Source organism: Medicago truncatula, chromosome 4 (assembly GCF_003473485.1).
Source record: "Medicago truncatula cultivar Jemalong A17 chromosome 4, MtrunA17r5.0-ANR, whole genome shotgun sequence".
Lineage (NCBI taxonomy): Eukaryota > Viridiplantae > Streptophyta > Magnoliopsida > Fabales > Fabaceae > Medicago > Medicago truncatula.
This window is the reverse complement of record NC_053045.1, coordinates 5,290,642-5,409,957: the sequence shown is the minus strand read 5'-3', so window position 1 is coordinate 5,409,957 and position 119,316 is coordinate 5,290,642. Positions and strand designations below refer to the sequence as shown.

Genomic DNA, 119,316 nt, shown 5'->3' with positions numbered 1-119,316 from the left:
TTTTGGTCTCTACAAAAAATTTTACCGCCATTTATTGTCCATGGTTATAAAACAAATCATGTGTATACTTCACGTTTCTGAATGAAATTTTATTAAAATATTTATAATATTATACAAATCTCTTCTAAAAAAAAAAAATTTTGACTTTTTTAACATGTTAAGAATTAAATATGAATATTAAAGCGCTAAAAACTTCAAAATATGAATTTTTAAGCGCTTAAAACTTAAAAATTCATATTTAATTCATCACGTATTAAAAAAAACTTTTGTAAAAGAGATTTCTACAAAGTACTAAATACGACTACAAAAAAATAATACAAAATTTCGAAGGATACGCATGATTGCACTTAAATGCAAGAACCATAAGTTGTGACGGAAATTTTTTCAGGGACCAAAAGTTGATGAAATTTTTTATAAGAATTAAAACTTGAAAATTCTATAAGGATCAAAAACATATTTAACTCTTAAAACAAAATACAAAGCAATAAAAATAAAGGTGTCTAGTCTAAAAAGATAAGTTGCAATATCAATGATGCTAAACTTTGAACATTTTATTATTAGTTTTATGATTTTAGAATATAAAGTTAGTTGTTAAAAGCTTTTTTTTATCGACCTTAATATTTCCAAGCTTTTTATCTTGTACTTATTCATAGTTTAGAATAAGGTTTAAAACTATTTGTTAATGACACTGTGAATCAAAAATAGGCAAAAAAATATTACATATGCATTAGACATTTGATTAAATCACGGCTTTTTCCAGCACTCTAGGTCTGTTTGTATCCCTAATATTTTTCATGGGTGTTGTTTGTGGCTTAACAACAATCAGCTTCCCCCTTCTCTTAACTCCACAAATATTGCTTTGATTCCTAAAGGTGACGATCATAAAACAATAAATGTTCAAAAACCTATAACGTTGTGCAATGGCGTGTATAATAAATTACTTGTCAAAGTTCTCGCTAATAGGCTCAAGAATATCCTCTATAAGTGTATTATTTCTAATAATCAGTCGACTTTTGCTTTTGGGCTTTCTTAATGATAATGCAATGATTCCTATCGAAGTGGTTCACCGAATGAAAGTCAACAAGCGAAGTAGAGACAAAATTGTTGTGCTTAAGTTAGACATCAGCAAGGCCTATAACCGTATTGATTGGTTATACCCTTAAGTAAGATATGTTAAAAAATTGGTTTTGTTAATCAAAGGGTAAGGTGTATATTGATGTGGGTAGAAATTGTAGACTATTCTATTATTGTGAACAATCACTACAAGAAAATCTCTTATTACCCTGGGACAAAATCCGTCTGTAGGAGCAAAAAGCTATGTGTAATCTAAATTACCCACGGCTTACTGAGGGTCCTGCGGTAACGTGACCCTTTATCACCTTATTTATTTGTTATGTGTCTCTCAACATTTATCTGAAAAGTTGAATGGCGAGGGGACCTCCATGGTATAACCATATATATGTATAGATTGTCATGTTCTTTCTCACATTTTGTTTGCAGAGTATTGTTTCATATTTTTCATGAAAGAAGAACGAGAAGCTCGAAGCATATTCTTGAAACTTATAAGACAACTCTTGGTCCAGCCATTAGTCTCCCTAAAATGCTATTTGGTGGGCATTTTTATCCTTTGCGTGAGAGTTTGTCCTGAGCAAATTCCATACATTCTTGTAGTGACAATTCCTCTAATTCTCATCTTATTTGTCTTCAAATGCAAAAAAAAAAAAAAAAAAAAAAACTAAAACTATAGCAAAAAATGTCATATGATTGTGCATATAGAATTTGTGTAAATAAAATTGTAGATAATTCACACTTGCATTTACCGGGTCGATGGAGTTTAATATCGAAACTAAAAGCCCATCCTATAAGATTGAAAACTTTGTTTGGCATGTGTGCTAGAGTTGTTTCCCAACCCGGGAACACCTTAGTAGTCGAGGAATGAATTGTCCAATAGATTATGTTCTTTGTAGAAATAACTTTTAAGATAGCATTCATGTTTTATTCGAGTGTCCAAGCGCTACCTTGCTTGGTGTGATGTGAATCTCGAGACAAAATTGATAAGGCCCTTCGTTAGAATTATAACATGGGCGCCATGATTTTTACTCTCTTGCACCAGCTCTCTCTAGTCCAAAGTGAGGTTTTTATCACGGTTTTATGGAGCTTATGGAAATGTAGGAACCTAAAACTTTGGCAGCAACAGAATGAAACTAGAACATAGGTTGTTGAACGTGCAACACATCTAGTTAATGAGTGGAGAGCGGCCCAAAGCACGGTCTCGAAGTGCAACAAGTTTGAACACCGACCGACATGGTTCCAGTAGTCAAGACTTGACAAAGTGGACGCAACCGGCAATTGGAAGATACAAGTGCAACATAGATGCCTAGCTAGTTCTCCTCGTCACTCAATGTGGTAGGTATTAGAATGTGTTTAAGAGATGATGCAAATGGTTTCGTTCTTGCATAAACGGCTTATTTTTCTCCTCTCTGATAGTTTACACACGACGTTGGAATGAATAACAGATCTGAAATTTGATAATGTCGACTTTGACCTACTCAAAAGAATGTTGTTGATCAGTTTAGGTCAGGTATAGAGGTTAAACATTTGTTTCAAAATAATTTTCAGAACTCTAATGTCGAGTTCAATCGGAGGCAAGCTAATGGAACTGCTCATGAATCAGCACATGTAGCCCCATATAATGCTAGATCCCACATTTACAATGATAGGCCATTATGTATTTGACACATTTTAACTAATGAAATACAATGATTTGCTTCCTTAAAAAAATGTTTTAGATAATTGTCGATTCTAACATAAGAAAAGGAATGTAATTCAATCATCTTTCAAAGAATGAGGGTGTAATTTTCTATGATATGTTAGTGTAAATTATATTATAATATAAGAGAAAATGATAATGTAAGTTAAGTATAATTTACTCTATTTTTTATATAAAAAAAAAAATATTCAAAGAGTACAACAGTCCAACTCTTTATTTTGACGGATATTCAAAATTATGAACGATCGAATTGGTGTTTTTTTTTTCTTCCCGAAGGTATCAAATATGTTGAGTACAGAGAAAGGTATTAAAATATTTACTCGTAAGATTATTTTGCAAGTGTTCGGTGATGGTTTGAATTCAGAGTCTGTTAGTTATCGGTTAAAAAAAATGGTGTTGACATTTTATAGTAGAGATAAATTTTTTTAGATATTTTATAAAGTATTTGTTAATAAAAAAATGTAAAAGAAACCATTTTTTAAAAGAACAGTAGATTTGATAATCAATTTTGTCCTATTAAACACATACAATCATTTATATGTGAATTGTTGTAAAATAAAAATCTACATATTTGTTTTATGTGTCATACCTGAAAGTTGTTTTCTTCCAAAAAAAAGAAAAAATACTTGAAAGTCCTTTTCATCACTAAAGCCTAACCTAACCTCCTTGAGCCTTACACTTATCATATAATCTGCATGAAGATCATATTATTGAATGCACGTGCGCCAAAAAATGTCCCCACATGCATGTGCTACACCGTCACAGAGTCATGTATGGTCAATTCTTCTTCATTGCACTCTGCCTTTTCTTTTATATCAAAAACCTAGGTGAGTTGATGCTGAATGCCAGCATATTTTTGGTAGACACTAACATATACTTATATATAGATTATCTCATAACTTTTTCACAACTTTCTTTCTCATATTCATATTATCTTCTTATTCTCCCTCTTCTTTTTTCTCTCCATTATATTTGACCAATTAAAAGAGAGAAAAAATAAGTTGTCACAAAAGTTGTCTCATATGGTTGTTCAAATAACACTACTTTATAGATTATAAAACAACAAAATTATTCTGCCAACAACGAGAAGTTAATTCAAATCCTTATACTCCCTCCATCCCTCAATAGATGACTTAGTTGACTCTGACACACGTACCAATGCATATGTTTTATCTTTGATATCTTCAATTATCTACTAAAAAAAATTATAAAAATTTAATATTTTAAAAATATTCATCAAGACGGATCCAACAACATCTTACATCTTATTATTTATCTTTGTGAATTAGTAAAAAAGTATGGTCAAAGTATGTCAAGTCAATAATGTATATTGTCAACTAGGTCATCTATTAAGGGACGGAGGAAGAAGTATATGGGTCAAACTCTTTGTCCATTGCACTTTGTCTCTTACAATATTCAATGTGATCGCATTACGCATTATATGCTTAATTAGTCCATATATGCCCTCACTTTGCTTTTCTAATAGTAACCAAACATTCTACTTTTTATAAATAACATTTATCAAGAAGTGAACTCAAATACTATCTTCAACTTGAAATCAAACACATAAAGAATTGCGTGTTTAAAGAGAAATCCAACAAATGACTTCCAATGTAGGGAAATCCAACAAATGACCTCCCAATTAACAATGTGTAACAGGAAATAGAGGTAATTCATAAAAATTGTGGTAGTGTTACAATTTATTTGGACTTATCTAAAGATGACGTAATTACTTCATAAATTTATCCAAGAGTTTAAAAACAATAGCTTATTATATGTCATTAAGTAGTTGTTTTTTCTTGTGGAAATCATTAAGTTGTTTTAAACTCTAGGATATCTTAATGCAACAACCTAATATTCCCCTTATTCTTTTTTAATAGTTGGTTTTTAGAAAGAAAAAAAATATATGTTCATATTTATCGTTCATTTTCAAATTTTAATGTTACATTAACATTTTTTTGTTGTTTATACCTCTATCATATGAATTATAATTTATATTAGGGGTGTTTGCGGTGCGGTTTGGTTCGGTTTTGAGGGTAAAAGTCATATAAACCACAAGATAAAAAAGCATGCGGTTTGATTTGGTTCGGTTGACTTTAAAAATAAAATCCGAACCAAACCAAACCAATGTGGTCTGGGTTGGATCGATTTGTGTGGCTTTTTTTCGAGACAATACAATTTTTTGTTTCTAACATTAAAATCAAGTTAAAAAGTTGAAACACAACCTATTTTCTTCAACATTAATTTCATCAAACATTACAATTTCATTTTCATTCTACGATGTTTCCAACAATATAAACCAAATTAAAAACGTGGACAAAAAGTAATTCTATTTTGTAAAAGATGCAAAAGACTAAGGTTTTATCATTATATAAAAGTTCAAGTAGCACATAAATACGTTTTTTAAATAAAAAGCAAAGAAAGAACTTAACAAGAGAAAAAATATGTCATTTTATAAAATTTTACATCGAGTTTATGAGTATTGATCTAGGTGACTTATGTTTATTAACATTTTTTATGTTGCGGTTTGGTTTGGTTTGGTTTAGTTGGTAAAATGAAAACCGCAAACCAAACCATGCAGTTGAGTAAGAAAATGATCCGATTACATCCGAAACAAATGCGATTTTTTGCGGTTTCGGTTTGGTTTGGTTCGGTTTGCGGTTTTTCTATTGGGTTGGTTCGGTTTTGAACACCCCTAACTTATATTACACTTACATCGATTAAGAGAGATTAAATGGATGACTAGGACAATGGAAAATAAGAGTATGTTTTAATTTTTAAATTTTTTTAGTTATCAAAGTTATTTTTGGGTTTGTACAATAACATAAAAAAAAATATGTACATAGAAACAAGCGAGTAACTCTTATTTAATCGCATTTCCTCTTTAACTATAAAAACTGCCTATCCATAAGTGTATAATTATGTTCTCTACCAAAGCACAAAGACAACCTTAATGGAAAATTTCATAATGGTTATGATTACTATTATCAGTTAATAGATTAAACTTCAAATTTTCACTTCATTTTTCTCCTGAGGAAGCTTGACCACTATCTTCATTCATCAAGCATTTGTTCGATTTCACATGGTCATTAGAATTGTAATTTATTTAGCCCTATAAGTTGTAACTTTATAAATGGCAATTGAATCGTAATTTTGAGCAATTGTTAATTCACATTGTGCTCTTACATTTTGTCACTTCTCTGATGTATATAACTCAATTGTTAATTCAATATTAATATATGAGTTCTCTTTGATGCAGTAATATCCATATCCAGTTAATTGCTCTATATTTTGTAACTTTTTATTTTAAAGTTGTTAAACTTCACATCACCTTATATAATGTTTAACATTATAGCTCGTGTAATTTTTTAGACTCGAACCCAACTCTAAACCCGATCAAAGCCGACGAAATTCAGGTCCATTAAAGAAGGGACAATACCAAGATAAGAGAAATTCTTGTGTAGGAACAAACCTAACATATCATTCTTACAAACAACAAATTAAAACATGACACATCATGAATATAAAAATCTGTTTTTAATATTGGGCAATCATCAACATTATCCCCTGTTTTTAATATTCCCTTGGACTTCTGTGCTGACTTTAATGTCAATAAAAAGGTGAAAAATGCTCAACCGAGTCGAGCCAAGGCAGAAGCAAAGACAAAGTCGCGGCTCACATGCAGTCAACTATGGTATGCAACCCAATTCAGCCTGGTTCCTTTACAACTTCATCTCATGGGCTTCATAGTTGGCCTACAAAGATGCCACAAAAAAGAGCCAGAATTGAGAGTGTGGAAGAACAACAAGTGTAGGATATGCAAGTAGTACAAGTTAGAAAAAATGATGATGTAATTGTTCTTAAAAATGATCTTGTTTTGTAAGGTAAGGATGAATAGGTGGGTCCAAGTAACCAGGCCTGTTGGGAAAAATGAGTCTCGTTAGTTGAAATTGTCGGGGCCTGAAAAACCCGAGCGTAGTTCCAAAACTCAAATTCCTTGTTCAATATTATAATCCAAATGTACTTTTTCTAAGTAAGAATTTAGTCCACAATAATAATAAAATCAGGAATTCCTTTATATATTAGGTTTTGAATATTGTTTTGCTTCGAAGAGGATAAGAATAGGCGGTGGTATCACCTTGTTTTAGCGAAAAACGACTAATTGCAGCATTGTCAACTATTCTTCCAATCATATTAATGACAAATTGAATACGTAATCTTGGTCCTTGGATTCTCACATGGTTTTATGGCTATCCAGAAGGTGGGAGAAGAAGGGATTCATGGAACTTTATTGACAGTCTTTCAAGGAATTTCAATCTACCATGGTGCATTTTCGGTGATTTCAACGATATTTTGCATGCTCAAGAGAAAAAAGGTCATGCAACTAGCCCAAATTGGCTAATTCGTGGCTTTAGACAAGCCATTCAGGAAGCCAGTCTTATTGATATTCATATGGAGGGTTACCCGTACACCTAATTCAAAAGTTTGGGTACCCCTTGAGTTGTGGAGGAAAAGTTAGATAGAGCTTTATCTAATGAAGCTTGAATGCAATTATTTCCACATGTTATATTGGAAAATCTTGATTCCCCTTCATCTGATCATTTTCCAATTTTACTCGACAAAACACTAGTGGTGCGCCCTACTCGAGTTAAAAGAACTTTCAAATTTGAGAAGGCTTGGCGAATAGAGGAAGGAGTTAACTTGGTTGTTAAAGATAGTTGGCAGAGTAATAGTGGATCAGATGTCATTCATAATTTCTACATGGTGAGCTTACATAAAAGATTTTAGAATTTCTAGAAATAAAAATTTCTTTGGTATCAAGATCATATAGAACAAAACCTTTGTATCCTGACTTGTACCCTAAGAAAACAGATTTTCTAGCTCTAGATTGCAATTATGTTTATGAGCCTGAAGAGTAGAAGCATAAGACAAACATCCAAAAACTTTAAAAGAATTGACATCAAGTAATGAATCATACAAAACACGATAAGGAGATTTGTTGCGAAGGATAGGAGTAGGGACTCTATTGATAAGAAAAACTGCATGTAAAACTGCATATGACCAAATCAATGATTAAATTTGTATTGATTGATGTCGATCTTTCAATAGGAACTAAACGAACACCGCGATAAGACACAAAATCAAACGCCGCAAAAGACAACGAACAACACAATACCGCACTTAGACGACGAAATCACACAAAACACAAAAGGAAAAACTTGATATATGTGAAAACCACTTATTTAGATTGAAAGAAGAGGGGGAAAAAGATGTAGAGGGGTGATTCTAGGTAAAAAAAATGACATAAAACCACCCCTCCTTGATGAATGAAGGAGAAATAAAGTTTAGAAAGAAGTTGAAATTTATCTCACTAGAAAACTAGGGCCGACACAAGATTTGACCATATTTTTTAATTAATATATAAATACAAATGTTAACATGGGTTGGCCTGGTGGTATTGGGCTTGTGACCTGGAAGTGTGCTGCTCCTTGAGATCTTAGGTTCAATTCTCTCCGATGTCAATTTAGGTGGGATAGTTTAGCTTCTTAAAAAAAAAAAAAAAGATGTTATTCAATTTGTCTAGATAAATATTTCAAAATATTAAATTTTATAATTTTTTACTTTAGATAATTAAGAATATTGTCGGTCAAAATTATGCATTGACATGTGTGAAATAATTTATAGTATTTTGAAAGGGAGAGAGCAACTCAATTTGAGAAGCAACAAGATATTATTATCATAGCTTGTCTTTTTTTCATGTTCACACCAAACAAACCACTAATGTGCTAGAATTGAACGAACGGTAAATGTCAATTATGCTAGAATTTTAAAATGTTAAATGTAAATAATTTTGATCTGATACGCAATCAATTATTAGAATTGATTCTCTATTTTTTTTACCTTTAAAACTCATTTTTTCATAAGTCATTTTTCTTTCTCTCTCATTTGCAATGAAATGATTGAGATTTCAACGGATCCTCATGTACCTGAAAAGATCCATTTCCCTTAATTTGTGTAATTAATGATAATTACTTTGGAGATATGACTTATTTATATATAAGTGACCATTTCGATATCAATAAGTCAGTGCAACTTTTCTTTCTCTTTCTCAACGTTCTAACTTTTGGCTCACTATCAGCTCTATTTATCTGATTCACTTCCTCACAAACACAACCTTGATTTTTTTTTCTTTATTTCACTCTTTTTTCATCTTTCTCTTGCGTTTGTTACAGTTTCAACATCAAAGGAAGAGAGCTAAAAAATGTAGAGAGCCAAATTCATCACAACATCTATTCTCATCATTTTTTTTTCTTCATCCCCATCCCAACGAAACCTTCTTATATATCAAAAACATGGTGGAGCAACAGCCTTCTAGGTCAAGCTACCACTTGGAGGCAAGGTGTGCAATGACCGACGAGGCTCGGCCACAACGTCTGTGGAGCAGTCTTGGGCATGGGTGGAATTGGAAAAACAGTGTGGTAAGTTTCTCCAATTTGTTCTTTATTTGATCTTGTTTTCTCTTTTGTAAATTTCAGTTTTCACGTCTTTGTTTTAACTTTTTATAATTACTTTAAAAATAAATAAATAATATATATAGGTGATTTAAGGGGAGTGTATTGGATTGAGATTTTAAAAGACTATTTTGATAAAAAAAAGTCTTGAAGATTTTAAAAGATTGTGAAGGAATGTATTAACTTTTAAGGGATTTTAAAATACTTTTAAGATTTTGAGGGATTTTACCTCATAAACTTTTAAAGATTTGAAAGTATTTTATGAGAATTCATAGATTTGAAATGACTATCAAAGTTTAGCAATAATTCAAAATTGCAGAGATACATAAAAAATCAAAGAGCAAAAAATAAACATGTAAGAGCTTATTGATAACTTATTAATAGTAAAAAGTTTTTTCTAAATTACCTTTGAAGAATGGTGGGTAATTTACCCACCAACCAATGAAAATGAGCAATTTATTTGTGGGGTCAAGATAGTTCATGAATATGTGCTTATGTGGCTAATGTGTATTGGTTGGGGTAAATTACCCATCATTCTTTAATGGATAGTCTAGTTGTCACCGTGAAGAAAAGAAAAGAAAAACGAGAGGATCACAAACCTGAAAGAAAAGAAAAACAAACATGAAATAATGATACTCATAGAGAAAGAAAAAAATACTGAAAGAGGTATCAATAACACCAAACACACGTTGATGACTGAAATGGGAGAATGAGTAAAAAAGTCTCAAGAAATCTTAAGTCTTTGTATGAGATTGTTAGTTTTAAAATTTTTAACTAAAAAGTCTCACAAAATCCATTCTACTAAGGAATCCATTGAAATCTATACATTTTTTTAATACTAAGAGACAATTTTTAAGTTGCGAAAAATCTTGATGGAATACCACCGGATTTCATTGAACTCTTTAAAAAGTCCTGAAAATCTTAATTGAATACCACTTGAATTATTTCTAATCTCTTAAAATCTTGATTGAATACCTTAAGATTTTTTTATAATTAAAAGGTCTTTTAAAATCTTTCCAAATCTCATTTCAATGTTTTGTCACACACATGCATATTGTGCATAGGAGTGTCAAATCAATTGCACACAAGAGGGAGATGACATGATAAAACAATATAAAAGATTTGGTCAAAACAAAACAATGAATTTTAATTGAGTGTCCTAATTTTTTTGTACATATTCATAAAATCCAAAATTTGTTGTTCAATAATGTTCATAGGTGAATATTTTGACTCATACAAGTGAGGTAAAATTAAATTATGTACGCTCTTTGGGACATATTCAAGAGAGAATACTGAAAAATTATAAGCATATCTAAGTAAACACTCCAAGTAATTTAAGAACAGTTTTTTTTTTTTTATCAAATTAAACAGGTATTATCACATTTAGGCTCTACTTGCATAGTAAACATAATTCTGTGCTGATCATATAAGTTATTTTTATAACAAAATATAAAGTAAAGTCGATATGTTTTCCTAGGCTATCTTTGACAACTGATTGAAATAAGTCGAAAATATATTAATGCTTATGCCAGTAAATATATTTCAATAGATAAAATCAAATAAGTCAATCCAATTAATCTTTAATTAGCATTTTCGTCCGTCGTTGCTTTTTGTATGTATGAGGCTCACTAACGTCTATGATGGTTAGGTTGTTCATCCAACTCACAACAAATGTTATTATTTAACTTTGGAGCAGCCAAAGCTTGGTGAAACAATATGTATACTTGTATGCCCTCACCAAGTTAGAAATCTGAAGATGAATCTCTTATCTTGTACTCCTCTAAACTTAAATATTGTAATTAAAAAAATACATGTATCTAGTGATTATTTGATTGTATCTATTTTTAATAACTCTAAATACTATATTGTAAAATCTTGCAGTCATGCACAAAAGTTGCTGCAGACTTTTGTGTCACAAGAAAATATGATTATGTAGCCGATGCGTTTTGTCTTCTTTTTAAGAATCATAAATAAGAGAAGACAAATTTGAGATGATTTAAATATACCGTAATTCTTTTTGTCTTCTTTTCTTTTGTTTTGAGTTTTAATTTTTAAGGTTTAAAATTAATTTATTTTATCATATTTCGATGTTTTAAAGAAAACTTTATTTTGTTTGTATAGATGCTTCTACTTGAAGCTGCAATTTTTAGTTGTTCACTTCTACAAATTGATTTTAGTCTTGAACATATTCCTAAATCCACTTTTACATAAATCTAAACGTAAATTATTTTACCATCAACTAATTTTTATCCAAAACCAATTTTAGAAAATCAATGCATTCAAAATCAATTTATGTCACCCCCAATCAAAAACATTAAGTTTGAAAAAGATAACATAATTGTGAACTACTTTGACTTGTTTCGGTTTTTATTTATTTATGGTTAATTGATATCTTTTTTATGGAACAGTTAAATAAGATGATAGTCTACGATTTTGATCAAGCTGTCCAAGAATCAAAAGTTTTCATCATTTGCTATGCCATTTGATTAACTTCAGTGATGCTTCAATCGAGTTGATTCATTGTGCCAGCTATAGTTTTTTATTCTTAGAAATTGCAATTAGGTTGTTGAATTACAACATTTTTAATCAAATATTTAATCTTTTGGTCTTCTGTTGATTGAAAAAATGTGATTCGAAGGGGAGATCTCTCTAAAAGACTTATTAGGTTTTCCAGTGGAGATTAGTCGCCCATAAACTTGATGGAAACTTTGCATTTAGATATTTAATCTTTTAGTCTTATGTGGATTGAAAAAATGTGATTCGAAGGGTAGATCTCTCTAAAAGACTTGTTAGGTTTTCCAATGGAGATTAGTCGCCGAGAAACTTGATGGAAACTTTTCACATAGATGATGGAACAAATTACACATGTGTAGCATTTTTAAGTTTATCGAACATTGTTAATATTGTTGGCACTCAATTACATATCAAATGTTTTTTGAATTTTGTACAATTTTGAATAGATGATCTATACGAAATAAATTTTCAATCCAACAATAAATTTTTTAAAATTTGTATTCGTTAAATTGTTAATTATGGATATGGTTGCCTTGTATTCGTTAATATGTCACTTATTTAGTTTTTTTTTTTGAAGAAATGTCACTTATTTAGTTGTTATGTGTGTTGTTAAATTGTTAATAAGGAATTCTCAATCTGGTTGGAACAATCTTGTTGTACATATACATAGTGGTTTCCTTGTATATTACTTATTTTTTTTAATATTTAGTTATGTTATGAGTATTGTTAAATTGTGTATTATGATCATGTATTAGTTTATCGAAGAATTTTTCTTTTTAATGAATGAAATTTGTTAACTTTGTTAAGGTTTCTACATTTTTCTCAATCATCGTAGTAGACTAATTGACCAAGAATGGGTCTTTTAGCCACATCAAAAATGAAAATAAATAAATAAACAAAGGAACTAGAGTATAAAAAATTGATTTTACCTTTCCACCATTGATGTTGTTGTTGTTGGAATATTATTGTAGTAAAACAGTGTGTTAGAGCTGTTATAGTTAACTCATTTCTGTTAAGAGTTCAGCAAACTTTTAACTATTCTAGTTTGACTGCGAGGAGACCTATGTTAAGAGTGATTTATCCCCTATAATATAGGTCATTTCCCGTTTCTCCTATGTAAATTATTCTTTTTTGAATTTCATGCTTGTAATTTGAAGATTTTTTAGTTTTGAACCTTCGTGGAAAATTTTACCCCCTGTAATTTGAGCAAATTTCGGTTTACCCCTTTATAATTTGAGCAAATTTCGGTTTACCCCCTGTTAATTTGAGCAAATTTTGGTTTACCCCCTACCATATCTTTGGTCAAAATTCATGAATGTTCAAAACCAAAAATCTTCAAATTACAAGGATGAAATCCAAAAAAAATATTTTACAGGTGGTAAAACTGAAAATGACCTATAATATATTATAGGGGGTAAAACACTATTAGCCCATATTTTAATCTGAGAGGGACAAATATTGATGCATCAAGATAAAGTGAGAGAATTTTGGATCAAGAGTGGAAAGTAAAAAAATATTGAGAGGGTGCAAAAATAGATACAAAGTATGATAACATGTATAGTTAGTTCAAGTTTATGCTCAGATAAATAAGTGTGAAACATGAATAAGTTAATCATCAACTACCAACGAACCAAATTGATAGAGTGAAAAGAATACAAGGTTATAAGTTAATCGCATGTTCAATAATTCTTTGTTTCAGAACTTGTGCTTCTTTTTCATTCAAAAAATTTCACATGTTCTTATAAGCATTCCAAAGAGTTGTCCATTGGATGACAAACTTCTTCAAAAGTAGCCTAGACACAAACAAGACTCTTCTAGCTCGTCGTCATCCTCATCGTCATCAACAGCAGTGTTAAGAGCTTGCAACATTCAATCAACTTAGCTTTCCGCTCCTCATAGGTAAGCTTCTTCAGATTATACATCTTGTGTTGTTTAGGAGGATGCTTCTGTGATTTCTTTATAGAAGGATCTACACGAATGGCATCATTAACCTTCTTATACAGCTTCTCAAATTCATCAGCCTCGATTCCTTTCTTTATGCGTTTGCTAAATTGTCTCTGGTACTTGGCTGGTTCATCATCTGCAATCAAAGTCTGCACAAAATATGTTATAAACCAATGGAAAACTATGCATTGCACGAAAAGGAAGAAAGATAATATTTATTCATGCCTTCGTATAGGCAGGAACTTGTCCGCCAAGATAAATTTGCGGTAAAACTCTGCATCAAGCTCTTTAATTCTTTAATTCAAAACCAGAAATCCTCTTGTCATTCAGGAATAATCAAACCCCTACCAGTGCTCCCTGAAAATCATCACAATTATTCAAATCAACCATTAAAAAAACCAACAATATGTATTGCGATATAATTTTGAGTACCTTGAAGGCACCAAAGACACAGTTTCCAGTTGTTCTAATAACGAGACCAACATTGACTAGAGGATGGAATGGCCTCCTGGAGTCAGAAGGCTCCACTGAATAATCCTCTCCAGGCTCCAGCAGCCTGTTAAAAAGGATTAAACTGATTAGTTTACAGAGAACAATATCAAGATTAGAAGAGCGAGAGTAAATGTATCTGGTACCACAAATACCTCAACATTCCCCTCATACTTTAAGAACCCGACGGGCCAACAAGAGTTCCGAGCAATATGTCGATCATATTTTAACATATATTCTGATGAAAATTGACTTGAAATTGTGGATTTGTGAAGGAGCAAAATCCTGACACGATTTCAAAGGTACGGAGCATGGTTTTTCCTAGAGTAGAATCGTGACACAATTTGTGGCCATTGTGACACGATTTGTAGATAAAGTTGTCATACCTTGTGTCTTGGGTCGTAGGTAACAATCGTGACTCGACTCTGTCAGTTCATGCATACTATATATAAGCTACACAATTCAGTTTTTTTAGGAGAGCTTGAAGAGAGAGAAACTTGAGATTACAAAGGAGGTAATTTTAGGTTTGAGTGTCTTTGTTGTGAGGTTCTCTTGGGTTGGGAAACATTGTAAACACCTTGGGTAGTGAGATTTCACCATTGGAAGGATCAAAAAGCTTCCTTTTATGTTTTCTCTTAGGATTCATTGTGAGTGTGAGTGACTTAAAAAATAGGTACAAATTAGGTCTCGTTTTTTATGAGTTTTTAAGCTAATTTCTTGTAACCCATTTGTAACACTTTCATATTAGTGGATTGGAGAGCTGCTCTCACCCCCAAAGTAGATCATATTGGACCGAACTGGGTTACCATCTTGGTGTGTTTGTTTTCTTTCGTACTTTCTTATATTGTTGCTTTGATGCCTGTGGTGTTGCTTTACACAAAGTTTTAAAACTGTTTTGTTGTTGTTGTTGCTTGAGACTTGTTTACTCATTGATTACCACTCCCTTTGCTCCACACATTTTTGTTTTCATTGGTGTGATTTTATCCGAATTCACAACATATTCATCCACAATACATACAATGTGTGATGCAATTTCGAATGAGAGAGAACGAGGGATGTATTTCTCATAAACAATATACCTGCAGCATAATTTGTAAAGCCTATATATACTTCAAGACTAAAGTTTGGCAACTCATGTGCATATGCAGCAGCTAGAACAATAATTAACCACAATGTTCATTGATAAAGCAGATACTATATTGTAAAGCAGATACTATTTGTTCATTGATATTTTTGTTGGTCTAATAATGAGTTAAGGTTTACAATAATAGAAAACACCAACAACTAAAGTAACTATCAATTGTTCTCATCTATGAAGCACCGATACTGCTCGGATTAGCCACATGTCACGTGTTCGACACCGACACAACACCTAAATATGTAATTTTCTTAAATTATTAGCGGTGCCTTGTCAGTGTCCATGTCGTATCCGGTGTCCGTGCCCGTATCCGTGCTTCATAGGTTCTCATGCTATCTATGAGAATCATAACTCTAAGCTAAACAGCAGGTATAAATCGAACAACAAAACAGTACTCTAGCTGGGTTGTTTTGCATGTAGTGATATGATTAATCAACCAAATTCGAGTCTGGTAATCAGTCTTTCCCTCTGCAGATTTATCATCAAATAAAAACCCATCCGCATTTAAAAAACAATTAAGGTTTCATAAGAAAAACACAAAATTGTAAATATATACCTCTTCTTCTTTTGAAGGAGACTTGAAATCTCTTGAAGTAAGCGTTGGATTTCTGAGCCTTAACATAAACCTAAGTTAAAATCATATACAACACAAACAAACTGTTGAAATTAAGGTGAAACATTGTAAGAGAACATGCATGGAAGAACGAAATGGCGAGGGTATAAAGAACTCATTTTGTTGCTTGCTGAAAGTCGAGCTAGGGTTAGGCGGAGGTTTTGTTTGCAAGGAATGATTTGGGTAGTTGGGTCGGGTAAACATGAAATGGGTTTTGGGTTTGAGTTATTAAAACTCTAAAACAGCTTTAGCCGTTTTAATACAAAAAATATAGTTGTTCCGTGCATCTCACGTTTCAATACTTTATAATAAGACATTAGGGTTTTAGTGTCAACAAAGCACAAAACAAACAAAACTGGTGAAAGAGTAGCTTCCTTCAAGATGGGTACATACATACACACCTTTCATATCTTTGACTAGTCTCAATTAACAATTTCAGTAATGGTATTCATTTCATTTTTTCCTAATGTGATAATTCAGGTATTTCCAGGGTTTCAAAGAACAAGACATGCAGGAAGAAAAGAAAGTCAGTCCTTAATTTTACTCTTTTTTCATATATATAATTTGTTGGCACTTTTGTGTTAACAATTATTTTTGTTGTGTTCCCTCATTTTGTACCTCACATTAGAACTGATGTTTTTGTTGAGATTTTTGGGTCATTTTGATTTTCACTAAATGTTTTCATTGTCGTAGAATTGGTTGTTATTTATGAAACTGGACTCAATCACGAATTAATCACGACATGCTCTTGTATTCTATGAATCACGGACATGACATGGACACGTCAAAACCGATGATTATTTGAAAAAATAACTTAATTGAATGTAATTACGTGTGTTGACGTCGATATTAGACACTGACACATATGGGACACCAGACACACCTCCGATCAGAGGTTATCGTTCTACATAGCTTGTATCTGTGGTTAATTATGATGTGCATATTGGAAATCTTGTTTCATGTTTGCTAGAGAGTATGCAAAGATCCAATTACAACCAACTTTTAGTTTTTAGATTTTGTTGTGCCAATAGAAAACCAAAGACTACAAATTTGCATTAATTTTCATATTCAAGATCCGGTTTTTTCTTTAATATTTTTTTATAAGAGTTTTTGTACCCTATCCTCAATTGAAATTGGCTACATTGATTTTGGGCATTTTTGGTCAATTAGCAGTTCATATTTTGGGCATTTTACAGCAATAGTTTTGGAACATATAAACTGAAATTAAACATAGTGTGTCCATCTATGAAGCATTGAAACAGGACAATGTATACGACAATGACACTGGTAATTATTTGAAAAAATGACATAATTAAATGCAATCGCATTTGTCAGTGTCGTGTTGATAGGTGTCGGACACTGAACATATCGTCAATCAGCAGAAGTGTCAGTACCGCATACCTTAGGTGTCAATGCAAATGTTGACCAAGCATTTTAATTCCAATATATTTTTGCTATCACTTTTTCTCACAAACACCATGGTTGCTTTCATTGTTTCCATTTCTATTTTCATGTTAAATTATCCTAAACTTTGTAAATCAATATTTTGAACATTGGTCCTGATTTTAATTCTTATATTTTGTCGGTTTTCTGTTTGCTACCCCTTTCTATTATTCTTTTTGAATTAAGACATTTTGATGGTTTCATTTAGGTATGAACTCGGTCGCCAGCCGGCTAACACCAAGCTATCAAGCAACAAAACACTTAGGACGATTCGTGTTAGAGGTGGCAATGTGAAATGCAGAGCTTTGAGATTGGATACTGGAAACTGTTCATGGGGGAGTGAAGCTGTCACTCGAAAAACCCGTTTGCTAAATGTGGTTTACAATGCTTCCAACAATGAGCTTGTGCGAACTCAGACTCTTGTAAAGAGTGCTATTGTGCAGGTTGATGCCGCTCCATTCAAGCAGTGGTACCTTCAACACTATGGTGTTGAAATCGGTAGCGCAAAGAAAACTTCTGGCAAGAAAGACTCTGCAGAGGTGATATGTTATTGAAATGCTTATTTTTTCTTTTTTATGCACTGTTTCTTTGTTATGATATAATTATGGACCAGTTTTGTGTACTTGTTTTGGTTGTTTAAATAATATGTTGAAACCTGGCCGAAGCTTTAGGTGTAAGATGGTGCCTTCAAATTGCCGTGAACCTGAACTTGCTACTGTTGTTCAATGTCTTTATTCCTCTTTTAGTGTCTATCATGTTAGGAGACACTTAAATGTTGCAGCTAATAAACTTTCTAGAATGGCAAAAGTTGTAAGATCCAAAATATGGGTGGGGCATATCCCACACCCACTTCTGTCAAGGGTGGGACATTCTGTTTCTTGTTAATGAAGCTATCTTTCAGTTGAAAAAATAGAATAAAATGTTGAAACAGAATGCAAATTACTCTGATGCGTGCTAGTTTCTGTTTGGTGCAGCAGATATAGTTTCGCAACAATATGTTCAGGAAAGTAATAATTTGTTAATAATATTGTAAAAGGTATTTATGCTGTCATCTTTTAATGTGATTTTGATGCCTGGAGAATGTCTCATATGTAATGCCAATACCTGCTATTATACTTTATTTCATATGATTGTAATATATATGGATATATTGCTTGACATATATTAAGATTTCCCATTAGATAAGAATGGAGCGAATATTCCCAAACATGAATGGTCCCTTAGTTTATGATATTCAAAAAGTGGAGTATCTCTCAGGAGATATTCTTAGGTCGTCCGAGCTCCCTGTCTTAGCTCCCTGTCTTATCGTTCGTTCATGCGCTCACCCGAGCTCACTTCACTCGCTGGTTTTGGCGTGCTTATCGGTCAGTCACTCGGAGCTCCTTCCGCGATTTCCCTTTCTGTTGTGAAGTTTGTTATATTTAGAGTTTATGTTATAGTTGGGCCTAAGGTGCGGCACCTCACCCGAGGTCCCTCCCTCGGCCACCTGTTTGTCCCCTATGAAGTAGGGACCTGTAGCTCTTCTCTTTCGGTGTAGCTACAGTCCCTCGTATAGAGGTTCAGAAGTACTCCTGACCCCACCCTTATCCTATTCCCTCGAAGGGAATAGCATGCTTGTAACTGAGAACTCAATTCTTATCCCGCTGTATAGAATCTGATTTTTATTCCTTTTTGTTCTGATGTATATAATTGGCAGGAAAGTGAGGCTGTTACAGAAGAAGTAAAAAAGAGCAACAATGTACAGAGAAAATTGGAGCAACGCCAGAAAGATCGTCGGCTGGATCCCCTTATTGAAGTGCAGTTTGGTGGTGGACGATTGCTTGCCTGCATTTCTTCTCGACCTGGTCAATGTGGCAGAGCTGACGGGTAATGCTTGTATTGTCATTTTCTTGCTGATTTTTCTTTTATTGAACTATAAAAAACTTATTTTTTTCTTTTTTGTGGATTATGTAGCTACATCCTGGAAGGTAAGGAGCTGGAATTTTACATGAAGAAACTGCAGAAGAAGAAGAACGGAAACGGTGCTGCTTGATTGTCGTGTTTCTAAATTTTTAAATTGATTTAAATAATACCAGTACTTGACAAAGAGATGTTTTGTGCCATCGTTTATTTATTTATTATCCGGTTTAACCGCATTTGAACTGGTTGAACCATGACCCCACGTCTCACTGGTTCAACCTCTGGTCTGATCTTTCAAACATTGATTTTTAGTTGGTTGGAAATAAGCTTAATTTCATTTTATTTTCTTGTTTAGTATTCAGGACAATAGATGAGAAACAAATATGTTTAAATACTAAAACTTTTCTTAGAACAGGAAGGAAACCATGCTTCTCAAAACAAGTATCTAAAGTGTGTTACTCAAAAAAAAATACTAAGAATCGTTTAACCAAGATTAACTAATTTTCATCAAATGCATTCAGATGAAGTAGACTAAATAAATAATAAATGGTATTATGCTGCTTAATATCTGGCTGTATTGAAAACTATAATAGTGAAAGTTACTGAGTAATGATGTATAAATCATAACAAACAAAAATAAAAATTCTGAAGCCAATAAATCAATAGTAATTCATATCTAAAGAGAAGCAAAGCTGGGTAGCTTCATTACAAAAAAAAAATGATTCAGTTTGAACGCATAAAAATAAGGAATGTGATTTCAACTTTAGTTTAGATAGGAACATACAAAACAAAACATTGCAGAAAGTAAAAGAAAGAACTGAAAGCTGGATAAATAAATATGTCTAACTCAATATATAAATAAGTTTGCTTTGCGGTAGCAACTAAAATGAGAATAAAATATTAATTTTTCATAAAACTCCAACTATATCATATCACTAAGGAGTATCATCTTAATAATCATGATACAGATGTCGTGGAAGACACTCAATGACTTTGACCTATCGCATATGTCGGGGATCCCAACCAATCGCATGAACTGGCAGATGTCGTGGATCCCAACCAAGTGGCGGCGGACCAATCACTAGCGGATGTTGTGGAACCTCGATGACTTTGACATCTTGAAGGTCACAGTTCTTGCAAAGATGGTTAATAGATTGGTTACCCAGGAAATTACGTGATAACGCAATCTTGCGGAGTTTGGGAAGTGCCAATAATTGATCATCATCATGATAATAACGAGGAGGATAACCCTTTCTCGAAAGCATGAGTTCTTCGAGTAAAGGGAAACAATCAGCAATGAAGAAGAGATCACTCTTGTCTACACCCGAAGCAATTCGGTAACAAGTGATAGATGTCAAATTTTTCATCTTTAGGGAGAAAGCTCGCAACCCAATTTTAGGAAACTTAATGGGGTGGTAGAGAGCGAGCAATTTGATATTTAAAGGGAAAGCAGAGATTTGGTACAGAAGCTCGTTGAGGTCTCCGGAGGAGAGAGTGATGTTGAGTGAGTGATGTGACGTAAGGGAACCTTTTGAAGAGGCGATGAATGAAAGGGATGGTTTGATTAGTGATTGTGACCGAGAATCGAGGACGGTTGGTGATGGACAAAAACTGTTTTGAGACGGCAGAGAGAGACTTGAAACTGTTACGGATATCGTATATGTTCTTAAAGTCGTTGGTGAGGAATTTGAAGATGCCCTCCCATAACTCATCCGGTAAATATGAACCTGTTGCATCGGCTGCCATTCTTTTTCTTTGGGATATTGCGGCAACCATTGTTAATCGTTCGCTCACTCGTATGAAAACATGCTCCACGACAAAAACAAAAACCCTAAACTCAACAACTCTTTATAAATCAAGGCAAAAAATATCTTCTTTTTTTTTTTTTTTTTTATCAAGGCAAAAAATATGTTCTAAATTTATTTTTGAAGTGATATATTATAAATTTATGAAACTTTCTCTTAAAAAAAAACTGCAACTTATATTTAAAAATCTAAAATTATTAACCTTTTAATAAAATATAGTAAATAAACTAGAATAAAAAATATTATGTATATCTATACTATATATAAAGGCGAAGGGGATAGCGATTTTGGGTTAACTTTTTTATTATTTCAATTATACCCTTAAATAAATTTTCTCATATTTATATTATATTTTCGGTGTTAATACTATAAGCAAATTTATGCTATTTTGTTGGTGTCATCAAAAAGGATAAGAATTTATATTATATTTTTAATATTTTTTTGAAAGATATTATTATATTTGTTATATTGTTGGTATCATTGAAAAAGATAAATATGGTTTGTTACAATATGAAATATCCAATTATCTATTATCTCTACCTTTAATTTCAATCAAAATCAAATCACATTTAACCAAAATTTCATAAAAAACTATTGTTCATAATTTATACTCATTAGCGCAATAAGAACAACTTGTCAAAAAACAACTATTCATATATAAAATATATGGTTTTGGTATGGCTTTTTCACTTCCAAATATACATTTAAACAAATTTCCTTGTTGAGTCATTCAAAAAGATAGCATGGCAAGAAAGACTCTGCAGAATTGATGTGTTATTAGAAAATTTTATGTACTTATTTTTTCTTTTGGAACAATTAGGTAGTGCTACTGTCTAATTACTCCGTCATGCATGTATCATGTGTAATACACATTCTGTTTCTTGTTAATGAAGCTATCTTTCAGTTCAAAAAACAAAATAACATATTGAAACCGAAAGTAAATTACTCCGTTTTTTTATAAGCGGAAGCAAATTACTCTAATGCGTGCTAGTTTCAGTTTGATGCATTAGATATAGTTTCTCGGAAATATGTTGAGGAAAGTAATAATTTGTTGATAATCTTCTACATATATTTAAGATGTCTTCTTATTGTGTTTATTCTTAGGGGGTGTATTGGATTAGGATTTTAAAAGACAATTTTGTATAAAAAAAGTCTTGTGGATTTTAAAAGACTTTGAAAGATTTTAATGACTTTTAAGATTTTAAAAGACTATTAAGATTTGTAATTGAGATTTTAAAGGATTTACATCATAAGATTTCATAGGATTTGAGATGACTTTATGGATTTATAAAGATTTCAAAGTACTCTTTAAACTTCAAATTTTTTTTTAAAAAAAAAAACCATTTAAAACACACTCTCTAGCACAATATTTTCAAACACTCTTAAAATTTTGTGGATTTTATATTAATTTTGATGCCTGGAGAAGGTCTCTAGAAAAAGTACTAATGTCTCATATAGAATGCCAATATGCGAAACATGAATGGTTCCATAATTAATGATATTCCTTTTTACACTGATGTATAATTGGCAGAAGAGTGAGGATGTTACAGACGAAGTAAAAAATAGTAACAATGTGCAGAGAAAATTGGAGCAACGCCAGAAAGATAATCGGCTGGATATTCCCGTAATTGAAGAGCAGTTGGGTGGTGGACGATTGCTTGCTTGCATTTCTTCTCGACCTGGTCAATGTGGCACAGCTGACGGGTAATGCTTGTATTGTAATTTTGTTTCTGATTTTCTTTTATTGAATTATAAATAACTGTTTTTTTTTTGGTGGATTATGTAGCTACATTTTGAAAGGTAAGGAGCTGGAATTTTACATGAAGAAACTCCAAAAGAAGATGAGCAACGATGCAGCTTGATTGTCTTGTTTCTAAATTTTTGAATTGCTTTAAATAATACCTGTACTCGAGAATCCGGTTTAACCATATTTGAATTGGTTAAACCATGACCTGCTCGTCTCACTGGTTCAACTTCTGATCCGATTTTTAAAACATTAATTTTTAGTTGGTTGGAAATAAGCTTAGTTACATTTATTTTCTTGTTTAGTATTGGGGACATTAGATTAGAAACAAATTTGTTCAAATACTAAACTTTTCTTAGGTTTATTAGGATGAGATGTCTGGACTGATGGTATCAATAGTGCCTGTTCCTGGAAGTTTTGTTGACACAAATAATAAGGCATGGACATTAAGATTTGACAAAAATAGCAATAATATAGAACCAATCCTCAATGGAATGTAAGGGTTGTTGTAACAATTGTTAATAACAGGCACAGATTGTAAAAGGTGAAAAAGTCAAAGAACTCTACATGCCTTTGAGCCATTATTTCAACATAAATAGAATCATATATGGAACTTGTGGATCAAATATATGAATATTACCTCCCTAATTTAACATGGTAAAGAAAACTCAAAGAATTCTACATGCAGAAAGGAATCTAGGAGACTGCATGATCACCACTAAGACTCAAATGGACAATCCAATCCGATCCATGAAGTAGTGAGGCATGTTCGGCATTCTCGATTCCCTGCAACTGGTACCTCTTTGTCAAAATGATTGCTAGTTTTCTACTCTCCATTTTCTCATCAATAACTTCTTCACCAATTGCGTTATTCACACTTCACAGCTAAAGTATTTTCCTTTTGGTTCAGATACAGGAAGATAACCGTGCTTCCCTAAAACAAGTTTCTATAGTGTGAAACTCAAACAAAATGCAAAGAGTCGTTTAAACCAAACCAATCCTCATCAAATGTATTCAGATGAAGTCCAATTAAAATATACTTCCAACTTAAATTCCGCTTTACATTCAATTTGCATCTAAGGAGCATTATTTAAAGATTCTGTATCATTTTTACTTTTTATGCTCTTCAAGCCTAAAGAAATAATAAATGGTATTATGCTGCTTAATGTCTGGCTGTATTAAAAAATGTAATTGTGAAAGTTACTGGATATTGATGAAGAAACCTAACAAACAAAAGAAGGAATGTGTTATAGGAACATACAAAACAAAACATTGCAGCAAGTAAAATAAAAACTGAAATTTGGATAAATAGTTATGTCTAACTCAATATATAAGTTTGCCTTGCGGTAACAGCTAAATTGAGAATAAAATTCTAATTCAACTATTAGTTATTCATAAAACTCGAATTATATCACTAAGGAGTATCATCATAATAATCATGATGACAATGAAGTAGCACATAGTACCGGAAGATATTGTGGAAAATGACCAATCACTTGAGGTTAGGATGTCCATAACCAATCACCGATGGATGTCGTGGAAGACACTCAACGACTTTGACCTCTTGAAGAGGACCACAGTACTGGACGATCCCATGGAAGACGACCAATAGCATTCCCTGGCAGATAGCCAATTGCTCCAGGATAACCAATCGCTGACGGCTGTATATAACCAATTGGCATGGCTATCAGTGACGGCTGTATATTACCAATCGCTCTCCGTGGCGGCTGTTGTGGAAGACGTCGTGGCTGATGTGTAAGACGACACTCAATGACTTTGACATCTTGAAGAAGGTCACAGTTCCTGCAAAGATGGTTAATAGATTGGGTACCTATGAAATTACGAGATAAAACAATCTTGCGGAGTTTGGGAAGTGCCAACAATCGATTATTATTATAGTAAGTAGGGGGATAACCGAGGTCCGTAAGCATGAGTTCGTCGAGAAAAGGAAACCAATCAGCAAAGAAGAAGAGGTGACTCTGGTATACCTCCGAAGCAATTCGGTAACAAGTGATAGATGTCAAATTTTTCATCTTTTGGGAGAATGCTCGCAACCCTTTTGTAGGAAGCTTAATGGGGTGGTAGAGAGCGAGCGATTTGATGTTTAAAGTCAAAGTAGAGATTAGGATAAGAAGCGTGTTGAGGACGTTGAGGACTCGGGAAGAGAGGGTGATGTTGAGTGATGTGACGTTAGGGAACCTTTCGAAAAGGAGAGGAATGAAAGGGATGGTTCGATCAGTGATTGTGACCGAGAATCGAAGACTATTAGTGATAGACAAAAACTGTTTCGAGACGCCAGAGAGAGACTTGAAACTATCTCGAAGAGAGAGGAAGGAGAGGTTATAAGCTAGCATCCCATCTGCACGGATATCGTAGATGTTCTTAACTTCGTCGTTGAGGAATTTGAAGATGCGCTCCCATAACTCATCCGGTAAATATGAACCTGTTGCAGCGGCTGCCATTGTTAATCCTTCGCTCATTCCTATGAAAATATATGCTACAAAACAAAACAAACAACCCTAGACTCAACGAAGCTTTATTATAAATGGATTCTAAAACCATGCTCAAGCCTAGCTGGCCCAAACCCTAAATTTATTTTTAAAGGGATATATCCTAAATTTATGAAACATATATTTAAAAATAGAAAAATATTAACTTTTTAAATAATATTATCGTCTATATTTTTATTTTGTGACAAATTTTGTCATCTGCTAGCATTTACATGCACCCGTCTTTCCTCTCTTCTTATAAAATTTTGGTTTTGATTAAAAGTATAAATATAAATGCTTTTTACTTTTAAATTATAAAAAAAAAAAAAAAAAAAAAAACTAATTATCTTTATCTATTTGAATGACACCGAAAATATAAAAAAATTATATCATAAATTCTTATCTTTTTAATCACACCAACAACAATTATTATTATTATAGAAAAAGTTGCTTAAGGGTATAATATGGATGATGAAAAAGTCAGCCCAAAAGATTGTAGTTGTTGTGAATTCGATGAGAAAACACACCAATAACAAACTTGATGTGTGGATCAAGGGATAGTCAAGCAACCAAAACAAAGTGTATGGAACAATTATAAACACAAGCCAAAGGGAGAAAACACCGAGAGAGAACACAAAAGAATTTGTTGACCCAGTTCGGTCCAAATTGACCTAGTCTGGGGAGATAGCAGCCCTCCGTTTTACTATATGATGAGTAAATTTACAAAAGACATATCAATGGGTTACAAGAATAAGTCTCCTGCCTAAGTCTACCCTCAAACCCTAGTGTTTGTTCCAAAGTGACAAACTCTATACAAACCCTAGTTTTGTTGTTGTCATTCTAAACCTTTGTTTCAGTCCCCTCTATCTCAAGGTTTACCCTGATTCAAGGTCTATATTTATAGTAAAAGTATAACTCATAAATTTGGAACGAATACCAGATTGAAGATACGTTTTTTTTCTCCTTCAGTGAAAGAATATTTGCATCAAAAATATAATATTCCCTTTCAAAATATATTTGCATCAAATCGTTCTTCATACGGTACAAAAATATATTTGTTGTCCATAAATATATTTTCAGCACAAAATATATTTAAAACAAATCTTTTATATTTTTAGCAACAATATTCTCCATCCATCAAATTTTGAGTCATACTACAACATTCTCCACCTTGACTCTAAATTAGCGATGATGCCAATTTAACATCAACCACCATGCTGCTCTTTCCCTTGCTTCCCACTACACCAAGTAGCTTCACAAGTTTACACCCTAACCTCTTCAACCATCGGAATGCCTTCCGCCCTTTTGAAGATCTTTGTGTCCAAACTACTCAAGGCATTTAGGTAGTTCCACAAGTGCACACCTAAACCTCTTCAGCCATCGGAATGTCTTCCGCCTTTTCGATATGCTTGTAGTCCAACTACGCTAGGAATTTCAGGTAGTTCTACAAGACTATCCTCTTCAATACGAGACATCTCCCGCTTCCTTGAAGATCTACTTGTGCCTAATCACCCTTGGCTTTTAGAGTAATCAACAAGTATACACCTTAATCCCTTCAGCCCTCGGAATATCTTGTGTCTTCTCGAAGGTCCTTGCAATCTAATTATGCTAGGTATTTTAGGTAGTTCAACAAGCATTCACCATAACATCTTCAACGCAGGACATCTCCCGCTTCCTTGAAGATCTCCTTGCATCCAATCACTCTTGGCTATTTTTTAGGGTAATCCCGCAAGCTGTGTTATACATTCTTCAACCTCCGGAATGTCTTCTGTCTTCATGAAGAAATCCCTTGCTCACCATAGAGCATAGCACCCAAGGTCCTCCATAGTCGTACTATTACCGGTGTTTAACTCCACCTCACGCTGAGCGTACTCTACCTCAACTAGAAAATGCGTACATCCCACTATGTCTTCAACCTTGAAACTCCACCTCAACAGGTAGATCATGAGTATTTTTGCCTCCACCTCTCCAGACTGATCATGAGTATTCTTACCACCGCCTCTCCAGGCTAATGTTGAGTGTTTAATGTCTCTCCAGACGACCACCGCTCCACTAGGCATCACTCCCAAGGTGAGACACATCACCTTCTTCATCCTCCAAACAACACCACACCATCAGAGCACCCGCATCCTCATAGCCCTCAGAGACAATTTGTGCGGAGTTACCATTAATCTCCGGACAATCCTTCATGAAGTGACCCATCTTATGACAGTTAAAGCTTTCAAACGTTGACTTTTTACCACTCTTTCTCCGGTTACCTGTACCTCCATCATTCCCTCTTGAGACACTTAGACCTTCACCGTGTTCGACAATAGGAGATTTTGGGCTGGCTTTTTCTTCATCCAGATATCCTTAAACAACTTTTTCTATAATAATAATTGTTGTTGGTGTGATTAATTGAGTACCTTTCACTCTTTATTCTGGGTAGAAAATAGAAATATTCATACATAAATAAAGAATAATGAGATGAATAAAATGGCGAAGAGTGTAGGGAAAAAAGATGGGGAAATAAAGGAATAATAACTTTTATGGAAGAAATAGTAAAATATATTACAACATGAATAAAACACATAAAAATGCAAGAAAATGATATAATTGGTTAGTTTCCATGGAAAAAGAAAAAGCTTATAAGTGGTAAAATATTGTAATAACAATCACTTCTTTGAAAAAACAATTTATTTTGTTTGGATACAACAATATAAAATGAATGTTTTGTTACTAACATTAACTCCATCTTTCGCTACTCTTAATATGTTTTTATTTGAAACTATTTTTAAATTTTTTTTGTAGATCCAGGTTTTTTATAAATTAAAAAAAAAACTACAACAATTAAAAACAATGCTCTTTATAGTGATTTTTTGAAGTTATAAAAACCACCCCATAGAGTTTGTTTGTTACGCATTAGAATAAAAATGATTTTACCGTTCAATAATTTAGTTATTTTTTAACACATTTTATAAAATAAATAAAAAATCAAAACCTATTTTGTGGTTGTTTATCATAATAAAATCATTTGAAAAATAAAATTAGTTTGTTTAATACAATTGTATAAAGAGTTTTTCTATTTACACCCCATGTTTTTCTGGTTACACCCAAATTTTCTTAAAAAAATTTTAAAATACCAAAATTGCACTTTTATATAAATTTTCTTAAAACCCTAATTTTATTCATTGTCAGTGAGTTTCACCAACTGTAATTCAACAACTGTAATTTCCTTGATTAATCGGTAGAGGTTACATGGGAGCAATTGTCGTCTCCCGTTAGTACCTTCGCCCTTCTCCTCTCTTTTCCACTCGTCCTATCCGCGGGAAAACACCTGAACAACAAATAGAAGACGCACATGGGACTGTGACATGCTTTTGATAGAACTGGTAAACATGGAGGAGGGTTTGGAACACAATGATGACAATGAAGGAATAGATGTCCCCCTATTTGATCTTGACAGCATACAAGCGGCTATCGACCATTTCTCAAACGCTTATAATCTTGGAAAATGTGGTTTTTGGTCAGTTTACAAGGTGATTAATTATTTTCTTTATCTTATTTTCTCAAATGACCCCCAACCATTGAATAATTATTCTTGATTTGATTCACTATCACAATGTAAAGCATTTGAATTATTGTTTCAGGGGGTGTTTCAAGATGGTAATGAGATATAGCTGTCAAGAGGCTCTCAAGCGTACGTCTCACAAGACGTCTGAAAAATCACAACTAAAGTCGATGTGTATAGCTACATTGTGGTGTTGATAGAGCTTCTAACTGGATTAGCGGCATTTAAGATTAAAGTTAGGTTTATTCTCAAGCTTCGGCATCGGAACCAGAAGCTTAACTTAACGTGGCATAATTTTTCATGTTAGAGTCGCTATCAAATTGTGCTTACATTTTCCCTCTTGAAAATGAAAGTTATTTTACCTTTTGTCTGAATGAAATGAAAATTGTTGGCAAAGGGAATGTTTCATTCATCTTAACTGCTTTAGTTCAATAATGTAATATTTTTGCAATTAATAGTCAAACACTTCAAAAGAAAAAAATTACAGAAAATATCCATGTTTTTGAGATTGAAGTTCACATCATCGCACAGAGATTGTAATGAGAAAGAATCAAATCATACGTGTTTGATACATTTTTGCTACAATAAAAAAGAAAAATACTATCAATGAGAGAAAAAATAAGTTAGTGAGAAAAGAAAAAAATAAGGAATTCACCAAAACAAAATAAGAAAGAAGAATACAGGCAAACAAAAAGAGAAATCTAATGGAACAAAAGAAACTGCCCATGTTGGTAAGCGAGTCAGCCGGTGTTGCTGCTGCTGGACAAGTTCTGTCTCAGAAACTTCCACTTCCACAAATTTGGTCTTTTTCAGTTGTGGTCGGAATAGTGATAGTGAAGTATTGAGATATTCTTTTAAAAATTTCTCTTTCTATAAGGATCAGTAAATTTGATATGCTTCATGTTGTTTTCCTTCTTGAACATGTGGATTCCAACTAATGTGCTGAGTGATGGAAGGGAAGTTGAAAAGAATAGAGCTATGGAAGGGAAGTCGTTCCGATACCAGAAAGAAATTGTCGGTTGTTTGCTTTGATGTTCAAACCACTTTGGGATCATCTCAGTTTTTGATGATGGAAAACAAAACTTGGTTTCTTTCTCCGGCCTCATGCAATTGCTGTTAGTTTTTACCATAACATAAATTACACTCTAAATTATGAAATATTGAATCAAATACTTTTGTTAAGAAAAACAACAATACCTGATTCACTAGCATGCTTCTGCTTAAGGAATTTCATGATTCGCAGCTTAATGCAGCATGATTTCTAGAATTGGAGGAATCCCTCTAATTTATTGAAGAGACTTGCACTCATTCAATCGAAGGCTCCATACAAAGCAACATTCTTTGAAGTTGAAGCATTCCGGAAGAATTTTGAAATTGTTACCAGATAAGTATAGATAAGTCACATCAGCGAACACTTTGAGAATGATCGGAAGACATTCATCTGAGAGGTTTTCTTATGAGATCAAGATAGTTTACACTTGAAGACACCAGAAAACTTTGTTTATCATTTTTTCTTGGAAATAAATGACTATAGCCGTTGACAGAAATACTCGACAACTTTAGCATCTTGAGAATGAAACTTGGTAACCTAAAGATTCCATGTACCCCTATAGATGTTTTCCATAAATTGTAAGGTATTTTAAATTTTCAATCTTGCCCAATATTTTTGGAAAATTCTGCAGACTCTTGCAACGTGAAATTTTCAGTTTCGCAAAAGAAATCAGCTCCAAAGGTGGAAAATACCAAAGCTTAAAGCATCCTTCAGCACTCAAAAATTTAAGTTTATTTAAGAACCTTATCGAACTGTGAATTGTAACTAAATTCTTACATGATTCAAAAAGGAGAGTTAAAAAATTGGAATTGAATTGAACACTGAATTAAGGACAATTCGCCCTTCTAAACTCACATATTTATTTCGCCAAGAACAGCTGTCTCGCAAGTTTAACAAATATTATTTTATCTCTTGTTTTCTTCATCAAATCATCAACAAAAAAACATTCACTTACACTTCAGATCAGCCTGCGAAATCAAAACACTGCCCCTTCAATTAAACAAACACAGATGCCATGAAGTCAAGAATGCACTTGACTTTTATTTTTTAACATGCAAGGTTGGGACAATCATCGAAAACAATTCACTCTTACCTATGATGCCTTGACACAGACGCATACATGACACTGAACAGGACATTGACACGTCGACACCGCTAATAATTTGAAAAAATGAAATATTTATATGTAATTACTAATGTGTCCGTATTGGATACGGAAGGAACCTTTGATGTGAAGTGTATTGGATACGGAAGGAACCTTTGATGTCAAGTCGCAGTCTCGGTGCTAAATAGATTCTTACTAGATGTTTGTGTGCTAGACCTAAGCTCCCATAGACAACAAACTTGATAAAGGTACATGAATGGAAAGAGAAACAAACCCGAAATTGTCTAGATTAATCTTCTATATCCAACGTGTATTTTTCAAAAGCATACTATCTATAGCAGTTGGATGCAAGTTCAAAGCGTGCTTTATTTCGGCATATCTACTATCCCAAGCATCTTAACGGAGGACACGATTCTTTGCTCCCTATTTAACCCTTCATCATTTCATGGCACCCACCCACCCCTCTGCCCCTATCAGATATGAACATGGTAAGTAAACTAGAATATGTAGTAGTAAGTATCATCTGATAAGAATGAAACCAATTCAATGTTGTGAAAATATGAACAGTTGCACCAAAATCTGTACTTGACTACCTCTATTTGTTCTTCAAGAAAATACATGAGTTTTACCTTCAATCTACTTCACAACACCAGTTCCTTTGACACTATCTTGATAGACCTGCTTCCGTGCAAATAAGCATCTAACTTGTGCAAATTTGTTTTCTGCAGCAGGTCCATCAAAATCCTGCATTCTCCACTAGTGAGGCATGTTCGGCTCTTCCATCTTCATCATTCTCTTCAACTGGTACCTCTTTGTCAAAGTGATTGCTAGTTTGCTACTCTCCATTTTCCCATCACAGTCTTCTTCACCAAAGACATTATTCACACTTTACAAGTTAATGAAGCTATCTTTCATTTAAATTAATAATAAAACAAAATGTTGAAATTAAAAGCAAATGCGTGCTTGTTTGATGTATTAGTATAATTTTGTGGATTTTATTTTAATTTTGATGCCTGGAGAAGATCTCTAGAAAAAGTACTATTTTGATGCCAATACCTATTATATACTTTATTTGATTTGATTGGAATGTATATGTATATACTGCTTGATATTATTCTTTCCCATTAGGTAAAGGATGGAGTGCATTTGCCAAACATGAATTGGTCCCATAATTTATGAGACTCAAAAAGTGGAGTATAGTAACGGATGTTTATTCCTTTTTCGTCTGATGTATAATTGGCAGGAGAGTGATGCTCTTACAGAAGATCAAGTAAAAAAGAGTAACAAAGTGCAGAGGAAATTGGAACAACGCCAGAAAGATCGTCGGCTTGATACCCTCATTGAAGCGCAGTTTGCTGGCGGACGATTACTTGCATGCATTTCTTCTCAACCAGGTCTATGTGGCAGAGCTATGGGCAATTGTATTGTCATTTTGTTGCTAATTTGCTTTTATTGAACTGTTTTTTTGTGGATTATGTAGCTACATTCTGGAAGGTAAGCAGCTTGATTGTCATGTATTTAAATTTTTATATTGCTTTAGGTTCTTTAAATAAGACCTAATCAGATGTTTTGTGCTATAGTTTATTTATTTATTATCTGGTTTAACTGCAGTTGAACTGGTTGAACCATGACCCGCATGTCTTACTGGTTCAATATTAAAACAAATAATAAGAAGGCACAAATAATAAGTCATGGATATTATTCACACTGCTGAAGTATTTTCCATTTGGATTAGATACAGGAGGGAAACCACGCTTCTTAAAATTACAAGTTTCCATAGTGCGAAACACAAACAAAATGCTAACAATCGTTTAACCAAAATAAATTAATCTTCATCAAATGCATTCAGATGAAGTCCAATTAAAATGTACATCCAACTTGAATTCCATTTTACATTAAATTTGAATCTAAAGAGCACGATTAAAAGATTCTGCATCATTTTTACTTTTTATACTCTTCAAGCCTAAATAATAATAAATGGAATTATGCTGCTAAATATCTGGCTGTATTGAAAACTATAACTGTTAAAAGTTATTGAATATTGATGAAGAAACCATAACAACCAAAACTCAAAATGTTGAAGCCAATATTGTACATCTGTGTTGTTCCCCTCAATACAACCGACAAAGATTGTCAAGTATTTTCATATCCCTTTCAACAAAAAACAGTATTTCCATATTATTTTATTAATATAAGTTATTCTTTCTTAGATAGGACTTTAAATCTAAACAAAGATTAGTAACAAATGTGAGCAAAATATAATGTAAAGATCGGACTTTAAATCTTCTACAAAAAGATTAGTAACAAACGTGAGGAAAAAATAATGTTAAAGATTGGACTTTAAATCCTCTGAAAAAAAGATTAGTAACAAACATGAGCAAAATATAATGTTAAAATTGGACATTAAATCCTCTAAAAAAAAAAGATTAGTAACAAACATGAGCAAAAAGTAATGTTAAAGATTGGACTTTAAATCCTCTAAAAAAATATTAGTAACAAACGTAAGCAGAAAAATAATGTTGAAGATTGGACTTTAAATACTCTAAAAAAATATTACCAAAAAACATGAGCAAAAAATGACGTTAAAGATTGGACTTTAAATACTCTAAAAAAAATATTAGTAACAAACGTGAGGAAAAAATAATGTTAAAGATTGGACTTTAAATCCTCTGAAAAAAAGATTAGTAACAAACATGAGCAAAATATAATGTTAAAATTGGACTTTAAATCCTCTTAAAAAAAAGATTAGTAACAAACATGGGCAAAAAATAAAGTTAAAGATTGAACTTTAAATCCTCTAAAAAAATATTGGGACTCAAAATATTTTAGAAAAAGATTTGTTAGCACTATATTAAATATTACTAAGTAGGGTTCTCACAGTTCATAGTTTGTTCTCACATTGTTTAGTTTTTCTCAACCTCTCTTAGCCCTCTGAATCAGAATTCAGAATTAATCTGTAAGTTTTTTTTTTTTTCCTTTCATGTTCCATGCTTTGACAATAAAAGATCATAGCAATGTTTCTTTTACATAACATGTCATTATTACATTTATGTTATGACGTTACTAATTACTATTAGAATAAACAATAAAAGATCATTATTTTATCTTTATTTTATATGCTAGCAAACTAAAATATGTTGAGTTCATAAATAATTGGGTTAAATATGTTTTTGATCCCTATAAAATATACCAACTTTTTATTTTAGTCCCTCTAAAATTTTCCTTCAACTTTTAATCCCTATAAAATTTTCAATCTTTACTTTTGGTCCCTCGTTTAAAGTAAACTCATATGTAGAATTCATATTTTTAAATAAAATTTTGCAGAAAAATGTATAATATTACAAGGATCTCTCCCAAAAAAGTTTAGAATTTTTTACCAAAACATGAATTAAATATGAATTTTTATATTTTTTGCGGTAAAAAATTCATATTTAATTAATGTTTTGTTAAAAAATTCTTTTTTTTTTTTGTGATTTTTACAATATTTCATACATTTCTGCACAATTTTATTAAAAAATACAAAAATTTACTTAAAAATAAGGACCAAAAGTAGCGATTGAAAATTTTATAGAGACTAAAAGTTGAAGAAAAATTTTAGAGGGACTAAAACGAAAAGTTGGTATATTTATAGGGACCGAAAATATATTTAACCCTAAATAATTTTGTTATATCCATTAACAATATTTTATTTATAAAGAAATATATCAATAATTTTCATTAATATTTTAAAATTTTAATCAAAATTATCGTGCCTGTCTTTCCACTAGTAATAATAAAAGTTGTTTAAAGGATAATATAACATAGTAATAACAAATGTTGTTATAAGAATAATATTGAGATTTTAAATTAATCTAAAAATAATTTTGACAATGCAATAAAATTTGCTCCCTACCCCATCCCCTTTAAAAATTGAACCAAACACTTCAAATTAAAAATCTTATTTTTCTCTTCCCTCCAAAACTCTCAAACGAACACAAAGACTAAATATGGGTTTGAAGTTGTGTCAGCCAACAGTGCCACTTATCAGACAACAGTGCCGCAATATTGGTAATTTATGATTTTTTAATATGTGCCTTCAAACCTTAAAAGACTAAATATGTGTTTGTGGTTGTGTCTGCCACCATCCTACTCTTTCTTTTCCTTCATTGCGTGGAAAGTTCCTCGATCATGAGTCATGACATTCAAAAGCGAAGTGAAATCTAGATCTCCATTATTATATTTATTTATTGGATCGTGTTAATGAGTGTTTTAAGAGTACTCTTTAAGAATTCCATTATTCTTTAAAAAAGTCAAAAACTTCAATTTTCAATGCATTGATTCATAAAATTTAACAAAAATTTATTATTTAAAGTTACTAAACAATGCCCTAAAGCACTTGTTAACTTTTCTCTTATTTATTTAAGGGAAATACTAACCGGTACTCCCGGGGCACTGGTTAAGAATATGAAAAATAAAATTATATAATAATTAATATATTAAAATTGTGTAATTAATTTATAATAAAGTCATAAACAGTTTCCTTTTATAGTAATAATTCCCTTTTATGTATGCTTAACCAGTGTCCGGGAGCACCGGTTAGCAGGACCCATTTAATACTATCGGACACTCCATTAAGTAAAAAAAAAAAAGTTAAAGATTACAGCAGAGAAAAGGAATAAAGTTGAAAAAGTGAAAGTTTTAAATTAAAATAAAATTGAAAAGTTAAAAAATTTCTTCCATGAGCCGGCTTATGATGCTGATTGCCGACTTTCTAAATTCTTTTTTCTTTCCAACAGTACGATAGGAAATGGGAAGGAAACTTCATAATGCCCATTACTTAGAGTCAAACAACACTGGTTATATAGTTATAGCCAGATGATGAAAGGTTGTAGGGACGTTTGATAAGTTAGGGCATGAGTTTGATGGCTATGCGGTCATCTTCCTCTTCTTTCTCCTACGGATTTACCTACGACGTCTTTCTTAGTTTTAGAGGCACCGACACTCGTTACGGTTTTACTGGAAATCTCTATGAAGCTCTACGTGTCAAGGGAATTCACACCTTCATTGATGACAGAGAGCTTCAGCGAGGAGACCAAATAACACCGTCACTTCTCAAGGCCATTCAAGAATCTAAGATTGTCATTATCGTTTTCTCTAACCACTATGCTTCTTCTTCGTTTTGTTTAGATGAACTTGTCCATATTATTCACTGCTCCAAGGAAAATGGTTGCCTGGTTTTGCCTATTTTCTATGGTGTGGAACCTTCTCATGTGCGATATCAGACTGGAAGTTATGGTGAAGCACTTGCTGAGCATGAAGAAGCTAGGAAGAAAGAAAAATACAAAGATAATATGGAGAAGTTGCAGAAATGGGAGATGGCTCTTAAGCAAGCAGCTAATTTGTCTGGCTACCATTTCAATGCTAGGTAGCCACTTTACTTCACTCTTGTTTTGTTTTCTATTATTCAGTTTCTTTAATTTTCTGTTGTCTATACTCAATGCTTAAATTGAAGAGATATATTATCCTTTAATTTTTGAACATGTGATAGTTACTTGTATGTCAAGACAATTCGAATTTTAATTGTAATAATTTAATTATGAATTAATACATGGAAAAGGTTGTGATGCATTTATTCAAATTTATCTGATTTGATAGGACTGGATATGAATACGAGTTTATTCAGATGATAGTCACATATGTCTCCAACAAGATCAATCACACTCCTTTACATGTTGCTGATTACCCGGTTGGATTAGAGCCTCGTGTTCTGAAATTATATTCACTACTGGATATTGGTTCTAATGATAAAGTCCAAATGCTAGGGATCTATGGGACTGGAGGAATGGGTAAAACCACACTTGGAAAAGCAATTTACAATTTCATTGCTCATCAATTTGAATGTCTTTGTTTTCTTCCCAATGTGAGAGAAAATTCAACTAAAGTGGATGGTTTAGAGTATCTTCAGAGTAAGGTCCTTTTTAAAACAATTGGATTGGAAATTAGGTTTGGAGATATCAGTGAGGGAATTCCAATCATAAAGAAAAGGCTACAAAGAAAGAAAGTTCTTTTGATTCTCGATGATATTGACAAACTGAAACAACTACAGGTTTTGGCCGGAGAACCTGATTGGTTTGGTCTTGGCAGCAGAGTCATCATTACCACTCGAGACAAACACTTGCTAAAATGTCATGGGATTGATATAACATACGAAGTAGATGGTTTAAATGAGAACGAAGCTCTTCAATTATTAAGGTGGAAGGCTTTTAAAAATAGTACTGTTAATCCAAGTTATGAAGGAATTTTAAACCGTGTGGTAACTTATGCTTCTGGCCTTCCATTGGCTTTAGAAGTTGTGGGTTCCAATTTGTTTGGAAAGGATATAGAAAAATGGAAATCTTTACTAGATGAGTATGAAAGGATTCCTAATAAAGAAATCCAAAAGATACTTATAGTGAGCTTTAATAATTTAGGTGAATATGAGCAGAGTGTTTTCCTCGACATTGCTTGTTGTTTCAAAGGATATAGCTTGGATGAGGTCGAATATATACTTTGTGCTCATTATGGTTATTGCATGAAATATCATATAGGAAAGTTGGTTGATAAATCTCTCATAAAGATTCAGTTGAGTCGTGTGACATTACATGACCTGATAGAAATCATGGGTAAAGAAATTGTTCGAAAAGAATCGGTCATTGAGCCTGGGAAGCGTACCAGACTATGGTTCTGTGAAGATATAGTTCGTGTTTTAAAAGAAAATACGGTAAATGAATTGTTTGTTTATTTTGTGTGTACGAAAGTCTTTTAAATGTTGTTTTATTTACCTTTTTTTTGTGTTAAAAGGGGACAGGTAATACTGAAATCATACATCTTGACTTCTCCTCGATTAAAGAAGTTGTAGATTGGAATGGAAAGGCCTTCAAGAAAATGAAAATTCTCAAAACACTTGTCATTAAAAGTGGTCATTTTTCCAAAGCTCCTGTATATTTTCCAAGTACTTTGAGAGTATTAGAATGGCAAAGATATCCTTCACAATGTTTGCCATCAAGCATTTTCAACAAGGCAAGTAAAATAAGTTTATTTTCTGATTATGTATGTTTATAAATTTACTTTGTGATTATTTATTTGATTTTTTTTTCTTTTGGTTTATGCAGAAGTTCGAGAATCTGAAAATTTTGAAATTTGACTATTGTGAATATTTAATTGATACTCCAGACGTCTCATGTCTCCCAAATTTAGAAAAAATTTCATTTCAATCATGTAAGAATTTAGTTACAATTCACAATTCAACCGGGTTCTTAAATAAACTTAAATTCTTGAGTGTTGAAGGATGCTGCAAGCTTAGGTATTTTCCACCTTTGGAGCTGATTTCTCTTGAAAATCTGCAAATTTCACGTTGCAAGAGTCTGCAGAGTTTTCCAAAAATATTGGGCAAGATTGAAAATTTAAAATACCTTTCAATTTATGGAACTTCCATAAAAGGCTTTCCAGTTTCATTTCAAAATCTCACTGGACTTTGTAATATATCTATAGAGGGACATGGAATGTTTAGGTTACCAAGTTTCATTCTCAAGATGCCAAAGTTGTCGAGTATTTCTGTCAATGGCTATAGTCATTTATTGCCAAAAAAAAATGATAAACTAAGTTTTCTGGTGTCTTCAACTGTGAAATATCTTGATCTCATAAGAAACAACCTCTCAGATGAATGTCTTCCGATTCTTCTGAGATTGTTTGCTAATGTGACTTATCTATACTTATCGGGTAACAATTTCAAAATTCTTCCAGAATGCCTCAAAGAATGTCGCTTTCTATGGAGCCTTCAATTGAATGAATGCAAGTCTCTTCAAGAAATTAGAGGGATTCCTCCAACTCTAAAGAACATGTCTGCATTACGCTGCGGGTCATTAAATTCCTCAAGCAGAAGCATGCTAGTGAATCAGGTATTAGTATTTTTCTTAACAAAAGTATTTGATTCAATATTTCATAATTTAGAGTGTAATTAATGTTATGGTAAAAACTAACAGCAATTGCACGAAGGCGGAGAAACCAAGTTTTGTTTTCCATCATCAAGAACAGAGACGATCCCGAAGTGGTTTGAACATCAAAGCAAACAACCGACAATTTCTTTCTGGTATCGGAACAACTTCCCTTCCATAGCTCTATTCTTTTCTACTAAATGGATGCATAACAAAGACTCCAATAGTATAGATACTAAATTCAGAGGCAATCTTTTTATAAATGGCCATACATGTACTTTTGTGGGGAATGGGAATCCTTTTGATCCTTCTATAAAAAAAAAGAGAATCACTTTAATCCAGGGATAGTACCAGATCATACATATCTATATGACCTGAATTTGGCAATGAGGGTTAGCAAAAGCTGCAGGAGGAAACTTAAATCGAAACTGGTCAAAGATATTTTAAAAACAGAATGGATCCATGCTGAGATTAGGTTTGAGTTTAAGAGTAATGAGAATGAGGTGATGAAATCACTCAGCACATTAGTTGGAATCCACATGTTCAAGAAGGACAATAACATGGAGGATATCAAATTTACTGATCCTTATAGAAAGAGAAAATTCAATGAATATCTCAGTACTTCACTATCACTTATTCCGACCACAACCGAAAAAGAGCAAAATTGTGGAAGTGGAAGTTTCTGAGACAGAACTTGTCCAGCAGCAGCAACACCGTTTGACTCGCTTACCGACATGAGCAGTTTCTTTTGTTCCATTAAATTTCTCTTTTTGTTTGCTTGTTTTCTCCTTTCTTATTTTACATTGGAAAATTCCTTATTTTATTTCTTTTCTCTAATATTTTATTCTCTCATTCATAGTATTTTTCTTTTTTATTGTAGCAAAAATGTATCAAGCATGTATGTATGATTTGATTCTTTTTCATTACAATCTCTGTTCAATGATGTGAACTCCAATCTCAAAAACATGGATATTTTCTGAATATGGTTAACTTTGCAAATATTTTGTGAATTCAGCCATGTCATTTATAAAATAATAATCATCAACTTTAAAAACAAAATACAATACATACAAACATAATTAAAAGTTGTTTACACACTTGTCACTTTTGAGTATAGAAATACAATTCTAAAAATAAAATAAAAATTGCATAATCGAATGGAACATGTCGCTTAGCAAATGTCTATCGACCCTCTAATATGCTATTATCTGTTTGTCCAGTTGAAGAAGAAGCTATGTTAGTTACATTCAAACAATTTCCATACCAGATCTAGATTAATCATCCTGATCATATTCTGTGCATAGAAATTTGATACATGTCAAATCAAACGCCTGTCGATCACTATCCCATGTACTCTTACAACGATATTCTTTCCCCTTCTTCAACGCAGTAGCCTCATAACCTGATGAGTTCTGATGCTGAAAGTATGAGAATAAACCTAAGTTTAATCTTAAATGCGGCTAATCTAATCAGAAGCTCCATCAAAACCACAGTATAGCTGCACACATCGACTTTAGTCGTGATTTTTCAGACGTCTTGTTGGACGTTTCAGAGCCTCTTAACATCAATTTCATTACAATCTTAAAAAAAAAAATGAAAACAATAATTCAAAGGTTGTACATTGTGATAGTGAATCAAATCAAGGATAATTATTTAATGGTTGGGGGTCATTTAAGAAAACAAGATGAAGAAAATAATTTATCACCTTGTAAACTGACCGAAAACTACATTTTCCGATATTATAAGCATTTGAGAAATGGTCAATAGCCGCTTGTATGCTGTCAATATCAAACAGGAGGACATCTGTTCCTTCATCGTCATCATTGAATTACAGAAGAGGTAAAAAAGAGTAACAGTGTGCAGAGAAAATTGGAGCAACGCAAGAAAGATCTTCAGCTTGATACCCTCATTGAAGAGCAGTTTGGTGGTGGACGATTGCTTGCATGAATTTCTTCTCGACCAGGTCGATGTGGCAGAGCTGATGGATAATTGTATTGTCATTTTGTTGCTGATTTGCTTTTATTGAACTGTTTTTTGTGGATTATGTAGCTACATTCTGGAAGGTAAGGAGCTAGAATTGTACGTGAAGAAACTCCAGAAGAAGAAGGGAAACGGTGCAGCAGCTTTATTGTCATGTTAATTTCATTTGTAAACGATGGATATACTAGACCCTTGAAACAATTGTGTGCATTTTTTAAAAATTAACAATGAAAATACCAAAACAATTGTTTTTAGAAATGCATCATCCATCATATATCTAACATTTCATTTTATCCGCAAGAGTCTAACATAAACACATATTTTTAGAAAATAAAAACATGTTTTTTGATAAAGTAAACGAGTATCCACCATATTTGCAGGAGTCTAACATTTCATTTGCCATACGTTTATGTTGCTTTATCTTCCCTCCAGCTACAACTGCACGCTCAAAACCTCTTCCTTCAAGAGGCTGGGGAAGGGTCGACTTCGGCTCCCATATTAAATAAAAAAGATCGAGACGGGAACAGAACTGAAAGCAAGTAGACAGATAGGTTGTTTTCGACGAATCCCCTGCTTGAGAATCCGCTGTTCGCGTTTCTCTCGCGCTATAGCCTGGAGAAAAGAAAAAACAACTTAACTTAATATTAGTGGTTCTAGACCTACTTTAAGTTAGAGCTCGTGGTTGCTTCGAGCAACGGAAAAAGGCTTTTTTAAGGGATAAAAAAAACCTTATCTGCCCCCCTCGAACTAGAAAGAGAGAATAATAGAGATCTAAGCGTAGAAAGATTAGCTAACGAATGCTCCTATCCTAAGGGAATGAGTGCTTTTAGAAACTAGGATTCCGCTTGGCCGCTCTGAACTCTTGGTTTCAGCTCTTAACAAGAATTGCCATAGTTGAATGTGAACAACTCGATTGGTTAAGTCATTTACCCGGTTATAAGGAAGACTAGCTATAAATCCTTCTCACTTCATTTCTCGATATGAAGAATAGCCGCTTAGTTTCGGTTTCGGTGGGAGTTGCTATCCATATAGTTCAATGGCAGTTCTACTTGCAGCCATTGAGAGTTCTCTTGTATCCGCTTTCCATCCAGCAGAGTCAGGGGCAAAAGGATCTGACGGAAGTTGGAGCTAAGGATCGACAGAAAGCTAGGGTTTTTCGTGCTTCTCCCTTCTTATTTGGGCATCAAGAGTGCTCCAGTAGCATTGGTGGAACAATCGAAAGACCATTTTGAGGATTGGGAAAAACCTACATATGGAAGATGATATGCCACAAGAATCCCCCAAGATGACAACAGATTAAGACCTAGGATCAATGCCCCCAAAACAGTCCCTGAACTACCGCCTTCCAATTTCCATTCCCGGATCACAGAAGGCAGACTAATCAACCAGGTCTGGTCTTACCTAGGAAGGACACCTCTCCTATTTAAGTCATACCTCGTCCCAGAATTTATAGAAAACCTTTTTTCTCATTTGTTTTTTCTACACAGATGTTATAAAAGTCGATACTTAAGTACTAAACACACTCACACAATGATACACTATCACAAAACCAATTTAAATGGTTTTCAAATAAATCCTCCGGGCTATGTCATGCTTGGTTTGTGCAATGGATTGTGCAACTATGCTCCTTTTACAAACTCTATTATTTTTTAATTTCACAAATTTGTTTATATTAATTAATTCTAAATATAGCCCGTGCGATAGTCATAAGCAAGTTTGTCTATAAATTAAACTGACATTTTCAGTTGTTAATTCTAAATCAAAACTGGAGTTTCATTATCTTGCAGAATTTTCATTTAGTTTTAACGATAAATAATTAGTGTTAGCACCCAACTTAAAAATGGATAAAACTTGACAATACAAAAAAATATAGTATACTATTAAAGGTTAACTAATAAATGACTCTTGTTCCCAAAAGATATACAAATTTGTTCAGATCTTTATTTTGGCATATCTATTACCCCAAGGCATCTTAATGAGGGACACGGTTTGTTGCTCCCTATTTTACCCTGTCATCATTTCATGGCACACACCCACCACTCTGCCCCTATCAGATATTCACATGGCAGCAGTATTACCACAACTAGGCATGTCACAAATTTTGGCATCTTGTCCCTACCCTCTATATTTCTGGATCACATGCACCCTTACAGTAGCCAAATTTCAATTTACACAATCAGATGGTGTAAATAATCAAACTTCTATTGATATCAAAGCTAAAGATTAATTGAAAATTGTTGTATAATCATTTAACACAATCAACAATCATTGAACAACAAAAGTTTGCAATATCAACTTCCAGATATTTGCTTTTTCTTTCCACTTCAGTATATATTTACAAGAGCGTAGACATTCAAATACACTATCCAAGGATGACATCCTGAATTTACAAGTATTTCTACAATGGTATTGATTTTACAAGTTATAAGCATGGTTGTAAAAAAAATATAAAAAATTACTGGAGCATGGTTGTAAACTTATGCAAACAAAATTTGAAGACTACATAAACATCTTGGATAGAATCTTACATCAGTTTGCATCATATCAGCCCAAGGGCAGCTCAATAAGTCGGATTCTAGAGAACAAAGGTCATGACTCTTGCAAAAGGATCTCATAAATGTCAGTTCTTAGATTTAGTTCTTTATCACGCATTACTTCTTGTAGATCAGAAAGCTCTTTTCCAGTAAGGATGGAGTTTAGTTTGAGAAATCCATCCAACCATAGCCGTTTTGACCTGGTACGCACATTTACATAAATAAATCAAATAATAATAATAATAATAATAAAATAATAATAACAACATCAACAACTTGCAATAGCAACAAAAAAACACATTTGTTCCTCCCTTATAGCTTTGAAGCTTTGGGGACAGATAACTTATTTTAAATACAAGTCCTCACCAGGGGCAAGCATGGATAGCACGAAAGAATATACGTCGAGCTGCAGAAGGATCATGTGCAATGTTCAACTCATACCCAATGTAGCAACGCCACAGTACAACTGAGCTGCAAAGCATATCATTACTCACTGCCCTTTCAAACAATCCACGGATTCTGTGGATTGAGCCACCTCTAGACATCTCGTATGACAATGCAAAAAGCCAGACAACTACAGATGGTTTTCTGTCAATGTACAGTAAAAGAAGAAATGAATGCTTAGTTTATAGTTAAGAGAAAAGTTGCAAAAATTACCAACAGGACAGAATGATTTGTCATACACACCGAAAACCAAAAACCTAACTTGCTACAATTGTAAAAGGGAAACATGCGTTCAAAATGAGAAAAGAATTATGAGATTCATTTCATCAGATAAAAAAGATTTACAAGCCAGAAGAATAAGAAAATAATAATGTGTTAGACAAATATTAATGCATGCGAGAAGGGGGAAAATGATTTGTGAGACTTAAAACAATTGGACAAAAAAAGATAAGGAATAGAAGATAAAAGTATATTAGTTTTTCAGAAAAGGACTTTCAATCTATTAAGTTAAAGAATTTCATTTCTCTTTTTGATTTACAAAACTAAAACTTTGAGTTTCGAAACATGATATAAGATGAAGTTTCAATTTTATTTTTTATAAGCAATTTTCGATCTAATTTCACCTGCTGAAAAAAAAGCTACACACTTACATTAATGGTCTTCATACTGCCTATTTTCATAATACCTAAGAAATGACAAGTTATTCATATTTGAAAATATATTATTTTAGGATAATGATCAATTTCTTTTTGAAAGGATCTTTCCCAGAGACTATGATTAAAAGCATTTATACTTTCAAAGCATAAGGATCTTACTTGTAACAGCGTTCATCTAGGATCCGCCGCAATTTATTAGACGTTGTGTGGAAGTGGCCAACTTCCACTACACCTTTTAAAAGTTCTGGACTGTAGGGATATAGCTGGAGGCCCTGAGAAACGGATTCCCAAACTTTCATCAGACCTGATTGCTTCTGATGCCTCTGAAGCATCCTTATGTAATAGTTAAACAAAAATTCAAGTTGATAGCTATGGCTTCTCCTTTCTGCAGGAAAAAGTGATTCAAATTGATGTGATAAGTAACACAGTATACAGTTATGCTGCAACAGAGAAGATCGATATTGAGTACTCGACAAAATGATTCTACATAACAAGCCAAAGCTAAGCATTTAGCTCACTGTAAACCTTGTGTGTGCTAATAAATAACTAGTGGAATTTTTATCAATTATGTGTCATGTTTCAATTGCAAACACATTAAATTTCATTCCTAAAATTTAAAAATGCATGTACTTCTTAAATTACCCTTATGTTTCTAGGTCAGACTGAAAGAATATGACACTTGGTACATTAAGAGACAATAGATGTCACTCCCAAGCTGACCAAACAAATTCCAATTTGAATCATAATAGATCAATACGAGTTTATGTAAGGATACACTTACTGATAGTAAAGGCACTAAACTTCATCAACTAAGTAGATACCCACCCCCACCCCCCCCCCCCCCACAATTGTCGAGTGAACTTTTTTTGGGTGCTTATAGAGAAGGGTGCCTAGAAGGATCCTCTTGCTTCCTTTTGTGGGCTCTACTTATTTAATTTTATTAAAAAATTTAAAATAAATGACTGATTGAAATGTAATGACATAGAATCATTATAGGAACCCATTTAGTAAAACAATTTGAGGTGTTGGATTGAAGAAATTGGGTGTTTTTTAGGTGTTGACATAAATAAAAACAATTAAAAAAAAAATATGTGTGCATGTACGACCTACTTAGGAACCCAAATAGGGGAGCTCCATCCGTCATATATGCTCTAAACGTCTTCATAAGCCGTTAATACTCTAGGTTTAGCCCCTATCTATTTCACCCAAGTATTTCAATCAACCTCGCCCTACCAAAAAAAAAATAATAAAAGCGGAGAACATTGCTAAATTTTACAATAACTAATGAAGACTTCAATATCTCAACTTTATAAGCTTACAGTGGCTAAAAATTAAACTGTCTACTGGTGTTATGTTTTCTAAAATGAAGAATAACAAATGACGATGCATAACCTGGAAGCACCATAGTAAAAGCTTGATCCAAAACTTCAATGCCCGCATCACATCCAGAAGTTAGCTCCTCAAACAATGAAGCAGAACATACCAGAGCGACAGATTGGTCATTTATTATACCACGAAACCAAGATGATAATACAGTTCTCAATTTTTCTTTAAACCCTTGACGTGCTCTAAGCAGTTGCAAACTTGATGCTTGACTTTTAAATGGGGTGTATTTTGTACCATTTCCTAAGCAAGACAATATATGTATCGCACGATATGAAGATTCACGACCACCGTTGGTGTTATTTGCAAGCTCCACTTCAGCATACCATAAATGTAGAAGAGGTGCATTGGACTGAATCTCCTACTCCATTAAGTCAATGAATGCAATTAAGAAAAAAATACATAAAAGGAGGTTGTGTATACACAAGGAATGCCATAAATTTTAATACGCACTGTGTCTGTATATACAAGTGTTGGTGCTACATGAAAGAAAACTTTGAAAAAGTATGAAGGGGTGATACAACCAAGTTGCAACAGAGAATACAGTACATACCTCGGGAGGAAGCCCTTCCACGGATAACAATGCCATGTCAAACACCTTTCTTGCAAGATCAATGTTGCCATAATCAGCCTCTCTTCGTGCATATACACCACACAACAAAACATCCTACAATGAACAAAATACAAACCAAAAAGTCAAAAAAAATTAGAATCTGATAAAGCTTACCATTTACAACAAATGAGGCAGAATAACAATTGCCTCATATGCAGTTGTCCAATGAAATTTTATTTTTGATCATTTCCTCAAGCAACAACATGGCATCCCTCTTTGATCAACTTTTCATTTCAACATTTTAACCATAAGAACTGGGAGAAAAATATAACATGTTGTTAAGCTTTAAGCGTAAATATGTTTTCATTTATCTGAAATTTCAATCAAACAAGCAGGAAAAATTACGTCTGCTTACAGAAAGATTGAAGTATAATCATTATTCTCTTTTCTGAATTTTATCTGATTTATTAAGGATACACACAGCGTATGGTGCAGTGCACATAGTATAGCTCTTTATCAATGTAACCAACTGTAACTAACACAAGTTAGTTACAGCTGTATGATACTTAGCGTAGGCTACCCATAGCTTAGCATAGCACCTGTAACTAACTCATAAAGTTAGTTCAGGCCATTAAGTCTGTCTATATGTAGTCTTCAAGGATCAATGCAACAGATCAACAAATCATAATTGAAGAAATGTCTCAAGAAGCATTTCATATTGATATTCTCTCTATAGTTGTAGAATGAATCGTGGTAACCCTAACTGTAATTTTAACATGACTCCAGTATGATGTTAAATTTATAAAGTTCAAATATCAGTTTAGTTGTATTACAATATTTCCAATGCAATGGTTGTAGATGCTTATTTCTTGTTAAAACAATATAATTTATTTATGCTACCGAAAGGAGCAAGAAAGTAGTGAGAGTGGAATGAGTACCTGTCTATCACTTTTTAAGAGAGACTTTGCCAAAGCTCGACATGGCGTAACCCCACGGTTAGAAGAGTTCATTTTAGTAACAAAAAGCTCTTCACAAATAAGAACTGCTTCTTCCAAAACGTGATTACGTGGAAAAACAGTTAAGCAAAGTAAGACTGCATTCCGTACGAATTTCATCATATCAGCATTCCTCATGGAACTTCCTAATAGAAAATCTAAAGTGAAACTAGTAGGAATGCTCTGTGCTTTTGTCAAAACGTTATGGATGCATTTCAACTTCTCTAACATAGAATCTGGCAGATCCTCCAAGCTAAGTGTGTTCTCTGTCCAAGTTGGACTGTTTGTTGAAAACCTACAGAAGAAAAATGAAGCAGAACCAAAGACATCAACACATTATAAGTTTATAACACAAACATAAATGATCTTTTGACAAGTTTGACAACAAAAGTCGACAAGAACTTGGTGGTTATCACTGTTTAAATGAGGTTAATTACGTTCAGTGGATGGTTAATAAATATAACAAGGTATCACAACTCATTAACCATTCACTGATCATAATTATCCATAATTTTCAGGTGTTCAAATATAGATGATGTCCATTATAACTATCCAAATTATGTTGAAAATACATGATTTTCAGGTTTTAAAATATACATGTTATCTATTCACAAAATCTGCGTTCACATATACACCTGAAAATCATGGTTCATGGTGTTATGTGGATGGTTATTGGCTAGTGAGTTGCGACACTTCGTTATATTCACTAATCATCTACTAAATGTAATTAACCATATATTTGAACTGCATTAACCATCCAAATTGTTGTCAAAAAATTGTCACGTTGTGTCAAAATAATACAGCTCAAACACAGATACGTATAAGCCAGAAGCCAACAAGGAAGGACAGAGCCACTAATAATGGAGTTCTCTAGCAATTAATATGCATATTTGTCAAATATGGAAGGTAAAAAAAAACCTAATACTTTGAACCAGCGGTAGCACATCAGACTCTTAACATGGAACAAGTCTAATCCTAAGTTGTGATATTTACACCTAAAAACTTACAATTGAGATGTCTTCCCACCATAGAAGTCAATGAATTGGGACACCAAATATAGTCGAGCCTCTTTTGTGTTCAGGGTAAAAAGGTATTCGCTTACATCTTCATACAATATGATTCTCGAGAGTTGCTCATCCTCTTCTGTTTCGAGTGCTTCACTAGTAGAAGTGGTTGTATCTGTTCATGGTTAATCAACAAATTCAAATAAGCATGATGTTTGTAATGAAACTGGATCACATTCAAAAGAAAATACGCAAAGAAAAGCGTATAACATACACACGCACGCACAAATACATTTCAAGAGAAGTAAAGTCATGAATTCAGAGAGAAAATCCTACCTAACTTCCTTCGAATAGGCATCCACTGATCACAATCTCTAGAAGACTCTTCTTCTGACCATTTGATCCAGGTCAAAGTGTCATTAACTTCTCCCCCATCCCCAGCATTAATATCAATTCCCAGCAGCTTTAGCAAGTTCTCAGTATCATCTTCGGGCTCAACATCTTTATATTCATCCTCATCTTGGTTATCCTCCATAACCAAATCATTGTCAGTTTCATTTTCAAAATTGGCGGTACCCTCCTTATCTTTAGACAAAGGTTCTGACCAACCAGACCAACCTCCGCCTTCATTTTCATGTGAGAGCTCCTCTTTGACGACTCGTTGCCTAGTTTCCTCCTCTTTCTCCAACCATGTCGACCAACCGAGAGCCCCTTCTTCTCCGACTCTAGCACCATGACTATTCCAAAAATGCTCAAACAGTCGTTGCTTACTCTGCTCTGTTAGTAGCAAAGGAGGACAAAATAAACTAAACTCAATTTCAGCCTGAAATAAAGCAGTGGCAACTTCTCTATAACCAGCCTGCCACTCAAATCTGCAAAGACTGAGAAATATATCTACAAGACGAAGTTCTTGCTGAACAATTGCAGGATCCAGTGAAGAATCATCAGCTTGAAGAGCCTGCTAAAAATAAAGTTTTTCCATTTAAAACCTATTTGAGGATCTTCTGAAATATTTACATCAAAAAAGAAATTACTAAGTGACACAATCATGGAAATTATGTGATAGTTTATTCATCTCCAAAATGTAAGCAAAAATAGGTTAGTTCAACTTTGTTCTTCCCATCAATGGATAAAAATGACAGTATACAATATTTCATTATCAAACAAATACTCATTTTCTAACCACTTTTAAGGGAAAGAAAAAGAAGTTAAATAAGATTTTCCCTATAATATTGTCATTCATCCAAGTTAGTGATCTAAGCATCCAAGTCTGTTCAAACAAGATAATAAATTGAAAAAAGATGGACAATACTCGCTTTCACGCAAAAATAAGAAGAGGGTAAGCATAAAAAAGCCGAGAACCTGCCTAGAGTGCTTGCTGCCTGAAGCAGACAAAGCTTCAATAGCATAGGCATACATCTTCCTAACCATGGAAACCTTGAACTTGGAGAAATTCCTCTGAACAACATGCAAGAATTCACTCCATAACTTGTAACTTCCAGAATGTTGCAAGAGTATTTTCTCCCATCTCCCAATTAGCACATCTGAGCTATCTCTTGTTTGATAAGCTTTTAATAGGCAAAGTAATAGGTTTTCATTCTCTGGGTTAAGCTCAACTGCCTTCTCCAGAATGCTAATTTTCTTTTCAAGTATTTGCAAGCGAGCACCTTTCTGTCGTTGCATTCCTGCAACCTTATCTTGGAACTCGGCAAAATGTAACCAAACTATTTCATCATGCGGGTTCTCCCTTGTCAGTTTGTTGAACTCCCTGGTTTTATTTAACATTTCATCTTCCCAAGATTCTTCAAGTGATGATGAAATTTTAGAGTCAGATTCACTGTCAACAGCTCCTTGAGATGTACCAACATCTGATAAAGGTATAAACTCATCTTGTGTTGTATGAGGTGACAATTTTGGAGCAACAAGACGTAGGCGCTTGAAGCTTTTATGTCGTTCTAAAGCCATATACTTTCCGGACCAGTATCGCCCAGCAGACTTCATTTTATCATCCAAAGCATCAATATCGCCATCTCTTTCCCCAAGTGAACCACTTTGATTCCACCAATACAAACCTTTAACATGTCGCCCAGACATGTTCAAGGGATTATATGGTTTGTGCCGGGCAATATCCATTCTGCATGGAATTTATAAAAAAAAAAAAAAAAAAAGTTATCATCACACACCACTAACAACAAAAATAAAATACTCAGAAAAACAAATAAGAAGTCAAAGGTTCAATGGAAACTAAATCACGTTTTGCGCCATATGACTTTATCACTTTAATTGCTAACTTAAAAAATCTATGAGTACAAACAACAACGACATTTTGATCAACTTCTCGACTCCCAAAACAAGTAACTTTGTTTCAATTTTCTGGGAACAACGAACCCTCCCTAAATCCGCAATCCCCATTGAACTTCTGCCTAGGTGACTAACAGTAATGAGAAGAACTAAGAAGTCGCAGGCTTCTAACACTAACTGATTCGGGAGCAACACTAATAAAACATTATAAAACAAGCCTAACAAAACTAAATACTCATTATTATACAGTTCATAATTCTAAACCTTAACCTGCAAAACTCTAAAGAAGCCTAGCTCTATCGTGTCATTATATTAGCCAATAAAGTCAAATACTTATTAGATCATGGTTCCTAGTCCAGTGCATTATAAACACAAAAATGCACATTAATAAGGCTTTGTTTGGATATATAAAACTTAATTAAACGCTTCTAAGCGTTTATCTTATAAGTGCCAAGGTAGAAGTTATTTCTACGTCAAAATATAAAGTAAAGACAAATTATTTGTAAAAGCTATTTTTATAAGATATCTAGCAAAACTTATGAAAATAAGATACAAATAAACTATATACAAATTTGTGTGAATAAGCTCTCTTAAACAGTCTCTCAAGGGCTTACTCGAATAAGTTGATCAAAACAAACCTAAATACTTTTTTTGGGAAACTCGATATACAGCCCAACCCCTAATTTAAGTCAGAGCAAACCCCTCTATGGACTGCTCAAACAAAGGGAATGTTGGCATATGGAGAATTAGAACCTCAAACCTAAAGAGGAGCAAACACCTAGGTCTCAAGCTTACACCACCAGGTCAACCCAACCCATGCGGGTTACAAACCCTAAATACTTAATTTTGATTCATAATCCCATTAAATGCATCATTAGCCCTGACAGTACAAAATTCACACCGCCATTCAATACACTCACCAACAGAGACCTATGAAGCACTAACATACACCAGATATAACAATACACTGACACCTCGACACAAACAATCCTTTGAAAGAATGGCATAATTGAATGTAATCACATGTGTCAAATACACGCTTCTATCAGAAGTGTCGATGCTACATAGATAGAAACACAAATAATTCAAATTTAAACAAAACCACTTGCAATTTAAAATGAACAAATCAATTTTTTCATCCAATTTACCTATAGATACACCCAAACGCAAGATTATCACGATCACCATGAGAATCAATGAAATAATCTTTAACTGTATTAGCCTCAGAATCAGCCCAGGCCCGAACACGCGATTTCCTCGAACCAAATCCACTTTTCTCATCAGACCTATCACGCTTCCGCTTCTTCTTCTTCCTCTTCTTCTCTCTCTCCATTCCATCTCCATCAGATTCCGAAGATTCCAGAATCGCATAGGACTTCTCCTTAGGTCGATTTTCATCGCTGTTTTCATCGTCATCTTGCGGCGGCGATTGAACGGTTTCGCGGTTGAGTAAAGAAGCGACGTCGTTGTTGATGACGGAGATGTCGGTGGTGAAGCTAGAGTTACTGAGCCATTGAGGAAGTGAAGAAGTGGTGATTTGAAGAGAAGAGTTTGTTACGGGGAAGACAGGGAAGAGTGAAGGTTTTGCTTCGTCGGAGGACGGTGGCGCCGTCGTTTCCAACGCCGGATACGGTGGTTTTTGGTCCATTTTTAAAATCTGAAAAATGGATTGCGAGTGTAAAAAGCAAATTACATAGGAGTATGTAACATAGCGTTCGTTTTTTTTTTTTTCTTTTTTGACAAGTAATATAAGGTTCGTGGTTATAGCTAAGGGATTTAGACCATTTTAAATATATGGTTAAAGTTAAAGGTTTGATCCAACACTTATGTATATGAAAAAAAAAAATCAGGTTGAGGGAAGATAACTCATCTTATGCCTCATAGGTTCGACCGTCGATGGAGGTTAGTTGCTCCTATGCAAAATTGTTTCATATTGGATTTGATTTTTGTAATAGATGGATTATTTGATTTTAGTCCTGCAAAATAAGGATTAAAATTATCTATACTATATATAAATAAAATAGCATGTTTTGGGTTACCTTTTCTCTTTCCAAAATTATCCTCAACTTTCAACTATTAAAATAAAAGTGTAACAAACACGATATGGGTATATATATGTCCAAAAAAAATTCCTTTATCCTTTAAAAAGTGTAAAAACTTTCTCTTGTTTGTCTGATTTTTGGATGTAACCACCAGCAAAATAATACATTATGTCCAATATGTTTACAGTGAGTGCAAAAGTCAGGCAACCCATCGTATTCAATTTCCACCGAAAATGCATAACCTTCCTGTTCCACCATAACTTCATAAAAAATGTTTCTACAAACGTCTAAGTCTAACAAAACCTTGGCATAATGACCAAACAACATGTTCTTAGTAAGATTATCAATTAACAACGGAGTCCCGATAGCCCCCGCTATTTCATACAAGGTTCTCTCCATCCAATATTCCTATGGGAATTCCCACAGTCGTATCCAAACTTGAATATGTGTTTGTGGTTGAGTATGTGCGTTTAAATCTTTTGTTCATTCAAATAGACGTGTCACACCCGACTTCAAATTGATCGTGCCTAATGCCCATATTGCTCGCAAGTCTTCATAGGTGGCAAACGAGAACTCATAATAGTCACACCCCAACGAAAGCATACGTCATTGTCCCACTCTCTTCCACAGTTTCTGCAGCATTGCAACAATATCTTTAGAAGAGTATGGCTTATCCCCCTTGTTCAATACTAGTCTGCTCCGAAGGTTAACCTTATAAGCTTTTAACCCTTGCACATATGTCTCCCATGTAATCTTAATCGAAAGATTGTCTCCACGAATTGAAGGTGTTGGAAGTGGTATAGTAAATTGTAACTGAGATACTTTAACGGCCTACGCAAAAGAGAGAGGTTTTGGAGGAGCAACCACGGTAGAGGGATGAGGGAGACACATGCGTAGTTGAGGAAGGCAACACCGAAATGCCAAGTTTAGTTTGTCAGTCAAAAGCCATGGTTGGGCTCTCAATAATGGACAAATTGTTGGATTTGTACGCCAATTGATAGAATTATGCTTGCACCAAATTGGATCTCTGAACCTGAACATGTGTAAATTAATGTAGCGGATATGCTCTAAAATGAATATGGTGAATTGGAAAATTGGAAAGGTAGCACCGAAGATCCCAATTGAGGTGAAACGGTGGAAAATCAAACCAAAATCACTACACCAAATAAGCCAAAACCGTTAACTGGTGATAATGTGGGTGGTGTAAAGGATAACAAGTTAATTATTTCAATGATTTATCAAAATTTGGAAAACTCTTGCAGAGCCATTCTGGCGGCTCTTGTCAACCACCAAACCATGACCTATTTAAATATCTTAAACAAAAAAATATGTCACTTTGAATCCTTGGCAATCTTATTGAAAAAGATGTCATTGAAACCCTCATAAAAATTCAAAAACTAAAGTGTTTTAAATTAAATTTGTCCTTATGGATCAAATATTTCGTCTAACATCATCTTAGTTTATTTCTCACCAATCATATCGTTTTTCAATTTGTTAATTCTTAAGTCCAATGTGTTGTGTTATTTTCATAAAAAAATTGATATCATACCCTTGGATTCTATTTTGTTCAAGAATCCTATTTGTGGAATCATGTATTCATTAAAATAATGTATGGAGTGTATCTACCTCTTAGCTAATTGATAGTGGGTATGATTATGAAATAACGATGTTTTGTGATCTTTAGGTCACTTAGGTCACACAAGCAAAGGATTGTTTGGAACTATTGTGGGGACAGTGGATGGAATAAGTTAATGTTATCATGTACATATAATCATGTGATGTGTAGTTTTATGATCTAAGGTGTACAATAAGATTATATTGTTCATGAAACATTAATTGTTTTCTATAATAATACAACTTAATTTGTTGTGTTTCAACTCACTTAACTCTGGATAAGAAAACATTTGATTTTCTACTTTAATAACTATAATCATGTGAGTGACTTATACAAAAATGGTAAGAAGGTAGAATTTTATGATCCGTTGTACCTTTTTTAATTTCAATACTAATTTCATGATAATTTTAATATATAAAACAAATTATTTATAAGGTCTCTACTCCTTTTCTTAAGCTCAAAACCAAATCTTTAGGGTATCTCTTCTTTTCTTTTCTTATACAATGCTTTGAGCTCATGTTTAGGTTTCAAAAAGGCTATACTCATACTTTTCTTAACTTAGTTTTGGGGTTTAGTAATTGCGATTTTCTTTCCTTTAAGATGTTTCATTTCCTATGCTTTAGCAGTTGTGTTGAGTTTTATTGTGGAGTTTTCGAATTTATTGATGTTCTTGTAAGGGTGGTTGTTGAATAAAATGTGTTAGATGTTTGTTATGCAGTTAGTTTTGTTATATATATATATATATATATATATATATATATATATATATATATATATATATATATATTTTATAGATGTTGATGTTATTTTCTTCCATCTTCTCTTTCTTTTTATAGATTAGTCTCACGTTTTAGAGAACTTGCAAATGATTTAAAAATTGGTTTCAACAATGAATTTCAAATTTATTTGTCAATGTTTCTATAATACTTATGACTAACTCATTCAATTTTTCTTTATTTTCATCATCAATAAATTATTTATTTATAATAACTTATCTACCTGAATAGTTTATGGTATATAGGGTTGGGGTTTGTGCTTCTTTTTTGTTGTGTTTTGTTTAAAATTGTGTCTTATTCGTCAATGTTTTTCTGGATTTTCTTATGAATAATTAAAAAAAATTGTTTGTGTGGCTAAAATTCATGGTTGAATTAAGAAAAACAATTTTCTCTAATGCATAATTTTGTAAACTTCTCTGTTTTTATATGTTGTTCTTTAAACATTATGACTATTATTAGATATCATTCATTGTAGCCTTCTCTAATTTTGTGTGTTTTGTCAATTGTTTGTGTTTAAACATTTACAAGTCATTAGGGTATATTGTATAATTTTTATATTTTTCCTCTACGTTCCTACTTCAACATAGCGGTTTAAACTTTAAGTAATTTACAATACATTTAGAATATATAGGTAAATCAAGAACATATTTTAAAATTTATAGGAATAACAACATTAAAAAAAAACATAAATTAAAAATCAAAATAAAAAAATAACAATCGTTAAATTGTCATATGATGAATGTGGCCCTTTTCACTCTCACATGTGATAAGCATCTAAGACAATATTATTCATCTTCTTTTCTGAAACCAATCCACCAATTTGTTTATCTCCATTTTCTTTATATATTCGTTGTTACACTTTAATCTCACACGTTTTAGTGTTTCATTTGCAATATGTTTCTCTCTCTAATTAATTGTTACTTTAAAATGTGATAAAAAAATATCACTTAAAAAAATTAATATTAATAAAACATTAATTGTTTTCCATAGTAATACAACCTTGTTTGTTGCGTTTCAACTCACTTAACTATTGATAAAAAAAAACATTTCATTTTATATTTTAATGACTATAATCATTTGAGTGACTTATACAAAAATAAGAAGAAGGTAGAATTTTATGATCTGTTATACTTTTTTTTAATTTCAATACTAATTTCATGATAATTTTAATATATAAAAAAAATTAGTTATAAGGTCTCTACTCTTTTTTTAAGCTCAAAACTTCTTCATTGCCTAAACAATCTTTGTGGTTGTCTGTCAGCAATGATTTGAGTAATGAATGTTGGATTTTTTTACTTCCATCAAGCGTTAATAAGAAGACATATTTCTTCTCAATTTCTCTCTGACGCATTCAAAAGTCCAAATTTTTATGTATCTCCTTACATTAAAACAACATTCGAGTTATTGTGCTTCCTGAGACAATTGAAGATCTTAGGAAACATGTCACCATGTTTTTTGATGGTCTCCCACCACCAACAATTATTTGTACAAGTGTTATTGGACATGAATACATAAGTTGGTTAAAGAAATTTGGTCATCCCATTAATGTTGAGGCATGGATGCTCATATCCCAACAAAATATTAGAACAAAACCTATTATAGAACTACTTCCACTAAATCCTATTTCATGATATATGTCTGCTAAATACAAGAAAAGTACTAAACAATGGGTGTGCCCATGGGCTAATAGAGTTGTGGTTAAAATTGCTCCAATATTCAAAAGCATTTCACAACAATATTACTACATGTTGCAGGAAACTTTATCCTCAAATCTAGAAAGGGTGTTTGTGATGAGTCAGGCTGCAAGCTTTGATAAACGTCTTGTAACATTTTTGAGTGACATTGAAAATTCATGATTTGGTTCATTGAAATACTTACCTATTTAAGATGCAGTAGATCCAATAACACTTGTGTTGGGTTATAAAGTACAAATGATCCCTTGGAAAAGATTGTCTGTAGTAAAGAATAAGAAGGTTTATCGGATGCCTTCTGTTAGTAGTATATTTATTCTTCTTGATAAATGCGACAACAAGAAACAAGTAAAAGCAATTTAGCACCCTTTCCATTGATAGATCTTATTTGTGGTTATTTTGTATTGAATCTCGATGGTACTCTTAATAGATATGAAAGAACATTTAAAAACTATTTTGAAGAGAAAAGACTTAGGAAAGACGAATTCTAAATCCATTGTCGAGGAATTGGTTGCAGCATTGGGAAGCTGTGACATTTTTTATTATTTTGGACATGGATCTTGAAAGAAGTATATTCCCGACGATAATATAAAGAACTTAGAGAAATGTTCTACTACATTTTTATGGGATGCGTCGGTGGCTGTCTAACATTGCAAGGTTGTTAAGCCCCTGTTGGTACTGCTCTGTAATATCTAAGAGCTGGTTCTCCGTTCATTGTTGCAAATTTATGGATAATGTTAGAATCAGAGTTCTGTTTATTTGCTGAGATATTGTTTAAGGAAATATTGAAAGACTCAGAACTTTCAAGTGAGAGTGACGGAAGGAGAATTTGGGCAATTCTGGTCAAGGCGCGCGACAGTTTCATTCATCCATCCATGTTACGAGGATCTTTGGTATGCTATGTTCTACATGTTGGAATTCATAATTCAATAGATGAGGGAATTTAATATTTGAAATTTCACTTTTGGCAATTGTTAAGGTTGTCAGAAGATTTTTTTTTTTTTTTACATTTATGCCTCTGTAATTGGTTAAACAAGTATAAAATTGATAGAGAAATACTGTGATGGTCACAACACTAAATACATTTATTTAGGCATACATAAAAAGTAAAATCATTTAATTATTTTAAAAAATTATTCCTTCTACCTTTTTGCTTTTGTGCGTGTCTTTAAATAAAATGTATATTATGATTATCCAATGCTTTCTCTGTGAATGATAATTTGTACATTTTTCAAAAGTTGAAATGTTAACGTAGTTGTTTTATGAAGGAAAGAGTTTTTACTAAAAAAATAATACTCATACTTTTCTTAGCTTAGTTTTCAGGTTTATTAGTTGTGATTTTCTTTACTTTAAGTTGTTCCATTGTCTTTGCTTTAGCATCTGTGTTGGGTTTTGTTGTTGGAGTTTTGAAATTTATTGTTGATATAGTAAGGGTGGTTGTTAAATAAAATGTGTTAGATGTTTGCTAGTTAGTTTTGTTGTCATTTTTCTTTAGTTTTTATAGATGTTGATTTTATTTTCTTTCATCTTCTCTTTCTTTTTACAGATTAGTCTCACGTTATAGAGAATTTGCAAATGATTTAAAAACTAGTCTCAATGAATTCCATATATATTTGTCATTGTTTCTATGATACATGTGACTAACTCATTCAATTTTCCTCTATATTCATCATCAACAAATTATTTATTTATAATACCTGATTTACGTAAATAGTTTGTGGTATATAGGGTTGTGGTTTGTGTTTCTTTTTTGTTGTGTTTTGTTTAAGGTTGTGTCTTCTTCGTCCGATATGTGTTGTTGTGTTATGCTGGATTTTCTTATGAATAACTAAAAAAATTGTATATGTGGCTAAAATTCATGTGTGAATTAACAAAAATAATTTTCTCTATATGTATAATTTTGTAGACTTCTATGTTTTTGTATGTTGTTCTTTAAACATTATGACTATTATTAGATATAAACCATTGTAGCCTTCTCTGATTTTGTGTGTTGATCAATTGTTTGTGTTTAAACATTTGCAATTCATTAGGATGCACTGTATAACTTTTATATTTTTTCTCTATTTTCTTACCTTAACATAGTGGTTTAAACATTAAGTAATTTGCAATTCATTTACAATATATTTGTAAATCAAGACCATATTTTAAAAGTTAGAGGAACAACAACATTAACAAAAACATAAATTAAAAATCAAAATATACAAAAATAACAATCGTTAAATTGACATATGATGAATGTGGCCCTTTTCACTCTCACATGTGATAAACATCTAAGACCATATTATTCATATTATTTTCCGAAAACAATCCACCGACTTGTATTTCTCCATTTTCTTTAATATATTCGTTATTATACTTTAATCTCACACATTTAAGTGTTTCATTTGCAATATGTTTCTTTATCTAATTAATTGTTACTTTAAAGTGTTTCATTAATTGTTTTCCATAATAATAACAACTTTATTTGTTGTGTTTCAACTCACTTAACTATTGATAAGAAAACATTTGATTTTCTACTTTAATAATTATAATCATGTGAGTGGCTTATACAAAAATAGTAAGAAAGTAGAATTTTATGATCCGTTATACTTTTATTTTATTTTTTAATTTCAATACTAATTTCATGATAATTTTAATATATAAAACAAATTATTTATAAGGTCTCTTCTCCTTTTCTTAAACTCAAAACCAAATCTTTAAGATCTCTCTTCTTTTCTTTTCTTACACAATTCATAGAGCTATTTTTTAGGTTTCAAGAAGGTATATATTCATACTTTTCTTAGCTTAGTTTTGGGATTTAGTAGTTGTGATTTTCTTTGATTTAAGTTGTTCCATTGTCTTTGCTTTAGCAACTGTGTTGGGTTTTGTTGTTGAAATTTTGAAATTTATTGTTGTACTTGTAAGAGTGGCTGTTGAATAAAATGTGTTAGATGTTTGTTATCATTTTTCATTGGTTTTTATAGATGTTGATTTTATTTTCTTCCATCTTCTCTTTCTTTTTACAGATTAGTCTCACGTTTTAGAGAACCTGCAAAGGATTTAAAAACTAGTTTCGACAATGAATTTCAAATCTATTTGTCAATGTTTCTATGATACATATGACTAATCCATACCCTGTCAGGATCAGGGAGATATAACATTAAAAATAAAAGTGATCAAAATTTATTTCTAAAGATTTTGAGTTAAAAGAGTTTGTTAGAGCAAAACTTGATACTACAACTTTATATATCGCAGGTAAATAAATAAATCATAACATCATCATGTCTAAACCACTATAACGAGTTTAGGTTACAGTGAGCTGAACCATGGAAATGGAAATCAAGATAAACATAAATCAAAACATAGAAAACTAAATTGATAGATTAAATAGAGTTAGCTCATGATTACAATCCTTGAAGGAGAGTGGTGAGCCAAAGCATCACCAAGTAATCTAACTCTAAAAACCTTTAGAATCTAGCCACCATGTTCATCTATGGAGAAGATGAGATGGAGTGAGATCGCTAAAGCTGTTAACCGTAGTCGTAACCTGGCCTCTCCAATTCTAGGAAGAATTTTCGAATCCATGACACTAACACATGGGTGTTCTTTTATAGTACAAGGCCACCCACTACAAGTTGTACCCTTTGGTCATTTTACATAGGTTGTCCTTATCCAATCCTACCTACCCACTAACGTATGCTTTTATTCTTCCTAGGATCCCAATCATTGGGGACAACTCATATTATTCCTAATTAAGCAATGGACATACTGGATACACGTGCTACAATTTTCCAAATCTTTAGCGAGACATCTTCAATCCAAGTTGCAACTTCCTACATCTTTAAAGTCATTCCTTAACCTACATCATCAAACATCACAAACAAGCATTACTAGTTCCAAAGTACAAAAAACACTTAAAACTATAAAATCCTAAAATATGCACTAATTAAATTTTTAAGGCATTACAATCACCTGTCCATTATGGGGGTTAAGTGCAACGTGATAACTAACTTATTTTTCAGTTATCATTTGCCTATGTATTGGAGTTCACCCTAACCTATTTGATCAAAGAGAAACTTATTTATAACTTAATTTTTATTAAAATAAAATTCATTATTGAAATTGGGGCTTAACTCATCATGACAAAATCAACTTGTAAGGTGAGGATTGCATTCTCTTTATATACTCTTCTCAAGAGTCTTATTTATCTGATGTGGGACTTGAATTTTTCCCAATACACCCCCTCACGCCCAACACTCTTTTGGGCTTGGTGTGCGAATAGGTTTAGGCGGTCCTTGAATTGAACAAGCTCTGATACCATGTTGAAAATGGGGTCTAACTCATCATCACAAAACCGACTTATAAGGTGAGGATTGCATCCTCTTTATATATTTTTTTCAAGAGTCTTATCTATCCGATGTGAGACTTGAGTTTTTTCCAATATTCATAATTTTGCTTATAATCTCCTCAATAATGTTCTAAATATAATATGTTACACATTACCCCCTCTTGACCAACAAAGAGTTGGAAGCGTTGCGCAATGACCTTGCAAATATGATTGTTCAAACAATTTCAACTGATCGTGGTATATTATGATTTTATTACGATTGTCAATCAATTTCATTATTTCATATTTATTATTTTTATATATTTTGATTTCTACTTTTTTTTAATGTTTGTCATAGATTAATTAGATTTGAGTGAGGATGTAGGTAATGCACAAGACAATATCATTCCAATTGTCAACCAATTTATTTTTGATTTTTTCCATTGAATACTAGAACGTAATTTATATAATGCCATAACATCGATGGATAAAAGATGAAGCTTATCCACCTCATCCTTCTCTAAACCTTTAACATCCCCTTTAACATCCAACAAGGACATGCGGTCTATGACAACCATTTCTCCTTAATAAACTCCTTATAACATGGTAAATCATCTCAACATCTCAACAACCATTGTGGCTTAGAACTCCAATTCTCTTCATCAATCGTTAAAAGAATCGAACAATGATCATATAACCTTCTAGGAAGAGCAACTTGGACAATTTATCCAAAAAAAATTAAAAAAAAGAGCAACTTGGATAAAATTTAGCCAAAAAGAAACCCAAGCATCAGATAAAAAAACTTATAGTTCAAAAGAGAATTCATTCCTTCATGCTAATTCAACACAACAACATCATCAAAACCCCATATCCAAAACTTATAGTTCAAAACAGAAAATTCATTCATGCTAATTCAACACAACAACATCATCAATTCACTTGAATTCACCAACATCAAGCTTCTCCATTCTTGATCCATTTTCTAAAAAACTATCAAACACAACAACTTAATCACAACAACACATATATCATCTTCAAATTCATGAATTCACATCAACAACATATACTCAACAACAATTATCACACATTCGTGAGTGATTTGCTAAGTGAATTCACATCAACAACATATACCCAACAACAATTATCTTTTTCAAAGGAAAATTAAATGCAAAGTGCATTCAATTTACTCTCTTTTTCATTTTCTCTATAATCAACTACTAATGAAAATTGTTTTTACATCTTCCTTTAAAACTTATTTCAAAGATAACACAAAAAATTATGTTACAAATTACTATGTTTTAGTTTTCTTAATAAGTGTGATTTTTTTTGCTTATAATATGGGACGGAGGGAGTACTTACTACTTATGGTCCGCAAAGAATGTCCTAGGGCACTCGTTAACATTTCCCATATATATATATATATATATATATGGATGGATATTTTGACTCCAAGCGTAAGTCTTTAAACTTCCTCCAAATCTTGTCCCTTAATTTTAATATCAATTAATAACAGGATTATTAGGATGAAGTTTAATTATTTTCTCCACTGAAAATTTTAAGTGGAGAAAAGAATTAAACTTTCAGTGAAAAACGGCAAATCGCTTTGCAAAACCTTATCATGACGCAAAAAGCATTAAATTGGTGATCATCATCATAGATATAGAAACCTCCATAAAAAAAAAAAAAAAAAAAAATCATAGATGCAAACCTTCTCCATTTCATGATTTAAAATCAATTTTCAAATCAGAGTCATCTTTAGTGTCTCGATTTTTTATTTTATATAAGTGGTTTTTCAAACTTCTATAATTCTCAAAATGTACTTCTTTCGTCAATTTTAATTAGATTCCAATAGTTTCATTTTATTTTTCTCTTTGGATGAACGCATAATTCTTAGGCTATATCTATAAGTAGTACCAATTGAAGAGGTGAGATACTCGGGGATGATTATTGTAGCTAATGAAATTAATAATTTGTCTGAGTCATGCCTATCCGGTGTGATAAAAAGATCTGAAAATTGTTTTGTGATAAAAAGTTGAAACAATTCAAAAATTGAAATACTATGTGATATTTTTTTTTTTTTGTCGCTTACAAAGAGGATATGTAAGTTTGTTCAGAGTGTGTTTATGAGAAGTATTTAAGTCCTAGTGAAGTTGTCATTTCTATCACGTTATTTTTCGGAGATAAAAGTTATTTGATTAACTTTTGATTCATTTTTTATTTTACGACTGAACTTTTAATTTTTTCAAAAGAAAGTGAAAAAATGGTTCAAATACCACATTTTTAAATATTAAGGGTTCGGGGGTTGATTATATTTAAGGAATGTATTAGCACCCTAAATATTCGCAGTACTCTACGAGAATCTCTTGATTTTATTTAACTTTTTGTGCTTAAACTTGCTTGCTTTTAAAGAGATGAAAAAGAATTGAATGATGAGTTAAAAAGAAAAAGAAAATTGATTTTAGTTGATTTGGAAGAACAAGGTCATTTGCCTACGTACCCGTGATGGATCAAAACCTCGTAGTTCGAGGTTAAAAGACATGTGTTAGTGGTATCTTGGGTCAAAAATTGGGGTATGACAGAAAAGAAGCGGAAAAGTGGTTCATGTTAAATATATATTTGTTTATTGGCTAAAATATGGTTTTAGTCCCTGTAAAATAAAAAATTTGTTTTTGGTCCCTGCAAAATTTTTTGTTTTTAAAAATAGTCCCTGAGACCATTTTCAAAAACAAAAAATTTTGCAGGGACCTTTTTTAAAAATAAATTATTTTGTAGGGACCAAAAACTACAAAATTGATTCAGTTATAACGTGCCACATATGCAAATCATCACAAAAGTGGGGTCAAGGACTATTTTCAAAATCAAAATTTTGCAGGGACCAAAAACAATTTTTTTTACAGGGACTTAAACCAAAACAAGGTATATTTGCAGGGACTAAAACATATTTTAATCTTGTTTATTTTAGCGATCCACCTAAACATATTTTCTGACTCTGTCGCTGGATTGATTCCTGTTAAAAAAAAATTGACAAAAACCACCCTTTATGAAGAAAAATGAAAGAAAAAACTTGAAAGAGAAAAGATTAGAGAGAAGAAACAGGAGCTGATAAATAAATACAATTATAATAACTATGAATGGTTGAAAGACCATTTTAAAATAAGTATGAATTGGTAGCATTAACACCTTTTCTAAATTTTTTCCTTCCCATCTTATGTGAAGCTTGTATGGTCACAACTATTTGATCATACATTATTTATTTTAGCACACATATTTAACAAAAAGTAAAAAGAGAAAAATATTAAATAAAATATATATTTCAAATATAATTAACTAATGTGTATTTTGCATGTATGTATGTTTAAATGGCTGTAACCTCCCAAATATTTTTCCTTTTATAAAACTTTTGGGTATTTTGCAAGTATATATGTTGAAAAAATTTTGTTTGCCCGGGAGAGTTTTCTCCAAAACTTTTGAGTCTATTTTTATAAAAAAAAATGTTAGAAAAAATATGGATAAGGATCTGTGACCTCTTTTTTTCTATGAAAAACTAATATATATACATAAAAAAAGTAACGGACGGTCCTAAACTATATTTGTTCGACAACTTTGACCTATTTTTCACGTGTCTAAACTTTTGATTTTGCCCCTTCAAAGAGGATTTAAATTCCTCTTGGTCGAATTCAAGAATCATGTCGAACTTGTCCAGTCGAAATCTTTGCTTTCCTTCTAATACTTATTAAAGAATTTCATGGTCTTGATAACCAATTTGTCTGTCAAAATACACATTTAAAAATATAGGTATTTGGAATTGAACAAGGGAAGGATGAATTAGGATTTTAGAGATTTAGAGTGCTAATTTTGATTTTGTTTTCGCCACTTTTGTCCCTATAGCCACGTAATACAAAAAATATTGTCGCCTCAACTTTTAACGGTCAAATTTAACATCGAGGACTAAAGTGGATAACCATTTTTTTTTTTTGGAGTCTGATACCATTTTGTATTTTTATGAGTTAGGGACTATTATGACATCGACGTGCACATCCGGAGATCAAAACGGTTATTTCACAACTTTATTTCTATCACTTTAGTTCCTATATCCATGTCATACATCTCCGTCAACTAAAAAAAATGTCAGTTAAGCTTTTAACGGCCAAACTTAATGTCGAGGACTGAAGTGGTTAACTGATTTTAAGTGAGAGACTATTTTGTGACATCGAAGTGCACATCTAACTACCAAAATGGTTGTTTTCCGAATTTGTTTATGTCACTTTAGTTCCTATATCCATGTCATACATCCTTGTCTGAATTTTTTTTTTGGCAACTCCACTTTTAATGGTTAGATTTAACATCAAAGATTAAAATGACTAATGCATTTTATAGTCAAAGATTGTTTTATAATTTTACATGAGTCTCCAACACTATTATAGCAACGTTGTGTGGGGTGTTCAAAACCGAAATAATCAAATAGAAAAACCACAAATCAAATTAACCCAAGCTGAAACCGCAAAAAAAACTTATTGTCTCGAAAAACTGCATCAACCGATCCAATCCAAGTCACATTGATTTAGTTCGGATTGTATTTTAAAAATCAACCGAATCAAACATAACCATATGCTTTGTATAATGCGGTTCGGAAGACTTTTAATCTCAAAATCGAACCAAACCGCACACCGTTAACACCGTGCAGCATGCACATCCAAAGACCAAAAATGTTGTTTTTCCTTCATTCTCTTACGGTATTTTCGAGAACCCATTCACTACACATATCTCGTGCAGTGTGAGTGTGGTCAGAACTCAGAAGCACTTGGTTCATCCCACCCCACCCACCCTCTTTTTGATCAATCCACCTACTGAATTTATTATTTTCAATGTTTATGTTAATTCTCAATTTATTTTACCCATTGTTTTTCCCCACACACTGGCCACTTCCTTAATTTCATCTGACCAAGTTCACTTATTACCTTCAATTTTCATTTTTATTCTCATTTTATTTTTCCTATTTAAACCAGCCTATCCTTTGTTTGGTTTCCACGTTCAAACTCTTGTTGTAAATTCATCACAATCTCTATTCCCACCATCTTTTGCAAATCACTAAAAATCAAAACACAAACTTTTCTATTTCACCCCAACATCACCATCTCTACAAAACTTTCATATACAAAAGCAGCCACTGCCTAGTTAAGGTTTCTTTCTCGATTTATTTGTTTTTTCTTTCTTCACCAAGTCTACGCACATTTCCATTTTTCATCTTCTTAAACATGCTTTTTATTTTAGAGTAATGATAAGTTGACATCTAAAAAATTGTTCAACATCATATATTTATGCGGAATATATATGTACTATTTATTTATTATTATTATTATTATTGTTGTTGTTTCGTTCTCTTTTAGTCATATCATTAGTTATAGATATCATTAGTTATATCCAGAAGTCCTAACTCAACTGATAAAATGTCGAAATTGTTAGTCCGGATATCATGATCGGCGTTCGAACCCCGATACCTTCACTTATGTGTGAGTTTATAATAACTTTGTCATTTCATCTATCTATAAAAAAAAAAAAAAAGATATCATTAGTTATGAATGATGCATTTTTATGCGGTTGTTAAGTTGTTGATTTTTGAATATTCAAATGACATTGCTTTAATTTCTCTTGACAGTGCCATTCAAGAATGTAGGAGCCGAGCCTCTGACGAGGTGGTGGAGAACACAACATTGTTCAAGTTGCACTAGGAGGAGAGGTGTGAAAAATGATCACCGAAGTATGGAGATACGACAGAGTGAAGCAACCTTGGGCATGGGTGGAATTGGAAAATAGGTACCTTGCATTTTTTTTTATGTGTGTATTTGTTTTGGCATTTTGTAGGAAAAAATTATTAAGTTTTTATAAAAATATTAATCCAATGCTATTCGTTATTGTAGCGGAAATGAACCTGTGTTTTCGATAATAAGGTCTGAATTTCAATGTCTTGCTCCTGGAGGTTATGTTGGAAGACAAGTAAGAAGTAGTATATTTTTAGGGTTTTTGTTTACTTGCAAATAAAAATACATTTGTGCAGTATAGTCCAAAGTAATACTCTAATATATTCTATAAAACATATAGATAATAAAGATGATGGCTATGAGGATTACATGAGCTCAAAAGCGTGCATTGAGCCAGAGCCTGTGGTGTTTACCACCCTCATTTGAGGTAAAATCTGCAATCATATGTGCAATTGGGTTTTAGGAATTTTTTTTTTATCTGCCCTAGTTTATGTCAAAAAATACAAAAATGCTCCACTTTTTCGAAAAATTGCAAAAATGTCCTACTTTTTTCAGAAGTCACTGATACCACTCCACTTGAAGTTGCGGGGTACCCTAAAAAGTAGCAAAAGTTTTGTCCTTATTGTACACCTCTACTTGGAGTTGCGGGGTACTTTCATATTTTTTATTTTATTTTTTTTACTACCCCGCAAGCTTGACTTGCGTCCTATATTTGGCTTTTTTTTTTTAAAATTTTTTTTAAATACCCCTCTACTTAGAGTAGAGTGGTATAATAAGGACAAAAAAAAATATTAACGTGTAACATATAATAATAATAACTTAAACTTAATTTAAAAAAACTAATTAAAATTATATAACAAATAAAATATCATAATATCTACAATTATTATCAAACATGTATTATTTCATCTACTATAAATACTTCGTTTAATTTTTCAATTTATCATACCATTTCAACTTTTATTAATAATATAAATTTAGGCGTTAGACAAAAAAGTAATTATAATAATAATCATAATATTTACAAAATTAAAAACATACGAAATACAATAAATACGAAATAAAGACTTGAGTTCTACTGATGTCTAATATTAATGCAATCTTTGCGGGAATGACCAGGCATCCTACAAACGCCGCATCTTTTCTCAGTTTCCACATCGTCCATCTCGGTTCTAATGCAAGTAATTGGTGGACGACCTTTCTTTGCCATACGCATAGACTTGTCGGGAACCACCTTCAGTCCTTCATAATTAGGCCAATATGTCTGGTGGTGAACCACGTCGAAGTGGATGTTGTATACGGTGTATACACACTCATTCGTGAATTTGTTATCGACAAAAGTCTTGTAGTCATGACAAAAGCTAGAACATGGTAGGTGTAACGCTCTGAATCGTCCCCATTTATTTTGCAGGTCCACCTTGTATTCTCCTTTTAGCAATCCTTCTTTATGGTCGATGGTTTCACGGACGGAAAAGGTATACCGATCCCGGTCAAACTGAGTGACATGATGACTGTTGGATTTAATCACCTCATTTCTGAGATATTTCATGCTGTTTTCTGAGTATGGCTCACCAGAATTTACCCTTGCCGCTGCCTCATGTCCTCTTTTAGCAAACAAGGCCGCCAACCTGTAATATGATGCTTTCACAATAGCTGTGATCGGGAGTCCTCGAATACCCTTATACACGTTGTTTTGTGACTCTACCAAGTTACTTGTCATATGGCCATATCGTCGACCATCGTCATGTGATTGAGTCCACTTTTGTTTGGGAATATTGTCGACCCATGCTAAAGCCTTTCGGTCTGCAACAACAATTTCAGAACGGTAATATTCGAATGTAGGGATGTTCATGGCGTAACCTGCATTGTTTTGAAAAAAGTTAGATGTGTCTTTTTAAACAAATAATATGTCGAATTTACGTGGAAAGAGATATGATTTTTACCCATGCCTTCAACTTTCTTCTTAAGTTCTCCATCCTTGAATGATCTCATAAAGTTTTGTGCAATGTGTCGGACACAAAACACATGGCTTGTCGGAGCATCGTGCCATCCATTCTGTGGATCATCATACGCGCTCTTTATCGACACATGTCTATCAGAAATGAGGCATATGTTCTCCTGTGGGGTGACATGCTGCCTTAGATTTTTCAAAAAGAAACTCCATGCCTCCTTGGTCTCGCCTTCCACGATTGCAAAAGCAATGGGAAATATCTTGTTGTTCCCATCTTGCGCAACAGCTAACAACAATGTTCCTTTGTATTTACCATACAACCAAGTTGCGTCAATTTGGACAATTGGTTTGCAGAATTCAAAACCTAAGATGCACGGACGAAAGGCCGAAAAGAGACGCTTGAAGATGATCTCATTTACCACTTCTGTTGATGGGACCGTTTGAAAATCAATTATTGTTCCTGGCAAATCTTTTTCCATGACCATCAACCACTGTGGTAGTTCTTCATAAGACTCCTCTCAATTACCATAAATTGATTCAATCGCCTTATTCCTTGCTCTCCATGCCTTTCTGTATGAAACTGTGTAATTAAACTTCTCTCGGATGTGTACAATTATAACCTTCACTGTAATTGAAGTATCCATATATAGAAGTGACTTAACACTTTCACATATCACATTGTAACTAAGTTTGTGATGATCTTGCGTCATTTCTGTTGAGACACATGTATGATCATTCATTTTCCCGATCTCCCATTTATTAGTTTTTTTCCTCCACGAGGCCCGCAATTTGAAACCATATTTTGTATCTTTACATTTGATGACATACCGTTGAGGATCTGATTTTTTCACAATATAATCCGTTGATTTCTTCATGTGATAAAATTTAATTGCGAGAATGCAATCATTTTTGTTAGGAAATTGCATCCCCGGGGCAATACCTTGATCGACCGGAAGAGCCATTGAATGATAAAGTTCAGTTGAGTGGTCATCATTGACGTTGCGCATGGACCTTGGTGGATTGTAAGAAGCTTTGATTGGTAAAATTGGTAGTTGTGGCAGATCGTCGTCTTCATATTCTTCGTTCTCATCACCGTTTTGTGCGGCAAGGAGTTCTTCATCATCTTGAACTTCATCATTTCGTTGGTCATGGAATTGGGAGGTAAATATATCGATTTCATCGTTTAAAATTTCGGGTTGTGTTGAACGGGATGGTGTTTGAGAGGGATGAGGTTGAGTTATTCTTTGTGATGGTTCGTACACATTTTGTGACCACTGTGACTGAAAAGGTTGGGATAAGGATGCATCATAAATGGATGACGGGTTGTAGTATGGTTCAGACGATGACGGGTTGTAGTGTTGTGTGCTATATTGTTGTTGTAGTAGACTTTGGTGTTGACTAGAACTTGATGGGTAATTTAACTCAAAATTAGATGTTGGATTCTTCATGTCAAATGTAACATAAAACTCTATATAGGACAAAGAACTGTGACTTTTATGTACGTTAAACATAAACTCGAAATCGTCGTTATCAGTTATTCTTAACGCCTGGTAGTGAATTGTGGTAGTTCCAACAAACATGGGATTCCGGCATATAATTTCAGACACAACCATATTATCTCCGAGACATAATTTTTCCACTATTCTTTTTTTGAGATGCAAGTAAGTACTAGCCATGCTCACTTTCAAACCTTTGGTATACTGACTTTGGAAAAAATGTCGGATTCATTTTGTTTAACTTCTCCATTGTAGTACATAAAAACGTTTATATTTGGTGCCATTGAATGGTTTGGTCTTAAGAAATGAGTAAGAGTATGAAGTAGAGTGGTGTGATACAATCATAATATGTAGACCACTTTTATAATAACACGTAACTGCAGACCACTTCTCCATTCGATAAGCGGGAAAATTGAAAAAAAACTAGAACGCAATCTTGACTTGCGGGGTAGCTGCCACACGCGCCAGCTGTAGGGGGTACCACGCAACTCCGACTTGCGGGGTACATAACGCACGCGCCAGCTGCAGGGTAGGCCGCTATCTGGAGTGGCGGGGTAGTAAGGACACGCGCCTCACTATTGGCTCTTCAGAGGCAGCATGTCGGTCCTTTGGGAGCTAGCACCATGCACGTGATTTAGCATGTTTTGGTCATTTCAGTCAAAAATTTCTTGCAGAAATTAATGCATTTTTTACATGCAATGGTCATTTCTATATTTATTTGAACACTGTTGGCTTGCATGCGTTGCAGTAGTAACACATGAATTCTTCACTTCACTGATTAAAATACCACACTACTATTTCCACCATTTACACATAGTTTAACATTATAAATACCACACCTATATTCTTACTCTTTACACATATTCTACTTATATCAATCCTTTTCTTCCTTACTCACTCACATAACAAATTATTTCAAACAACTTGTGGTTGGAAAATGATCATAGATCCATGGAAGAACACATCAGAAGATGGGTATATATGAATATTAATTTGTTAATTTTACTTTCATTTTTTAAATTACTTATTATATCTTCTCTTTTTATTTTTTGTTAGGATGCAGAGAGTGCACCTCTAACCACTCGTACACGACAACACATAATACCAAGTCCTTTTATTGAAGATTATCTACGTCAACCTGGATTCTTTGAGGTTTCTCAAATAGGGCGTTACAAAATTGATAGGCACATTGTAACCGCTCTTGTAGAAAGATGGCGGTCCGAAACACATACTTTTCATTTTCGAACGGGTGAATGTACTATCACTTTGGAAGACGTCTATATTTTACTCGGCTTACCTTTTGGAGGACAAATTGTTACGGCTCCTCCAAATCTTCCGTGGAATAATTGTGCTCAATTGTTGGGAATAACTCCTTCAGCACACAAAACTGATGGTTTTACTCTCTCGTTGTCGTGGTTAAAGGATAATCTGGTCGATAATAACTTCAATGAACAATCTCCTCCGGAGGTAAAAATACAACACACTAGAGGTGCCTACTATACCTCTTTGGAGGGTTCTCGTTTCCTAATACAACTGAATTATTTGTGCACAACTCTTGGTTGTATTTGTTAATGGATTTTAATGAAACAAGAAAATATAGTTGGGGATCGGCAGTTTTGGCTTACCTTTATCGTGGCTTGTGTGAGGCCTCACATCCAAATATAAAAGCACTAGTTGGATGTCATTTCTTGTTACAAGTTTGGGGATATTGTCGGTTGAGTTATATCGCTCGGAGAAATGATAACCCACTCCAGTGGCCGCTAGGATTAAAGTAAGCGTGGCCAATTCATTTTTTTTATTAATTCCCTAACATATTCTCGCTTCTTATTAATATTATTATTTGATAAATTAGCTACTAATTTGTTTATATCATTTGTTAGATGGACAAGTGTAGGTTCAAGATACTACGAGAATCCAAGCTAGGACACTATATCTTACAGAAAAAAGTTTGATGACATACTAGAACATGATGTAATATTATAATTGATTTTTGAATTATGAGTTTATATATATATATATATATATATATCAAAATTGTTAACCTTACACTACAACTTCTCTCTTGTGCCAGTTTAAATGGAGATCATACAAGAAGGTTCCATACAATTTGCCTGAAGACTATTGGGATTGGACAGCAACAACTTACCTTATATGTTTTGACAAAGTTGAATGACATCCAACTGATAGGGTCAAGCTTCAATTTGGTTTGCCACAAGAAATACACGGGGCCCCACGAGACATGCGACAATTCCATATGTTGGACAAACGGTTCAAGACGTGGTACCAATCACGTGGTTTTCGCTTTCCACAAGAGAACGAACATTGGGACAACCGACGGCGTTATACTTTACCTCGCATGCGGCCAAGATCACTCACCCCAACTCATGTGTATATTGAGTGGTTGACAACCACATGCAACCCACGACTAATGATTTCAATTGACACAAAACCATCAGATTCAGATCCAGACGAAGAAGAAGAGCCGGAACATGAACCTGAAATTCACAACAACCAAACACCAATTCATGATGATTTTTGGGATCAAGACATTTTTTCTCAACTACAAGATCATCAATCCCAACCACATACAGCACAAAACATTCATGGTTCTGTAATGTATGAATTTCTCGACACCCCCCAACAAAATATCATCCAACCACCACCATATACCTCCCCGAGAAATGCATATGAACCCCATTATCAGTCAACTTACCAACAAAATTCAATGCCAAATTATGGTTACAATGATCCAAACCAAGCTACCACATCCAACAACAACTACTTCTCCTATAATGACCCAAACCAAGCTGGACCGTCCAACACCAATTACCCCCCTACAACAACCCACAATACCCAATGTACACCAACCAAAACTACAACCACCCACCAACACCAACAAACCTATTATCTCACTTCTCTCCGGCTTCGTTGAACTCCAATGAACAATTTCTGGATATGGGATGGAAAACAAGGGAACTCCAATGAACATAATTCCTTGTTTTCCCTTGTTTAGTTGTAAATTATATTCGGTTCCTATAATTTACAACTATTAACTAATGTCAATGAAACATAATATAAATAATCCTTATAACTATTGATGTAGCCGGAGTTCTTTCCGAGATGGTTCTATCAATTTATGAGTCAGAGGTATCATTTTGTGTCTTTCCTGATTTTGATTGCTGGGAGATAGTTGAACCAAGAGTTGTTTTCAATTGCGGCCACATGTATAAATTATAAAACCTATAACCATACACATGTAACCCGAGCCATAATTGTTAAAACTAAACACTATCTATATTTAACTTGATTTCCAAAATTTGTGTCATAGTGAAAATGTTGGCTTTTGGGCATCCGAATGGATCAATATGCAAAACTCGTTCAATAACCAAATTGTGGGAGTGGTATGTAACTGATTGACTAATATAATTAATGTTATATTTTTCTTAATCCAATTGATCATATACTTATTTCAATATAATTGCCATGGAAACAAATAGATGGATGAAAAACATGTGCGAATTAAAATAGCATTACGTTTGTTGCTTGGTTCTCATAATGACTACAAGGAGATGCTTGAACAAGATGCAAAGAAACATTGTGAAAAATCTGAATCTTTGAGGGCGAACGAGTTGAAGAATTGATGGGGCTGTGAAATTTATTTTGGGCTAGTTGTTTTTAAAATCAACTGATGAAGTTCTCTAGTCCCCTCCTTTGATGAATTGGATCAAAGTCAATAATGATGGTGCATTGACCAATAACCCTGTTCAAGCTTCTTCTGGGGCATACTTATAGACTCAAATGGTATATGCAAAGGTAGATTTAGGCAGAATGTTCAAACTGATTCTCCTTTCACTACTAAGATTTTTGGTGCGCTATAATGATAACTACTTCAAAAGGCTAGCATAGCTTATGGCTAGAAGTGACTCTCAACTAGTTTTGTTAGCTTTTCAATCAAAATCTTTGGTTCTTTGGAGCTTAAGAAGTAGGTGATTGAATAAGCACCAACATTTTTTTAGGACCCACGCATTTTTAATATTAAAACTGGTAAATGTTGTTGAAGTGTAATGGGTTTCACTTGCGGTGACATTTATACGGATACGATACGGCATCAATATGAGAAAATTTTAAAATTCAAGATACGACGCGGCTAAGATATTATTAAATTAAAGGCTACAATATGGTTTTAGTCCCTGCAAATATGCCTCGTTTTGGTTTTAGTCCTTGTAAAAAAAAAATTGTTTTTAGTCCCTGCAAAATTTTTTGTTTTTGAAAATAGTTAAGTGTTATTTGAGTTAACACTAGTATTCATTTCTTTCCTCTTTTCCTTATTAAGAAAAACAGGAAAAATAATAGAGAAATCATGTATTTCGTGCGTATCGGCTTTCCACCGCTATATCCCTCAGATATATTCCAAGTATTTGAAAAGTATCAGACAATCGTGTTTTTAAAAAAATAAAGTTTAATTGTCGGATACTCTCTCGATACATACCGAGTAGGTATCAGTACAGGATACGTATCAGATACAATACGTCATCAATTTTGCAGTATTTGTGCTTCACATATAGCATTAGGGCATTTTAAATGAGAGAGAATGATAAATAAATGATTAAAATAAATTATTTTGATGAGAGAGAATGATTGATTTTGAGAGATATATAAACAATGTCATTAATGTCACCAAAAACTAATGTCATCAATTGTCATCCAAAGATAATGATATATGTGTGAGCAATTTTATACCATTTTTTTTTAGAAAAAAAAAATGATGGTATTGAATATAAGAAAATGTCAACAATTCAATCTTATGCAATCATATTATTCCTAAATTTCCCTTCAATGAATGTGTTTTTGTTTTTCAATGAAGTTTTTTCTTCTCATGGAGGGGTAATTTAGAAATTACAGTTGTATTCTTTATAACTTTGAGAAAAATAAATGACACCAACTAGTTTTTTTTTAAAAGATTTGAATTTTTATTTGCTTATATATACTACTATTAAAAATTATAAATAAATGATATATATCCTCTGGTCTCGTTTGTAAATAAAAATTTGTTTCTAGATTTATTTAATAATTGGTATTTTTTAGGCATTATTCAATAACTAATGTTTATATTGGCATTGCAAATCAAATTATTAAATGAATTTTAAAAGTAAAATTTTGTTTATGATCAAAATCAAATAGAATACGTAAGACCTTTTTAACGATCGAAAAGTGGATATCTTTATCGTATATGTTTTTAATTCACAACACTACTCATAGTTTCTTTCTTAGAGAAACAACTATTTTGGTCACTGGATGTGCACCTCGCTGTTATAATGGTTTCTGACTCAAGAAAAAATACAAAAAAGTCCATAACTCCCATATCCGTTAGCCACTTCAATCCTCGACGTTATAATTGGCCGCCAAAAGTAGGGCAAACAAATTTTTTGTCCAATAAGGATGTATGGCGTGCTTATAAAGACTAAAGTGACAAAAACAAAATTCGAAATTATCACTTTTTAGTGACATTTTTCACTTGCAGGTGTTAATAACGTCGAGGACTAAAGTTGCTAATAGATTTTGGAGTCAGGGACTGTTTTATGACATCGATATGCACATCCATATACTAAAATGGTTGTTTTTCGACTTTGTTTTTGTCGCCTTAGTTCCTATATCCACGTCTTACATCATTGCTTGTTAAAAAAATTGTCAACTTAACTTTTAACTGCCAAATTTAACGTCGAGGATTAAAGCGACTAACAGATTCTACAATTAGTGGCTGTTTCATATATTTATTTGACTCAAAGACCGGGACGAACCTGAATTGGTCTAGGTGTGGTAAGTGCCACACCAGCTCGAACCCAAATTTTAAAATAAAAAATTGTTCAATCCACAAGCCCAGCCCAACGAAACACAAGAACCCACTTCCCCTCATTTCTCTGCAAACACGCTTTTCATTCTTCTTTCTCAGCAAACGCACACAACACAACTATAGAATAGAAGCATGCATCACCGACCACCAACCGAAGCACCACGCCACCCACCACCCACTATTGCAGAACAGAAGCACCATCACTGACCACTACCGACACACTTTCCTCTCATCTCTGTAAGTCACCAATATTTTGAGTTTAGATCCGCCCCTGATCAGATACCATTGTAAGAATGATGTGCACATTCAAAAATTAAAATCAAAAGAGTAGTGTTAACTTGTGCCCTTATGGCACAAGTTAAGAATCTAAAAATAGAATTAAATCATAAATTATGCCTCAAGAAGATAAGATTTTAAATTTCTAAAATATTAAATGCACAATTTTCAATAAAATGTTTTTATCTTTGGTTTCTTAATTTAGAATTTTCAAGTCTTATGTCAATAGTCAATTTATTTTCAGAAGTGCTATATAGCACGAGAAAAAAGCCAACAACCATGCACAACGGAAATCATGTGGCGGAGAGTAAAACGTGGGGGAGAGAGAATTCAGTTGGTTAAGGGAAAAAAAACATCCAAGGGTAGCAATTAATTCGTCTTTTGTCGTGCATGCTTTTTCTCGTATCATGAAGCATTTTCCATTTATTTTACCCATTGTTTTTCCCCACCCACTTCATTTATTTCATCTGATCATGCAAGTTCCCTTATTACCTTCAATTTTCATTTTCATTTTTATTCTCATTTTACTTTACTATTTAAACAAACCCATCCTTTGTTTGGTTTCCACGTTCAAAATCATGTGAATTCATCACAATCTCTCTATTCTCATCATCTTTTGCAAATCACTAAAATTCAATAACAAAATTTTGTATTTCACCCAACATCACCATCTAAACAAAACCTTTATATACCAAAACAGTGTGACTAAAATCCAAAAAAACAAAAGCAGCAGCAAAAGCAGTGTGACTAAAAATCATCCACTGCCTCGTTGAGGTTTCTCTCTCACTTCTACAAACAAAACATATTTGTTTGTCCTTTTTTCATCAAGTATAAGCTATACTTTTATTTTAGAGAATTGAATAATTTGACATCTAAAAAATTGTTCAACATCATATATTTTATACAAAATATGCATTATTTATTTTATTTTTTATTTTTTTCGTTCTGTTTTAGTCATATTATTAGTTATAAATAATGTATTTTTATGCCGTTGTTAAAAAATTGTTGATTTTTGGATATTCAAATAATATTGTAGTATTATTTCTCTTATCAGTGAAGTAGGAAAACACAACACTGTTCAAGATTCAAGTTGCACTTGGAGGAGAGGTGTGAAATATGACCACCGAAGTATGGAGATACAACAGAGTGAAGCCACCTTGGACATGGGTGGAATTGGAAAATAGGTAGCTCTACATTTCTTTTTTGTGTGTATTTGTTTTGGGTTTTTTTAGAAAAAAATTAGTTAGGATTTTTGGGTGGAATTGGAAAATAGGTAGCTCTGCATTTCTGTTCTTTATATTTACTCTTTTATATCCTAAATTATACCTTTAAATAATTTTTTCTATGATAAAGATTGTTGTCGGTATCATTAAAAAATTTAGATTTTTTTTGTTATATTGTTGATGTCATTGAAATAGATAATAATTGTTAGTTTGTTTTGTTATAACTTGAAAGCAACAAACATTTATATTATTAGTTTTAATCAAAATCAAAATTTCATAAAAAAAAATATCGTTCAAAATTTTCAAACATTAGTGCAATAAAAAAGAGCAAAAATGTTCGTCTTCTCGCTAGTATCAATAATGAATTTTACAAAGATTTTATATTATTCTATTATTAAAAAAAATAGATTAAAACCTCTTAGCCTAAGTTTAAAGACCAAACCGGATGATCACATGATAACACTTGGATGACATAGAGTTGGGTGACATTGATGACATTGGTCAATCATAATGTCACAACAACTCTCGACATTACCAAAATCGTGACACGCTTGCCAAATCGTATCACGATTTCTCTACTTCCCATCTTTACAATTTAAAGACATACACAACAATGTGTTTGTATTCCATATTGTAGACAGTTACAAGTTCAGCCTTAGTTATCTACATTTTTTTTGCCGTTATTGCTCCATCATCTTCACAACATTTCTTCATTGCTATCCACCTTCAAGTACTTTTTTTTGACAAAACCTTCAAGTACTTTTGTTATACTGCAATAAATATAGTTCTTAATTTGACCCGGCGATAGCACGGGTCCGCGAACTACTCATTTCATTTTTAAATATAAGTAAATTTTAATTTTTAAGTTTATTTAATTAATGATGTGTGTGGTCCATATTATAAACTACATATATCATTAATTAAATGAATCTAAAAAATAAAATTTGTTTATATTTAAAAACCTAGGGAGTAGTCTATTATATTCCAAATCATTTATGGTTTTTGGTATGACAGTCTTTATTATATTATTAACCGTACTTTATAACTTGAAACCACCTATGATATGGTATTATGCTTTGACCATGATTTCAGTTCTAAACTTATTATCTGTTTCAAAACGGTGCACACACAACTCTGATTTAAATTGAGAAATCTCCGACAGAAAGGAAAAAAATGGTGGTTTTCCCGCAAAAGAAAATCTTTATTTTATTTATATTTTTTTTTTTGAAAAATTCTATAATGAAGTTATGAGAATGATTTTTCTGGTGAAGTCAACTCTATAACATCAAAAGTGTAGTGAGTAGGACCACACTGTTTGTACGATGATATCAAAAGTTCAGTTCCCATAGTATCATCAATTCATGAGATTAACAAGACTGCATTTAATCTAATTTTATCCTACCTTGTTTTAAGTGTAATACCCGCAAAATGTAACACTTAAGACTATCACATGATATCATAAACTATGTTTGCATGTTAAAGATGCCAACAATAAAATAGTACATGTAAGTCCAAGATGTTGCAAGTTTTACTAGATAAATTATTATTGATCAGTAATCAACAATAAACAATTTAAAAATGAATCGAACATTAAAATCAAAATTAATTTTTTCAAAAAAGTCTGTTTCCTGACTGCACCGTAAAAGCTCCCAAAATATTTACCTTTTAATATACAATCACGCGGATAAAAATCAAGGTGTTGTATATTTAATTGACTTTTACTGATAAATTAGGCAAAAGAGTTTGGAAGAGATCCATACATCGATGAGTTTCATAGAGAAAACCATATCATACATTGTACAAATGTCTATGTACCTTTTCTTGGAGAATGGTCCTCATATGGTGAAGTTGTGTTGCTTCCATTACGCAACTTCCCTGACATAACAAATATCACAAGTATTTGCATGCTCGCAAGCAAGTGGAGCAGGAGTTGAGGAATGGGTTAGATCGGGACGTTGAGGTGTTAAGAGCATTTTAAGAAAGCATTAATCAAGAATTTGTTGTTATGAACACAACCACACCATTGCAACCGTTGCAATCGACTGCTTTTGTTTTATGAGAAATGTTAACAAGTGTTCTTAGGGTATTGTTTAGTAACTTTAAATAGTAAGTTTTTTTTAAAGTTTATGAAATCAATGCATTGGAAATTGAAATTTTTGACTTTTGTAATGAATAATTTCTTTATTAGAAATCCTTAATGAGTGCCCTTAGGGCACTCGTTAACAAAACCCTTATTTTTTTAATGATAATAGTATGTAATTTGTATTTTTGAGTACAATCTTTTATATTTTTCAAGTTTCAAATTTAGATGCTGATTAGTAATGAATAAACTAGTGTATAATATACTATATCCGCTCATTTTTATATGATCTTTAAATAAAAATTACAAATTTATAAATTTTTTGTTGAAGTAATAAATTTATCTCAAATATGTGTGACTATTACAAAAGTACCATGTACTATATATATATATATATATATATATATATATATATATATATATATATATATATATATATATAAGGTTTGCTAGAACACACCCATTAGTTTTTATGTGGGAGTGTTTTAGCAAAGTTACACCTTAAGGTGTATTTAACCATTTTTTAGTTATTCACTTGCTAAAATACTCCTTCTAAAAAATAAGTGGGTGTATTCTAGCAAATGTCTATAGGATTTGCTAGAACACACCCACTTGTTTTTTTAGAAGGTGTGTTATAGCAACATACACTTTAAGGTGTATTTATTAACTTTTTAGTTATAACTTGCTAAAACACTCCCACATAAAAACTAGTGGGTGTGTTCTAGCAAATCTATATATATATATATATATATATATATATATATATATATATATATATATATATATAGGATCCGTTGACACCAGGTATCAACAGATTCGTTGACACCAAATCTAATCCATCTATTTAATTAATCTAATGGCACACGTTTATTCCTTAAATTGCTAACATGAGGTGACTCACAAACTATTTCCCATAATTCATGCCCATGGGATATAAGAACAGTGGTTAAATCCAAAGACCAATACGAAACAAGGGATATATGAAATTGGGATTAAATATTGGATCAACTTGTTTATCTTTTATGTGGATCAAACAGTTCATAAAATGATTGCAGTCGCTGAGTGAAATTGCAAATTTCCAAAAAGTTACTTTGCTGTAAAAAAAAAAAAAAAAAAGAAAAGAGGAGTATTTTAATTTTGCAACAAGATATGATAAGATCATGTTTCCAATTTGAGTTTTATAATCATTAAATACAATAATAGTGTGTGATCACAAGAAAGGATACACAATAAAGAGAAATATGGCACTAAAATTAGCCTTTGATTAAATAAAATAAACGGTTGAGATTTGGTGTCAACGAATCCGTTGACACCTGACACCAGGTATCAACGGATCCTGTCTCATATATATATATATATATATATATATATAGGGTGGGGATATTTTGACTCCAAGAGTAAGTGTAATATCTTACTCCAAATCTTGACCTTTAATTCCAATTTTGGTTAATGACTTAGATTAATTGATATGGTAGGCTTTAATTCCATTTTCTATTATAGTCAACACTTATCACCACAAAATAACAAAACAATAAATGACATTTAATTAATTGATTGATTTTTTTTCTTCCATTGTTTTTTTTTTTCTTTCATGCTAAAAGAATTTTTATTTTGGATTTTATGCTCTTTTTATGTTATATGTTATGTTATGTTGGATTCACATGTTTTTTTTTATGTTATGTTGAATTTTTGAGCTCTTTCTCAAATAACATCATCTATGTATGTCTATGACAATAAAAACTAATTACGATGGAGATGATTATTTTAATTTGTCGTATAAATAAATACACAAATTTATTTATTTTTTATGCAATTATTGTAAATGGATTAGATATAAGAAAAGATTAGGGTTATTTCCTCTATCGTCTTTTTTTTTCGTGACAGATTAATACAAAAATGTGCGTTTATAAAAAATATAAGAAAAGATCAGGATTATAATGAAGAAACTAAACAAAATATGTCGTATAAAAAATAGTAACGGAAGAAGAATAAATATGCAATTCTTTGAATTTTAAAATTGTTTTCTTTTAAAAAAAAAATATGCAATTATTTTAGCGTAAAAAAAGTAAAGGGAGAAGAAAAAAAATCAATGGGAGAAGAAAAAAATTCTTTTTGCGTAAAAAAATATATGCCAATTTTTTCTTATGCAATTTTTTAGAATGAATAGAATGAGTGATTCTTGAAATTTTTCTTTTTAAGGAAATGATTTTAAGTTAACCCTAAATAATTCTTTTAGCGTGAAACGAAAAAAAAAGCAATGGAAGAAGAAAAAAAATCAATCAATTAAAAGACATTTATTGTGTTTTTTTTTGTTGATAAGAGACATTTATTGTTTTGTTATTTTGTGGTGATAAATGTTAACTACAATAGAAAATGGAATTAAAGCCTACCATATCAATTAATCTAAGCCATTAATCAAAATTGAAATTAAAGATCAAGATTTGGAGTAAGATATTACAATTACTCTTTGAGTCAAAATATCCCTACCCATATATATATATATATATGTATATATTCTTTCAAAAAAATGTAATATATATATTCAATGTTAACTTTTGATATTCGTAGTTACATTAATAAAAGATGTATTTAGAAAGAGTATTGCTAACGCAAGAATGCTACCAACACTTTTTAACATTCACTTTTTTATTGGATGAAATCAATATATGTCACACTATTTTGTGTGAGTTCAATTTTTAAAATGTAGACCCACAACGATTTAAACCAATAAAAGAATGAATATTAGAGAGTGTTGATAACATTACTCATCGCTAACAAGGGTCCTCAGACATTCTTTAAAAATTTTAATAAAGAAATTATTCATTAAAAAAAGCAAATACTTTATTTTCAATGAGTTGAATACACACTATACAAATTTTTTAAATTACAGTGTCTGCATCACAATGTCTGTAATTAAAATTTTCATATCAAGTGTTGTTCCGCAAGACAATGTCTAATGATATCCTTAGATGTGACTCAAAGGCAAAATATTATAAAGATTGTACTGGCAATCGTTGAATGCTCCTCCACATTTAGCTAACATTAGCTATAGAAAATTAGTTTTCAAAAAAAAAAAAAAAAAAGCTATAGAAAATTATATTCAGGAGACTTCTAGATTGTGATATATTATTATTAATCTTAATTTTTTTTTTTTTGACAAAATTATTAATTTTGGTTGTTTGAGTTTTAAGACAATTTATTTCAATGCCATCTTTCACATACAAATTGTAAATTTGAAGTTATTGGCAATCGTTGAATTTATGATCTAAATTTACATTTATCTTATTCGAACATCTTTTTATTATAGGGCAATTATACCAAACAACCAAAATATACAAGACTATTTGGACATTGACATGTGAATCAAAGCAAAAACAATATATTAAAAAGAGTTGTGCATCCAAACTACTTTGTATTTTTTGTTTGTAAATTGTATCAAAATGTTCGTTCAAATAACATACTTCTAAATTTATATATGTAGATCAGTATGATCTAAACAAATTAAAAAAATAACAAAACTTATCAAATAAAATTAAAAATACCACTAACGAAATAAAAAAAAAAAATCAAATCAAGGTAATGCATTTTTTTTTTTTGGGATTTTTATGCCAATATAAATTTAAAAATGAGTTTAAACGAAGGAATTTTGGATTTTGAGGGGTGAAGTCTTGCAAGAAGTCATTTTGTTTTACGGAAATCTTGTTTCTTGATTTTTATTTTATTTTATAGCTATGTTTCGTGAAAATTGGTTTTTAAATAGAAATGTGCATTTCCAATGCCTCAAACACAATAAAATCAATAAATCATTGAGTTAGACGGATTAGTATGGTTTTTAAACAGGTTATGCATGACAAAATACATATTCTGTCTCTATCTTAATACAATTTAGATTATGGAATCTGATCTTGTTTTTCCATGAATTTTTGGCACGGGAAAGGTGTATATAGGTGGTCAGGTTTTAAAATATAAAAAAACAAGAATTTTAAATTTTATAATCCAAACGTGCCCTATAACATGATTCAAAGTAGGATGCATAGAAGAAAACCTAATTTAGGATTTGAAAATCTAAAAATCTAAAGATATTTTTGAATTTTTAGAGAGCGCAAAGAAGTGAGTTGGATAAGAAATTGAAGTCTCAAAAAAGTATAAGGTGTTGTTTCTTTTGATAGATAGTAAATATAAGGAGTTTTGTATTGCGAAAAGTATATTAATATTAATTAAAAAAGCACAAAGTTACCAACATTTTTGTTTTTATTTTTGTGAAAAAGTTCTAACATTTATCACTGAAACAAAACTCATTCGTGAAAAATGTTAACAGCTTAAATTGCTTCACTATCAGCCAAAATGGTGCTATTGGTGAGAGATTCATTAAGTGGAACGACAATAACCACTCTTGCATGATTCTTAATGTTGATGGTAGTTGTCCTGGCTCTCCTCCTAGAGCTGGCTACGGTGGTCTTCTTCGAAATAATGCAGGCTACTACCTCTCTTGTTTTTAAGGTCACATCCATAATTCTTTCGACATTCTTTACGCGAAACTTTTTGTTATTTATCAGGGACTCTTGTAGCCAAGGAAAAGAATGTTGCTGATCTTGTTTGCTATTCAGACTCAATGCATTGTATTCATTTAATTAAAGGGCCAATAATGAAGTTTCACAGTTATGCCGTGTTGATCCAAGACATAAAAGAGTTGTTTGATATTTTGAATGTCGCTATTTGTCATACTCTGAGAGAAAGGAACCAATGTGTGGATTTTATGGCCAAGCTTGGAGCTCCAGAACTTTCTAAAGATTGATGCAGCTGGAACTATATTTCCTAGATTGTAGTTTGCTTTGTTTTCTTTTCTTTTTCTTATGTTGTTCTTCTTAGCTTTGTAACCAAAAAAAAAAAAAAAACTCATTCATTTGCTTTTTTTAGCATTTATATCTCCCTTTTTCCCCACTTGAGGTGTTTTGTAAAAAGCAAATAAAATTTGACAAAAATATTATATTTTTCAAGAATAATAATAAAAAAAAAACAAAGAATGTAGTTTGCAAAGCCCAACTCAATTAATAATATCGATATTATTAGATTGTTTACGATCATTTAAATACTAATCCAAAACCTTACAATTGTATGTGTGATTCTACATTATCAAAAACAACTTTAAATGTTTGTTGTCACTTCATCTATAAAAAAAAAAAAAAAAAATAGTATATCAAAAGAAAGGTTGAGCTAAATACGATGTGGTAGCGTTTGTTTAATTTAAAAGTGATATATCTTCAAGCTTTCCTTTTTCTTTCCCCTATAAAAAGAAAAACTTTTCTTTCCTTTTTTATTTTTGGCTCTATCTCTTCTTTTTCTTTTTATCCCTCCACTTGAGGATTTGGACATATCAAAGTTTAACGTGTTTTATTGCTTTCTTTTAAAGAAAGTCTCAGAAAACATGAAATATTGTGGTATCAATTATCTTTCCAAAGAAAACTTCTATTTTTTTATAGAGAAAGTCTTTCATAGGTATGAAATCAACAAAATTATTTGAGTATATTTGTATGAAATCAACAAAATTAAACAAAAATAATTTAATCGTGTTAATTAATATCATTTAATTTTGTTCTCTTTTAATTTTATTGATTTCATGCGGGTGCATCCATGAAAGACTTTCACCCTTTTCTAATCCTGTTTTCTTTTCCCATTAGGGACATTAATTTAATTATCTTTCTAACAAAATTCCTACCTTTTCTATTTCTTTTCTCTTTTCCTTTTTATTGACATTAATTTAAAAGACCCTTTTATCAACATATTAAAGTTGAAGAAAGTATTTAAATAAATAGACAAATGATATTTGTACGATATTTTTTGGACAACTTTTGAATAACTCTCTTACATACTTTTATTGTATTCTTACTCTCTCGCATTCTTTCTCCCTCTCTATTGTTTTTATCCAATAAAAAAAGAAAAAAAAGATTATCACAAAAGTTGTATAGAAATTTTTGTATAAATATCATTCCTCAAATAATAAATACTATTAAAATAGCCAACATTGTGTGACACCCACACAAGTAGTAAATACTTTAATTCCTTAACAATTTTGTTTAGAGTTTAATCTTTGATTTACTCTTATGGAAAAATATTTGTTGGTAGAGATCAATAATTTAAATAGATCTCCGTAATCTCAAATGGAGTAATCTTGATGGTTACGTGCAGATTATACTTTGATTTACAAAAATAAAAGTTCCTGCATGAACATATTAAAATATTTTTTATTTTTATTTTGCGAATTAAAAATCTTTGCATGCAATTGCAAAGATAAATCCCTCAAACCAGGTTAAAATGCAACTTATTGTATTCCGATGGCAGGATTCAAACTAGGACCACTAATTAAATTAACATGGAAGCATTTATCTTGAGTAGGACTAGGAGTAAAGTGAGGGTATTGGGAAGAATTTTCCATATATAATCAATGATTTTTTAAATATTCAGCCCAACTAACTATATACCTTATTTAAGAGTATTTAAAGATGAAAGTGATATCCTCTAATATCTACACCATACACTTTACATCCATAGTCTACTACACTTGGATTTGGAGCCAACCAACAACAAATGACGTTGACATTGATGATAGAAAGAACAAAAGAAAACATTAAATATCTAATAATGTATTGGTACCTGACCATAACAACTGCATGCAAAGGAAGAAAAAAGTAAACACAAAATCCAAGTCTATAAATTAAGAGTATTTGTGAGATATATTTTAGTAGTGGAAAATGGTAGGACCAGTAAGACCTCAAATAGTGTTGTTTGGTTCTTCCATTGTTCAACTGAGTTATAGTGATGAAGGTTGGGGATCTATTCTTACAAACTTGTATTCTCGCAAGGTACTTCGTTATGTATATTATTTTATGTTGTTCTTATTCATACTATTATATTATTCTTATTAAAAAATTGTAAATAAAATTTGTTCCCTTTTGGTTTTGCATGTTGATGTAACATATAAAATCAAGACTTGCAGTTTTTTATCATGATTAATCAGTTGTTAACAAGTTGTTTTGTTCAATAGAGAAGTTGTTATTGTGAACTATGGACTTGCAATATTTGTTCTTAGTTTTTTTGTTTATCTTCAAGAACAGTTGCATGCAATGGAACAGTTATTTTTGGATTAAAAAGAAAATATTATTCTGAGTATATAAAAATATTCAATCAATAGAAGGCAGTGGTCACAGTGTTGAGAACTTTTTATGTAGGTGGTGGTCCTGTAATATAATTGAACCATAAATTAGACAAAAATAAATGGAAATTTAATTTATGGTATTTTTTTTTAATATCTGAATCTAGATCAATATGGTACAATATTAGAGATAAAATTTGTATAAACAGAAAAAATGTTTTCTAGTGTTTTCCAGTGTTGTCAATCACAGATAGTGAAAGATAACAGTTTGTTCAAATTCCACCACGCTATAGTTTGTTATATAAATAGTGTGTCTTGAAATAATAGTGATTTGTTCAAATTTCTATATAGCATTTTTATGGCCAATGAGTTTAACTTGTCACACATTAACTTTACATAGGCAGATATAATTTTGAGAGGATACTGTGGTTGGAATTCAAGGCGTGCTGTTCAGGTTCTGGATACAATATTTCCCAAGGTATTGATCATTTGTGTTATATTCCTGTGTTGATTCAAAATTTTACCTTTTTATTAAGCATGAATATGTGTCTGCATATGTCCGAAGCCCCATTTTCCTCTAACAAAATGTTATCCGAGAATGGTTAAGAGATCAAAACTAGGTCGTTAAATAATCCAACTGTTAAGTGATACTGGACGGGATGGAGGGAGCTGGAGAGTTTCCAAGTCTTATGTATCTCTTATTTATATGTGTGTGTAGGGATCATCTATAGTCGTTGTGTGGTGCACCGGCTTGTAGTACCGTTGGATTTAAAGAGAGAAATTTTTCTGTCTAAATCCAACAGCTTTACAAACTGCCGCACCATGCAGAAGCCGAAGAGGATTCAAATCCCTCCCTAATTTTACCATAATATTCAGATTCATTTTGTACGATGTGATTACTTTGATATCGACCATTTTGCTTTGTGATCTTCAAAACAGAATGCTGTTGAGCAACCATCATTGGTTATTGTGTACTTTGGTGGCAATGATTCTATTCATCCACATCCATCTGGCCTTGGTCCTCATGTACCCCTTGAAGAATACAGAGAAAATATGAAGAAGATTATTATCCATCTTAAGGTTGAATTCTACACTATCACAGTTTTTTTTTTTATTTGTCACGTTTATACTAACAATGTTTGACTAATCCTAATGGTTTCCAGAGCCTGTCGAAGAAGACTCGCATAATATTGCTCAGTTCTCCTCCAGTCAACGAGGCGCAAATTCATGAAACATTCAGGTTCCGATTACAATGAATTTTTGTTCACTCATACTTTATAGCGGTGATGCCTTTTATATATGTTCTGTGATTGAATAATGAAGCATAACTTATATAGGTACCATTTAGCAGAATTGTTTGAACAAAACAAAAGAGAATATGAGTTTTGGCATATAATAAAAGTATAACAGAATAGGACATAAGGTTAAAATATGGTGCATTTTGGTTTCACAAAAAAGGATAGAGTCGAAGATAACAAAACAAAACAGACTCTCAGCCTCGACTGCGCCAGCATTGATGAAAAAAAACTTATACCATCGCATCATTAACCGGTGTAGGATTAAAGGTCAGTTTTGTTGTCATGATGCCGACGTTGACACATCTAGTTACATTCTATCATATTCAGTTTTTGAAACTATTGTTTGTTTCTACATGATTATCTTGTCCAACGCCTGTGTTGCTTATTTTTTAGAATCAGCAAATTTTATTCACAACGAGCGTGTGCAAGAAACACAACAAAAACTTGCGGGCAGCAGCACAAGAACAATACAACGGGCACTCAAATACCAGAAACTCCACAAACAGCCACAAAAAAGCTCCCACAGCGCATGACAGAAAGCCTGTAGGAAGCAAAAACCAGAAAACGAAAACAGCCACTGCTAACAGAACAGCAGACTTGAGGCTAACATATACAAAACTGCAGTACACCAAACCGCACACTGCACACACCGCATACCCCAGCCTCAACCTCCGATCTTCCGAAATGGCTCCCTTAACGAATCAGACACTCCCTAGGGCTCCAGCACCATTTGTAATACAAACTCGCCGGCACATGCATACGACTCAACACCCATCTCCACGATAAAACCTTAATCGCCTCCACCGTCTCCGCCACCCCACAAACTGTATTATTAAAAATACGACGGGTTCTCAGCCTCCAAATATTCCAAACCTTGGCATGCCAAATCAACCAGTAACCTTTACGAATCTTCTTATTCGACTCCCCCCCATACCAAGCTTATAATAACCTCTTTGTTGTATCTTCCCCCAAAAACGGCACATATATTTCAAATAGTCCAAGATTGTTTATAAATGAAAACTTTACCATGACCAAAAGTTACATGAGATATATTGGTCTTCAGAGGCATTTAAATTGTCATCTATAACCACGATTGTGTCCGCAAAGTAAAGGTTTTTGTCTCTGGGGCTTTTGTGGCATCTTGTGATCTTATATGTAAACTAACATGATCTGAATCAATTTTGAACAACTTTGATTTTCTTATTACATGATACTAGTCAATGTACATTTCAATCATAAAACACTAACGAGTAAATTATTGGACTCAAAACAGTAATATATTGGGACCACTAAAGAGGACAAATGAATCCTGTAGACTTTACTCAGAAGCATGTTTGGACTTGTGTCATGACATGAATGTCAAGGCCATTGACCTCTGGTCAGCACTTCAGCAAAGGGATGATTGGTCCGATGTTTGCTTCACGTAAGTATTGTTTACAACAATTTCTATTACATACAAGTCTTAAAAATAGGTGCACGTCCGAAATTGCACCTGCAATACCAAGTTCTTAGGTTTTTACAGCCGTATTGCAGCTGCAATTAGCTGCATAAGCATTATTTGACCGCATTTTTTAACCACATTTTTCTATAGTATTAAGGATCGCAATTGGACCACAGTTTTGATTTAGAACTTTGGTCACACATGTCTTATTAAAAGGCTAAAACTTGTTTTGATACATTTTATAGGGATGGAATTCATTTGTCACATGAGGGGAGCAAGATAGTGGTAAAAGAGATATTGAAGGTCCTCGATGACGCGGACTGGAACCCAAGTCTACACTGGAAATCAATGCCAAATGAGTTTGCAGAAGATTCACCATATGATCCAGTTGCTATAGATGAAAAGACTACAGTAAATGTATCCAACTGGAACTTCCAGAAGAATTTTGAATGGGAAAAAGCTTTGTCCATTTCCAAATCATCGAACGGTCATCATCAATTTTAAGAATCAGCTGTCACTAACCAGCAAGGTCTATAACTGAGATCAAGAAAAGTATTTGAAATGACTTTGGGAAAAAGTTATCAGGTTTATGAACACAAGTGTTGTGTTCAAAAAATAAGTACTAGAATTTTATTTATTATCAAAATAATATGAAGATCATCAATAAAGTATTATGTATGCCTTTCAGTTTTCAAATTGAGATGCATTGATCCAATCTAAAATTTTAAACAATAATTTCTCTCCATTAAATGTGATTCTCTCCATGCGAGACTCTCCAATCTAAAATTTTAACTCACTTATGCAATAATCATATGTATAATTTGGTTGACATATCATGGTCAAGCATTGATTTCAGCCTAAAAATATTTGGATGGTTTTTATTTTTTAAAATTTAAGAGGACCCGAGATGTGTGTGTGGGGGTGAGAATTTCGAAAAAAATTTGGGTGACATCGACCAACCACAATATCAATATCATAAGTGTGCAAAATGACAAAAAATCCTTGTAAGTGAGAGAGAAGAAAACTATGATTTTTTGTCTTTTTATACACTTGTGACATTGTGGTTGACCAATGTTTGACACCCCAATGTCACCCAAATGCTACCCGAGAATTTTTCACATTTTATTTACCCTTGCTTTGGTTAAAGGGCCACTGTGGGCGTAAATTATTACCTGTACTAATAAGATTTAATAAAGTGGTAAGACCATCTTCAATGGAAGGGTCTTAACCATTTAAGACCCAATAGCTATTAGGTACCCCATTGGGGAGAGTCTTTTTCAGAGTCTTATAAGACCGGGGGTCTTAATTAAGACCCTCAATTTTAAGCGGGACTCTCACTCTTTTAATATTAAAAAATTGAAATGTAATGATATAAAGTTATGAGAAATGTTAACGAGTGTCCCGGGATACTCTAACCGTAAGTATTCTTTCTTCCAAGTTCCATTCCATCTTGTTCTTCCTTCTCTTCGTGGTTCAAAACATGGCGGCAGAGGAAGCAGAGAAAATAGCAGCAACAGAGGAAAACCCTAAGAAACGAAAAATGGGAACAGAAACAGAAGCAACACGTTCAAATTTACCAGAGGATTTATGGGAAAACATCTTCAAATTCCTCAACGACGAGGAGAACAACACATTCAAACTTCTTCGTCCTAATGGGAATCTAGGTTTTGCCGATCACCCCCGCAGAATAAAGTCTCTCTATCACGTCTCAGAACAAGATATGCCAATCACAAACAGTAGTTTCAGGTCTCTTTCCTTCGTTTCAAAACAGTTTCTCTCCATCACCAACCGTCTTCGATTCTTGGTCAAAATCTCTGAGGCAACAATCCCTTTCCTTAGTCGTCTCTTTGAAAGGTTCCCTAATATTACATCACTCAATATCACTCTCACTTCCAATGCCTGGTCCCGAGAAGCTCACCTCGGCGAGTTTCTAGCGAAAATCTCCGCTTCCCCTTTAAACCTCAAATCGCTCACTCTTTACCACGCTGTCAGGGTTCCTGAAAATGAGTTGCGAGCTTTGTCCGAGAAGATGAAAAGTTTAACGTCTCTCGCTTGTTATCAAATGAGATTTATCAACAAGAATGATCTTTTCTTGATTGCTGATTGTTTCCCTTTACTCGAAGAACTAATCCTTACTGATACTGGTTGTCCCCATAATTGTGCTATAGATAGTGATGATCAATTCTTAGCGCTTCCCAAACTCCGCAGGATTGCTTTAACTAGTAATATCGTCGGTGGACACTCAATTAAGAATCTCTGCAAGAGCTGTGACCTTCTTCAAGAGGTCAAAGTGGTTGGTGGTCGTGTTGCTCGATATGCGTTTCGTGGTCCTCGTCCTCCTCTACAATATCAATGAGCTTCAAGAACCAGTTGCAGGGAAAGGAGAATAAAAGCTGAACTTGCCTCACTAGTAATGAATGCAAGATTTCGACTACAAAAACTAATTTGCACAATGGAAACCGATTTGCAGGGCACACACCAGGTCTATTCGCAAGTCATATATTTTCTTGTAGAACAAATAATGGTATTCAAGTAAGGATTCGGGTGCAACTGTTCACATTAGGCATCCGCACAACATTGAATTAGATGACTTGATTTTTATTTAGTTTTGGCAGAACTGGAAGGAAAATTTACTACTTCAGATGATCTAAGGATGTTATATTCTTACTTGATTTTATTATCAAACTTGTGTCTAGTAGATGTTCGTTTGTTACTCAATCTTCCTTTATGTGCTTAGAATGTTAATAATTATTCAAAGTCTTTTACCAGTTTTATGTTTAACATTCAATACATCTTTTTAATTTGGTTGAATCTCCTGATATCTATTTCATTCATATTGATGTGAAATTAGAAACTTCTCCAAGCATGGTGAAATAGTCATTGTTCATGACTTAACACTTCATGTCTTTGCACTCATCTTCTTTTTCCTTCTAATGCTGCTGCTGCTATATTCAATCAATAGAAAGCAGTGGTCACATTGTTGAGAACATTTTAAGTTGGTGGTGGTCCTGTAATATAATTGAGCCATATAAATTAGGCAAAAAATGTAGATTTCATTTAGATCAATATGGTATGATATTAGAGATGAGTGTATAGATAAAATTTGTATAAACAGAAAGAATATTGTTCTAGTGTCTATGCTAGTGTTGTCTCTCGTGGACAGTGAAAGATAACAGTTTGTTCAAATTCCACCACGCTATAGTTTTGTTATAAAAATAGTGTGTCTTGAAATAATAGTGATTTGTTCAAATTTGTCTATAGCATTTTTATGGCCAATGAGTTTAACTTGTCACACATTAACTATACAAAGGCAGATATAATTTTGAGAGGATACTGTGGTTGGAATTCAAGGCGTGCTGTTCAGGTTCTGGATACAATATTTCCCAATGTATCGATCATTTGTGTTACATGTCTGTGTTGATTCAAAATTTTACCTTTTTATTAAGCATGAATATTTTTGTTCTTTTTTCATAATGATTAAAATATGGTTATTTGTGGAAGTAATTAATCAGGGCTGGTAAATTGACTAGCTCATGCTATTAAACTTGTTATCACAATTACAATATGAGTATGCATATGTGTGTAGTATTTGACCAATTGGATCATCTGAAGCCCCTATTTCCTCCAACAAAATCTTAGCCGTTAACGGTTAAGAGATCAGGACACGTCGTTAAATTAATCCAACTGTTAAGTGATACTGGACGGGATGGAGTTGGAGAGTATCCAAGTCTTATGTATCACTTATGTATATGTGTGTGGAGATCATATAGACGCTGTGTGGTGCATCGGCTTGTAGAACCATTGGATATGAAGATATAAATTTTTCTCTGTCTAAATCCAACAATTTTACAAATCACCGTCCCATGCACGAGGCGTAGAGGTTCCAAATCCCTCCCTACTTTTACCATAATATTTAGATTCATTTTGGTCGATGTGATTACTTTGATTATTCCTCATACTTAGAGGAATAAAAAATTTTGCTTTGTGATATTCAAAACAGAATGCTGTTGAGCAACCATCGTTGGTTATTGTGTAATTTGGTGGCAATGATTCTATTCATCCACAGACATCTGGCCTTGGTCCTCATGTACCCCTTGAAGAATACAGGGAAAATATGAAGAAGATTATTATCCATCTTAAGGTTGAATTCTACACTATCACAGTTTTTTTTTTTTATTTGTCATGTTTATACTAACAATGTTTGACTAATCCTAATGGTTTCCAGAGCCTGTCGAAGAAGACTCACGTAATATTGCTCAGTTCTCCTCCAGTCAACGAGGCGCAAATTCACGAAACATTCAGGTTCTGATTGCAATGACTTTTTGTTCACTCATACAGTCATACTTTATAGCGGTGATGCCTTTTATATATGTTCTGTGATTGAATAATGAAGCATACCTTAACTTAGTTATAATTTAGCAGAAAGGTTAGAACAAAACAAAAGAGAATATGAGTTTTGGCATATAATAAAAGTATAACAGAATAGGACATAAGGTTAAAAAATGGTACATTTTGGTTTCACAAAAAAGGATAGATTCGAAGATAACAAAACAAAACAGACTCTTCCATTTTGTTGTCATGATACCGACATCGACACATATAGTTACATTCTATCATTTTCATTTTCTGAAATTATTATTGGTTTCTACATGAGTATCATGTCCAATGCATGTGTTAGTGCCCAGAGTTTATAACCTCGACCTCGTTGTTGTATCTTCCCCCACAAACGGCGCATATATTTCATATAGTTCAAGACTGTTTATAAATGAAAACCTTGCCATGATCAAAAGTTACATAAGATGTATATTGGTCTGCAGAAGCTTTTAAATTGTGGTCTATAACCGTGATTGTGGCCGCAAAATCAAGGTTTTCGCCACTGGGGCTTTTGTGGCATCTTGTGATCTCATATGTAAATTACCATGATCTGAATCAATTTTGAACAACTTCGATTTTCTTATTACATGATACTATTAAATGTACATTTCAATCATAAAACTCTAATGAATCAATTATTGTACTTAAAGCAGTAATATTGGGACCACTAAAGAGGACAAATGAATCCTGTAGACTTTATTCAGAAGCATGTTTGGATTTGTGCCATGAGATGAATGTCAAGGCCATTGACCTCTGGTAAGTATTGTTTATCACAATTTCTATTACATACAAGTCTTAAAAATAGGTGCACGTCCGAAATTGCAGCTGCAATATCAAGTTCTTTTGTTTTTACTGCCGTGTTGCAGCCGCAATTAAGCTGCACATAAGCATTATTTGACCGCATTTTTTAACCACATTTTTCTATAGTATTAAGGATCGCGAGGCGACCACAGTTGTGATTTAGAACTTTGGTTACACATATCAAAAGGCTCAAACTTGTTTTGATGCATTTTATAGGGATGGAATTTATTTGTCACATGAGGGGAGCAAGATAGTGGTAAAAGAGATACTGAAGGTCCTCGAAGACGGACTGGAAATCAATGCCAAATGAGTTTGCAGAAGATTCACCATATGATCCAGTTGCTATAGATGAAAAGACTAATGTAAATGTATCCAACTGGAACTTCCAGAAAAATTTTGAATGGGAAAAAGCTTTGTGCATTTCCAAATCATCGAATGGTCATCATCAATTTGAAGAATCAGCTGTCACAAACCAGCAAGGTCTATATCTGAGATCAAGAAAAGTATTTGAAATGACTTTGGGAAAAAGTTATCAGGTTTATGAGCACAAGTGTTGTGTTTTTTATTGTTGTGTTAAGAAAATAAGTACTAGAATTGTATTTATTATCAAAATAATATGAAGATCCAAGAAATTGGAACTAATCGAATTGTAACGTACTATGCTAAGAGCATCCGCAATGGTAAAAGAGTTCTTAAATGGATGACGCATGGAATCCACATATACACATCATTTATATATACTTTTTTTTTAATGAAAGGCCCTTATAAATACTCGATCATTCCAATGCGACATCTCTAAAAAACATCTGGTTCTCTTGTAGCTCTTCCTATGTGGAAACATTCTGGTGCCATGTATGATGTATCCCATTGTACCTCGTACAACTCATAGGATGTTTTTTCATTCTCTACTGCATATGCTGATCCCAAATCACCTAAACTTGCATTATAATTCTTGTCAAGCATTATATTGCTTGCTTTAAGGTCGTACACAAGCCGTTTTTTGGTGACAGTACTGCATATATTCAAATTATGTTCAATTTTAAACTATTAAATTTATAATACAAAGTTTAATTTATGTTCACTTTCATACATACATATATTTTACATACAACTCCTTCAAATGCCAACCCCTATTCTAGCTTATAAGTACTAGCACATACTATTTTTGCATCAAATCAGACCCTCACTAAATTAAAAATTAAAATTTGTAAATTGAAAAGTAAAAATAAAGTAACTTTGAAAGTGATTTTTTTTTTTTTTTTTTTTAATTTTTTTTTACGATAAGTTCAAAAGTGATGAGAAGTTACTTTATCTTTCACGATAATGAGAGAAGGTTCCAAAAAAAATATGATACTTCACATTTTGGATTATATGTTTGTTTCTAAATGTTGTCTAACATGCAGAAGTAAAATGGTCTTGTACTATGCAGATTTTTTTTTTCAATGGTAGAAATTAACTAACTTGTGCATGATGTAAAACTTGTTTCATTTGTGCACCATAGAGTTAGCTTTATTCTTTTAGTAAAAAGTTTGAGTGTAAAATTATATCAAGTTATGAAAAGAAAGAGGTGAACACCACTAGTACAATTTGGTACTAAAAAGATAGGGTGAAAATTATATAAGAAACGAAGAGAATAAAAAATAATATTTAGCAAGCGGAAAAAAAGAAAGTATGAGCAAGTGAAGGTCAAAATGAAAATATAGACATAATTGGTTTCATTACCTATTTACCGATTCCACCCATGCCCAAGGCAGCTCCACAGTTGTGTCGCGGAGCCTCAATGATCATAGCACACCTTGATCCGAGTTGTGTTCTCCACATCATCTTGAGGTTCTTCCATTGTTGAACGATATTGCTTGTCTCCTCTACGCCGTCTCCTACCACAATAAGAGAAAAATATGTTTATATGAGAAATCACGGTTTAAAAGATAATAACATTTCCAAGTATGTTTGGATATGCTTTTAAAGAAGAAAGAAAACCTCAACAAATGTGTTTAGTGTGTGAAAGTCCAACGTAGAAAGAAAATATGGAACAACAAGTTGGAGAGAAGGAAAAGAGAGTGGCAAGGTGATCTAAGTCATTGGTCTTAGGTTTTGGCTTTATAATACCACTCTCTTCTTTAGGGTTTTCTTTCTTCAATAATTGATAAAATTGTGATATACACGTGTTTATCCCTCAGTGGTGGTCCTTTATCAAAATTGTGATTGGAACTTATTACTAATTTTGTGCAAGAGGTCTTCTCCATCGATAAATTGAGGTTTGTCTATTTTTGTGTTAATGGATTTGACACACAATCACTAAATGCATGGATGTCCATAAGCAAGCGCAAGAAGCTCTATTCAGCTGAACCTTCAATTTATGAGGACTTTTCAAATATTTTTAGGGGTAGGATTATAATTGATCGGGGTGTAGGATACAATTTTCTGTTGTTATAAAGATAGGTAGGCCCAAAGCAAACACTTATTATTCATTCGATAACAAAAGAATAAAGGAAATTGTTCTTCTCACTTTCAAAATTGCTCATTCACTTAAGAATATTTGGCGTAAACTTACGCTCGGTTTTTTTAATGTGAAACTCACGTTAAAAACAAAAGGAAGAAGAGCAATTTCCAAAAGTAAATTGACAAATTAGACCCAACCCAATACACATGTATCCACCACCAACAACATTAAAAATCAAAACAAATTAAAATTAAAATAATGTTGATTGCAATTTTGTAATTGTTAAAATTTGCACAATTTTATTTATTAGAGATCCATTTTTAATTATATTAGAGCATCACCTCCAATTTAATTGGGACGACCTTGATTAATTATATTAAAGCATGACTTCCAATTTGATTGGGACTACCTTGCTTAAATGTCTACCTTACAATCACATTAATATTTTATTGGATGATGCAAACAAACATCTTTAAATTGAAAAAGTCAATCTTCAAAAGTTTAGGTAGAAGAGTCGGTTTTCAAAATTTTAAGAAACTAAAGATGGAAACAAATGATAAATTCTTGGTAGAAGAAGTCAATTTTAAAAAATTTTAAGGTGTTGAATATGGGTTTGTTTGTTAAAGATTAAAATAAAAGTGATTTTGACGTAAAATAATTTAGAGATTATATTTTAGAGATTTTTTGAAAAATCAAAATCTATTTTACATTTGTATACCGTGATAAAAATCACTTTTTTTAAAACAATTATTTAATTTGTTTGGATACAACTATATACAAGGGATTTTATTTGTTCCAAAATTAGTTCAATCTTAAATCATATTTTCTCTCTCCTCTAAAAAAAAATTATTTTTTAAGAAGCTGCTCTTGAAAGCTTCTCATTTGAAGCTGTTTTTAGATTTTTTTTAGATTCTGACTTGTTTAAAAAGTTGTAACAAACGCATGCAATACTCTTAAAAGTGATTATCTTGTTAAAAAAATAATTTTTTTTTTAAAAAAAAGCTATAACAAACGGGTTCTATATCATTTTTAAGATAAAGTTTTTATTTTAAACTTTCTTACCAAGTGATGTAAGAGCATTAGCATTTTTCTATTTTATTTAATGAATTCTAAATACCAATTTAATATGTTGTTTAGCATGAAACCTCATGAAGAGCTGAGTTGTTATTATTCGATGTTTTGGATCTTCTTTTTTTCAAAATAAAAGGTTGAAGAGAAATGATATTAATACAAATCTGTCAAAGCACAAGATAGAAAAAAGTTTACAAAGTGTGCTACAATAAATACATTCTATCTTTGTCTTGCTAACGTTCAACACTATATCTCCACACTCTGAGTTAAAACAATAAAATGCCTCTTCATTAATTGAAAAATTTGTATATTGCAAGTTGTAAGCTCATTCAAGTTCACAGGAGTGGGGGTGCACTATTCTCTTTATATAGAAAATCTTGTAGATTGTATACTTTTGGCTAAAATCCAACTCTTCATTAATCATAAAGATATAGTATTGTGTGTTAAAACTAACATTTGCTATCTTTGTGTGTTTTGATAGTGTTGCAAACTTGCAATATGGGAGAAAGAGAACTATAGAGAGAACATAATTATTGATAATGAGAGGAACATGCTCGTCCAAAAGATGTCCAGTTTCTTAAATATAATATGATGAAGACGCTGATATCATTCATCGAGATTTGAGCAGCATAAGAATAATAGGTCTTTCCTTTCCATTCAATTCTGCGTTGATGTTTAACTGGATTACCATATACATATATTGCACTAATGTTATCACAATAATCACAATAGACCAGAGTAGCTGTTGTAAATGGGCAATGTAGTTTTAAGAGTAAGTATCCGATCCAACAAGACTCAGATATTGCATTAGCTACTCCACGGTACTCGGCTTGTGCATTGGACCGAGATAGAGTGTGTTGTCGTTTGGCAGACCACGAAATCAAAGATAGGTTAATTTTGTTTGAAAGGTTGAATTAAAATTTGAATAATGTTAATATGTACGACATATTATTCGCATTAATCATCCCAGAAATAAGTTAGCATGCACGACCAAAAACTTCAAAGTCACATAACCCAAAAAGTTCTTCAAAAATTACATATGGCACATGCAACTGACTTTTTTTGTTACATTATACTAAATTCATGACATGACATAGAATAGACACACCCAAAGTTGATTATTCGAGAGGTATTTGAATTACTCGCACATCCGTTATATGAGAAATAATATGGACACTCTCTTTTGAACACTCTCTTTAACACTCATTTTTTATTGGATGTAATCAATATATGACCCATCACTTTAAGTTGAATCGATTTTCAAAATGTGAGACTCATCTTGATTTAAGCCAATAAAAAAGTGAGTGTTGAAAAGAGAGTGATGCTAGCACTAAATCCTTTAGTATATAAGCTATAATCTGCAAAGTATTTTGAATAATTCTTTTGTAAAATTTTGATAGTGACCCTTTTGCCCCATTGTATATGCATGTGGATGTGTTATATTTTCCAATTGTTGAATATTATTAACTTGATCCTTTACCATCCGCATTCATCTATGAACAACCCCACTCATAACTTCTTAACCGCCATGTCTTATAAATTTTTTATTAATATGTTCATTCATAGTTAGAGATTAAGCATTGATCATCCTTGTTGGTGATTAAATAAATGAAACTGGAATAAAGGAAAAGAAATTGAGAGATATAACATGTAAATATATCTCTTAGTTTATTCATTAGGTAAGTGGGTAAAGAGTTACAAAGGAAATTCTTAATCCTTCTTAATTCACACATGAACACCAAAGACACACTTACAAACAATTATTCACAACAACAACACACATTGGACAAACAAGACATACAATCCCCCATATATACCACACACTACATAAAATTTCTTTCACTTCACCGACCCATAGATAATATAGGGCTTAAGATTTTCAATCTCGTCGTCCCTTTCCATCAACCTATTATTTTCATCAATATTCTAGTCCATGATTTCAAGGTAACCTTTTTTGTTCACCCTATTAGATACATGAAACGCTATGTTCAGGTGTCCTTCCTTCAGCTCTTTACTTTATGCAATTGCTACAATCACACAATGGATACCACCATTGGTCAACTTGAAAACACCCAACGATTCTAGCACAGACAATAGAAAGTCCAGTCTCCGATGATTTCACCAGCTCGAAAATCGTCTTTGAATGATAGATACGATTGAACTCAAGTTGATCAGCAATCGCAACTCTCATTGGATTTTGATTAACACACACGCAAAGATGGTCACTAGAGAAGACCTACATGTGGAATACAATTAACATTAAATAACTATCAAATATAAAACCTTATCCAAATAATAAGGAACACACAGAGAAGAAAAACCTTGCAAAATATCAAACAAACCTATTCTTAAACTGAACATATTCAATAACTGAAGGATTAAACAACAGCCTTGTGATGTTTTTAACACCCTCCACAATAACATATCCTAAAAATCCATCCATAAAACCTTGATAAATGAAAAATAACAAAATATGCTAAAACAAAAAAAAAGGCGATCCTATTTCATTTTTTTTCTCCTTTTGCTAAAGTGCACTTTTCCCCCCTAGTTTTTGTTCAATGGTGAATAAGGAAGCTATCAACTAAAATAACACTTGTATTTAAACGGAATGTTATCTTGTTTTTGTTTCCAGTAACCACTGAACCACTCATAGTGATGACCTAAATTGAATGTTCAACAAACAAAGGACCTAAGCGATCAACACACTAGGAGGGAATGGTGTCAAGTATCTTGTTACCCTACAAACACAATAGAATCAAAAGAGGAAAAACCTTAACATAAGATAAAAAAAAGATGGTAATAAACACAACCAACAAAAAAATAAAAAAAAAATTGTTGTATGTTGTATAAACTCACATCAATGTCAAGAAGTATCAGTTCAATGGTATTAACCTTGCCACGGAAAAAACTGCTCTCAACATTCCACTTCCTTGTAACCCTGACCTTGACCTTAACTCTCCATTCCAACCTACCAGTTTCAAGAGAAACCAAACTATTGAACGACATTAACATTTTCTTTCCTTTAAAGAATATTATCAAGTTTTAGGCATAAATTTCTCAATAGACACGCAAGAGATTAAGTGTGTGTTTGGTTATGCGGTGACTAAAATTGATTTTGATTGAATTGATTTTGTAGAATTGATTTTAGTTAGAAGTGAGTTGAGCAAAAATTGATTTATGTTTGGATACCTCCCTAACAAAAGTAATTTATATAAAATATGTTGTTTGGATAGTTTGAATCAAAATTGATTTTGGGCGTGTAAATTACTAAAATGGGGCTCAACATTTATTTGTAGATTTTCTTAACATATTACAAATTGACATTGAAGAGTCTTATTTGTTCCAGTGTCCACAATCACCTCATCGTCACTACTCGAGTCATATGCAGCCACCGCAGCATTAACCACACAATCCACCATCCCCTCTTGCTGCTTTGTGTACACCACATACAGTTACAGCTCTGTTTCCTTTATACACAACACAATTGAATTGCAACCAATTTTAATGGATTATCCAATTTTACGGCACTAATTTTCAATTATTTCATCTCTCTTTCCATAATGTTCTCTCATCAAATTGAAATTGAAGTTTATAACCTACAAATCACACAATCAAGAAACATGCATGCTGTTGTGGAAAGGGGGCCCTTTAATGACAATTAGAAGGGCAAAACAGCCAATACCCATGTTATGGAAAAGAGAATCGATTTGTCCAAATTGAAAAGCTACGGATACCAGCTTCACCTTAAACGTGGGTCGGCTAAGTGCGACCCAAACATGTGAAACACACTGCGTATATGATGAGACGCACATTTTGGACAGTCCACCGGGAAACCAAACAGGGGCTAAGTATAAGTTGTTAAAAGTAGAAATGATAATGGAAAAAACGATTGACGAGACATTAGAGTTAATAAAAAGATAGTTTTATTTCTAAGGCTATGGTATATTATAAAAGATGCGGTGGTGTCATATATTCCGTTCGTCCTAAAATGTAATTAAAAATGAGTCAATATAAATTGTTGTATTTGATATAAATTTTGAAATAAATACATTAACTTTTATTTATCAATTTTTGCTTATTTTGAAACAAAATGAGTATATAGGAAAACCAAATGATGTCGTAAGGTCATTCACTACAAGAAATTTGCTTATTACTGGCGGAAATAAACCCTCAATAATGCACAAAATCTGTTAGTAATAGATATTACTGAGGGATTGGTGTCCCTCAGTAATACTGGCGTCAGTAATGTTACTGACGCAATATTCCCTCACTAGTGTTGGGAATGATTTGAGGAAGCAATACTGAGAGATTTTTGAGAGATTTTTCCTTCAGTAATTACTGGTGGAATAATCTGCCAGTAAGTACTGACGAAAAAATCTGCCAATAACGTAATATAGGAAATGTAATTAAGTAATACTGGCCGTTTTATTCCGCCAGTAATTTTGCTTCCAATTAATATTAAATGATAAATCCGCCAGTAATACTTTTTTTTTTATTTCAAAAATTAATTAAAAAGATAGATTAAATTTCCACTCTTTTTTTAGAGCACTTCCTAATGAAATAAAATTAATTAGACAAATAAATTAAAGAAATAATTATTTTTTTGTTGGATCAACAATTCTTCATCAGCATAGGAAGGTATAAGAACTACCAACTCTAGCAAAGTAAAGAAATACAAAGTTTTAACAGCAGCTACATCACCAAAAAACTAAAGCAAAATAACAAGGGAAGCACACACAAACAGTCCTTAGGTGCTCCCTGTTTCTGCACTGCTGAGACAAAAAACCGAATAACATATGAAGCTAAAGCTAAAAGTTCTAACATCAGCAAAATAAAAACCAACCAACCAGTCTACAAAACAAGAAAAACCAATGCCTATTTCCCAAGATCACCACATCACAGAGAATAGTCCAAACTAATCATCATAGTATTGGGGCAAATTTGATCCCAATCTCCCACCTGATGATCCACTTCCTCCTCTACCCATGTTTTGGAGATTTTCTTGTGAAGCATTAAAAATACTATAGTTTCTTAAAAAAACATCACCATCCGGTATGTTGATATCAGCGGCATTGAAATCGGATCTCGTCGAAGAAGACGTCGTGCGATCACCTATAGGAACACGAGGTCTACGATGCTCTTCATGATCACTACACACAGATTAGGGTTGTACGCGAGGTCGTTTGTTTGACTGCGGCATTATGCGCCTAATGGGCGACGTTTGTTGTGATAATAGGAAAAGAAAATGAGAAAATGATTATTTTGAAAATAAAAGAATTCTAATGAAATATTGAATTCATATTTATATAACCAGTGTTGGAACAAAATGTGTTTCACAATGAACCTTATTGAGTTTTGATGATAACAAGGTATTAAAAATTGTCAATTGGTTATTACTAATAATTGTTCAAGTGTACAGGACCAAAGGCTAGTCAAGTAATTTCAACAGGTCCTGGAAGAACAATGGAAAGAAAAAGAATTCCAAGCATCTGAAGAAAACCGCTCCTGAAGTTCAAAGTGCTTCTGAAGTGATGACGTCATCAGAAGGTCATCAGAAGCAAAGTTTTTCATCAGAAGCTATATCATCACCAGAAGCTACATTTAATCCATATATTCAAACTGAAGATCCAAAGTAGCTGTTTCTCATTTCAACCTTATCTAAGAAGAACGAAGAATTGAAAGGGAGGTATCAACGGTCATTTGGATAGCTCTGAGCAGTTGTCCTTCGTTAACAGAGTTGACAAAGTACAAGTGTACAACCACTACCTCCACTACTCTGTTTTGTCCACGCTACAAGACAAGACAACAGCTATGCCTGCAGAATATGTGCCTTTAAGATGGGAATGAATTTGGAGCTAATTCTTCAAAGGACTACACCCAAATCAGGCAAAGGATTACTGGTGGATGATCAAAGGATTTCAAACGACTCTTTAGACGTGCTGATTATCTCAACGTCTCTTTCACACCTCTATATAAATGAGTGAAGACTTGAAGATAATAGATAGATATATACAAGTTCAAAAGCGCCAAAACTCTGTCAAATTGATTCTACAAAGCACACTGAATTTCTGCACTAATTTGATACATCTTAGAAATTCAAAGTCTAGAGTCTTTATTGTATTGTATTGAGAACACCACTGATTGTATATCAAGTGTTCAAGTCAAACTCAATTCTCTGTATTTTTGTTTGATTAGAAGTCTCTTGCCTGCGTGCTTGAGCATTAAAAGTCTCTTGCTTAGTGCTTGAGCATTGGAAGACTCTTGCGTGTGTGCTTGAGCAGTTTTGTGAAGTCTCATACTTTGATAGTATTGAGCATTTGTAATCTTTGTAATTATAGTGAAATCTCCTTGGAAGTGCAAGGGGGACTGGACTACTTCCGTGTTGTGGAAGGAACCAGGATAACTGCTTGTGTCTTTGTCTTTCTTTTCTCTGCTCTGTTCTTTCCGCTGCATATCTGATTCTGATCATTTCATCATAATCACTCACAGTCTGCTTCTGAAGGTTTATCAGAAGAAGAATTTTTAGAGAGATAAAGAAAACACAATTCAACCCCCCCTTCTTGTGTTTTTCTCACCTTCAATTGGTATCAGAGCTTGCTCTGTTATCACAACACTTAACCGTGTTACAGTTCAAGATCTTTAGAAAAACATGTCTGGAGGAGAAGAATCAACTACATCCATAAAATACACAAGTGTCAAACATGACTATGATACGGCTGACAAGAAAACAGACTCTGGTAAAGCTCCAAAGTTTAATGGAGACCCAGAAGAGTTTTCATGGTGGAAAACAAATATGTATAGCTTTATCATGGGATTGGATGAAGAGCTATGGGATATATTGGAAGATGGAGTTGATGACCTGGATTTAGATGAAGAAGGAGCTGCTATAGACAGAAAAATACATACTCCTGCTCAGAAGAAGCTTTACAAGAAGCATCACAAAATCAGAGGGATTATTGTGGCTTCTATACCTCGCACTGAATATATGAAGATGAGTGACAAATCTACTGCGAAGGCTATGTTTGCATCACTATGTGCCAACTTTGAAGGCAGCAAGAAGGTGAAAGAGGCTAAAGTTTTGATGCTAGTTCATCAGTATGAACTATTCAGAATGAAGGATGATGAGAGTATTGAAGAAATGTACTCAAGATTTCAAACTTTAGTTTCTGGATTGCAAATACTGAAGAAAAGCTATGTTGCTTCTGATCATGTTAGTAAGATTTTGAGAAGCTTACCTTCGAGATGGAGACCCAAAGTAACTGCTATTGAGGAAGCTAAGGATCTAAACACTTTAAGTGTTGAAGATCTTGTTAGCTCACTCAAAGTGCATGAAATGAGTTTAAATGAGCATGAATCCTCTAAGAAGAGTAAATCCATTGCTTTACCATCTAAAGGAAAGACTTCAAAATCTTCTAAAGCCTATAAAGCTAGTGAATCTGAAGAAGAATCACCTGATGGAGATTCTGATGAAGATCAGTCTGTGAAGATGGCTATGTTGTCCAACAAACTTGAGTATCTGGCAAGGAAGCAAAAGAAATTTTTGAGCAAGAGAGGTGGCTACAAGAACTCAAAGAAAGAAGATCAGAAGGGGTGCTTCAACTGCAAGAAGCCTGGTCATTTCATTGCTGATTGCCCTGATCTTCAGAAGGAGAAGTCTAAAAGCAAATCAAAGAAATCAAGCTTCAGCTCCAATAAATTCCGAAAACAAATCAAAAAGAGCTTGATGGCAACCTGGGAAGATTTGGATAGTGAATCTGGTTCTGATAAAGAAGAAGCAGAAGATGATACAAAAGCAGCCATGGGGTTAGTGGCAACAGTATCATCAGAAGCAGTATCAGAAGCTGAATCAGATTCAGAAGATGAAAATGAGGTATATTCCAAAATTCCTAGACAAGAACTTGTGGATTCTCTAAAAGAACTTTTATCACTGTTTGAGCACAGAACCAATGAGTTGACAGATTTAAAAGAAAAATATGTTGATTTAATGAAACAACAAAAGTCAACTCTATTGGAGCTAAAAGCTTCTGAAGAAGAACTAAAAGGGTTTAACCTCATATCAACAACATATGAAGATAGACTCAAAATTCTTTGTCAGAAGCTACAAGAAAAATGTGATAAAGGTTCAGGCAATAAACATGAGATTGCCTTGGATGATTTTATTATGGCTGGAATAGACAGAAGCAAAGTTGCTTCTATGATCTACAGCACATACAAGAACAATGGCAAAGGGATTGGCTATTCTGAGGAGAAATCCAAAGAATACAGTCTCAAGAGCTATTGTGATTGTATCAAGGATGGATTGAAATCCACTTTTGTGCCTGAAGGTACAAATGCTGTAACTGCTGTTCAGTCAGAACCTGAAGCTTCTGGTTCACAGGCTAAGATCACATCAAAGCCAGAAAACCTCAAGTCCAAGGTTATGACAAAATCTGATCCTAAGAGTCAAAGGATTAAAATTCTGAAAAGATCAGAACCTGTTCCTCAGAGTCTGATTAAGCTAGAATCTAAAATCCCAAAGCAAAAGGATCAAAAGAATAAAGCAGTTACTGCTTATGAGAAAACAATACGAAAAGGTGTCAAACCTAAAGTATTGAATGATCAGAAGCCTCTCAGCATTCACCCTAAGGTACAAGGGAGGAAAAGTAAAGCCTCCAGAACTAACCCAAAAGGACCCATGAAGATATGGGTACCTAAATCTGAATTGGTTAAAAATGCAGGTGTGCCTAAGGGCAAGAGAGAAACAAAGGTCATGGTACCTAGACAGCGGATGTTCAAGGCACATGACTGGAGAGAAAGCTTTGTTCCTTACCCTTACAATGAAAGATGGAGGAGAAGTGAAGTTTGGTGGCAACCAGATTGGAAAAATCATTGGTACAGGTACTATTGGTAATTCCTCCATCTCAATAAATAATGTGTGGCTTGTAGATGGTCTGAAGCATAACCTATTGAGCATTAGTCAATTTTGTGACAATGGGTATGATGTAATGTTCAGTAAGACCAACTGCACACTGGTCAACAAGGATGACAAATCCATTACATTCAAGGGAAAGAGAGTTGAGAATGTCTATAAAATAAATTTCTCTGATCTGGCTGATCAGAAGGTAGTTTGCCTTCTGCCAATGAATGATAAAAAATGGGTATGTCACAAAAGGCTGGGACATGCTAATTGGAGATTAATTTCTAAAATTAGCAAGTTACAACTGGTCAAAAGATTGCCTAACATTGATTATCATTCAGATGCACTTTGTGGTGCATGTCAGAAAGGGAAAATTGTGAAAAACTCTTTCAAATCTAAAGACATTGTATCAACCTTCAGACCCTTAGAATTACTCCATATTGATCTTTTTGGTCCAGTTAACACTGCATCTTTATATGGAAGTAAATATGGATTAGTCATTGTTGATGATTACAGCAGATGGACTTGGGTAAAATTCATTAAAAGTAAAGATTATGCTTGTGAAGTGTTTAGCAGCTTCTGCACTCAAATACAATCTGAAAAAGAATTGAAAATTTTGAAAGTCAGAAGTGATCATGGTGGAGAATTTGAAAATGAGCCATTTGAACTTTTTTGTGAAAAACATGGGATTCTCCATGAATTTTCTTCTCCTAGAACTCCACAACAAAATGGGGTTGTAGAGAGAAAGAACAGAACCTTACAAGAAATGGCCAGAACCATGATCCATGAAAACAATCTAGCTAAACATTTTTGGGCAGAAGCAGTTAATACTTCATGTTACATTCAAAAAGGATCTATATCAGACCTATGTTGGAGAAAACTGCATATGAACTCTTTAAAGAAAGAAGACCCAATATCTCTTACTTTCATCAGTTTGGATGTACTTGTTACATCTTGAACACTAAAGACTATCTGAAGAAATTTGATGCCAAGGCTCAAAGAGGAATCTTTTTAGGTTACTCTGAAAGGTCAAAGGCATACAGAGTGTATAATTCAGAAACACATTGTGTTGAAGAATCTACGCATGTAAAATTTGATGATAGAGAGCCTGGAAGTAAAACTCCAGAGCAAAGTGAAAGTAATGCAGGTACAACTGATTCTGAAGATGCATCAGAATCTGATCAACCTTCTGATTCTGAAAAGCATTCAGAAGTTGAATCTCGTCCAGAAGCTGAAATCACTCCAGAAGCTGAGTCTAATTCAGAAGCAGAACCTAGTCCAGTAGAACATAATGAAAATGCTTCTGAGGATATTCAAGATAACACTCAGCAGGTTATTCAACCTAAATTCAAACACAAATCTTCACATCCTGAGGAGCTAATCATTGGAAGCAAAGATAGTCCTAGAAGAACAAGATCACATTTCAGACAAGAAGAGTCTTTAATAGGATTGCTTTCAATAATTGAGCCTAAAACTGTTGAAGAAGCTCTCTCAGATGATGGTTGGATATTAGCTATGCAAGAAGAGCTAAATCAGTTTCAAAGGAATGATGTGTGGGATCTGGTACCCAAACCTTGTCAGAAGAACATTATTGGAACAAAATGGGTATTCAGAAACAAGCTGAATGAAAAAGGAGAAGTAACCAGAAACAAAGCCAGACTTGTTGCTCAAGGCTACAGTCAACAAGAAGGCATTGATTATACTGAAACATTTGCTCCAGTTGCAAGATTGGAAGCAATCATGTTACTTCTATCCTATGCAATTAATCATGGCATAATATTATATCAAATGGATGTCAAAAGTGCTTTTCTTAATGGTGTCATTGAAGAAGAAGTATATGTCAAACAACCTCCTGGGTTTGAGGATCTTAAGCATCCTGACCATGTTTATAAACTTAAGAAATCACTATATGGCTTGAAACAAGCTCCAAGAGCTTGGTATGATAGACTAAGTAATTTCTTAATTAAAAATGATTTTGAAAGAGGACAAGTTGACACAACGCTCTTCAGAAGGACTCTTAAGAAAGACATTTTGAATGTGCAAATATATGTAAATGATATAATATTTGGTTCTACTAATGCATCTTTTTGCAAAGAATTTTCTAAATTAATGCAGGATGATTTTGAAATGAGTATGATGGGAGAATTGAAGTTCTTTCTTGGAATTCAAATCAACCAAAGTAAAGAAGGAGTATATGTTCATCAAACAAAATATACAAAGGAGCTTCTGAAGAAGTTCAAGCTAGAAGATTGTAAAGTGATGAACACTCCAATGCATCCAACCTGCACCTTAAGCAAAGAAGATACTGGAACAGTAGTAGACCAGAAGCTATACATAGGTATGATTGGTTCTCTATTATACCTTACTGCATCTAGACCTGATATTTTATTCAGTGTATGCTTGTGTGCAAGATTTCAATCAGATCCTAGAGAATCTCATTTAACTGCAGTTAAGAGAATCTTCAGGTATCTGAAAGGAACAACTAATCTTGGACTCCTGTATAGGAAATCTCTAGATTATAAGTTGATTGGATTCTGTGATGCTGATTATGCTGGTGACAGGATTGAAAGAAAATCAACCAGTGGAAATTGTCAATTCCTGGGAGAGAATCTGATATCCTGGGTGTTATCATGGTTTTTGGGTGCCAAGCCATTAATTGGACTTGAACCTTTTGACCGTTGATATCTCTCTTTTTTCTTGGGAAGGGTAAAAGGAGAAAAACCCTTGAGTTTCCGGATTCGTGGGTCGTTTTCGCTACGGGAAGGTGTTAGGCACCCGGAGCGATTATGGTATTCCATAAGAACCGCTCTCCTAAGTTTATTTCTACGCTTTAGTTTTATTGCTTATTTGTAAAAAAGGAAGGTGTGATTAGTTAAGAATGGGGGTGAGAAGAAGTAGAATTTGATTTTATTTCGGCTTGGATGAGTTTTGACTCATTGCCTACGTACCGTTTTAAGGGATCAAAACCGATCGTAGTTCATTTTCAAAAATGGTTTTTGTTTTTGTTGGTTGATTTTAAGTTTGAAAATGGTTTTGAAGAAGGAGATTGGGAGGCTTCATGAGCATTAGATTTAGCAAAAAAAGTGAGGTTTGATTAGTGATTAAAAAGAAAGTCTAAATGATTAAGATGAATTGAATTTTTCTTAAGAAAAAAAGAAAGAAAGGAAAAAATGAAGTGTTGACCTCATATTTATTGTGAAAATTTTTGAAGTGAAGTTCAATTGTTTTTTTTTGAAAAAAGATGGATTTTCTCTAAGTGTTTAAAACCTAAGCGCTTATCTAACCATACAATCCTATGCATACATCTAAGGTGAGTGTGTGCGTGTCGGTGCGCCATAGTGTCCATAGTCCATATTACAATATTGCCTAAATACATTCTATGGCCTCTTTGCCAAGCTACAAACCAATGGTAAAATATTACATCACCGAATGAATTACAATTTGTAAAAAAGAAAACTAAACTAACGGAGACAATAGTGAAGGTAATGAGGTGCTATGAAGTGATCATCATGAAAGGAAATGTTAGTAGAGAATGGTAACAAAAAAAATATGGCATGAAGCAATAGAAAAAAGTATGGCATAAGACGGTAAAGTGACGATGAAAATAAGCCGGAAACATGTGATGAATAATGCGCATGATGCAAGAATAAAACTCAACACATCAAAACAGTGACATATGCATAGCAAACAGTAGCAAAATTCACATGGAATAGTATGCAAATCAAACATGACGAACACGAACATTATGCAAGTGAAGTAACGGGTAGAAATGCGAGAAAAATGACTTAAAATAGTAAAAACCCTTGACAAAACAACACTAAAATTTTTACCAACTTTTCCAAGTAAAATACCACTGAAAATTATCAAGAAAAATAGTAAAATGACATAGTAAATTTCTTGGAATTTATTGATAAAAATTAACATGAACAAAGGGTGCAAACAGTAGGCAAGTATGGTGCAAGTAGCAAAAAAAAAAGCAAAAAAACGTGAAGACAGACTAAGCCCAAACCCAAAGCCCAAAGCCAAAACACAGGAAAGCGCAGGGACCGTTGGATTGATCCAGGAGATGGAACCCTAGATCCAACGGTCTAGATTAAAGGGAACGAACCAGAGCTGGACCGGTCCGGTTCAGCTGCTTATAAAAGGATTACAGGACCGGTCCAGTCCATTTTTCCTTCCCCTCTCTCTCTCTAACCCTAAACCTAGTGAGAGAAGCTCTCACCTCTCTCCTCTCCTCCGGTTGTCTTCTCCGGTGAGCTTCACCGCTCCGGTGTGGTGGCTTGCCGGCCCAACAGGGCGGCGCCGCCGCACCGGAGGCGAGAAACTCCACCGTTTTCAAAATTTTTTACAGATTAAGACATCCTTTTTCGTTCTAAACAAGAATATGGCATTAGATTTCGCATGCAAGGTCTGAATCGTTGTAGATCTGAGGTTTTATGTCACGGTTTTGAAACTCTTTTTTTTTGAAACTTTCTTGGATCAAATCCTTTTTTTATCCTTCTTGATCTGTAACGATTCGCTTGCGTTGATGCTTTTTGAAAAGAGAAAAACGAGATTCACGCGTTTATGGTTACGGTTACGGTTCTGGATCTTTTTGTGATTCTGGAAAATTGTTAAGTTTGCTGCTTGCGTGATTTTGCAGGTTTAAACTATGATTTTATTTTGTAAAGAGGTTCTGAGTTTTACCTGAAATTTTTGATGGAGATTCTGTGCTTTCTGTGTTGATTTCCGGCTTTGAAACTGAAAATAAATCAGTGATTCTTCCTTTTCTTCACCGGTCCAGATTCTGCAGATTCTGCTTCTTTCCTTCTTCTTTCTCTTCACTGCTTCCTCGTGATCAGTGCTTGAGTTCGTCGCGTTTCAGTGATGAACTCGCACTTTGAATTGCGAGGAAATTGGTTCTGTGATGATGATTCCGTATTGAATCCCTGAGAATCAATGAGTAATCAAAGAAACTTTGTTAAATTCTGTTGAATTTGGTATTTTTGTGTTGATTCGGTGGAAATCAACGGTGAATTGAGGTGGTTAGGGTTTCTGCCATTGATGAATCTTTGAAGCTTTTTGTGTTGATTCTGTTTTGATCTAACAGAAAAGAGAGAGAAAGTTTTGATCTGTTTTTGGTGAAGTGGCGTGTGATGAATGGATCCCCTGAAAAAACTGACACTGTTTCCCTTTTATAAGCTGCCATGTGTGCACTGGAACCAATAGGAAACTGACATCTGGACTTGGAGAAAAAAAATGGCACAGCTTTGAAAGAAAAAAAGAAATTTGGACCTTTCTGCAAAAAATAAGAACTTGAGGACTAAACTGCAATAAAAAAAAGGACTGATATGTAAATTGGAAAAGAAACTGGACCGAAATGCAATTTTGGGACCTCAATTGAGGGACCAAAATGCAATTAAAAATAAAATTGAATAAAAAACGTAAATTGACCAAACGTAAAGCGAAACAAAAATAAAATTGACAAAACGGACTAAAACGAACCAATGACCTAAATGAGGTACTTCAAAGTAACCTCTCTATGCCAAAATTTCACGTGAAATGACCAAAATGCCCCTAGGGCTAAAATTGACCTAAACAGATTGAAATTGACTTAACACTGACTCAGACGCAAGTTTGAAATGAATTTTAACAAGGTTTACTGATGAAATGTTTAAAAATAATCTGAAAAGACTCAGAGACAGTCACAAGGATGAAAATGGGTCCCACTGCAGGAAATGACCAAAATACCCTTCTGTATGACTTTTTGCAAATTTTGAAATAAACTGTAGAAAAAGCAATGCAATGATTCAGAGACACTTTTGAATGACTTACAAGACAAGTAAAGACACTTCAAAAGGTTTTATGCAAGAAAAACATAGGTAAAATTGTGATTGAAAATACTGCGAGGCAGAGACAATTTGAACTGTGCAGTTGAAATTTGATAATTGACACAGTTTGAAATGAAGTTGGGCCCAGTAGTTTTAGGTCCAAAAACAGGGTATAACAGCTGCCCCTATTTAAGTTTCTTTGTCTGGAGGGTCAAGAGACGGAGTCTTTGGCTTGACAGGACGAAGATACTTAAATATTAGCATTTGCACTGTGTTTGGACGTAAAAATACGCCTACCCATTTTCAAATAATATGCATGCCATGCATCATTTGGATTATGAATGCAAGACCTCACGGGGATTGGAATTAACAAAATATGTCGTATCCATTGCGGGATTGGTAGACATTGACAAAGATAGTGAATAGCAGAGTAACGGGAAACTAGAAACAAGTTGGACAAGTACAAGCTGTTCTTGGATTCAAACTAGCCACTTGACCAGGAATGAAACAAACAGACAACTGTGAGTTGTTCTTATGGATTCGAACTGGTCACTTCACAGGGGATAGAAGTTACTGGACAAACATGAGTTGTTCTTATGGATTCGAACTGGTAACTCACTTGGGGATATTGGAAAGTGCGAGTTGTTCTTATGGATTCGAACTGGTGACTCGACTGGGAAAAAGAGACAATTGGCAAGTACGAGTTGTTCTTAAGGATTCGAATTGGGTTACTCGACTGAAAACAAGGCAAATAGACAGGTGCGAGCTTGTTCTTGGAAGCGAACTGGTTACTCCACCGGGCAGAAATAGATAGACAGGTACAAGCTGCTCTTGGATTGAGCTAGCCACTTGACCAAACGGAAACATATTGATAGGTACAAGCTGCTCTTGGATTGAGCTGGACACTCGACCGATAACATAAGCAAATTGATAGGTACAAGCTGTTCTTGGACTTGAACTAGCCACCTGACCAAACAGAAACATGTTCACTAGGGATTGGTTTGTTGACCAAATATAGATTGAAATTGACTTGACGTCGATTTGATTTAAAAGGTAGAAATTGATCGATATTATTGGCTCACAAGGTTTTGACAGAGGACCTGACATGAGTATTGAATTGAGACTGATGTTGACATTGGAAATGCAATATGCATGGATGATATAACAGATTCATTTAAATGCATGGGTACGTAATATGCATGATTATGCATGTATGAATGCTTGTAATGCGTGACTATTGGCATTTTGTAGGCACGACTTCACGGGGAAGACAAGACATTAGAGTGTTGGGGCACGTAGTGGCTCGTGCTATATTACACATTCTTGGAAATCCTCTTTGGAGATGACGTCGTTGGGAGACGTGTCGGAACCACGGCTGAGGGCAGGTAGGTATGCAACTTGCTGGGGATAGAATCTTGAGAGACCCGACTGGGGATAACACCATTGTGCTGGGCATGTCAGCGCTGGGTATGTCGTAGATATCGCATCTGTGGTCAATGCTTTTTGCATGTTATTTTCTCAATTTTCATTCATTCATTTTTTGCATCCCATTTTTGCCTGGATCGCCCTTTCGGGTTTTCAATCCACCGGGGAAATAAATTCTTTTCAATGCCCCATTTTTGCCTGAGCTGCCCTTTCGGGTTGTCAATCCAGCGGGGTGCTCATTTTTGCCTAAGCCGCCCTTCCGGGTTTTCGACTTAGCGAGCCTATTCATTTTCATGCATTTTCATTCTGTTTTTTCATTCTTGCCATTGACCACAGACTATCCTGGAGGAGAACCTGCTTGTAACATATATTGAAATAGACATCGACATACTCTCGCTTATGCATGTTTCGTTTGAATGTGCCCTGTTGCTCAGGTTTGCTTTTCAAAATAGACAAAAAGTTTTTAATTTTCAAAAATGTTTGTTTCAAGCATTGCCATTATCCAAGTAGAAAGAAAATGATTTGTATATAGCTTTGAAAGTAGAAGAAAAGTAGAGTTTTAAACAAAAGCACAGGCTCAATTTGATGTATAAGAGTGGTGGTCAGCCGAAGGCGTGACTCCACGGATTCACAAAGCTTGGAAAATGGTAATTTTTATTGGTTGGTGGTACATTGAACACAGCAATCATTACATTTCCCAAAAACTTTGAATTCACAAGTACAGAAGCTTCAGATGAAAATGGTCATTAACAGCTGCAGATGCCTCAAGGGGGACGGTGGTTGGCCAGATATAGTTACTTGCCTTTTGTTTCAATCTCATTTTTGCATGAACCGCCCTTCCGGGTTTTCGGCTCATCGAGACGCTCATTCTTGCCTGAGTTGCGTACAATCTCAGCGAGCTTTTCATATATATTTTTTTTGTCCCTTATTTTTGCCTGGACCGCCCTTTCGGGTTTTCGATCCACCGGGAAGCGCATTTTTGCCTAGGCCGCCCTTTCGGGTTTTCGACCTACCACGCTGTTCTTTTCTCATTTCTAGGCAAAGTATTTCTTGACTATATCGGCATTCACTGGATTTGGAAGTTCTACACCATCCATGTGTGTAAGGATTAAAGCACCACCGGAGAAGGCCTTCTTGACAACATAAGGACCTTCATAGTTAGGCGTCCACTTGCCCCTTGGGTCGGGTTGCTGGCTTACCCTCCTTTTCAATACAAGTTCCCCTACCTTGAATTCTCGGGGATGGACTTTCTTGTCAAAGGCAGTCTTCATTCTTGCTTGATATGACTGTCCACGAGCCATGGCATCCATGCGTTTTTCTTCAATCAAATTCAACTGATCATACCGGCTTTGGCACCATTCAGCCTCGGATAACTTTGCTTCCATGATCACACGGAGAGATGGGATCTCCACTTCCAAAGGAAGAACTGCTTCCATACCATATACAAGAGAGAAAGGGGTTGCCCCGGTTGAACTGCGCACAGTAGTACGGTAGCCATGCAGAGCATAGGGTAACATCTCATGCCAGTCCTTATAAGTGGTTACCATCTTCTGGACAATTCTCTTGATATTCTTGTTGGCGGCCTCAACTGCACCATTCATCTGAGGTCTATAGGGAGAAGAGTTATGATGCTCAATCTTGAATTCTTCACAAAGAGCTTGCACCACATTGTTGTTCAAGTTAGTACCATTGTCAGTAATAATCTTGCTGGGAACACCATATCGACAGATGATGTTGTTCTTGATGAACTTAGCTACCACTTGCTTGGTCACATTGGTATAAGATGCTGCTTCAACCCACTTGGTGAAGTAGTCAATTGCCACTAAGATGAAACGATGACCATTCGAAGCCTTCGGTTCAATCCTTCCAATCATGTCGATGCCCCACATTGAGAACGGCCATGGGGATGACATAACATTGAGAGCGTGTGGAGGCACATGAATCTTATCAGCATAGATTTGACATTTGTGGCATTTTCTGGCGTACTGGTAGCAATCATGCTCCATGGCCATCCAGTAGTAACCTGCTCGTAACAACTTTCTTGACATAGTATGCCCTGTGGCATGGGTCCCGAAGGTACCGTCATGTACATCATGCATTAACTGCTCTGCTTCATGTTCATCAACACATCTTAACAATACCATGTCATAGTTTCTCTTGTACAGAATATCTCCATCTATCAGGAATCTGCTGGCCAATCTTCTCAGAGTCTTCTTGTCTTGTTTGGAAGCACCCGGCGGATATTCACGGCTCAGCAAGAACTGTTTGATGTCATAATACCAGAGTCTATAGTCAACCACATTTTCACCAGCCTGATCGATCACATCCCCAATAGCAAACACATGTGAAGGTCTTTCAAGGCGTTGTACTTTAATTATTGGCACATCATTCCAATGGTTTACTCGAAACATGGAGGATAGAGTAGCAAGAGCATCAGCCATTTGGTTCTCATCACGAGGAATATGGTGCAGCTCAACCTTTGTAAAATATGTCAGCAGACGTCTCGCATAATCACGATAAGGAATCAACTTAGCATGGTGGGTCTCCCACTCACCCTTTATCTGATTGATGACGAGCGCAGAATCTCCAAAAATGTCGAGGTGTTTGATTCTCATGTCAATTGCTTCCTCGATCCCAAAGATACATGCTTCATACTCAGCCATGTTGTTGGTACATTCGAACAGAATCCGGGCGGTAAAAGGAATGTGATGCCCCTGCGGGGATACAATGACTGCCCCAATTCCTTTACCATAAGCATTGACAGCACCATCAAAGACTAAACCCCACTTGCTATTGGGATCTGGACCTTCATTAATCAACGGTTCGTCGCAGTCTTTGGATTTCAAATACATGATCTCTTCATCGGGGAAGTCGAACTCAATTGGTTGATAATCATCAAGAGGTTGGTAAGCAAGATGATCGGCAAGAATGCTACCTTTGATTGCCTTTTGAGTTTTGAACACAATATCATATTCAGACAAAAGCATCTGCCAGCGTGCAATCTTTCCAGTAACAGCAGCTTTCTCAAAGATATACTTGATCGGATCCATTCTGGATATCAACCAAGTTGTATGATTCACCAAATAATGACGCAGGCGTTTGGCAGCCCAAGCCAGAGCACAACAAGTCTTCTCAAGCATTGTATACCGAGTTTCACAGTCGGTGAACTTCTTGCTTAGATAGTAGATAGCATGCTCTTTCTTTCCAGTTTCATCTTGTTGACCAAGTACACATCCCATGGATTCATCAAATACTGCCAAATACATAATCAAAGGCCTTCCTTCCACGGGTGGGACAAGGATAGGTGGTTCCAGCAGATAATTCTTGATGCTATCAAAAGCTTCTTGGCATTCATCATTCCATACAATAGGCTGATTCTTCCTGAGTAGCTTGAAGATCGGCCCGCAGGTTGCGGTCATGTGAGATATGAATCGGGAGATGTAATTCAAACGTCCGAGGAAACCTCTGACTTGCTTCTCTGTCTGTGGAGCTGGCATCTCTCGGATGGCTCGGACTTTATCAGGATCGACTTCAATGCCCTTTTGGCTGACAATGAAGCCTAATAACTTCCCGGATCTGACGCCGAATGTACATTTGTTAGGATTCAATCGAAGCTTGTATTTTCTCAACCTTTCAAACATCTTTGTTAAATATTCAACATGCTGCTCCTCATCTGTTGACTTCACAATCATGTCGTCCACATATACTTCGACTTCTTTGTGAATCATGTCATGAAACAGAGTAGTCATTCCCCTTTGGTAGGTAGCACCAGCATTGATTAGACCGAACGGCATCACTTTGTAGCAGAAAGTACCCCATGGAGTGATAAAAGACGTCTTTTCTCTATCCTCAGGAGACATTTTGATCTGATTATAACCGGAGAAACCGTCCATGAAGGAGAACACCTTAGACTGAGCAGTGTTATCAACAAGCACATCAATATGAGGTAATGGAAAGTTGTCTTTTGGACTGGCTTTGTTCAAGTCCCTGAAGTCAACGCACATCCGGACTTTACCATCCTTCTTCGGCACTGGTACAATATTAGCAACCCATTCAGGGTACTCAACTGTCATGAGGAAACCCGCATCAATTTGCTTTTGAACCTCGCTCTTGATCTTGAGAGCCATGTCAGGATGAGTCCTTCTCAATTTCTGCCTGACGGGAGGACATTCAGGCTTGGTTGGGATCCGATGCTCCACAATCATAGGATCTAGACCGGGCATATCTTCATACGACCATGCAAAAATATCCGGATATTCCCGGAGGAGCTGGATGATCTTACTTTTAACCTCTTCCCCTAGAGCAGCACCGATCTTGATTTCCCGCTTGTTCTCCTCGGTACCTATGTTGATAAGCTCAATCTCTTCCTGATGAGGCTGAATGGCTTTCTTTTCTTGCTCGAGTAACCGAGTGATCTCATACGGTATGTCATCACCCTCCTCATCTTCGGCTTCATATACCGGGAATTCAAAGTTTGGAGGAACCATAGGATTACTGTGTTCAACGGGTTTATTATGGTTCAACCTGCATATAATGATTGGATGATTTTAGAAAGAGAGTTTTTTTTTCATGCAGATTTTTGAAATTAATAAGAAAATACAGACGTTTTGGTTTTTTCTGGCATTACCATTTTTCCAAGAAAAAGGCACTAAAAAAAAAGCAGTCGTGAAAGA

General features: G+C 33.4%; 5 protein-coding genes, 2 long non-coding RNA genes and 1 pseudogene across 12 annotated transcripts; 4 read left to right on the top strand and 4 right to left on the bottom strand.

Annotated features, from left to right (window-relative positions):
• Positions 1–13,578: 13,578 nt before the first annotated feature.
• Positions 13,579–15,865, bottom strand: LOC11422749 (60S ribosomal protein L5-like; annotated as a pseudogene).
• A 496-nt stretch (positions 15,866–16,361) lies between these two features.
• Positions 16,362–19,455, top strand: LOC11417220 (40S ribosomal protein S8). Its single transcript, XM_024782673.2, has 5 exons — positions 16,362–16,365; positions 16,461–16,506; positions 17,632–17,962; positions 19,120–19,289; positions 19,377–19,455. The coding sequence occupies exons 1-5, from the start codon at positions 16,362–16,364 to the stop codon at positions 19,453–19,455; spliced, it is 630 nt and encodes a 209-aa protein (XP_024638441.2).
• A 16,401-nt stretch (positions 19,456–35,856) lies between these two features.
• Positions 35,857–39,941, top strand: LOC11413066 (disease resistance protein RUN1). Of its 2 annotated transcripts, none has more exons than XM_024782672.2 (5): positions 35,857–36,470; positions 36,701–37,805; positions 37,886–38,104; positions 38,197–38,302; positions 38,828–38,962. In XM_024782672.2, coding segments are annotated over exons 1-5 (1,944 nt in total). In that variant the 5' UTR covers positions 35,857–35,958; the 3' UTR covers positions 38,830–38,962. The 2 variants fall into 2 exon arrangements, with proteins under 2 accessions (XP_024638440.1, XP_024638439.1); XM_024782671.2 differs by adding an exon at positions 39,067–39,941 and having other exon boundaries at positions 35,864–36,470; positions 38,197–38,982.
• Positions 39,942–43,266: 3,325 nt separating this feature from the next.
• On the bottom strand, positions 43,267–52,683 carry LOC11415298 (nuclear exosome regulator NRDE2). 2 transcript variants are annotated; one of them, XM_024781970.2, is made up of 10 exons: positions 52,017–52,683; positions 49,930–50,701; positions 48,904–49,528; positions 48,571–48,742; positions 47,507–47,858; positions 46,569–46,682; positions 46,025–46,376; positions 44,792–45,017; positions 43,899–44,120; positions 43,267–43,732 (listed from the first exon to the last, which is right to left on the bottom strand). In XM_024781970.2, the coding sequence occupies exons 1-10, from the start codon at positions 52,514–52,516 to the stop codon at positions 43,588–43,590; spliced, it is 3,480 nt and encodes a 1,159-aa protein (XP_024637738.1). In that variant the 5' UTR covers positions 52,517–52,683; the 3' UTR covers positions 43,267–43,587. The 2 variants fall into 2 exon arrangements, with proteins under 2 accessions (XP_024637738.1, XP_003604693.2); XM_003604645.4 differs by having other exon boundaries at positions 48,904–49,525; positions 52,017–52,682.
• Positions 52,684–66,273: 13,590 nt separating this feature from the next.
• On the top strand, positions 66,274–71,554 carry LOC112421095 (uncharacterized). 2 transcript variants are annotated; one of them, XR_005645992.1, is made up of 5 exons: positions 66,274–66,478; positions 66,955–67,112; positions 67,217–67,292; positions 67,398–67,484; positions 69,925–71,554. It is a non-coding gene; the product is annotated as an uncharacterized lncRNA (long non-coding RNA). The 2 variants fall into 2 exon arrangements; XR_003011067.2 differs by lacking the exon at positions 69,925–71,554 and adding an exon at positions 68,469–69,916.
• A 15,041-nt stretch (positions 71,555–86,595) lies between these two features.
• Positions 86,596–95,635, top strand: LOC11416381 (GDSL esterase/lipase CPRD49). 2 transcript variants are annotated; one of them, XM_024783033.2, is made up of 7 exons: positions 86,596–86,794; positions 87,485–87,562; positions 88,024–88,164; positions 88,248–88,324; positions 89,656–89,805; positions 90,069–90,193; positions 95,320–95,635. In XM_024783033.2, the coding sequence occupies exons 1-7, from the start codon at positions 86,684–86,686 to the stop codon at positions 95,616–95,618; spliced, it is 981 nt and encodes a 326-aa protein (XP_024638801.1). In that variant the 5' UTR covers positions 86,596–86,683; the 3' UTR covers positions 95,619–95,635. The 2 variants fall into 2 exon arrangements, with proteins under 2 accessions (XP_024638801.1, XP_003604688.1); XM_003604640.4 differs by lacking the exon at positions 95,320–95,635 and having other exon boundaries at positions 86,605–86,794; positions 90,069–90,555.
• Positions 95,636–95,683: 48 nt separating this feature from the next.
• Positions 95,684–97,082, bottom strand: LOC120580151 (uncharacterized). Its single transcript, XR_005645825.1, has 3 exons — positions 96,979–97,082; positions 96,721–96,875; positions 95,684–96,010 (listed from the first exon to the last, which is right to left on the bottom strand). It is a non-coding gene; the product is annotated as an uncharacterized lncRNA (long non-coding RNA).
• Positions 97,083–100,156: 3,074 nt separating this feature from the next.
• On the bottom strand, positions 100,157–102,837 carry LOC112421036 (uncharacterized). Of its 2 annotated transcripts, none has more exons than XR_005645617.1 (2): positions 100,855–101,345; positions 100,157–100,748 (listed from the first exon to the last, which is right to left on the bottom strand). XR_005645617.1 is itself a non-coding variant. In XM_024780992.2 (2 exons), exons 1-2 carry the CDS (start codon positions 101,522–101,524, stop codon positions 100,524–100,526), a joined length of 381 nt encoding a protein of 126 aa, XP_024636760.1. In that variant the 5' UTR covers positions 101,525–102,837; the 3' UTR covers positions 100,157–100,523. The 2 variants fall into 2 exon arrangements, 1 of the variants encoding a protein (XP_024636760.1); XM_024780992.2 differs by lacking the exon at positions 100,855–101,345 and adding an exon at positions 101,369–102,837.
• Positions 102,838–119,316: the final 16,479 nt, after the last annotated feature.

Coding starts and splice junctions, on each gene's coding strand:
- LOC11415298 (XM_024781970.2), bottom strand. CDS start 52,516: ATGGACCAAAAACCACCGTATCCGGCGTTGGAAACGACGGCGCCACCG. Junction 45,018..46,024: donor TTTTACTATGGTGCTTCCAG/GTTATGCATCGT, acceptor TTTTTCCTGCAG/AAAGGAGAAGCCATAGCTAT. Junction 44,121..44,791: donor CTAGATGAACGCTGTTACAA/GTAAGATCCTTA, acceptor GTACATTGACAG/AAAACCATCTGTAGTTGTCT.
- LOC11413066 (XM_024782671.2), top strand. CDS start 35,959: ATGAGTTTGATGGCTATGCGGTCATCTTCCTCTTCTTTCTCCTACGGA. Junction 36,471..36,700: donor GGCTACCATTTCAATGCTAG/GTAGCCACTTTA, acceptor CTGATTTGATAG/GACTGGATATGAATACGAGT. Junction 37,806..37,885: donor GTGTTTTAAAAGAAAATACG/GTAAATGAATTG, acceptor TTGTGTTAAAAG/GGGACAGGTAATACTGAAAT.
- LOC11416381 (XM_024783033.2), top strand. CDS start 86,684: ATGGTAGGACCAGTAAGACCTCAAATAGTGTTGTTTGGTTCTTCCATT. Junction 88,325..89,655: donor CAAATTCATGAAACATTCAG/GTTCCGATTACA, acceptor GACTCAAAACAG/TAATATATTGGGACCACTAA. Junction 90,194..95,319: donor GCCAAATGAGTTTGCAGAAG/ATTCACCATATG, acceptor AGTTTGCAGAAG/ATTCACCATATGATCCAGTT.
- LOC11417220 (XM_024782673.2), top strand. Junction 16,507..17,631: donor ACATGCAGGAAGAAAAGAAA/GTCAGTCCTTAA, acceptor GGTTTCATTTAG/GTATGAACTCGGTCGCCAGC. Junction 17,963..19,119: donor GCAAGAAAGACTCTGCAGAG/GTGATATGTTAT, acceptor TATAATTGGCAG/GAAAGTGAGGCTGTTACAGA.
- LOC112421036 (XM_024780992.2), bottom strand. CDS start 101,524: ATGTTAATGTCGTTCAATAGTTTGGTTTCTCTTGAAACTGGTAGGTTG. Junction 100,749..101,368: donor TGATACTTCTTGACATTGAT/GTGAGTTTATAC, acceptor TTCCACATGTAG/GTCTTCTCTAGTGACCATCT.